Source organism: Phasianus colchicus, chromosome 29 (assembly GCF_987193195.1).
Source record: "Phasianus colchicus chromosome 29, bPhaCol1.hap1.1, whole genome shotgun sequence".
Lineage (NCBI taxonomy): Eukaryota > Metazoa > Chordata > Aves > Galliformes > Phasianidae > Phasianus > Phasianus colchicus.
Window position 1 is genome coordinate 2,760,004 of NC_143464.1, and position 135,416 is coordinate 2,895,419.

Genomic DNA, 135,416 nt, shown 5'->3' on the forward strand with positions numbered 1-135,416 from the left:
GGATTGTGATGGCTCTTCTGTGTGAGGACACAACTCGATAGCAGGAGGGATGTGACTTGGTTGTGTCTGTCCATGAAGCTGGCACGTGCCTTGGAAGATGATGGTGAGGTTCCTTCTTCTCAACGGCTGACAGGCCACAAGAAAGCTGATGGGTGGTGTTTCCATGCGGAAGTGATTTCCAACATGATGGAGTTGACCTTGGTAGTGGAAATGAGCAAAGGGGGGAAAAAACTCCCTCACAGTGCAGCTTGAACACTAGAGACTGGGCATGAGGAGGAAGAAATGTCCCTGGAAGGGTTATGATGTGGGGCCATGCTGAGGGATCACTCCATGGCTTTGTGTTTCAAGGGACGTTCAGAGGGGCTTGAGAGACATCAGTGACATGACTGCAGTGCCAGGGTCAGAGCGGGGCAGAGAGGAGAGGTGGGTGTCTGCAGACCGCAGGGAAATAGGGGCTGGGCTGGAGCAGCGTAGGAAATCCTGCAGAGGAGAAGGCAGTGGGTGCTGGTGAGGATGGAGGGCCCAAAAGCAATGAAATCTTTGTCCCCTTGGCCATGGTTTGTGAGGAGATTTGCTATGCTTATGGTAATGGGTCCTTAATGCCTCCTTGAATCTCTGTGCAGAGACTGGGAGGTGTCACACTGCTGTCCTTCACATGGAGTACAATCTGCCCCACCACACCAACCCCAGGATGAGCCCTGAGCTCATTCCCTCACATACGATGGATCTCCCCTCCAGGGTCTGGATGTCAGGCCTTGGTCTTTCTTCATCAAACAAACGAAGAGGTTTCTCAGCACAATACTTTACGTAACTTTAATCATTACCTCCAATTCCCTGCTCTAACAAGTCCAAGGGGAGGCTGTGTTGGTAATGTCCCTCAGTGGGCCCCATTACTACGCCAAGATCCCTCCTCTTTTTCTTCCAACTTTACTTTCTCAAGTGCTTACAACATTATCCACTCAATACCTGAGGTTCTTAGACCTGACATCAAATGTACCACGGGTCTCTCTGAAGTACAGCAAGTTGCAATGAGCCATGTCTGTTCCATAATGTGTTTGAAGTCAAGATTTATACAGATAGTTGGAGAGGTTTCATAATGTAGTAAAGAAAAAAGACTTCAAAGGGCACCCAATAAAAATGTTTTGTGTTTTAAAGTAGTGCATCTTGTTGCTTTTGGAGCATCATTCTGTTGGAGAGGATCCAGAGGAGAGCCATGGAAATGATCAGGGTGTTGGAACACCTCCTCTACTAAGACAGGCTGAGGGAGCTGGGCTTGTTCAGCCTGGAGAAAAGAAGGCTGCAGGGTGACCTCATTGCAGCCTTTCAGTACCTAAAGGGAGCCTACAAGCAGGAGGGGAATCAACTCTTTGAAGGGGTAGGTAACAGCAGGACAAAGGAAAATGGTTTGAAGTTGAGGGAGGGAAGATTTAGGTTGGCTGTCAGGGGGAAGTTCTTTACAGAGAGAGTGGTGAGGTGCTGGAGCAGTGCCCAGAGAGGCTGTGGATGCCCCATTCATCCTTGGAGGTGTTCAAGGCCAGGTTGGATGGGGCCCTGGGCATCCTGGGATGGTATTAAACGTGGAGGTTGGTGGCCCTGCATGTGGCAGGAGGGTTGGAGATCCACGATCCTTGAGGCCCCTTCAAACCCAGGCCATTTTGTGATTCTGTGATTCTCCAATTGATGTTGATCCAGAGAGTCTCCTAAGGAGATCTGCATAGGCAGGAAAAGCAATTGCTTGAGGTCTGACTCAGTACGGACAACCTGACTGCTCACCTCCCCAGGCCTGACGTGTCTGCTGTATGCCACCTGGCACTTGCATCACTTTTCCCGACAGCAGAATTCTCCACTGAAGTCTGGATGTTACAGTTCCTTTACACCATTCCTTCACCTGCTTTTCTTAGAGAACTGTTTGCAACAAGCACAGGATGTTGCTTCCTACTTTGAAACAAGCAACAGTAAAATACAATACAACTTCCCTAAAAACAGAGCATACTCCTCAGCCATATCCCACCAGCGTGGTTCGCCTAACCGAAAGGATAAGTACTTTACATAGGTAGATAGGAAACGATAAATATTAATAGGAAACACATATTAATTGAAGGATAAATGAGTGAGGATTATGATTAATTGAAGGATAAATGAGTGGGGAGCAAAGCTCCACTATGTGATCACAAGCATCCCATGCCATCTCCGGAGGCCCCAGGGACAGGCAGCTTTCCAAGAGGACCTACAGGAGACCAGAGCCCCTGGAAGCTGCAGATGGAACTTGGGAAGAGGGTCTCCGGGAAGTAACTGCCAACTGTTGTCTTTGTCCCTGTAGCTGCAGCCCAACCCAGCGCACTCAATGCCCCCCAGACAAGTCAGTGGAGCCCTGGGGGTGACTCAGCGCTGAAATGGCCACTGGGAAGCCAAGAAACTCTGATTTATTCTCAATAAACACAAACATCCGTGAACCACTATGGGTCATTGGTGTCAAGCTCTGCCCAAAAGTCTCAAGTATGGGTCACAGTCACTGTGGTGAAACCCATCACATTGGAAAAACGTCCCCACCCAACTATGGACATGAAAAAGGAACAGTGTGAAAAGACCCACCAGGTCAGTCCTCAGATGAGTAAAAATTTATCTGCTACAGAGGCGGAGAGCAGAAGGCATTGAATTGTGACTCAAAGAACTAAAGGAGGTCTAATTCATTTAATCCATGAGCTGATACAAACACTGTCAGAGTGAAGGACACTGGTTTATGACATAACGTGAGGAAGAAAGAAGGTGGTGTCCCTCAAGGGTCAGTCTTGACATGGATGCTCTTCAGCATCTTCATCAGTGACACAGATGATGGCATCGAGTGCACCCTCAGCAAGTTTGAAAATGACACCAAGCTGAGCAGTGCAGTTGATCCATTGGAGGGAAGGGAAGCTATGCAGAGGGACCTGGACAGGCTGAAGAAGTGCGACCATGTGAACCTAAAGAGGTTCAAGAAGGCTAAGCGCAAGGTGCTGCACTTTGGCTGGAGCAATGCAAGGTGTTTATACAGACTGGGCAAAGAAACACTTGAGAGCAGCCCTGCGGGAGAAGGACTTGGGGGTCCTGGTGGATGAGAAGGTGGACACGAGCCAGCAGTGTGCGCTTGCAGCCCAGAAGTCCAACTGTGTTCTGAGCTGCATTAAAAAAGGGGTGGCCAGCAGGGAGAGGGAGGTGATTGTCCCCCTCTACTCAGCTCTTGTGAGGCCCCATCTGCAGTGCTGCATCCACGCCTGGGGCCCCCAGTACAGGAAGGACGTGGAGCTCTTGGGGCGGGTCCTGAGGAGGGCCACTAAGGTGCTAAGAAGGCTGGAGAACCTCTCCTATGATGAAAGGTTGAGGGAACTGGGCTTGTTTAGCTTGGAGAAGAGAAGGCTGCAGGGAGACCTTATTGTGGCCTTCCAATACTTGAAGGGAGCGGATAAACAGGAGGGAGAACGACTGTGTACGAGGGTGAATGCTGATAGGACAAGGGGCAATGGTTTTAAACGGAGTCTGGGGAGGCTTAAGTTAGATATTAAAAGGAAGTTTATCACTCAGAGGGTGGTGAGGCACTGGAACAGCTTGCCCAAGGAGGTTGAGGATGCCCCATCTTGGAGGCATTCAAGGCCACTCTGGATGTGACTCTGAGCAGCCTGGTCTGCTGGTTGGCAACCCAGCCTGTGGCAGGGGGGTTGAAACCAGATGATCATTGTGATCCTTTTCAATACAGGCCATTCAATGACTCTGTGATAACATAGGCATCTTGCGGAAAAGGCTGTGAGTCATTTGTTGAGACAGATGAGAAGACAATCCCTGCTGAAATTTGTTCATGATATCATTTTCCACACTGCATCCTTGAGCTCCTGGTTCCTCATGCTGTAGATGAGGGGGTTCAGTGTGGGAGGCACCACCGAGTACAAAAATGACACCACCAGGTCCAGGGATGGGGAGGAGATGGAGGGGGGCTTCAGGTAGGCCAAAAAGTCAGTGCTGACAAAGAGAGAGACCACGGCCAGGTGAGGGAGGCAGGTGGAGAAAGCTTTGTGCCGTCCCTGCTCAGAGGGCATCCTCAGCACGGCCCTGAAGATCTGCACATAGGACATAACAATGAAAACAAAACACACAAATACGGCAAGAACACTAAACATAATAAAACCAATTTCCCTGAGGTAGTCTAATTCTGAGCAGGAGAGCTTGAGAATCTGGGGGATTTCACAGAAGAACTGGTTGATGGCATTGCCTTGGCAGAGTGGCATTGAAAATGTATTGGCAGTGTGCAGCAGGGAATAGAGAACCCCAGTGCCCCAGGCAGCTGCTGCCATGCTGGCACAAGCTCTGCTGTCCATCAAGGTCCCGTAGTGCAGGGGCTTGCAGATGGCAACATAGCGGTCATAGGACATGATGGTGAGAATGCAATACTCTGCGGAAAACAAAAACAAAAAGCAAAAGACCTGTGCAGCACATCCTGAGTAGGAGATATGCCAGGTGCCCCAGAGGGCATTGGCCATGGCTTTGGGGAGAGTGGTGGAGATGCAGCCCAGGTCGAGGAGGGCGAGGTTGAGGAGGAAGAAGTACATGGGGGTGTGCAGGCGGTGGTGGCAGGCTACGGCTGTGCTGATGAGGCCGTTGCCCAGGAGGGCAGCCAGGTAGATGCCCAGCAAGAGCCAGAAGTGCAGGAGCTGCAGCTGCCGCGTGTCTGCCAACACCAGCAGGAGGAACTCGCTGATGGAGCTGCTGTTGGGCATCTGCAGTTCCTGGGCATGGAGTCCTGTGCAGAGTGCAGAAAATAATGACAGAAGTCAAGATAACTTGCAGACACTCTCCTCCTCCTGCAATGCTATAGAAATGTTTCTTTCTCTTTGAAAAATGTTCATTTAACTCCATAACTTCAATTTCCTTGCATGAGCTTTAGTGTACCTTAAGAAGTAGAAGCTGAAAGAGCTCTTACTTTCCTCTCATTTCCTAATCATATCTCAGCTTCCTAGATAATTTCCTCTTACAATCAATTTCCATCCCTCATATCTTTATGCTGTCTGCACTCACAGTGCCCATCCCTAGCTCTTTTCTGCCCTTAAATTTCTGTTAGAGAAAGCTGTCTGTTTTCAGGATAAGAGCATTATTCATGTCAGCAGAAAACGATAGCAATTTCAGCTGAAAGCACTTTAGGAGAATGTTCATATAAGGGCAAATTGTGAATGGTACAATTCAGGATTCTCAGAGATGTGTTCATATTTCACATCTCCTTTGATGAACTCAACACCTGCTCACACCATACACATCCTACAATCCCTCTCTCCTTTCTCTCCTCTCCTCCTGTCACCTGCAGGCTGTGCTGTGCAGAAGAGCTGCTCCTGGGCACAGCTGTCTCTCTGCAGCGCTGCCCACTTGTAGGAGCTCCCTGAGTCCCAGGAGCCCAGCCCGGCCCAGCCCAGCCCAGGATGTCATTTTCTCTTCCTCACTGCTCTCCCTGGAGATGCCCTTGGGGCTGCAGGGCTGGCAGCTCCTGATAGACAACAGGGTCATCTCTGCAAAACGTACTTTGAAGTCAGATGAATTAATCACCAGTAGCCAAGCTGATTTCGAAAGCATTGTTTGTCCTAACAGATTGTGTGTGCCGAGCAAAGCTGCCAATGCCCCATCTGGTGTCATGGTTTTGTGATTCTTGTTATCAGTATTCCACATCATAACATCATGTAAAGCACCGGGAATTAAAGAGTTAATACTCCAGTTCTGTGGACGGACAACTTTCTGGATACCTGGTTCTCAGAAGAGAAGAAGAACCGCATATCCCAGGGGACTCTGAGTTCAGAGGGGAAGATAAGCCGTGGGAGGAAGACCTGGGATCTCTCACTTGCTCGCTGCCTGGCAGTGTGTGGCTGCGCGCCCCAGCCGTGCGCCTTCAGTTCAAAGTAAGGCTTTTGGTTTCAGACACTTGCTCTCTCATTATATTTGAGTTATTACCCTAAATTCCAATTTTATTTTATAACATTGTGTTATCTTACATTCCAGTATCATGTTTAGTAAAAATAAGTTTCCTTCTTCAATCATTGATGCTGTTTTTTATTATTTTTATTATTGTAAATTTTTTTTATATTTTATTTTATTTTATTTTATTTTATTTTATTTTATTTTATTTTATTTTATTTTATTTTATTTTATTTTATTTTATTTTATTTTATTTTATTTTATTTTTATTTTTTGGCCAGTGGGACTGCCAAGCCTTCAGCCCTCTGTCTCGGACACACATTGATCCAGATAACTCCGTAACAAGACAACACACTCAGTCATATGCTCTGCTTTTAGGACGGGTGTGTGGAGCCAAACGTTGGACCTGATGATCACTATGGGTCCTTCCCATTGTGGGTTGTCCTAGGATTCCACGACAAGCTGGATACAAGCACGGTGGGTTGGAATGACTGTGGTGTCACTGTGGGTAGGAGTTCAGTAACACAGTCACGATGTTCTCTCAAAAGTGTGGAGAGCAGTGCTGTCAGAATTACTGGGTTATGGCAGTGATCATTATTACAGTGATGTCAGAGTCACTGTGCTGGAAAGGGGAGACAAGCTCAGTGATTTCAGCTCCACTGTGTCGTCACAGCTGATATGAGCACAGTGGTGTTGCAGTCAGACAGGAGCTCTGCATGTGGGTGAGCATCAAACACGGCATCCCCAGAACCAAATGCTACCAGTGAGGAAATGGTGCCTCCACCTTGGGCCTGGGAGTTCAAAGTTCTGTTGTGATTGACTGCTTGTTCAGACTGAGCCCCTCTCACATCCCACATCCTGGCATGAGACACACTGCCCACATGGGACTTGGGCCTCACGGCATCCTTGCACCCCATGCAGAGTCTGGCAGCTGCTGTGCCCTGGTCTTCCATTTGACATCAGACAAACCTCCATCCCACTGCCCCAGGAAGGGCCCTGAGCCAGCATGAGGGAGGGACACGATCTCCCTGCCGAGGCTCTGGGGATCAGGGCTTGGCCTTTCTGCTTCAGAAGACAAAGGAGGCTTTGCTCAGCATCACAGCCACCATCCCTGTGCCTTGGTCTGCCTGCAATCATGGCTTCCAATTATCTGCTCTAAAAAGTCCCTGGGGAAGCTTGCTTGTCAATGGCCCTCAGTGGGGCCCATTACTACTCCAGGAAACTTCACTGTTCCTTCTGACTTTGTACTCTTGAGCACTTTGTGCAATCTTCTTTCTGCACTGGAGGTTGATGGACTCAGCAGCAAATGCCCCCTGGGGCCCATTACAACCTGAAGAGCCCTCCTGTGCCTTGTGCCTTCCTGTCATCTTCTTCAGCTGTTCAGAACTTGTACAGCAAACTGGACAGGTATCTGGAGACATCTAAAAGAGGAAGAGAACAACAGGCATTAATGAAGTCTATTTATTTAGTTAGTTATGGTTCAGTTTAAAGAAGAATTTAAAGCAACACTTTGCAACTGATATTGACCCAGGATGTCCCCTAATGAGCTCTGCTCTGTCACTGTGTGGACAGATCCCCATCAGGCTTCCGTTTTCCTTGCTGGACAAGCCCAGCTCCATCAGTCTCTCCTCACATGTGAAGTGCTCCATCCCCAGTCACCTTGAGTGAACCTTCCCAAACTCACTTTGTCTTGCTCTCATCAGCCTTGTGTTGGGGATCAGAACTGTAGAGGCAATGCTCTGGATAATGCCTTCCCTCCATCTTCCACCCATTATCTTCTTCATATTAAAAAACTGGGAACTTGATTTCTTACCAGATTTCCAAATTCTGAAACAAGGAAGAATAGTTATTGATTACAGGAGATACTAACATTAAACATTTGGAAGGAATTCTTAACATTTCTAAGATCATGATTGTGAGGCATGGAACAGCTGTGGAACAGGTAGCCCAGAGAAGTGGTGGATGCCCCATCCCTGGCAAAGTTCAAGATGTCAAGGGCCCCAAGCATCCTCATGTACTGGATGACAGCGCTGCCCACAGCAAGGGAGCTGAAACTGGATGGTCTTTTAGGTCCTTCTGATCCAAGCCATTCAAGGATTCTGTGGTTCCTGTCAGTCTCGTCCAACTCAGAATCCTGTTTGCTTAGGTATTCCCTGATCACCTCTTTTTTCACCAAGGACACATCTGCCATGCACCAACAATTCCCACCTGTCTCTGCCTCCTAGGATTCCAAGAAGACCAGACAAACTAATAAACTGTGAGGTCAGGAAGAAAATGAGTATCAGAGACTTTTCCATGTCCTGTCTCACCATGTTCCCTACACCATTCTACTGTGGGCCCACATTCTCGCTAGCCTTTCTTTTGTAGACTACATATTTCTACAAGCCCTTCTTGTCTGTGATATGCCCGGGCACATTCAATTGCAGTTGAACTCTGACTTTCCTATACTCATCTCAGGAACACTGGACAAAGTCTCTGCATTGCTGCCACTTCTTGTTTCCATTTCCTGTACGCTTCCTTTCTGTGTTTGGGTTAGAGCAACACAATCAATTCACAATAATGCAGGATTTCTGACATCTTAACTTGCCTTCCTCTTCCTCGGAATGGAAATATTCTGCTTGAAAGCCAAGTTGCTTAGATAGTTGCCACATTTTTTGACCCTATTCCCTCAGTGCCTTTCCCTGCTGTTCTGAACCCCACAGACACTTGAAGAAGCCAAGGTGTGCTCTCCTGAAGCCCAAAGGTGTGAGCTTCTCATCTGCCCTCCCTTCAGATTCCTCAGCTCCACCATCCCATGGCCACTGCAGACCAGCTTCTCTTTCACATTCACATTCCCCATCAACCCTTCCTTGGCAGTATGAGATGCAGCAGAGCACCTCTGCTCTTTGGTTCCTCTATGGCTTGGTCAAGAAGCTGCCAGCTGTGCTCTCCAGCGTTCTTCTGGATGGTGCATGCCCAGCTCTGCTGTCCCTGCAGCAGACACTGCAGTGGAAAAAGCCCCCAAATGGGACAAGGGCCTGACAACACGAGGCTCCCATCTGCATGTAAAGGGCACCTTCCACTACCGCTGTTCCGACCGCTACGTTGCCATCTGCAAGCCCCTGCACTACGGGACCTTGATGGACAGCAGAGCTTGTGCCACCATGGCAGCAGCTGCCTGGGGCACTGGGGTTCTCTATTCCCTGCTGCACACTGCCAATACATTTTCCCTGCCTCTCTGCCAAGGCAATGCTGTGGATCAGTTCTTCTGTGAAATTGCCCAGATTCTCAAGCTCTCCTGCTCAGAATCAGACATCCTCAGGGAAACTGGGATTATTGCTCTTAGTTTTTCTGTAGTCCTTGGATGTTTTGTTTTTATTGTTGTGTCATATGCACAGATCTTCAGGGCTGTGCTGAGGATGCCCTCTGAGCAGGGACGGCACAAAGCCTTCTCCACGTGCCTCCCTCACCTGGCTGTTGTCACCTTGTTTCTAAGCACTGTGATTTTTGCCTACCTAAAGCCCTCTTCTATTTCCTCCCAATCCCTTCACCTGATGGTTTCATTTCTCTACTCAGTGATACCTCCCACTGTGAATCCCTTCATCTACAGCATGAGGAACCAGGAGCTCAAGGACGCTTTGCGGACTCTCAGAAGAATCCCACAGTAGCTCAGAAACTATTAGAACAATATTTTGTTATTTTTCTTTGTTGCTATTTCTTAAAACTTGCATTTTGAATTTAAGCCTCCTACTTGTTAGCTGTTTATTTTGACCCAATCATCTCATGTACCTACAGAAGTAGGGTTCCTCTGTAGATAAACACTATAACTGAGCCAGAAGAAGTTCATTTCTTCCAGCAGCCATTTCTCTCCTTCTGCTCTGGACCTGGTGGAACAAAGTTGTTATGCAGGAGGATTTCAGGGACCAGAAGCCCAGCTGCCAAATGGAGCAGCAGCCCTGGTGTCCCTGGGCGATGCTCCTCACTGCCTGGTTGTCTCCCGCTATCTGTGCCCATTGAGCCGGGGCTGCTTCTTTGCTGGGGCCATGGCGATGGGCAGGGCAGGAGGTGGTCTTTTGAGTGCTGCTCTTTCCACTCCCACGCTTTCCTACACTCCTGTACCCATGCTGTACCTCTACACTCCTGGTAGCCCTCGGGTCTCATGTCATTTCACAGCAGCCCTGTTGCATCTCACAGTGGCAGTCCTGTGGTTGCAGAGTTGCTCTTTTTTTATTATTATTTGCTGGAGTTCTCCACAGACTGAAGGACACAGGCTGAGAGTCCTAGGTGATCTGGAAGTGATTGAGTGCTGAACCAAGAGCTCCTTTCTTGGTGGCATTTATTCTCGTATTATAAAACCATAGAATGTCTTGGGTGGAAAGGGGCCTTAACAATTCCTTCCTAAGTACCCGTCAAGAGAAGGGTTGCCTCCCACTAGATCAGGTTGCCCAGGGCTGAATCCAGCCTGGCCTTGAGGACCTCCAGATTGCCCTCTTTCTCTGTACCAGTGCCTTCCCACTCCCTGAGTAACTACGTTCCTGCTATTGTGTAATCCAAATGTCTTGTCTCTTGGTTTAAAATGTTGCCCCATTTTGTATCACGTTCTTCCTAAGCAAAAAGTCGGTCTCTCTCCTGTTCATAAGCTCTCTTTAATTATTGAAAAGGCTTCTCTAGAGCTCTCTCCAGACTGACCTCAACCTTTCTTCATATGAGAGGTGCTCCAGCTCTCTGGTGGTGCTGCTCTGGACCCACTCCAACAGTTCCACATCCTTCTTGTGCTGGGGACCTCAGAGCTGGATGCACTACTCGAGCTGGGGCATTACAAGGGCAGAGTAGAGGGGGACAATTCCCTCCCTCCACTGCTGGGCACTCCTATCTGATGCAGCCCAGAACACAGTTGACCTTCTGGGCTGCACATTGCTGACTCAAGTCCAGCTTTTCACTCATCAGGATTCCCAAGACCTTCTCTGCAGGGCTGCTCTCTACGAGATCTTCTCCCACTCTGTAGAAATATCTGAGATTGCCCTGACCCAAGTGCAGTGCATTGTGCTTGACCTTGTTGAATCTTATTAGGTTCATGTGGGCCACCTTCTCAAATCCAACCAGGTCTCTCTGAATGGTGTCCCTTCCTTCTGCTGTGTCAATTGCACCCTTCAGCTTGGTGTGATCACCAAACTTGCTAAGGGAACACTTGATCCCACTGTCTGTGCCATTCATAAAGATGTTGCAGATCACCTGTCCCAAGGACAACATTCATCACAGGCCTCCATCTGGACATAGGGCTGTAGATTTGACTTGAATTTCCAGGAGTGTGTCTACACATCTTTTGGTTACATCTTTTGGTTTTGATTTTGATTGCAGGGAAGGAAATTCTCTGGGCAGCCGGTTCCAGTGATCAGCAGCCCCCAGTAAATAAATTCTTCCCTGGACTTGGGTGAAATGTTATGTGTTTCATCTGGATCCATTTGCCCCTTGTCCTTTTGCTAGGCATCACTGAGAAGAGCCTGGCTCCCACTTCTTCTGGCCTCCCGTCAGATGTTTATATACACTGTCAAGGTACGTCTCCTTGGAGCTTCTCATCTCCAGGCTGGACATGCCCTGCTCTCATAGCCTCACCTGTTAGGAAGGTGAACCCAGTCCACTTTTTGAAGATCTTTGTTGGTCCTGCTTCACTAAGCCAGTGCTCCGTGTGTACTGGTGAGTGAGTGATGTTAGCAGTGCTGAACAGAGAGGAACGATCCCCTCCCTTGATCTGCTGGCTATGCTAGTCCTACTGCTGCCCAGCAGCTTTCAACCTCCTTTGCAGAAACAGCACATTGCTAGCTCATGGTGAGCTTGTTGTCCACAAGGAGCCCAAGTTCCTTCTGACAAAGCTGCAGGGAACTCTCATTCAATCAATTCCCCTCCTGCACTGATGCTGGGCATTTCTTCTCCCTGTGTACTGAGTCTCCTGTTCCCATAAAATAAAAGCCCGTTGCTGATAACCGCTGCACAAACAATTGCTGACAGCCAGAACCTGTCCAGTCCCCAGGGCCCTCCTCCTTACCAGCAGGACTGAGGAGAATATGACACTGGTCACTGTGATGTTTGGAATCAAACTCTGTAACCCAAGTAAGATTACAAAGCAGGTCTGGTTTATTCAGCGGTGTGTGTACACTGGGTGCACATGCCAGACCCAGTGTCTGACATCCCTTATTTTTCTGACAAGCTCTACATTCTTACTTCTATAAATGATCTCTAACTATTGTCCCTTCCCCCCCCCCCTTGTTTTCAGTCACTGTGAAGCTTTCTTACATTTTTATGTTCACTTATGGGGCCCTTCTCACCTTTCAGGACCTGCCCAGGAAATTCAGTTCCTAGATAGAAAGTGGCAAGAAGGACATCGTCACATCCCGACAGATGTGATCAACAAAATCTCCATGATTCCGCCCATGTCTAAGAAAGAGACACAGACTTTTCTGGGTGTAGTGGGTTTTTGGAGAATGCATGTTCCAGACTGTAGCCTCACTGTAAGCCCCCTGTAGCAGGTGACTCTGAAGAAGAATAATTTTGCATGGGGTCCTGAGCAGCAGCAGGCTTTTGAACAGATTAAACAGGAGATAAGTTCTACTTGGAGTCTGTGGGAAAGAGCCTCAGGAGAGACCCGAAGCTGACTCCTGGGATTCTGGAGTCAAGCATGTAAGGGGTCCGAAAAGTGCTACACTCCAACTGAGAAGGAGATCTTAGCTGCGTATGAGGGAGTTCAGGCTCCTTCTGAAGTAATCAGTACTGAACCACAGCTCCTCTGGCACCTCGACTGCCAGCGTTGAACTGGATGTTCAAGGGAAAGGTTCCCTCCATCCATCATGCAACTGATGCCACTTGGAGTAAGCTGACTGCGCTGATTACACAATGCAGATGTGCAAAACAGAGTGCAGATGAGAAAACTCAGCTGTTCAGGAATCCTAGAGATGATCATGGACTGGTCTGAGCATAAAAATGTTTGGAACGTCACGAGCAGAAGAAGTATTGTGTGCTAAAGAGGAATCACCATACAATGAAATACCAGAAAATGAAAAGAAATATGCCCTGTTCACTGATGGATCATGTCGTATTGTGGGAAAGCATTGCAGATGGAAATCTGCTGTGTGGAGCCCCACACGACACGTTGCAGAGGCCACTGAAGGGAAAGGAGAATCAAGCCAATTTGCAGAGGTAAAGGCTGTCCAGCTGGCCATAGATGTTGCTGAATGGGAGAGGTGGCCAATGCCTTATCTTCACACTGACTCATGGATGATGGCAAATGCCCTATGGGGGTGGTTACAGCAGTGGGAGCACAATAACTGGCAGTGGAGGGGTAAACCTATTTGCCCTGCTGAAATGTGCTCAGATATTGCTGCCCAAATAAAGAATATGGTTGTAAAGGTGCACCATGTGGATGCTCATGTGCCCAAGAGTCGGGGTACAGAAGAACAGCAAAATAACCATCAGTTAGACCGAGCTGCCAAAATTGAGGTGGCTCCAGTATACCTGGACTAGCAGAAAACAAGGGTGAATTATTTCTAGCTCGGTGGGCCCATGAGACCTCAGGCCATCACGGGTGAGATGCAACATATAAGTGGGCTAGAGACCGAGGGGTGGACTTAACAATAGACGCTATTGCACAGGTTATTCATGACTGTGATACATGTGCCACGATTAAACAAGCCAAGAGGATAAAAACTCTCTGGGGGGAAGGGCGATGGCAAATGAATAAATATGGGGAGGCATGGCAGGTTGATTCTATCACCTTGCCACGATCCCACAGTGGTAAGTGTTATGTGCTTACCATGGTGGAGGCAACCACTGGGTGGCTTGAAACATATGCAGCACCCCATGCTACCGCCCAAAACACCATACTGGGTCTGGAGAAACAAGTCCTGTGGCGACATGGCACCCCAGAAAGAACTGAGTCAGATAATGGGACTCATTTCAAAAATTCTCTTGTAGGTACTTGAACCAAAGATCATGGCATTGAGTGGATTTATCATAACCCCTATCATGCAGCAGCTTCTGGTAAAATTAAATGCTACAATGGGTTGTTAAAAACTATGCTGAAAGCAATGGGTGGCAGAACATTTAAGCACTGGGAGAAGCATTTGGCAGAAGCCCCCTGGTCAGTCAATACCAGAGGATCTATCAATCGTGATGGTCCTACCCAATCCAGCTCCCTACATACCGTAGAGAGAGATAAAGTCCCTGTTGTACACGTAAAGAGCATGTTGGGAAAAGCAGTTTGGGTTCTTCCATCTTCTGGAAAGGGCAAACCTCTCCGCGGTACTGTTTTTGCCCAGGGACCTGGATCCACTTGGTGGGTAATGCAGGAAAATGGGGATGTTCAATGTGTACCACAAGGAAACTTGATGCTGGGGGAGTACAGACAGTTATTCTATGTGTATGTATATAGACGTGTGTGTGTAATGCATTTTAATCATTTTTGTTTGTTTGTATACATGTATATATATGTAGTATATATATATATATATATATATATATATATATATATATATATATATATATATGATATAGTGATGTAGAGCAAGGGGTGGAATGTCATAGTTTTATGTTTTTTGGTTTTCAGTATTCCATATCATACCATCATGTAGTGCACTGGGAGCGGAAGTGTTAATGCTCCAATTCCAGGTACCTATCCCTATACATCACAGAAGTCATGGGATCTGACCTTTCTGGGTGGGGCGGGCTCTTACTGACTGGCAGTGGGTGCTGGAGGGTGCTTTCCTAGCTGTTCCAAGCTTTCCAGCTTTGACTCGGTCTCAGGAACTCTCTCTCTCCTATCTTATTTATTAGTCTCAGCTTCAATTAGATTGTATTATATTGTTATCTTGCATTCCGATATCACAGTTAGTAAGGTAAATTTTCCTCCATAGATCATTGCCACTGTTTTTTTCCTTCCTTGAGCCCAGCTCCCATCTCCCTGTCCCTTTTCCCTTTCCCTTCCAATTTTGGGGGGCTGGGGGAGGACCAAGGGCCTACTACCCCCTGTCTCAGGCATAGATTGAGCTATTTAACTCTGTGAGAGTGAAATATTTCGGCTGTGTACACTCCCTCTTCCGGGCCCTCCCACACTTTACTCTGGGTGTTTCTCTCACTTTACTTTGAGTTTACTCACCCTTTGCATGGGGCTTGCACACTCTGTACTCTGAGATTACTCTGTCTCTACTCCAGTTGGACTCACACCTTACTCTGGGTTTTACTCACACTTTACTGCACATTTACTAAAACCTTACTCTGTTTATCCTCACTTGGGCTTACCTCAAATTTTACTCCAAGTTTACTCACACTTTACTCTGGGCTTACTCACAGTTCCTTCTTGAGTGTGTTGGAGTCACACTTTACTCAAGTTTTACTCACACTTTTAGTCAACTTTCCTCACACTTTATTCCGAGTTTACTCACACTTTACTCTCGGTGTACTCACATTTTTCTATCTGTTTTACTCACACTTTGCACCAAGCTTGCACATTCTTTACTCTGGGATTACTCTTACTCTTCTCCGGGTGGACTCACACCTTACCCAGGGTTGTATTCACACATTACTCCGTGTTTATCATCACTTTCCTTCAGGTCTTCTCACTCTTTACTTGAACTTACCTCACATTTTACTCCAAGTTTACTCGCACTTGACTCCAGGTTTACTCACACTTCCTTTTTTAGTGTGTTTGACTCACACTCTACTCAAAGTTTACTCCAACTAGTCTTCAACTTCATTCACTCTTTACTCTGGGTTACTCACACTGTCCTCCAGGTTTTACTGACACCCTACTCCAGGTGTGTACGCTCTCCCTTCTGGGCCTACCTATACTTTACTCCGGGTGTCACTCACACTTGACTCCGAGTATGCTCACACTTTTCTACCCGTTTTATTCACACTTTGCGCCAGACCTCCACACTCTTTACTCTGGGTTTACTCTGATTCTACTCCCAATGGACTCACACCTTCCTCTCCGTCTTACCCACACTTTACTCCACGTTTACTGACTCTTCACTCTGGGTTTTCGTACACTTTACTTGGGGTTACCTCACACTTCTTTTTTTCAGTGTGTTTGACTCACACCTGACTCTGGTAGACTAGAATAAGAGTGAAGCCAGAGAAAAGAGTGTGCAAGCCTTGTGCAAAGTTTAAGTAAAACCATTAGAAAACGGTGAGTAAACCAGGAGTAAAGTGTGAGTAAACACAGAGTAAAGTGTGAGTGACACCTGGAGAAAAATGTGGGTAGGCTCAGAAGAGAGAGTGTACACACCCAGAGTAGGGTGTCAGTAAAACCCAAAGTGTGAGTAAAGCCAGAGTAAAGAGTGAGTAAAGGTGAAGAGAAGTTGGAGTAAACCTTGAGAAAAGTGTGAGTCAAAAACACACTAAAAAGGAAGTGTGAGTAAACCCGGAGTAAAGTGTGAGAAAGCTTGGAGTAAAGTGTGAGCTTACCCCATATCAAATGTAAGAAAACCCTGAATAGAGTGCCAGCAAACATGGGACAAAGTGTGAGTAAATGCCAGAGAAAGGTGTGAGTCTACCCGGAGTAGAATAACAGTAAAACCAGAATAAAGACTGTGCAAACCTGGTGCAAAGTGTGAGTATAACAGGTAGAAAACTGTGAGTAAGCCATAAGTCAAGTGTGAGAAATACCCAGAGTAAAGTGTGGAGAGGCCCGGAAGAGAGAGCGTACACACCTGGAGTAGGGTGTCAGTGAAACCCACTGAAAAGTGTGAGTAAACCCAGAGTAAAGTGTGAGTAAAGTTGAAGAAGAGTTTGAGTAAACCTTGAGTAAAGTGTGAGTCCAACACTCAAAATAGAAGAGTGAGTAAACCCAGAGTAAAGTGTGAGTAAAGTTGGAGTAAAGTGTGAGGTAAGCCCAAGATCAGTGAGGGAAAACGAGGAGTAAAGTGTTAGTAAATGGGAAGTAAAATGTGAGTAAAACCCAGAGTAAGGTGTGAGTCCACCCGGAGAAGAGTAAGAGTAAACAGAGTGTGCAAACCCGGTGCAATGTGTGAGTAAATCCCAGAGTTAGAATGAGTTAAAGACACTCAAAAAAGAAGTGTGAGTAAACCTGGAGTAAAGTGCGAGTAAACCCGGAGTAAAGTGCAAGGTAGCCCCAAGTGAAGTGTGAGAAAATACTTAGTACAGTGTTAGTAAACATGGAGTAAACGGTGAGTAAAACCCAAAGTAAGGTTTGAGCACACCTCATGGATATGCCACAAATCAGCTTTCTTGTGGCCTGTCAGCCATTGAGAAGAAGGAACCTCACCATCATCTTCCAAGGCACGTGCCAGCTTCTCAAGTAGACACGACCAAGTCACGTCCCTCCTGCTATTGAGGTGTGTACACACGCAGAAGAGCCATCACAATCTCTTACACAAACCTCCTTCTTCCTCTATAGGCCCTACCAGGTGCTTCGGCAAAGAGGATCCCACAGTCAGAGGCACTGACAGATGTGATCCTGGAAGCACAGACCCCAGCCAGGCGCCAAGGGATGGCCCGTCAGCTATTGCAGGCTGCAGTCACCGCACAGTTGGATTAACAGCCGAATGCTTCATGCTGGATTATGGGGTGCTGAGAACAGCTGACCCCAGCAACTCCAGAAATGTCTCACAGGAAGAAAGACAGACAAAGTCATTGCATTCCCTTTGCTCTGATAAGATTCACAGAGAGCCTGGTTCCTCTTGTACAGTGTGTCTGGGTTACACTGCATAGGTACAAGCCGGATAGAAATGGATAAGTGTAATGAAGTTTCAGTGAAAAAGTTTGGAATACATAAAACACAGAATAAAACATTCAATAAATAACACTTAAGAAATGAATGCTCAAACCAAAAGAGAACAGCGTGATTATGTTAAAATCTGAATTACAAGTCACGTATAGAAGAAGGTGGGCAGTTCATTACTTTCAAAACACATTTGACCATTAGTTTTCACAGAGCATCCTTGAGCTCCGTGTTCCTCATGCTGTAGATGAGGGGGTTCAAAACTGGAGGCAACACTGAGTACAGAAATGACACCAACAGATCCAGAGGTGAGGAAGAAATGGAATGGGGTTTCAGGTAGGCAACCATGGCAGTGCTGAGAAACAGGGAGACCACAGCCAGGTGAGGGAGGCACGAGGAGAAGGCTTTATGCCGTCCATGCTCAGAGGGCATCCTCAGCACGGCCCTGAAGATCTGCACATAGGAGAACAGAATGAAAGCAAAACAGCCAAAACAAAGAACACTACTAGCCACAAGAAACCTAATTTCCCTAACAAGACCCAGTTTTGAACAGGAGAGCTTGAGGATCTGAGGGATTTCACAGAAGAACTGATCCACAGCATTGCCATGACAAAGAGGCAGGGAAAATGTATTGGCAGTGTGCAGCAGGGAATAGAGAACCCCAGTGCCCCAGGCAGCTGCTGCCATGGTGGCACAAGCTCTGCAGTCCATCAAGGTCCCATAGTGCAGGGGCTTGCAGATGGCAACGTAGCGGTCATAGGACATGATGGTGAGAATGCAATACTCTGCAGAAAAAGAAAAAGAAAAAGAAAAAGAAAAAGAAAAAGAAAAAGAAAAAGAAAAAGAAAAAGAAAAAGAAAAAGAAAAAGAAAAAGAAAAAGAAAAAGAAAAAGAAAAAGAAAAAGAAAAAGACCTGTGCAGCACATCCTGCGTAGGAGATGGTCCTGGTGTCGCAGAGGGCATTGGCCATGGCTTTGGGGAGAGTGGTGGAGATGCAGCCCAGGTCGAGGAGGGCGAGGTTGAGGAGGAAGAAGTACATGGGGGTGTGCAGGCGGTGGTGGCAGGCTACGGCTGTGCTGATGAGGCCGTTGCCCAGGAGGGCAGCCAGGTAGATGCCCAGCAAGAGCCAGAAGTGCAGGAGCTGCAGCTGCCGCGTGTCTGCCAACGCCAGCAGGAGGAACTCGCTGATGGAGCTGCTGTTGGGCCTCTGGTACTTTCCTTGCATGGAGTCCTGTGCAGAGTGCAGAAGATAATGACTAGTCAAGACCATGCTTATTCTTTCTCCTGCAGAAAGTGCTCATTTAAATCCATAACTTGAGCTTAACTTCATGATCTTCAGCATCCTGTGAGAAGCAGAGGCTTAAGGAGCTCTCACTTCTTTCATTTTCTATTCATATCCCATTCCCTGAATATTATCATCTTAGGAGCTCTTTCTATGCCTCATATCTTTACTCCAACTGCTCTTAGAGCCCCCAACCCCAGCCTCTGTGCTGTTATTATAAAATTATTGTTTGAGAAAGCTGCCTGTTTGCAGGATAAGAGCATTATTCAAGTCTTCAGAAAAAGACATTTATTTCAGCTGGTTCCATCCTCTGGGGAAGGACAGACTGAAAGGGCATTCAGTGTGACTGTACACAAAACAAATGATTGATAAGAATTCGGGAGTCTCAGAGCTGCGTTCAAAGTAGAAAACCCCTTTTAGATTTCAGCCTCCAATCCTTTTTGTATAAAATGAATCTAAAAGTAATATAAAAGCACTATAATATAAAAGGAAAATCCCTGCTTTGTCTCCCCTCTTGCAAAATACCCTCTTTACTACTCTGGGGTGCTATGGAACTGTGATGCCCCATCCTAGGCAACAGCTGTGGCAGCAGAAGGCCCCTGCCTTGCCCTGCTGGGGGGCTCCTTCCACCCACACGTCTCCCCGCAGCGCCCTGAGCAGCTCCCCGGGCAGGCTGAGTGCTGAGTGCTGAGTGCTGAGTGCTGAGTGCTGAGTGCTGAGTGCTGAGTGCTGAGTGCTGAGTGCTGAGTGCTGAGCCTGGCAGGCGGCAGAGTCCCTGGCCCGGCACACAGCCCCTGGGGCACAGCAGGGACCTGCTCTGCAGGACAGCCCTGGGCACCCGGCTGCAGCCCCGGCTGCACAGCCTGCAGCTGTCCTGGGACACGCAGCCCTCAGGGCTGTGCTCTGATGCTGCAGCACGGAAGCCCTCAGCTGGAGCAGGTCCTGCTCTGCAATAAAGAAGCATGGAGTGCCTCCTGACTAATACATTTGTCTAACAAGACCAAGAGCGATTGGATGGTCTTGTGTACTTTGCCCTGCCAATGTAGACTTACTGTGTTAAGGTCTGCGAGCGTTGATCCTTCCATGAACTCAGCCTTCTCCCTTCTACACAACGTGTTGCATTTCTCTCCCTTCTCTCCTAATTGTCACCTACAGGCCATGTCTTTGGAGTCCTGCACTGTGCAGAGAAGCTGCTCCTGTACCAGCAGCTGTATGAGCTCCCTGTGTCCCAGAAGCCCGGCCCAGCTCAGCAGCAGAGGCACAAGGGATCCCTTTCTCCATCCCTGTGGGCTCCCTGCAGATGTCCCTAGGGCTCCACAGGATGATACGTGGAAAAATACTGAAGGAGTCCTTGATGTTCCTTTCCTCTGAGTGGGAGAACACCTTCCTTCCCAGCAGTGTCATTGCTCCTGTCAGAGACAAACTGAAGTAGAAAAGGCACCCTCCCTTGTCCCAACACAGACAGGACACCTGGGCAGTGACAGGCAGGGATCACAGGTGCCCAAGCAGAAGAAAATTACTCTGATGAGTTGATTGAGGTACCTCATTCTGGATCTGGAGATGTTCTTCTGGTGGGAAATCTCTCTAAGTGAAGTGAAAGATACCTATGTGGAGTCAATTGAACCTCTTCTCTACTCATTTTTGTGCAAAACATCATCCAGAAATACTGAGCTGAGAAAATGGATTCATGTGCCATAGGGAGAACTAAGTCTCTCTCTCCAGCCCAAGCTGTACTTCCCAGCTCCCCGGGGGGTAAAATGGTCTCTGTCTCATGTACACCCTTCATTGCCTAGCCATGTTCAGGGTGGCTGAGTATAACACACATGCCCAAATACTGTCCCATATTGCCCCTCCAAGTAAAAGCCAAATATGGCCTGCACTCTGCTGACAGACGGGTGGAGAAAAATGCACTGCCATTGTCAGTTGTGACATATCACTTGGTTACCTTTGACTCCAGTTCATACTGAAGTTCTAGCATGCCTGGCGCAGCAGTGCTTAGCAGTGGTGTGACTTCATTCTGGCCATGACAGTCCTCTCAGCCTCTACTCCCCATTAGACTTTTGGGCCAAGTAGCGCATTAGTGAGTCTAGAGGACCAAATGGGTGAGTGAATCTTGCTGATTACTCCTTGATTCTGCAGGTGGTGAATCAGATGATGAATGAGAAACAGGGAGTCCCTGTTGATGCAATATTGACGTCAATATGCCATTTCAGTAGCGATCGGCACCTGCTGTTTTTCTGCTCTTAGCAATCCTGCAACAGAAGCATCCTCTGAGAGACCAGACAAGCTATACAGCTGTTTAATGTCCTCCATCTCCAAGGCAGCTGTACTGAAAGCCCACCAGTACCCTTTTTGGCTCCTTGAAGTGCTCTTTCCCAAGGCAACCTGTAGCAGGGATGCACAGAGCCTCTGGGCCAGTCACAGTGGTAATCACAAACGTTCTTTTGCCACTCATTTGGTTAGGCTCACTTTGGCCTCTAGCAGAGTTAACTCTTGGATTCCCCTGTCACTCCTGAAATACAAATCGGTTTTGTTCCTTTATAACTTGATGGCATTAGAGTACATTGTGCACCAGTGTCAGCTGGAGCCTCCTATTTCTGTGGCCCTGATGTGCCAGGCCATTGAATCCATGCAGTCCAATAAACCCAATTGCCCCTTTCCTCTACCTAGCTGCAGGCAGGGCCCCTCGAGTTCTGATTTGTGTATTCATAACTCATCTTTTGTGTGTAAAATACAGAAGGCTCACTGACAACCACAGAGACAAGATCAGACCATCAGGCTCACTGGAAAGTGGAGCCACTATTTTCCTGGAAGGACCCTTTCTTGTGATTATTTTCCCTTGCACCTCACGTACCCATGCCTGTAGGGCTGAGGTGAGTTTTGCTATCCCACATCCTCATACCCTCTCCATGGTCACGCAGGAAAAACCACAGGATGGTACATGGCTGTTACCTTGAAGCATGGCACTAGTGACACTCTGCACAGTTCCAATAAAATCTTTCCTTCCCCTTCCCCTTCCCCTTCCCCTTCCCCTTCCCCTTCCCCTTCCCCTTCCCCTTCCCTTCCCCTTCCCCTTCCCCTTCCCCTTCCCCTTCCCCTTCCCCTTCCCCTTCCCCTTCCCCTTCCCCTTCCCCTTCCCCTTCCCCTTCCCCTTCCCCTTCCCCTTCCCCTTCCCCTTCCCCTTCCCTTCCCTTCCCTTCCCTTCCCTTCCCTTCCCTTCCCTTCCCTTCCCTTCCCTTCCCTTCCCTTCCCTTCCCTTTCCTTTCCTTTCCTTTCCTTTCCTTTCCTTTCCTTTCCTTTCCTTTCCTTTCCTTTCCTTTCCTTTCCTTCTTCTTTTTTTTTTTTTTTTCTTTTTTTGCCAGTCATGAAATCCCAAGCTGTGAGGTGTGGTTGACACGACCATGGATGGGAAGCTGGATGTGAGCCAGCAGTGTGCCCTCACAGCCCAGAAAGCCAGCCATACTCTGGGTTGCTTCAGAAGAAGCGTGGCCAGCAGGGTAAGAGAGGTGATCCTGCTCCTCTACTGCGCGCTGGTGAGAATTCACCTGGAGTACTGCGTCCAGATGTGGAGTCCTCAGTACAGGGGAGACATGGAGCTGTTGGAGCACGGATAAAGAAGGGCCACAAAACTGATCCACAGAACGGAACACCTCTCTTACGAGGACAGGCAGAGAGGTGGGGCTGTGCAGCCTGGAGAAGAGAAGGCTGCAAGGCAACCTGAGAGCAGCCTGTCAGTATCTAAAGGGGAGCTACAGGAAAGAAGGGGACAGAATCTTTAGCAAAGTCTGTGGCAAGGACAAAGGGAAATGGCTTCAAGCTCAAAGAGGGTAGATTTAAGTTAGATATAATGAAGAAGTATTTTACAGAGAGGGTGGCGAGGCACAGGCACAGATGGGCCACTGATGTGGTTGATGCCCTGTCCCTGGAGATTTTCCAAGTGAGGCTGGATCAGGCCTTGGGCAGCCTGATGGAGCTGTGGTGACCTTGTGCACTGCAGGGGAGTTGGGCTGGATGACCTTCAGAGGTCCCTTCCAACTCTAAGGATTCTATGCTTCTATGATTCTAAGACTGGGCCAAGTAGGAAGGGGTTTGTTGGGTATGCCACACTCCCTCCTATTCTCAGGCTAAGGGCATCGCTGAACTCACCAACTGGTTGGTTAAGTTTCTTTCAGAAATACTTGCATCTGGGTGGTGTTTGCAATTGTATAATGCTGCCTACCAATTAACTAATAGATGAAGTAGGGATGGCTGCCTCAACATGAAAGCCATTTGTCTATCTGTGAATACAACCATCCTAGAAGTTCATACCAAGCCAGGAAAAGATCCTATGGGATTCTGCAACAACCTGTACTGCTGAAAACGCCTCAGATTGGAGCAATATCAGTGGTACTATCTATACCCCAAAATCCCTAAGTGTGAGAAGCAAGAAATTGTTTGGTAAAGGTATCCTGAATAAGCACCTGATAGATGTCAATTTTTAATGCTTGCAATCAAATGTGACTGAGTGCATTTTGCTTCCTTTTGTGTCTACAGGAGTCTTGAATGACCCACACGTGGACAGACGGACCTTGATTTCAGGATGACCCAGCAGGTTGAATAATGATATTAATAATCATAATAATGATACTATGTTTTACCATGGTGCAAATACAATCCCCTTTCATTTGTGTCCAGAAGGGCCCAGAATGGCCATGGGCCTGTGAGAGGCAGATTGGTTTTTTTTTGCAGTGGAATTTTCAGTATTTTCTGTATATAGCATAGGATAAGAAACCTTTTACAAAGAAAACTCCTGAACAGAGTCAAGTTGAGACTGGGGCATTTCGACCTAGGAAGAATTGGTACATGCACTAAGGTAAAGAAGAGACAGAACCAGTGAAAATATCGTCCTCCTATCACAATAAAAAGTCCAGAATATTCCCATAGACAATGGATTGGTAGCAGGCATTGTGTGGAAGTGTAAACGTAGCTATGGAAGTGTAACATAGCTATGGAAGTGTAACGGAGCTATGGAAGTGTAATGTAGCCATAGTGTTAGAAGATTGTGAGCCTGAGATGTTCAACCAGTGAGTGCCAAGAGAGGCTTTACCTGCGTCAGACCCAGGGTACATAACGGGATGGATTTTGCTGACTAGTTGTGCAACTTCTCCCTGGTCAGTAGGGGGTGTGCGCCCATTATTGCAGTAATGAACAAACTGCTCTTCACAGAGATCTTTGCCCGATTAGAAATTGTTGATCTTGAGTGTGTTTCTCACAGTATCTAAGCATAAGATAAGCTTGCTGCTGTTATGAAGATCTGTTTTGAAACTTGCTTGCTTTCTAGCCAATGGATTGTTAGTGGAAATGTCCTGAATACACGTGTTAGACTATAAAAGCCTTGCATGGGAAAATAAAGGGGAATTTTTGCACAAGAACCCTGTGTCGTGTTGCTATCCTGAGACAAGCAGCCCCTTGTCTTATGGTTGTGGCAAGAGCGAGACAAACTCTGACACATTGGTACATATTGCCTGTTCCTGCCTGCTACCTCACTGCCACTGGGTGCCACTGGATGCCACTGCGGAGACAACAGGACTGCTGTCAATTCATGTGAGACCCGAGGGTTACCAGGAGTGTAGAGGTACAATAGGAAAGCATGGAAATGGAAAGAGAGCAGCACTCAAACGACCACATCTTGTCCTTGCCCATCGTCATGGCCCCAGGAAAGCAGCAGCCCTGACTTGAAGGCAATGAGGACCAGAAGTCCACTGAGTAGTGAGGAGCAGCTGCCAAGGAAATTTGGGCTGCTGCTCCATTTGGCACTGGGCCCGTGGACCCTGAATCCCACCTGTGTAGGGGGTTTCTCTTCAAGCTCTAGAGCAGATGGGAAGAAAAGTGAGCTGAGAGAAATAAATTTCTGCTGTCCTCTTCATTGTGTTTATGCATATGTACCTACATACTTCTGAAGGTACGTGAGATGACTGGGTCAAAAAAATACTTTAATATAGTAGCATAATTAGAGTAACTATATTTAAAAGGTAATGCAAGATTTAGGAAATAACACAACATGTAACAAAATATTATTCTAATATTTTCTGAAATAGCTGGAGATTTCCCAAAGTTTCCTCAGGGCATCCCTGAGCTCCTGGTTCCTCACACCATAGATGAAAGGATTCACAGTGGGAGGTATCACCGAGTACAGAAATGACACCACCAGGGCCAGGGATGGGGAAGAAAGGGAGTGCGGCTTCAGGTAGGCAAACAAGAGAGGGCTGACAAACAGGGAGACCACGGCCAGATGAGGGAGGCACGTAGAGAAAGCTTTTTGCCGGCCCTGCTGAGAGGCCATCCTCAGCACAGCCCTGAAGATCTGCACATAAGACAGAACAATGAATAAAAAACAACTGAAGATTAAACAAAGACTAAAATAGATATTCACAATTTCCCTGAGGTAGTCTGATTCTGAGCAAGAGAGCTTGAGGATCTGGGCGACTTCACAGAAGAACTGGTCCACGGTATTGTTTTGGCAAAGTGGTATTGAAAATGTACTGGCAGTGTGCAGCAGAGCATGGAGAGCCCCAGCGCCCCAGGCAGCTGCTGCCATGGTGGCACAAGCTCTGCTGTCCATCAAGGTCCCGTAGTGCAGGGGCTTGCAGATGGCAACGTAGCGGTCATAGGACATGATGGTGAGAATGCAATACTCTGCCGATATCAGAAAGACAAACAGGAAGGTCTGGGCAACACATCCTGCATAGGAGATGTGCCTGGTGTCCCAGAGGGCATTGGCCATGGCTTTGGGGAGAGTGGTGGAGATGCAGCCCAGGTCGAGGAGGGCGAGGTTGAGGAGGAAGAAGTACATGGGGGTGTGCAGGCGGTGGTGGCAGGCTACGGCTGTGCTGATGAGGCCGTTGCCCAGGAGGGCAGCCAGGTAGATGCCCAGCAAGAGCCAGAAGTGCAGGAGCTGCAGCTGCCGCGTGTCTGCCAACGCCAGCAGGAGGAACTCGCTGATGGAGCTGCTGTTGGGCATCTGCAGTTCCTGGGCATGGAGTCCTGTGCGGAGTGCAGAAGATAATGACAGAAGTCAAGATAACTTGCAGACACTCTCCTCCTCCTGCTATACTATAGAACTGTTTCTTTCTCTTTGAAAAATGTTCATTTAACTCCATAACTTCAATTTACTTGCATGAGCTTTAGTGTACCTTAAGAAGTAGAAGCTGAAAGAGCTCTTACTTTCCTCTCATTTCCTAATCATATCTCAGCCTCCTAGATAATTTCCTCTTACAATCAATTTCCATCCCTCATATCTTTATTCTTTCTGCAATCACAGTGCCCATCCCTACCTCTTTTCTGCACTTAAATTTCTGTTAGAGAAAGCTGTCTGTTTTCAGGATAAGAGCATTTTTCATGTCAGCAGAAAACGATAGCAATTTCAGCTGAAAGCACTTTAGGAGAATGTTCATATAAGGGCAAATTGTGAATGGTACAATTCAGGATTCTCAGAGATGTGTTCATATTTCACATCTCCTTTCAGAATTCTGCCTCCAACTCATTCTCCTTCCCTAAGAACAGGTGTTGGAAAATCCCTGCCTTGTCTCTCCTCCTGCAAAGCACCCTTGGAAAAAAAAACACCCAGTGGTGAGTGTAGCTGTTATCCCCCTGCCCCAGGCAGCAGCTGTAGCAGCAGAAGACCTCTGCCCTGCCCTGCCGTGGGACTCCTTCCCCCCACACATCTCCCCGCAGCGCCCTGGGCAGCTCCCCGGGCAGGCTGAGTGCTGAGTGCTGAGTGCTGAGTGCTGAGTGCTGAGTGCTGAGTGCTGAGTGCTGAGTGCTGAGCCTGGCAGGCGGCAGAGTCAAAGCCTGCAGTGAGACTTACCTTGTCAAAGGCTGTGAGCAGTGCTCCTGCAGTGAGCTCAACACCTGCTCAAACCATACACATCCTATAAGCTCTCTGCCCTTTCTCTCCTCTCCTCCTGTCACCTGCAGGCTGTGCTGTGCAGAAGAGCTGCTCCTGGGCACAGCTGTCTCTCTGCAGCGCTGCCCACTTGTAGGAGCTCCCTGAGTCCCAGGAGCCCAGCCCAGCCCAGCCCAGCAGAGGATGTCATTTTCTCTTCCTCACTGCTCTCCCTGGAGATGACTTGGGGGCTGCAGGGCTGGCAGCTCCCGATAGACAACAGGGTCATCTCTGCAAAACGTACTTTGAAGTCAGATGAATTAATCACCAGTAGCCAAGCTGATTTCGGAAGCATTGTTTGTCCTAACAGATTGTGTGTGCCGAGCAAAGCTGCCAATGCCCCATCTGGTGTCATGGTTTTATGATTCTTGTTATCAGTATTCCACATCATAACATCATGTAAAGCACCGGGAATTAAAGAGTTAATACTCCAGTTCTGTGGACGGACAACTTTCTGGATACCTGGTTCTCAGAAGAGAAGAAGAACCGCATATCCCAGGGGACTCTGAGTTCAGAGGGGAAGATAAGCCGTGGGAGGAAGACCTGGGATCTCTCACTTGCTCGCTGCCTGGCAGTGTGTGGCTGCGCGCCCCAGCCGTGCGCCTTCAGTTCAAAGTAAGGCTTTTGGTTTCAGACACTTGCTCTCTCATTATATTTGAGTTATTACCCTAAATTCCAATTTTATTTTATAACATTGTGTTATCTTACATTCCAGTATCATGTTTAGTAAAAATAAGTTTCCTTCTTCAATCATTGATGCTGTTTTTTATTATTTTTATTATTATAAATTTTTTTATATTTTATTTTATTTTATTTTATTTTATTTTATTTTATTTTATTTTATTTTATTTTATTTTATTTTTATTTTTTGGCCAGTGGGACTGCCAAGCCTTCAGCCCTCTGTCACGGACACACATTGATCCAGATAACTCCGTAACAAGACAACACACTCAGTCATATGCTCTGCTTTTAGGACGGGTGTGTGGAGCCAAACGTTGGACCTGATGATCACTATGGTTCATTCCCATTGTGGGTTGTCCTAGGATTCCATGACAAGCTGGATACAAGCACGGTGGGTTGGAATGACTGTGGTGTCACTATGGGTAGGAGTTGAGTAACACAGTCACGATGTTCTCTCAAAAGTGTGGAGAGCAGTGATGTCAGAATTACTGAGTTATGGCAGTGATCATTATTACAGTGATGTCAGAGTCACTGTGCTGGAAAGGGGAGACAAGCTCAGTGATTTCAGCTCCACTGTGTCGTCACAGCTGATATGAGCACAGTGGTGTTGCAGTCAGACAGGAGCTCTGCATGTGGGTGAGCATCAAACACGGCATCCCCAGAACCAAATGCTACCAGTGAGGAAATGGTGCCTCCACCTTGGGCCTGGGAGTTCAAAGTTCTGTTGTGATTGACTGCTTGTTCAGACTGAGCCCCTCTCACATCCCACATCCTGGCATGAGACACACTGCCCACATGGGACTTGGGCCTCACGGCATCCTTGCACCCCATGCAGAGTCTGGCAGCTGCTGTGCCCTGGTCTTTCATTTGACATCAGACAAACCTCCATCCCACTGCCCCAGGAAGGGCCCTGAGCCAGCAGGAGGGACACGATCTCCCTGCCAAGGCTCTGGGGATCAGGCCTTGGCCTTTCTGCTTCACAAGACAAAGGAGGCTTTGCTCAGCATCACAGCCACCATCCCAGTGCCTTGGTCTGCCTGCAATCATGGCTTCCAATTAGCAGCTCTAACAAGTCCCTGGGGAAGCTTGCTTGATAATGGCCCTCAGTGGGGCCCATTACTACTCCAGGAAACTTCACTGTTCCTTCTGACTTTGTCTTCTTGAGCACTTCTTGCAATCTTCTCTCAGCACTGCAGGTTGATGGGCTCAGCAGCAAATGTCCCTGGGACCCATTACAACCTAAGGAGCCCTCCTGTGCCTTGTGCCTTCCTGTCATCTTCTTCAGGTGTTCAGAACTTGTACAGCAAACTGGAGAGGTATCTGGAGACATAGAAAAGAGGAAGAGAATGACAGGCATTTATGAAGACTATTTATTTACTTATTTATTTCTTTATGTATTTATTTATAATTGAGTTTAAACAAGAATTTGCAGCAGCACTTTGGAATTGATATTGACCCAGGATGTCCACTAATGAGCTCTACTCTGTCACTCTGTGGACAAAATCCTCTTCAACTTCCTCACTGCATTTCTACTCCCATTGGCCCCATGGGACAATCACTTTTCCTCACATCACTCTTCTCCTCTGCAGTCACCTGCACAGTGTCAAACCTCCCTTGCACCAACTCCCCCTGGCTTTCCTCAGAGAACCAGCTGCATATGGGTAAGGAAAAATTCTCTTTTTAGTCAGCAAGCAGAAGGAAACATGATGCAACTGAATGAACAGTAAAACACAGTGATCAGCTGCATGCCTTGTTCAAGCTACTTCTAAAGAGCTTTGCCTCTCACAGGGAATATATGTACAAGAAAAGAATTAGAGATAGGAAAGGATAAATAGAATCACAGTTAAGGAGTTGATCAAAGGCTTCATCAGACTTTGGAGAGATGGAGCAAATTCCAATAATCTCCCTGAAGTTCACGGATCAGCCAGATAGTTGGGAGGTGTCTGAGTGAACAAAGAGTAAGGGATGAGGAAATCTGGAGAGCAGTGGGAAGAGCATGTGTCCAGATGGTCTGCTGAAAACATGCCCTGAACCATGGTCATTGATTTAGGAGAGCTGGAGACACCTGCAGGATGAGGGACATCAAATACGCAGCAGAGTAGAGCAGCAGTGGATGCTGGGCATTGGTCACAGGGCATTGGCACTGGCACCACTGTCTGTGTCCCTGTACCTGAAGGCATCTGTGTCCTGCAAACACAGTTCTGGAAAACGTATTTAGGAAAAAATAAAAGACAGCAAATCCCCTAAAAGACTTGAATTTTCAATTTTTTAATCTCTTGTGTATTTCTGAATTGTGATAGCATGTTTTTATTGATTTCCATCTTGGTCTTCACTCTTTGCTTCAGCTCTATTGACATGAACATCTTTCAGTCTTCTCGCTTCAAAAATAAATGAAGATCCATTTGGGTCTGGCTCAGAGCCTGGTCCTCCCCAGAGTTTCCCTGTCTGGAACTGTCCATGACATCTCTCAGTCACTCCACTGACTGAGTTCACACTGGGGTACTGAGATCGTCACATGTTCTCAGACCTTGTTTTAGGAGGTCACAAGAAGAACAGCACGCTTCACGGCTTTCATGCCCTATTTTACTGTGAGCCCACACTCACCCTAGTTTTCCTATTGCTGTGTATATATTTCTAAAAGCCCTTCTGTCTTTGATATGCCTGGCCAGATTCAACTCTGTTTGAGTTTTGGCCTTTCTAATTAATCTCAGCAGCTACACTAGGACAAACACTCTGCATTGCTCCCAGCTCGCCACTTCTTTTTTCCAATTCCTATATATGCTTTCTTTCTGTACTGTACACCACGGACACTTGAAGAAGCCAAGGTGTGCTCTCCTGAAGCCAAAAGATGTGAGCTTGTCTTTTGTCCTCCCATTCAGACTCCTCAGCTCCACCATCCCATGGCCACTGCAGACCAGGTTCTCTTTGATATTCACATTCCACACCATCCCTGCCTTGTTGGTGAGTATGAGATGCAGCAGAGCACCTCTCCTCTTTGGTTCCTCCATGTCTTGGTCAAGAAGCTGCCAGCTGTGCCCTCCAAGGACCTTCTCGATGTTATATGTCCTGCTGTGCTGCCCCTGCTGCAGGTAGTGGAGAGAAAAAGGCCTCAAAGGGAACAAGGGCCTGAGAAATGAGGCTCCCATCTGTCTGCAGAGGGCACCTTCCACTTGCCCTTCCTGATCAGGAAGCCAGGAACAGACACTGTTGGTCTCCTCTGTTTGTCACTGCCATTCGCTCTGACCTGGCTGCTCTGCCATGCCCATCAAGAGCTCAGTGCACTCCCACACTTCCTTGTCTCCTTGCCCATCCATCGTAAGGACTCTGTATCCCCCTTGTGTTACAGTCCAGTTGTGAATGTCATTTAACCATGTCCCTGTGATCCAAACAAAACCTCAGGCCTGCAGCTCTAATAACATTTGTAGCCCAGTGAGTGTTGGTGTTCCCATTACTGAAAAAAGACATAAAGAAAAATCCTAATTGGATTGCTCTAAGCCTGAGTGGACAGCTCATCTATGGTATTTTTGTCCAGAAGGAGGCATATGGGCGTTAGATCCACTGCGGGGCTCAGTAATGTCCAAGCAGCATGGACACTCCTGGGCATGGCTTTCCTGAAGGCCTTGAGCTGCATTTGCAGCTGCATGTGAGTGTGCTGGACAGCCCAGGGAACTGGTATGACACTAGGCTGCTTCTGATGTCATTCACATGAGAGCACATAGAAAACTGAAGCTTCTTCAGTTGAAGAATAAAGATGTGTGTCAGCTCTGTCGTGCCTTGAGCTCCGCAATAGGCAGCAGATGGAGAACAGAGGAAGATTTGCCTCTTCTTTTGAGAGCTCATCCATTTAGTCAGCTGAATAACTCTGCATGCTCCTTGGAGATGAGTAAAAAAGACATACTCCAGTGCCCTAAACGCAGTGGTCTGCTGTCATTTAGGATGGCCAAGAATACCTCTGTTCCATCTCTGGCCCTCATCTGATGCTCAGGAAGGAGGTGTCTGTCTCAGGGATTTCCCACACACTTCCCAAGCACTAGCACACATCCAGGAGCACCCCAGGCACCTTGGTCATCACCCAGGGTCTGTGTGTGAGCAACTGACTCTCCTCTGGAGGACCAAGGACTCAGAGCAGGAGCTCACATGCAGGCAACTCCTTGTGCACATCTAAACTGAACCAGAGAAATCTCAAACCTATTTCCGCCATAGGGATTCCATCCAGGGATGAGATGCCAGCACCGCCTCAGCAGGATCACTGCCCTGCCCAGGGCAAGTCTACCCATCCCTGTCCATGCTGTGTGTTCTTTTCGTTACAGCAACACTCAATGAAGGACTAACAACAGTATGTCTGGAATTAGTCCTTGTCCAGTGGGCATTTGGTGGTTAATTCAGCATATTTCAGAGTACAGTCATGATGCTGTTGTCCTTCAGGAGCTTTTGGCCACGGAGACCCAGGCACATCTCCAGGGAGATCATTGGGAGGATAGAAATCACATCCTCCGCTGCTGAGCTGTTCTGAGCTCCTGGGACACAGGGAGCTCCTACAAGTGGGCAGTGCTGCAGAGACACAGCTCTGACTAAGAGCAGCTCCCGTGTACTCTGCCTCAGCACAAGGGGCGCATTCGGCAGGTGACATGAAGATGGAAGAGAAAGGAGAGAGGGATTACAGGATGTGTGGGGTGTGAATAGGCTGCGACCTCACTGCAGGAGCATTGCTTTCAGCCACTGACATGGTAAGTCTCTCACTATAGGTAATGCAAACACTTTTCCAAGAGGGATCACCAGATCTGGCACATCCCAGTGCAGATCAGGCTGCATACACTCTGTGTTTCTTTATCATGGAATAAGAGCTGTTCCAGCTGAGGGCTTCCCTGCTGCAGTGCCAGAGCTCAGCCCTGAGGGCACATCAAGAGAGAACCCTTAAGTGCATTTTACCTCTCTGCTTTCCTTTAACGTATATATTCTTTCAGTAAAGCCATGGGAGCTCTCTTAGGTTCCCTTATTCACTTGAAAAAATGAATCTGAAGATGGAGTGGGTTCTGGACAGCAAATAGGAATGCAGAGATTTGGGCTGGTGTCTGTATGCTCAGTCAGGGAAATGACAGGAAAACAGCCCCCAGGATGAAAATCTGCAGACCACAGAGATATGATTAGGGAATTACCCCCTTCATTGCAGGGACCTTGCTCTGAGCAAGCTCCCACCTAGAAAAGCCTCTGCCCACATGACCATGGGGTCCAATGCATGAACCAGCTCCTGTGCAGGCAGAGCTCCAGCAGAGCAGAGCAGCATCTCCCCAGGCACGTGTCCATCACCCTCTGCAGTGCACAGGGGCTGAGAGCCACTGCCTGGGGCTGTGGGCAATGCAGTCTGTGAGGCTGGGAAGGAGCTGGCTTTCCCTTAATGAGATGCCATCATTAGGACACATCTCCCTGAGGTGTCCTTAGGAACCGTGAGCTGACCTTCAGGATGCAAATATTTCCCCTAGTCATGAAATCAAAGTGCAGGGAAGAAGCAGAGAGATGCAATATGCAAATGCTGTGGGGTTGGTGAAATCAGTGTTAGGGGTCATTTGCAAGATGTGTGGTCATGAGGCACTGCTGAAGTACGTCGAGAAAGGGTGACTACACAGTGATGGGCCGAGGACTCCTGTTTTCTGAGCTGGGTCTGACTTCAGAACTTTATGGGAATGCAATCATCTTGCGTCTGCTAAGTAGTCAAGCTCAGAGCAATTGGAAAGAAACCCAGTCAGCTCCCCTTGCCCTGCACTAAGCAGCAGTGAATCCATTTGCCTCTCAGGTCTTACAGCTGTTCAGACTTCAGCAAACACTCCTTGGGCATGGTGAGCAGGATGAGAATTTGTAGGAAAAAGTGATCCCTAGAACTTCTAATTTATCCACATATTTTTGGCATTAAGGTTCAGATGCCAACCAGCACTTCTGCATTAGAAGTGATTTTATCTCATACATTCTGAAAGTAAAGTTTGACTCCACACCATCACCATGGTTCCATGTAACCATAGGGACAAGTCTGCTTCATTGAGATTAAAAGTGCAGAGACCCTCATGGCAAATTTGACCTCATGAAATGTAGATCACATCATGGAGATGAATGAACACAGCCCACATGGAAAGACTTGTCCTTGACTTTTATCCTCCTTGAACAGGTCCTGGTGCCCAGAAATACTGCAGATGCCCAACAGCAGCTCCATCAGCGAGTTCCTCCTGCTGGCGTTGGCAGACACGCGGCAGCTGCAGCTCCTGCACTTCTGGCTCTTGCTGGGCATCTACCTGGCTGCCCTCCTGGGCAACGGCCTCATCAGCACAGCCGTAGCCTGCCACCACCGCCTGCACACCCCCATGTACTTCTTCCTCCTCAACCTCGCCCTCCTCGACCTGGGCTGCATCTCCACCACTCTCCCCAAAGCCATGGCCAATGCCCTCTGGGACACCAGGCACATCTCCTATGCAGGATGTGTTGCCCAGACATTTCTGTTTGTCTTTTTGTTTTCCGCAGAGTATTGCATTCTCACCATCATGTCCTATGACCGCTACGTTGCCATCTGCAAGCCCCTGCACTACGGGACCTTGATGGACAGCAGAGCTTGTGCCACCATGGCAGCAGCTGCCTGGGGCACTGGGGTTCTCTATTCCCTGCTGCACACTGCCAATACATTTTCCCTGCCTCTCTGCCAAGGCAATGCCATCAATCAGTTCTTCTGTGAAATTGCCCAGATCCTCAAGCTCTCCTGCCTTGGTTCTTACCTCAGAGAAGTTGGGCTTATCATATTCAGTGCCTTAATCTTTCTTGCTTGTTTTGTTTTAATTGTTGTGTCATATGCACAGATCTTCAGGGCCGTGCTGAGGATGCCCTCTGAGCAGGGACAGCACAAAGCCTTCTCCACGTGCCTCCCTCACCTGGCCGTGCTCTCCCTGTTTCTCAGCACTGGCATGGTTGCCTACCTGAAGCCATCCTCCATCTCCTCCCCATCCCTGGACCTGGTGGTGTCATTTCTGTACTCAGTGCTGCCTCCAACACTGAACCCCCTCATCTACAGCATGAGGAACCAGGAGCTCAAGGATGCTCTTCGGAAACTGATGACCAAATGCGTTTCGAAAGCAGTGAACTGCCCACCTTTTTCTATCTAAGAGTTGTAATACAGATATTAACAGAATCAAACTGTCTTACTTGGTTTATATATTAGTTTTCTAAGTGTAATTTATTGATTGTTTTATTCCATGTTTTATTTATTGTAATGTTTTTCACTTAAATGTCATTATCCACATCAAGTACTACTCTGTTTGTACCTACCAAGCTTTAATTGCTAGCATTGTAGTATTGTATTTAACAATTCTTAAATACCCTCACTGCAGCCCAAAACAGAATGCTAATCCGTAATGCTTACCTGTACCCTAACACTGTCCTGAAAACCTTAGCAAAACACCAAGCCCTTTCACTAAACCTTTGCTTACTTGCTGCCCCAAAAGGTGACGTCTAACCCTTAATCCCTATCCTGAACACCCAACACACACAGACCCTGCTCCTGCGCTCTGCCCTCTTGAACATCAACCCCTCCCCTAACCCTAAACTTTGGGTACTTGGCCCTTCAGGGCAGAGCAGGAATGGTGGAGTCTTAGAGCAAATCCATGTAATGCAGTGATGAATGTGAGGCAATGTCTGTACAGGAGGTGACGTGTGACTGATCAGCTTGAGGCCATAAGGAGGAGGTGGGTAGGAATGATGCCATGAGCTCAGCTCTACCTCTGAGGAGATTTATTATGGTTATGGTAATGGGGCCTCAATGCCTCCTTGCATCCCTGTGCAGAGGCTGGGAGGTGTCACACTGCTGTCCTTCACATGGAGTACAATCTGCCCCACCACACCAACCCCAGGATGAGCCCTGAGCTCATTCCCTCACATACGATGGATCTCCCCTCCGGGGTCTGGATGTCAGGCCTTGTCTTTCTTCATCAAACAAACCAGAAGATTTCTCAGCACAAGGCTTTACCTAACTACAATCATTGCCTCCAATTCCCTGCTCTAACAAGTCCAAGGGAGGCTGTGTTGGTAATGTCCCTCAGTGGGCCCCATTAGTACGCCAAGATCCCTCCTCTTTTTCTTCCAACTTTACTTTCTCAAGTGCTTACAGCATTCTCCTCTCAGTACCTGAAGTTGATAGACCTGGCATCAAATGTACCACGCGTCTCTCTGAAGTGCAGAAAGTTGCAGTGAGCCATGTCTGTTTCATAATATGCTTAAAGTCAAGATTTATACAGCTAGGTGGAGAGGTTTCATAATGTAGTAAAGGAAGAAGATTTCAAAGGGCACCCAATAATTTATTTTTTTTCTGATTTAAAGTAGTGCATCTTGTTGCTTTTGGAGCATCATTCACCAACTGATGTTGATCCAGAGAGTCTCCTAAGGAGAGCTGCATAGGCAGGAAAAGGAATTGCTTGAGGTCTGACACAGTACGGACAACCTGACTGCTCACCTCCCCAGGCCTGATGTGTCTGCTGTATGCCACCTGGCACTTGCATCACTTTTCCCGACAGCAGAATTCTCCACTGAAGTCTGCAGCTGGATGTTACAGTTCCTTAAGACCACTCCTTTACCTGCTTTCCTTAGAGAACTGTCTGCGCACGGGCACAGGACAGGTTTCCAACTTTAAAACAAGCAACAATACAATACAACTTCCCTAAAAACAGAGCACGCTCCTCAGCCATATCCCACCAGTGTGGTTCACCTTCCCAATAGGAGAAGTACTTTACATAGGTAGATAGGAAATGATAAATGTTAATAGGAAACACATTAATTGAAGGATAAATGATAAGGAGCAAAACCCCACTGTGTGATCACAAGCATCCCACGCCATCTCCAGAGGGCTCAGAGGTCCTTTCTGGAACAGGCAGCTTTCCGATAGGACCTGCAGGAGACCAGAGCCCCCTCGAAATTCCAGCAGGAGGGCAAGCAGAGCATGTTCCTTCTCATCCATCCTCTAACTCAGAGCAATTCTCCATAGCCCTTCTTCACAGAGTCACAGAATCACAGAGTCGTAGGGGTTGGAAGGGACCTCCAGAGATCATGGAGTCAACCCCCCTGCCAAAGCAGGTTCCCTACACCAGGTCGCACAAGTAGATGTCCCGGCGGGTCTTGAATATCTCCAGAGAAGGAGACTCCACCAACCTCCCTGGGCAGCCTGTTCCAGTGCTCCGTCACCTCGCCGTAAAGAAGTCCTTGTGCACATTGGTGCGGAACTTCCTAAGCTCCAGTTTCTGGCCGTTTCCCCTCGTCCTGTTTCCACATACTACTGAAAAGAGTCTGGCCTCAACACTCTGCCCCCCACACCTTAGATATTTATAGACTTGATTCAGGTCCCCTCTCAGTCTTCTTTTCTCAAGGCTAAAGAGACCCAGCTCACTCAACCTTTCTTCATAGGGGAGATGCTCCAGGCCCTTCACCATTGTTTTGGCCCTCCGCTGGACTCTTTCCAAGCGATCCCAGTCTTTCTTGTACTGGGGAGCCCAGAACTGGACACAGTACTCCAGATGAGGCCTTACCAGGGCAGATTAGAGAGGGAGGATCGCCTCCCTCGACCCATTTGCCATGCTCTTTTTAATGCACCCCAGAATGCCACTGTGCTTTTTGGCCACAAGGGCACACTGCTGGCTTATGGCCAAACTGTCATCCACCAGGACACCCAGGTCCCTCTCCGCAGAGCTCCTCTCCAGCAGGTCATCCCCCAACCTGTACCGGTGCATGCGATTATTCCTCCCCAAATGCAAGACTCGACACTTGCTTTTGTTAAACCTCATCTGGTTTCTTACTGCCCAGCTCTCCAGCCTGTCCAGGTCTCGCTGAATGGCAGCACAGCCTTCAGGCGTGTCAGCCGATCCTCCCAACTTCGTATCATCAGCAAACTTGCTGAGGGTGGCCACCGTCCCCTCATCGAGGTCACGGATGAAGATGTTGAACAAGACTGGACCCAGCACCGACCCCTGAGGAACACCGCTGGTTACAGGTCTGCAACCGGACTCTGCAGCACCAGCGACGACCCTCTGCGCTCTGCCAGTCAGCCAGTTCTCAACCCACCTCACTGTCCACTCATCTATCCCACACTTCTTCAGCTTTGTTATAAGGATGTTGTGGGAGACAGTATCCAAGGCAAGCTAGAGGTAATAAATAATTTAAAACATACAGATAGGCCAGCGACAACTTATGTATAGCCAGCACTGAAAATAGATGTCACGCACTGCAAGAGTATCCTGCCCAAATTAAAAGGACAATTTGTTACATGGCTCAGGGAGTGCCTGAAGAAGGTATTGAGGAAGATGGGGCACGTCCCCTCCGTACCCTTTGTTTAACAAGGACTCTGAAGAAAATCACCATATGAGTATGAACAAGAAGAGTTGAGACATCTTCAGGGCTGACACCAGATAACAAACAAATTAACAGTAATTAACAAATGTGAACCTTTGATACGATTCTGAACCTGGAGTACCCAGCCAGCGGGGAAACGCGGGAGGCAAGGGGGGAAGAACAGGGTATGCAGACTGTTGTGTTGTGTCCAGAGGTGCTCCTGCCCGTGGGACGCCCGCCGTTGCAATCGCGACTAAAATCTGCTTTTCTCAGAGATCCCGTCCTGACAAAAATCACTGGGATGTTTCCAGCACCTGCAAGGGGTGCCTGTGTGTGTGTCCGTGTGAGCGTGCTGAACGAAACTCACAGGGCCGTGTGCTGCTCTGGGTGCGTGGTTTGCTTGCCTCTGCTCCTGAGACAGCCTGTCTGTCAGCTCCAAACGTACCCTGGGACGGACAGACGGACAGACAGCCAAAGGCGGTGCAGAGCGGTGGGATTGCACGCGTGCACGCGCACGAGGATGTTTCCTCGACGGCATCTGCGTGTGAGCGTGCAAAAGGGCTGCGTTGCACACGTGTCTGCACGCGCGTGTGTGCCTGCATAACCACGGCTGGGAGCATCGGGGTCTTTGCACGTGGCTGCGTGGTTTTGCACACGACTGCACGCTCGTCGGTGGTGCGTGCACATCGGTGCCCGCGTGTGTGAATGCAGAGGGGTGCGTGTGAGTGCCTCTTTGCACTCGTGTGCACGGTTCTGCACACACGCGCATACAGACGCTCCCAGGGGCCGTGGAAGCGGAGCGGGCGCGCGGCGACAGGCATCGCCGCGGGCAGCCGGGCCGCGGGCAGCCGAGACGCGCGCGGTGATGACGCAAAAACCGCGCGACCGCCCACAGAAAGGACCCCGCGCGCAGAGCCCGCCCCGTTCCGCGGCCCGACCAATGGCAGCGCGACGGGGGCGGGCCGAGCGCGGGCTCTCCGCCAATGGCGGCCGCGGCTGCGGCCCCGTCCGGGGGACGCCGGGCGGTCAGGGGAAGGCGGCGCGGGGCCGTCCGTCCCCCGTCGGCGCCGAGCCGTCCTCCGGAGTCGCCGTTCCGACGGGAGCCGGTCGGGAACGCGGTCGTTTCCGTTGATCGCTCTGCGCGTTCGTCGATTAAACGTCGAAGCTTCGTTTCCCGGCGCTTCTGCCCGCGGTCGTTTCTGCGGCTCCGATAACCCGCCCCGTCCCCGCGCCCGGCGCCGGGTGAGGACGGGGCGGCGCGAACGGCCGCGTCATAGGATGCGAGCGCCGGCCCCGTCGCTCCCCCCGCATCCCCTGCCGTCCTCGGCACCGCGTGGGAAATGGCTGGGCTGGGATTCTGGGAGAGCCGGGGCGGCTCAGCCCGCAGAAGAGGAGGCTCGGGGGGATCCCGGGCACGGCCGTCGGTCCCCGCAGGGAGGCGCGGAGAGGACGGAGCCGGGCCGCGCCCGGCGGTGCCCAGCGGCAGGACCGGAGGCTCGCGCTGCAGCACAGCGGGTTTCCCCGCGGCGCTGCCGCTGCCGCCGCCGCGCCGCTTCCCCCTGCTTGCACTGAGACAGTAAAGTGGGAAGATAAAAGGGGTCTGTAACACCGCTTGGTTTTGCTAACTCAAAAGAAATTCGCATCACGTAATTCAACCCTTCTTGCTAACTCAGGAGGAATTTATTGCTTAGCTTAGGGAATTTGTTTCTTAGTTTAAACTCTTGTTAGCTCAAGGGGAACTTATTGCTTAACCTTTGCTAGCCCAAAATACGCTCACGGAATCACAGAATTGCCAGGGTTGGAAGGGACCTCAAGGATCATGCATCTCCAACCCCCTGCCACATGCAGGGCCACCAATCATCCCACCTATTGCTAGACCAGGCTGCCCAGGGCCCCATCCAATCTGGCCTTGAACACCTCCAGGGACGGCGCATCCACAACCTCTCTGGGCAGCTGTTCCAGTACCTCACCACTCTCTCTGTAAAGAATTTCCCCCTGATGTCCAACCTCTGGGTCAGTTCTGGGCTCCAAAGCTCCAGGCAGCCTCTCCTGTGCAAGCACTGCAGGGAAGCTGCTCTGGGGGAAGGTTGTACTGCGCTCATCTGCAGAGGTCCCTTCCAGCCCCTGTGCTTCTGTGACAGGTGGATGTGTGAAGGGAGACGGCCAGCAGGTGGAAGTTTGGTGGCTTTGCAGAGTCAGAGCGCTGCAGCCCTGCGATGCCACCGCTTGTTTGAGCGTCATCAGCCACGTCCCTCCCTTTGTCTCCATTCACTGCAATGGGAGCTGAGTCGAGTGCAGCTGCAGGGCTGGGGCACCCACGGCCTGTCTGGGCAGCAGTGCCAGGGCTTCGGCTGCCTCTGGGATGAAGTTCCCTGACATCTAATCCAAATCTCCCCCCTTTATGTTAAAACCATTCCCCTTTGTCCGATCACCATCTCGACACGTAAAAAGTTCATTTCCATGAAGTTTATCATCTCCACTGAAACAATGGAAGGCCACAGTGAGCAGCCACAGCGAGTGTTGGTGACGGGGCAGGCAGAGAGCAATGCCTGTGACACTGTCACAGAGAATCCTTGTGAGCTCAGGGGAGAGGGGCTGACCTCAGCGGTCACGGAACCCCCCGCTGCCACTCTTGAGCTCCCGTGGCAGGTAAGGCAGCAGGCTGCTCTGCTCCTGGCACTGCGGCCCTCTGGGTGATCCCAGTGCCCCAGATCTCAGCCCGGCGCCCATTTGGGCATTTCCCCACAGAGAGAATCCCTTCAGGGACGCTGACGGTGCTTCCGACACCCGACGCTGCTTTCTTTGGATCCCTTGTGCCACCACCGGCCACTGCTGCAATGCAGCCCAGCATCGGCGGAGCAGTGCCGGTGTCACCGCAACCCCTCCCTGTCCCCAGTGTCACCCACGTGGCGCCTCAGGCCTCCGTCTGGCCTGGGCTACCAGGCATCCAGGGACAGGGAGCGCAGCTCCCACCTGGGGAGCCTCCAGCCGTGGTTCAGCTGCCACCCGGGGGGCAGCACTTACCGCTGCTGCAGCTGCTACTCTGGGATCAGCACCCAGGCATGGCTCCCCCCACGGCCCCTGCCCACTGCTGGGGACATCCCCTGCTGGCAGGGACGCCGCAGCCCCAGCGGCCGATGGGGCTGTGGCCTGGGGCCGTGTTCCATGGGGAGCCCCCGCAGCCCGCAGGCAGCTGCCCGCTGCAGGCCTCCGGCAGCCCCGTCCTTCTGCCAGCACCTTCGATGCAGCAGCAGGTGCTCCCCGTGCCCTGCACGCTGCCCGCCAGCTGGGAGCAGGCGGTGGGGCCCTTTGGAGATGCCGTGGTGCTCACGGAGGACCAGGGGCACCCAGCGCCCACCAACGTGTGCCCCCATCCCACCACGGCTCCACTCACCTGCAGCACCGCAGCGCTGGAATCAGGTGGTGAGTTTGGGGGCTGCAGAGCGGGCGGCAGGCTGTCCGCACCGGCTGGTTGTGGGAAAGCTGGCATTGCCCCACTGGGGATTTTCTTGCTTTTCCAGCAGCGACAACGAGCGCAGACGTCTCGCAGGACATAATGGACATCGACGACCTCCTGACGTGGATGAACAGCGGTGAGTTTGGGGGCAGCAGAGCTGGCAGGGAGCTGTTCGCATTGAGCGGCTGTGGGAAAGCTGGCATTGCCCATGTGGGGATTCTCTTCCCTTTTCCAGAAGTGACATCCAGCACAGAGATCCCGGACGACATCCCGGACATGGATGACCTCCTGGCATGGGTCAACAATGGTGAGTCTGGGGGCTGCAGAGCTGGCGGGGGGTGTCTGCATTGGGTGGCTGTGGGAATGCTGTGATCATCATTCTGGGGGATGTTCTTGCTTTTTCAGAAGTGACGAGTCCTCTGGAGGTCCCCCAGCAGAACCAGGACCTGGTTGATGTCCAAGCAGAGGGGACCGATTGCACTGAGACTGTGGAAAACGGTCACAGTGAGCTGCTGCCAGAACTGAACGTCCAGGAAAGGGCAGAGCTGCTGCGGTGGATCGATGCCACGCGGCCACCGAGCCCAGCTGTCCCCAGCAGCCTCGACAGCGCTCCTTTCATCGCAGCGCTCCCTGACTTTCCCTGGGCCGGCACGGAGCTCAGCGGAGAGGCAGAGGCTGATGCCAGGCCCATCAGCGACCTGTTCTGGAGGCAGCCAGCATGCTGTGGGCAGCTCTCCGAGTCGCTGCCCTTTGGGCATCTGACGGAAGAGGCGCGGCAGAGGCAGCCCCGGGTGGTTCTCACCCGCCTGGCGCTGCCACCCGGCTGCATCTCCTGCCACGTGCCAGACGACCCCCACGGGGATGGCACCGAGCCGGCCGAGTGCCCAGCGCCCGCCTGCACCACTGGGAAAGGCAAGAGCAGAGGGCACGAGCAGCGCACTGGCAGCGTCCCAACCAGAAAGAGGGAGCTGCCCCTGGGCCAGGACGCTCCAGGACAGAAACACCGGTGCTAGGTGAAGCTGGGTGGGCTCAGCACGAGCGGGAGCCTCCGCAGAAACCGGCCCACGTGGTGCAGCAGGAGGCACGGCCATAGCCAACAAAGAAGCCTACCTGTAGCCCTGGGCTCCTCGCCGGCCCCAGTGGCACACAGAGAGCAGCAGCAGTGCTCCAGGGGCACCAGCACCGGCCCAGCCCTACCCCTCCAAACCTGGGCTGTCCACAAACGTCATCTTGGACTAGGACGATGTGGGACTGTGTTAAATTACGTTGTGTTAAATCCTGTTAGATTCTGTTCAGTTATGATCAATTATATTATTTTACATTACGTTATATTATTAAATGTTTTGCATTCACTTTCCTACGCCTCCACCTGCAGTTGTTCATGCAGCACCAAATCCCCCCCAGGCCCTCTGCAGACACCTATGGGGCAGGATGGGGCAGCACAAAGGGCCGTGTCCCAGGCCTGCCCCCACCGGCCCCATCCCACCCCTCCAAAATCCCTTCTCCCTCTCAGTCAGCACTGCCTGGGAACATAAGAATGGGGAATGGTTGGGGTGGGATTCTGGGAGAGCTGGGGCAGCTCAGCCTGCAGAAGAGGAGGCTCGGTGGATCCCGGGCACGGCCATCAGTCCCTGCAGGGAGGTGCAGAGAGGACAGAGCCGGGCTGCACCCAGCAGTGCCCAGCAGCAGGACCGGAGGCTCGCACTGCAGCACAGCAGGTTTCCCTGTATGTCACCACTGAGCCCCCAGCTTGGGTCAGCGCCGCTGAATATTTTTGCCAATGATCACAATGCAGGAGATGAGTGCATCTTCGTGAAATCCACCAGGCATCCTAAGGCATGAGGTGCTGCTGGCACTCCTGAGGCTTCTAAGGGACAGCAGGGAAAACCGGAGGGCTGAGGACAGTAGGTGGGGGCTCTTGAAGGGACTTTGAGGTGCCATGGGTTCAGAATTGCGTTTTTTCCTCATGTTTCACACAGAAGGTGGCAGTTTGGCTCAGCACCTCGAGGTGGCAGCAGGACCCCCAGCAACGGAAGCGTCCGCTGCCCAGAGCCCCGTGTGTGGCTGTGGGAAAGATGGAGGGTGGGATAAACGTAGAACATGCACAGGAGGTTATCAGATCAAACACAAAGTTGGCACCAAGCTTCCCCCAGCAGCTTTTTGCAGGTAGCTCAGTCATTGTGTTTTATTCTCTCCTGACTCAGTCCAAAAGCATTATCCTCATCTGCCAGCAGGTGTTACCCCCGACCTCGTCACTGGGCAGTGCTTCAGCAGCACCAAGTTGCCTCTGTGGCCCTCATTCACCTCACTGCGTTAGCACTCAGATGTTATTCTCATTAAACTACATTCTTTCTTTCCTCCTCCAAATAAAATATTTGTCAGACTAGAGAAATAGAAAGCTGAATCTGGGACACCCACAGTCTGCAAAATAGTCTGGCACGAGGAAACAATGCTGAAGGCCGAGAGAGGTCTGTGCCAAGGAGCACATCTGCAAGACAAAAGGGAAATATCACCCTGCAGCCTTCTCCTTTAAAGCAGAAGGGAACACCTTGGGTAGACAGAGCACACTTCATATGCTCAAAATCCAGCACGTCAGGCTGGCAAGAGAGGATTCTGAACTGCCATCCTTTATGCTTCCCTCCACAGTGGGGTCTGTCACACAGAGCTGGGTAGGAACTTACTGGCACTGGCAGGGCCCTTTCTTGCAGCACCACTCCTGATAGTTAGAATTAAAAGCATAAAGAAATCATAACAGAAGTTCTCTGTGAAAACTACACATAATGTTCCTTCCGCAAGCAAACAAGCCCAATACATGCTAGTAAAAACTTCTGCACCAAAAAGCAGCAAAGATGGCATGCAGGACAGAAATAGGTAGTGTGCGTGTTTAAAGGCATTTTAGAGCCCAATGGTTCTTGCTACAGCACACCTGACTCACGTTAAAAGCTGAACAGCACAAGAATACCTGTTTCCATCAGCAGCCATCATCCACAACAGCCAGATTTCTGAGGCCACCTGGCCCAAACGTTCCTTTTGCTCAGCACATTATTCCTACAAGAGAGATTTGATCACAGCACGTGCGTCAGTCTTCAAACAGCCCCTCCTAGCAGCAAGGAGCGAGGAGTGGCACTAATACTTCTTCACTGGTGGGAATCTCAACAGAAGGTGTTACAAATGTGGCAGAGATTGCTGCATACAGCCAAGCACACACGACTGTGCACGCTCTCCTGTCTCTGTCCCAATGCTAGAAATACCCAGAAGAGCTCAGCGTTGTCCTGCTTTCATTTGCTTACATGAACTGTTTTAAAATGCATGTTATTCCAGGCTGGCACAAGCTTTAGTGCCTAAAACCACCACTTGAGAGGCCGACACCAGCTCTGGGGCCTGAGAACTCAGCAGAGAGACCGGCACTGGCACCGGGGCCTGGAGCCACAGCCACTGCCTGAGAGGCTGGCACCGGCCCCGAGCACTGAAGCCACCGCCACAGAGGCCAGCACAGCCATGGGGCTTAAAGCCACATCCACAGCCAGACAGGTTGGCACCAGCCATGGGGCCTAAAGCTGCAACCAGAGCCCAGCACCGACCCCGGGGCCTGAATCCACAGCCAGGGATGCTGACGGTGGCCATGGGGCCCGGAGCCACAGCCAGGCAGAGCAGCACCAGCCCTGGGGCCCAAAGCACAGCACAAGAGGCCAGAGCCAGGCCAAGGGCCTGAAGCCACAGCTGCAGCACAAGAGGCCAGCACCAGCCCTGGGCTGTATAGCCACAGTTACAGCCACAGAGGCCGACAGCAGCCCAGGGATCAAAAGCCACAGCCACAGCCACAGCCAGCGAGGCCGGCACTGGCCACAGGGCCTGAAGCTGCAGCCCGGGAGGCCGACATCGGCCCCGGGGCCTGAAGGCACAGCCAGAGGCCAGCACCGGCCCTGGGGCATACAGATGTGCATTCCTAGTGCTGCTGCTGGTTCCCTGGGACTCCACTGACCACCACGAGGCCGTATTGGTCTTTCCTGGTTTCTATTGGGATGCACAAAGTCATCCTCGCTTCTCCGTTACTTTACTGCACATAACCCCATTGGGTGACCCCAGTGTTTATTTCCCAAAAGCTGGATCTGGGAGGCGTCCGTTTCCTTCCCTTGTGATGAAGGCACAGAAGCGATGCGGGCACTCGCTGAGGTCACAGTGGTTGCTGGGCTGGGAGCGTTTGTGCCACAGCTGGTGAGCAGAGCTGGTGCTCTGGTGAGCGTGCTGCACGCAGACTGAGCTGTGAGCCTTCCTTGGAGCAGATCACCTGTGAGAGCCCGTCAGAAGCACCGCTGCGGCGTGTGTGTGAGCTGGGCACAGCTCCGGCTGAGCAGGGACCAGGTGAGCTGGGTTTGGTGCCGGCTGCTTGCCGGGAGCTGTCAGGGCAGGAAGGCTGGGCTGGGGAGGAGTTCCCAGCTCCAGCAGTGCCCCTCAGCACGGCTGTTTCCAGGGGAAATGGGTTCTTGTTGTGATTCCGTCCCACGTTTTGGTGAGGATGATGAAATGTCATTCCTCCCCTGGTCAGTTGCTGCCGGACCCCCGCCTTCATGTCAGACCCTGACAAGGAAGGAGAGCACAAACATCGTAGAGTTCAAGTCGTGCCTTGCTGCCCCACAGATGGCTGGGTGCAGAGCTGCTGAGGAGATGCAGAAGAGCACTTGCTGACACCAGCCATGCAGTCAGACACAAGCTGGAGCTAGGGTTGGGCAGCTCTTGCAGCCAGCTGATTTGCAGACATCGCCCTCCTCAAGAGACTGAATTGCGTGGCAGAAGAAAGGTGGGAGAATGCTTCTTCCTCACCATTTGTCGCTTGTTGGTACTTTCTGCAGGATTCCTGTCCAAAAGGAGAGCCTGGGGATCGAGGCAGTCTGAGGAAGAGTGAAGCCAGCTCTTTCCAAGAGTGGGGGAAGTTCCTGCGGAGAGAGCCCTCGGAACTTCAGCTTCCTCTGACACTTCACAGAATCACAGAATTGGCAGGGTTGGAAGGGACCTCAAGGATCATGAATCTCCAACCCCCCTGCCACATGCAGGGCCACCAACCATTCCACCTAATGCTAGACCAGACTGCCCAGGATGCCCCATCCAATCTGGCTTTGAACACCTCCAGGTATTGACGGGGCATCCACAACCTCCCTGGGCAGCCTGTTCCAGTACCTCACCACTCTCTCCGTAAAGAATTTCCCCCTGACGTCCAACCTAAATCTCCCTTCCCTCAGCTTAAAACCATTTCCCCTTGTCCTGCTGTCACTCACCCTTTCAAAGAGTTGATTCCCCTCCTCTTTGTAGGCTCCCTTTAGGTACTGAAAGGCTGCAATGAGGTCACCCCGCAGCCTTCTTTTCTCCAGGCTGAACAAGCCCAGCTCCCTCAACCTGTCCTCATAGGGGAGGTGCTCCAGTCCCCTGATCATCTTCGTGGCCCTCCTCTGGACCCTCTCCAACAGCTCCCTGTCTTTCTTGTACTGGGGGCTCCAGACCTGGACGCAGTATTCCAGATGGGGCCTCATAAGAGCAGAGTAGAGGGGAACAATCACCTCTCTGTCCCTGCTGGCCACCCCTCTTTTGATGGAGCCCAGGATCCCATTTGCCTTCCGAGCCGCAAGGGCACACTGCTGGCTCATGTTAAGTTTTTCGTCTACCAAGACCCCCAGGTCCTTCTCCACAGGGCTGCTCTCAAGGACCTCTCCTTCCAGTCTGTAGGGATGCTTGGGATTCCTCCGGCCCAAGTGCAAAACTCTGCACTTTGCCGTGTTGAACCTCATCAGGTTCACCCGGGCCCACCTTTCTAGCCTCTCGAGGTCCCTCTGAATGGCATCCCTTCCTTCAACCGTGTCAACCACACCACTCAGCTTGGTGTCGTCAGCAAACTTGCTGAGGGTGCACTCAATTCCGTCATCGATGTCATTGATAAAGATGTTAAAGAGCACCGGTCCCAAGACAGATCCTTGGGGGACGCCGCTCGTTACCAGCCTCCACCTGGACATAGAGCCATTGATGACCACTCTCTGTCTGCGGCCTTTCAACCAGTTTCTTATCCATTGAGTGGTCCATCCATCAAATCCACATCCCTCCAGTTTGGAGATAAGGATGTGGTGGGGGACCATGTCAAAGGCCTTGCTCAAGTCCAGGTAAATGACATCGGTCGCCTTTCCCTTGTCCACCGATGCTGTCACTCCATCATAAAAGGCCACCAGATTGGTCAAGCATGACCTTCCTCTGGTGAAGCTGTGCTGGCTGTCACGGATCACACGCCCTTTCCTCATGTGATCAAGCATGTCATCCAGGATGACCTGCTCTGCCCTGCATAACCAAGTACCCAAAGTTTAGGGTTAGGGGAGGGGTTGAAGGTGAGGAGGGCAGAGTGCAGGAGCAGGCTCTGTGGGTGTTGGGAGTTCAGGATAGGGATTAAGGGTTAAAAGTCACCTTGTGGGGCATAGATGATGCAAAGATTTAGTGAGAGAGTTTGGTGTTTTGCTAAGGTTTTCAGGGCAGTGTTAGGGTACAGGTAAGCATTACAGATAGGTGTTTTGTTTTGGGCTGCAGTTTGGGCTAGCGTTAAATATAACATTTTAATGCTAGCAACTAAAGCTTGGTTTTAGAATGAGTGGGAGAGTAAGTGTGGGAATCTGTGCAGTCCGTTCCTTGGGAATGTTCTTGGCAGCAACGTTTAAAGAAGCCTGGAGCCTTCAGGCACTGCCATGAGGAGATCTCCACTAACGATGGACTTGCTGTGGTGGAAACTGTCTGACACAATTGCCTACTGCGTGTCCTTGCTTGTGTTTGCAGCCACACAGCAGCACTGTCACCAAGCCACAGGAGCTGCAATGCTAAGGGTCAATGGGATTGAGTTTCAGCTCAACACACCTCCACCACACCACTGAATTCTGTCTCTTAGCACAACATTGTGCATTTTCATGCACAGTTTGATTAACAGTTGTATGCTTCCTGCAGGATTTTGGGTTTCTGAGAACAGTTTACGCCAGCAGCTCCAGAAATGTTTCATAGGAAGGAAGAGAAATGAAGCCATTACATGTCCTTTGTTTTGTTAAACTTCACAGAAATGCTGGTCACTCATGTACAGCGTGTCTGGGCAACACTGAATAGGTACAAACTGAGTACTACTGGATGTGGATAGTGATGTTTCAGCAGAAAACATTAGAATACATAAAACACACACAAAAAAACTTTCAATAAATTACACTTAGCAGATGAATATACAAACCAAAAAAAAAAGGCAGTTGTATTCTGTTAAAATCTGCATTACAATGCTTAGGTAGAAAAATGTGGGTAGTTCACTGCTTTCGAAACGCATTTGGTCATCAGTTTCCAAAGAGCATCCTTGAGCTCCTGGTTCCTCATGCTGTAGATGAGGGGGTTCACTGCTGGAGGCACCACCGAGTACAGAAATGACAGCACCAGGTCCAGGGATGGGGAAGAGATGGAGGGTGGTTTCAAATAGGCAACCATGCCTGTGCTGAGAAACAGGCAGACCACCGCCAGGTGAGGGAGGCACGTGGAGAAGGCTTTGTGCCGTCCCTGCTCAGAGGACATCCTCAACACGGACCTGAAAATCTGCACATAGGACAGCACAATGAAAACAAAGCACCCGAAGGCTAAACAGACACTAACAAGGAGAAACCCAAATTCCCTGAGGTAGGAGTGTGAGCATGAGAGCTTGAGGATCTGGGGGACTTCACAGAAGAACTGATCCACAGCATTGCCTTGGCAGAGAGGCATTGAAAATGTATTGGCAGTGTGCAGCAGGGAATAGAGAACCCCAGTGCCCCAGGCAGCTGCTGCCATGGTGGCACAAGCTCTGCTGTCCATCAAGGTCCTGTAGTGCAGGGGCTTGCAGATGGCAACGTAGCGGTCATAGGACATGATGGTGAGAACGCAATACTCTGCAGAAAACAAAAAGAAAAAGAAAAAGACCTGTGCAGCACATCCTGAGTAGGAGATGTGCCTGGTGTCCCAGAGGGCATTGGCCATGGCTTTGGGGAGAGTGGTGGAGATGCAGCCCAGGTCGAGGAGGGCGAGGTTGAGGAGGAAGAAGTACATGGGGGTGTGCAGGCGGTGGTGGCAGGCTACGGCTGTGCTGATGAGGCCGTTGCCCAGGAGGGCAGCCAGGTAGATGCCCAGCAAGAGCCAGAAGTGCAGGAGCTGCAGCTGCCGCGTGTCTGCCAACGCCAGCAGGAGGAACTCGCTGGTGGAGCTGCTGTTGGGCATTTGGTTCTTCTGGGCATCAGTACCTGTTCAAGGAGGAATAAATCAAGGACAAGTCTTTCTATGTGGGGAGGGTTCATTCAGCTCCCTGATGTGGTCTACATTTCATGGGGTCCGGTTTGCCACGAGGGACTCTGCACTTATCTCTGTGCAGATAAGCAGACTTGTCCCTATGGGTACATGGGAATGTGGTGATGGTGTGGGGTCAGGCCTTCTTTTCAGAGTGTATCAGATAAAATCACTTCTAGTACAGAAGTGCTGGTTGGCATCTGAACCTTAATGCCAAAAATATGTGGGTCAAAAATTGGAATTATAGGGATTGCTTTTTCCTACAAATTCTCACCCTGCTCAGTATGCCTAAGGCCTGTTTGCTGAAGTCTGAACAGCTGTAAGACCTGAGAGGCAAAGGGATTCACTGCTGCTTAGTGCAGAGTAAGGGGAGCTGACTGGCTTTCTTTCCAATTGCTCTGAGCTTGACTACTTAGCAGATGCAAGACAATTGCATTCCCATAAAATTATGAAGTCAGACCCACTCAGAAAACAGGAGTCCACCGCCCATCACTTTGTATTCACCCCTTCTCAATGTACTTCAGCAGTGCCTCATCACCACACATCTTGCAAATGACCCCTAACCCTGATTTCACCAACCCCACAGCATTTGCATATTGCATCTCTCTGCTTCTTCCCTGCACTTTGATTTCATGACTAGGGGAAATATTTGCATCCTGAAGGTCAGCTCACGGTTCCTAAGGACACCTCAGGGAGATGTGTCCTACTGATGGCATCTCATTAAGGGAAAGCCAGCTCCTTCCCAGCCTCACAGACTGCATTGCCCACAGCCCCAGGCAGTGGCTCTCAGCCCCTGTGCACTGCAGAGGGTGATGGACACGTGCCTGGGGAGATGCTGCTCTGCTCTGCTGGAGCTCTGCCTGCACAGGAGGTGGTTCACGCGTCGGACCCCATGTCATGTGGGCAGAGGCTTTTCTAGGTGGGAGCTTGCTCAGAGGAAGGTCCCTGCACTGAAGGGGGTAATTCCCTGATCATATCTCTGTGGTCTGCAGATTTTCATCCTGAGGGCTGTTTTCCTGTCATTTCCCTGACTGAGCATGCAGACACCAGCCCAAACGTTCTGCATTCCTATTTGCTGTCCATAACCCACCCTGTTTGCAGGGCACTGTCTAAGTGCATGTTTATTTTTTCAAGTGAAAAAGGGAACTTAAGAGAGCTCCCATGGCTTTATTGAAAGAATATATACATTGAAGGAAAGCAGAGAGGTAAAATGCACTTAAGGGTTCTCTCTTGATGTGCCCTCAGAGCTGTGCTCTGATGCTGCAGCAGGGAAGCCCTCAGCTGGAACAGCTCTTATTCCATGATAAAGAAACACAGAGTGTATGCAGCCTGATCTCTACTGGGAAGTGCCAGATTTGGTGATCCCTCTTGGAAAAGTGTTTGCATTACCTATAGTGAGAGACTTACCTTGTCAGTGGCTGAAAGCAATGCTCCTGCAGTGAGGTCGCAGCCCGCTCACACCCCTTATATCCTGTAATCCCTCTCTCCTTTCTCTTCCATCTTCATGTCACCTGCAGAATGTGCCCCTAGTACTGATGCACAGTACACGGGAGCTGCTCTTAGTCAGAGCTGTGTCTCTGCAGCACTGCCCACTTGTAGGAGCTCCCTGTGTCCCAGGAGCTCAGAACAGCTCAGCAGCGGAGGATTTCATTTTTATCCACTGATCCCCCCGGAGATGATCCTGGGTCTCTGTGGCCAACAGCTCCTGAAAAACAACAGCATCATGATTGTACTCTGAAATCTGCTGCGTTAACCACCAAATGTCCACTGGACAGTGACCAATTGCATACATGTGGTTAGTCCTGCCAGAGAGTGTTTGCTAAAACAAAAATGGCACACAGACCTGGACAGGGAGGGGTGGACTTTCCCTGGGCAGGGCAGCGATCCAGCTGAAGCAGTGCAGGCATCTCATCCCTAGATGAGACCAGAGAAAGATTAGGAATACTTGTGGCAATCCTGAATGAGAACAAACTTCCTGCATTTATGGCATCTCAAAGTGTCTTTTTCACCCGTCTCCATGGAGCATGGAGAATTTTGCAGGTGACTAAATGGCTGGGCTCCCAAAAGAAGAGCCAGATCTTTGTTCTCCTTCTGCTGCACATTCTGTATCACAAGGCACTGCAAAGCTAATATGCATCTTTATTCCTCAGCTGATGAAAACCCATGTGAATGGCATCAGAAGCAGCCTAGTGTTGTGCTGATTTCCTTAGTTGTCCAGCAAACTCACATGCAGCTGCAAATGCAACTCAGGGCCTTCAGGAAAGCCATGCCCTAGCAGAGTCCGTGCTGCTTGGACAGCTCTGAGCCTTACAATGGGTCTAACGCATGTGTGCCACCTTCTGAACAAAAATAACATAGATGCACTAAATCCAATGATCCATCCTGGGTAGGTTTGTTGTCTTATGTGTTTTTACACTAATGAGAACAGCAACACATGCTGAGCTAGAAATGCTGGTAGAGTTGCTCTTGTTTGGACCACAGGGACATGGTTAAATGGCTTCCACAACTGGACTGTAGCACCAGGGGATACAGAGTCTTAATGATGGATGGATGAGGAGACAAGGAAGGGCGACTGCTCTCTGTGAGAGTGCACTGAGCTCTTCCTGGGGATGGCAGAGCAGAGAGGACAGAGCAAATTGAAACGGCAAACAGAGGAGACCAACAGTGTCTGTTCCTGGCTTCCTGATCAGGAAGAGCAAGTGGAAGGTGCCCTCTGCAGACAGATGGGAGCCTCATGTTGTCAGGCCCTTATCGCCGGTGGGGGCCTTTTTCACTGCAGTATCTGCAGCAGGGACAACACAGCAGGGCATGCACCATCCAGAAAATCTCTGGAGAGCACAGCCGGCAGCTTCTTGACCAAGACATAGAGGATCGGAAGAGGAGAGGTGCTTTGCTAGATCTCATACTCACCAGCAGCAAGGACCCATGGGGAATGTGATGGTCAAAGAGAACCTGGTCTGCAGTGGCCATGGGATGGTGGAGCTGAGGAGTCTGAGGGGAGGGAAAAGGACAAACTCACATCTTTGGACTTCAGGAGAGCACACTTTGGCTTCTTCTTCAAGTCTGTGGTGTACAGTACAGAAAGAAAGCATGTAGGAAGTGTAAACAAGAAGTGGTCAGCTGGGAGCAGTGCAGAGTGTCTGCACTATTGTACCTGCTGAGATGTGTTTAAGAAGGCCAAAGTTCAAACACAGCTCAATCTGCCCAGGCATATCAAACACAATAAAGATTTGTAGAAATACATAGGCAGCTCAAGGAACACTGTGGCCAGTGTGTACCAACAGTAGAATGGGGCAGGGTACCTGGCATGAAGGGCATGAAGGGCATGAAGGGCATGATGAGTCCTGTGCTGCATGGGACCATCTAAAACAACAACTGAGAAAGAAGAAAAAAGCTCATTACCACAGTGAAACTCCATTTATACAAAGACTGAGAGATGTCACGGACAGCTCTGGGCAGGGAAATTCTGGGGAGCAACAGGCACCGTGCAAGACACAAATGGATCTTCTTTTCTAAGCTGTAAGCCTTAAAGATGTTCATTAATGTCAGTAAAATTGAAAAAAAAAGAATTGAAGACTAAGATAGAAATCAGTGAAAATAAGTTAACAAGATTCTCACTTGTAGTATCCTCAGGAGTCCTCTCTCTTTTGACGTTGGAAACACAAGTCTTTGAGAAGATCTTTGGTCTTCTATGTTTTTATTTTTTCTTAAATACAGTGTTTTCCAGAACTGTGTTTGCAGGACACAGATGCCTTCACGTACAGGGAGACAGACAGTGGTGCCAGTGCCAATGCCCTGTGACCAATGCCCAGCATCCACCACTGCTCTACCCTGCTGCGTATTTGATGTCCCTCATCCTGCAGGTGTCTCCAGCTCTTGTAAATCAATGACCATGGTTCAGGGCATGTTTTCAGCAGGCCATCTGGACATTGCTCTCCAGATTTCCCATCCCTTGCTCTTTGTTCACTCTGATACCTTCAAACTATCTGGCTGATCTGTCACCTTTAGGAAGATTTCTGGAACTTGCTCCATCTGTCCAAACTCCGATGGACTCTTTGATCTGCTCCTTAACTGTGATTATATCTATCCCTTCCTCTCTCTGCCTAACTCATTTTTTGTACAACTATTCTCTGTGAAAGACAAACCTCATTAGATGTGGCTTGGACAAGGCATGCAATTGTTCATTCAGTTGCATCATGTTTACAACTGTTTGTTGGAAAAAAAAAAAAAAAAAAAAAAAAGAGAGAAATCTTTCATTACCCATGTGCAGCTTATTCTTTGAAAAAGCCAGTTGGATTTGATGCAAAGGAGTTTTAACACTGAGTTGGGGACTGCAGAGGAGAAGTGTGATGGGAGGAAAAGTGATGGAAGTCCCACGGGGCCAATGTGAATAGAAATGGAGTGGGGTAGCAGAGGAGGACATTTGTCCATACACTGACAGAGCAAATCTCATTAGGGAACATCCTGTGTCAATATCAATTGCCAAGTGCTGCTGCAACTTCTTGTTTAAACTCAACTATAAATAAATAAATAAATGATCTTCATTAATGCCTGTTGTTCTCTTCCTCTTTTAGATGTCTCCAGATACCTGTCCAGTTTGCTGTACAAGTTCTGAACAGCTGAAGAAGATGACAGGAAGGCACAAGGCACAGGAGGGCTCTTCAGGTTGTAATGGGCCCCAGGGAGCATTTGCTGCTGAGTCCATCACCTCCAGTGCAGAAAGAAGATTGCACAAAGTGCTCAAGAAGACAAAGTCAGAAGGAACAGTGAAGTTTCTTGGAGTAGTAATGGGCCCCACTGAGGGCCATGGACAAGCAAGCTTCCCCAGGGACTTTTTAGAGCAGATAATTGGAAGCCATGATTGCAGGCAGACCAAGGCACTGGGATGGTGGCTGTGATGCTGAGCAAAGCCTCCTTTGTCTTCTGAAGCAGAAAGGCCAAGGCCTGATGCCCAGAGCCTTGGCAGGGAGATCGTGTCCCTCCTGCTGGCTCAGGGCCCTTCCTGGGGCAGTGGGATGGAGGTTTGTCTGATGTCAAATGAAAGACCAGGGCACAGCAGCTGCCAGACTCTGCATGGGGTGCAAGGATGCCGTGAGGCCCAAGTCCCATGTGGGCAGTGTGTCTCATGCCAGGATGTGGGATGTGAGAAGGGCCCAGTCAGGACATGTACTCAATCACAAGGGAATTCTGAACTTCAGATGTCTCAGTGCTCGAGCCCTCCATTGGACTGTCTCCAATAGTTTTATGTCCTTTATGTTCTTTGGTGCCCAGAACTCCACCCAATGGTCCAGCTGAGGCTGCAGCAGTGCAGAGCAGAGTGGGAAAAACCCCTCCCTCACCCAGCTGGCAATGCCATGATCAATGCACCCAGAGGACAGCTGGCCTTCCTGGCTGCCTGGGCACACTGCTGACTCATGTTTGATTTGATGATGACCAGGACCCCCAATCCCTTTCATTGGGACTGCTCTCCAGTGTCCCATTTCCCAGTCAGTGTGTATGTCCAGGGTTGCACCTACCCACGTGCAGAATCAGGCACTTGTTCTTGTTTTACTTCATGTGGTTGTGCCTATCCAGTTCTCTAACTTCAGCACAGCTCTCTGTAAGTCCTCTCCACCCTCAATGGAGGAAACATTTCCACCGAATTTGGTGTCACCAGCAAACTGGCTCAAACATCTTCTAGTCCTACATGCAAGTCATTCACAAAAACATTGAAGAAAAGCGGCCTTCAAATGGAGCCCTGGGAAACCCTGCTAGTGACCATCCACCAGCCTGATCGAACTCCACTTAATGTAATCATTTGGGCAGGATCCATTGGCCAACTGCTCACTGCTCACCCAGCAGTTTTTTTCTGTCTAGACCTATGCAGTTTGTCCAGAAGAATTATCTAAGAAAGAATATCAAAAGCTCCACTGAAATCGTCAAGGATAACATCAGCTGTTTTACCTTGGTCAACCAGATGTGTGATTTTGTCATAAAAGGACGCTAAGTTTAACGGGAACTTCACTCATGAACTTGTGTGGGCTGTGACCAGTGACAGAATTATTCTACTGAGGTGTTTCTCAGTAAATACCAGCATCTTTTTTTGCATAATTATACCAGGCATAGAAATGAGACCGACAGCTCTGTAATGGCCTAGATAATCTTTCTTGTTCTTATTTAAAACTGGAACAACGATTGACATCTTCCTGTCAACTGGGTACTTGCATGACCCTAGACTTCATCTGATGCCTCTCAAATGAGAGCCCAGAGCAAACTAATAAGGTGTCATCAGTGAAAGAATGTAGATCTGTCATATAGCTTTGTAACACCTTGAACTCCAGAGGATGCCACAAATTCTATGAGAAAGAGTATCAAAAGCTCCACTGAAAGCAGCTGGCTTCCCTTGGTCAACCAGATGGGTGAGCACTTCACAAAAGGACGTTAAGTTAAACAGGACCTTCCCCTCACTAGCAAGCATTGCCTGTGACCAATGACAGAATTCTTCTTAATTCATCCTCTCCAGGTGTTTTTCAATAACTCCCAGCATTATTTTCTCCATCACTTTAACACACTGAGAGACAGTGAGACAGACAGGTCCATAATTGCTGGGGTCTTCTTTCTTACTTTTCTTTAAAACTGGAACAATGTTTGCCAGCTTCCTGTCAACTGGGAACTGGCATAACCCCAGACTTCTTCTGATGCCATTCAAGTGAGAGCCCAGAGCAAACTAATAAGGTGTCATCAGTGAAAGACTGAAGATGTGTCATAGCTTTGTAATGCCTTGAACTCCAGACTATGCCACAGATGGAGCAGAGAGGAAGGTCTGGCTCTTGTGTTCTGAGCTCATCCATTTGGGCAGCAGAATGACACGACATGCTCCATGGGGACAGGTGCAAAAGGCACAGTGGGTGCCCCAAGCACAGGGCTGTGGTGGCATTTAGGATGGCCACGAATACCTCCCTTCTGGCCCTCAGCTGATGCTCAGGAAGGAGCTGTCTGTCTCACAGATTTTCCACCACAGTTTACAAGCACGAGCACACAGCTAGGATCACCCCAGGCACCTTGGTCATCCCTGAGAGTGTGTGTTTGAGCAGTGCAGTCCCTGTTGAATAAAGAGCAAGGATTCAGATGAGGGGCTCACACGCAGACACCTCACTGTGCACATCTGAACTCAGCTAAGAGGACTTCTGGCTCCCATGATCCTGTGAGGAACAGAATCCCATTTCAGCTCCAGGGTTTGCATCTGAAGATGAAATGCCTAAACTTAGTGTTAGGGTGAGATGGCCTGATAGAAACAGGACAAGGGGAAATAGCTTTAAATTTAAAAGGGGACTGAGGTTAGATGTTAAGAAGACATTTTTTTACACACGGGCACTGGAAAATGTTGCCAAAAGAAGCTGTGGATGACCCATCTTTGGAGGCATTCAAGGTCAGAATGGATGAGATTCTGGGCAGCCTGATCTGGTGTTTGGCAACTCTGGCCATGGCTAGGGACCAGAACTGGGTGATCTTCAAAGTCCCCTCCAGCCAAAACTTTTCTATGGTTCTGTGATGTTACGACTGCATTTACAAGTCATGAATGGAGCATTTCCAGATTTGCCATTTGTTTCTCTCATGATAAAATTTCTTCTTGTAGGAACAACTGTGCTTTCGGAATCCAGTGGATGTGTTGATTAATTGAGCTGACTTTGAAGTACATTCTGTAGCTATGACCCTACTGCGTTGCAGGAGCTCTCAGTTCAGGAGGGCCATGGATACCTCCAGGGAGAGAAGGAAATCACATTCTCTGCTGCTGAGCTGGGTTGGGCTCCTGGGACACAGGGAGCTTATAGTAGTGGGCAGCACAGCAGAGAGACAGCTGTGCCCAGGAGCAGCTCCTGTGCAGCACACAGCTGGACTGGGGACATGATCTGCAGAAGGAAAGAGCTTACAGGCTGTGAGGTACGTTTGAAGGCTGTGAGATCACTGAAGGAGCATTGCTCACAACCCTTGACAAGGTAATTTCTCATTGCAGGCAATGTTGTGGCTTTTTCTGCGGGGATCACTATGCTGGTGACATCCCATTGCAGATCAGGCTGCAAACTCTGTTTCTTTATCATGGAAAAAGACCTGCTCCCAGCCAGGGCTTCTGTGCTGCAGCATCAGAGCACAGCCCTGAGGGCTGCGTGTCCCAGGACGGCTGCAGGCTGTGCAGCCGGGGCTGCAGCCGGGTGCCCAGGGCTGTCCTGCAGAGCAGGTCCCTGCTGTGCCCCAGGGGCTGTGTGCCGGGCCAGGGACTCTGCCGCCTGCCAGGCTCAGCACTCAGCACTCAGCACTCAGCCTGCCCAGGGAGCTGCCCAGGGCACTGCGGGGAGACCTGTGGGGGAAGGAGCCCCCCGGCAGGGCAGGGCAGGGCAGGGGCCCTCTGCTGCCACAGCTGCTGCCTGGGCAGGGCGATCACAGCTACACTGCACTGTAGGCTGTTTCCAAAGGCACTTTGCAAGAGGAGTGAGAAGGCAGGGATTTTCCATTTTCTGTACATAGGAAAGGGGAAGTGTTTTAGACAGAAATCTGAAAGGAGCTGTGGAATATGAAAACTGGGAATCCTGAATTGTACATTTCTCATTCTGCTGTTTTATGAATCATGTCCTCAAGTGCTTTCAGTTTCTCCTCTCCCAAAGGACAGCACCACCTGAAATTATCGTAATTCTCTGCAGACGAGAACAATGCACTTTGTCTGCAAACAGGCAGCTTTCTCTAAGAGAACTTTGAATGCACAAAAGTTGACATGGGCACTCTGTGTGCAGACAGGTAAAGACATGAGACATGGAAATGGCTTGTAAGAGTAAAATATCCAGGCAGCTGAGATATGATCATAGAATGAGAGGAAATAAGAGCCCCATAAGCTTCTACTTATTAAGGTACGGTGAAGCTCATTAAAATAAACTCCCGTAATGGAGTTAAATGAACATTATCCATAGACATAGAAAAACTTCTGTATAGCAGTGGGAAGAGTGTTTGTGCGAATGGTCTTGACTTCTGTCATTATTTTCTGCACTGTGCACAGGACTCCATGCCCAGGAACTGCAGATGCCCAACAGCAGCTCCATCAGCGAGTTCCTCCTGCTGGCGTTGGCAGACACGCGGCAGCTGCAGCTCCTGCACTTCTGGCTCTTGCTGGGCATCTACCTGGCTGCCCTCCTGGGCAACGGCCTCATCAGCACAGCCGTAGCCTGCCACCACCGCCTGCACACCCCCATGTACTTCTTCCTCCTCAACCTCGCCCTCCTCGACCTGGGCTGCATCTCCACCACTCTCCCCAAAGCCATGGCCAATGCCCTCTGGGACACCAGGCACATCTCCTACGCAGGATGTGTTGCCCAGACCTTCCTGTTTGTCTTTCTGATATCGGCAGAGTTTTTCATTCTCACCATCATGTCCTATGACCGCTACGTTGCCATCTGCAAGCCCCTGCACTACGGGACCTTGATGGACAGCAGAGCTTGTGCCACCATGGCAGCAGCTGCCTGGGGCACTGGGGTTCTCTATTCCCTGCTGCACACTGCCAACACATTTTCCCTGACTCTCTGCCAAGGCAATGCCATCAATCAGTTCTTCTGTGAAGTCCCACAGATCCTCAAGCTCTCCTGCTCTGGTTCTTACCTCAGAGAAGTTGGGCTTATCATATTTAGTGCCTTAATCTTTCTTGCTTGTTTTGTTTTCGTTGTGCTGTCCTATGTGCAGATCTTCAGGGCCGTGCTGAGGATGCCCTCTGAGCAGGGACGGCACAAAGCCTTCTCCACGTGCCTCCCTCACCTGGCCGTGGTCTCCCTGTTTCTCAGCACTGGTATATCTGCCAATCTGAAGTCCCCATGACTTTCTTCCCCATTTCTGGACCTGGTGCTGGCACTGTTATACACAGTGGTACCTCCTGTAGTCAACCCCCTCATCTACAGCATGAGGAACCGGGAGCTCAAGGATGTCCTCAAGAAACTATTTCTATGTATGTTTTTTCAGCATTAATTATATCTTCATCATCTTCACATGATTACCACAAACTCAAGAAAAGCTGGGAATGGCATCATGTAATATTTCTTTTTTCTTTTTTTTTTTCGATGTTAATTTTTTAAATTCTTGCAATAGTTTTTACTCCACTTAAATAATATTATTAATTGGTATTTCCCATGTACATTTTTTTTTTCTTACTCCTGAAATCTTTACTATTCTTCAAGCACTTGGCTGTTTGAGTAGATTAAAAATAATAATAATAAAAATAAAATTTAGATTATCATCTGTATCTCAGAGAGCAGCCCTGCACACAGAGGGCTGCAGGAACCAAGAGCCCAATGCCACACGTTGCAGCAGCCCTGGTGTCTGTGGGGCTGCCCCTCACCGCCCACTGGGCGCTCCCTCTCTGCTGCCTTGGAGTTGTGCTGCTGCTTCCCTGGAGCCACGGCCATGGGCAGCAGCAGGACGTGCTCTTTTCAGTGCTGCTCTCCTTGCACCACCTTTGCACGCTGTTCTCCTTTCTCCTTGCACTCGTGTCAGCCCTCAGGTCCTGCATTACGTAGCAGACCAACAAAAAAAGGACGCTTTGCCTGCGGTGTGCCTGGAGTTGTTTTAACAGCTTGGAAGAGCATTGCCATGTCAACAGACTGAAGGCTGGACACTTGGGGAGGAGGGAATCCTGTGAAAAATGAGACAGCCTTGCTCTGTCCAAACGTTCCCATTGTGCTGTATGAAGTTCTGACTGCAAACTTGTTTTTGATGGACTTGTTTATTGCCAGCTCACTCACAGCCCTGGATGGCGCACCTGTAAACCTAGGAGCCACTGAAGGACGCCAGAGAGATCCTTGAGGTCCTGTTTGGAGACTTTCATGCTTCAAAACTATGAGACAAGCACGCTTACAAGTCAAGGACCCCCCACCTCTCTCTGCTGGATCAAAGCGGGAACCAGGACCTGTGATCTCTTTCTCTGTCCTCCCCCCCCCACCCCCCCCACCCCCAACTCTGTCACTCCCTTTTCTTTCTTTTCCTCTCACAAAGTTGTCACGTAACACAAGGCTTACTTTGATTTCTTATAACATCACAAGGTGTAGCTGCACATGGAAATAACTGTAGAAGTGCCAGTACCTTACAGATAACTGTAGCGCACAGATTCGCATTAAACTGATGCCTGTGTCTGGACACTGAGTGCCAGTTTCACTGTTATCCAACCAGGGGTTGCAAATCAGCTGAGGTTCCCCATCCGCGCTCGTTGTGTAATCAGTGCAACCCACTTACTCCAAGTGGCATCAGTTGCATGATGGGTGGAGGGAACCTTTCGTTTAAACATGCAGTTCAGCACTGGCAGTCGAGGTGCCAGAGGAGCTGTGTTTCAGTACCGACCACTTCAGAAGCAGCCCGAATCCCCTCATATGCAGCTAAGATCTCCTTCTCAGTTGCAGTGTAGCACTCTTTGGACCCTCTTTATACTCGCCTCCAAAATCCCAGGCATCATCCTCGGGTCTCTCCTGAGGATCTTTACCACAAACTCCAAGTGGGACCTTTCTCTCCAGCAGCAGTGTACAGGATGTTCTTTACATCCTGTCCCAGCCATACTGGCCCTAGGGCCATGGCACGGGCTATGTCCTTTTCAATCTGTTCAAAAGCCTGCTGCTTCAGAAATGTGAAGTCATTTTTCATCCGCATCACCTGATGAAGGAAGTGCACAATAAGGCCATAGTTTGGAACATGCAGTCTCCAAAAGCCCACTACACCCAGAAAAGACTGTGTCTCTCTCTTGCTAGTGGGTGGAGACATAGCAGTGATGTTGTTGGTCACATCTGCTGGAATGTGATGACGCCCATCTTGCCACTTTATACCTAGGAACTGAATCTCCTGGGCAGGTCCATTCACTTTGCCTCGCTTAATAGCAAAACCAGCTTGCAGAAGAAGTTGCATTATTCGCTCTCCTTTTGTGAAGATGACTTCTGCTGCACCTCCCCACACAACAGTATCACAAATGTAATGCAGGGATCCTTGAAATGCCCACCTCACTCTTTACTCCAAGTTCTCTCACACATTACTCTGAGTTTATTCACATTTTGTGTGCGTGTGTGTTTTACTCACACTTTCCTCAGCGTCTACTGAAACATTTCTTCAAGTTTACTCACACTTCACTCTGGGTTTACTCAAACTTTTCTCCGATTTTTACTGACACCCTGCTCCGGGTGTACTCACGCTCTACTCCTGGTCTACCCACACTTTGCTCCTGGTCTTTCTCACACTTCAAGTTTATTCACACTTTAGTCCAGCTTTATTCACACTTCTCTACGTGCTTTACCCATACTTCACTCTGGTTTTTACACACACATTTCTTTAGATTTGCTCTCAATTCACATCCAGTTTTCTCTTCCGTCCTCCCCATGGGCAAAGAACCCAGAGTTCTGTGGTGGCACCAGCCTTTCTGCCACTTATTCAAAGCCTGCCATTTCCTAGACTGCTCTGCATCCCTCACCACCCCAGAAGAAGGAGAGAGAAAAATACCACTTGTGAAGCCACTCTCTCAGCCATTCGCCCTAACCCCTGAAATCCTTTTGCATAGGTCGCAGGCTTCCCTGAACAATTTCTTCACTGCTTACCTGAACTATCAAGAATGGGTAGTAATCAGAGGAGCGAACCAGACCTGGGACTTTTCTGGTGATGCTGGTGGTGCAGGGAGGCCCCAGGGAGGCCACGCACTCTGGGAGAGGTGGAAGGGCCAAGAGCTAGTAGATGGGTTTAACAAATGGATCACAACAGCAACGATCTGAGGAGGAATGGTAATTTACTAAATCCTACTGAACCAAAGTGTGCCCAAAGTGTGAGTCCCCACGATAGTACAAGGGAAGCACATGCCCTTCTCTGCTGCAAACTGAGTGGGGCCTGAGGGAGAGCCACTGTGGTGCAGTCTGGATCTCCACCTATCTTCCTCTTCACACCATGTGCTCCAGGGAATTCTGCCCCTCCCCTCCCATCAGAATGCTCAAAATGCCCATAAAAGGCAGCAAGTGGAACCAGAACGCTAACTCTTTAACTCCCACTGCTTCACATGATGTTTTGGTGTGGAATACTGACATAAAAAAAAATCACAACACCACAACAGCCAGGACCTCACCACCCTCTCTCTGAAAAGATCCTCCCAGTCTCTAATCTAAATCTCAACTCTTGTAATTTAAAACATTTGTACCTTGTGATATCTGCCCATGTTAAAAGTTGATTTCCATCTTGTTTCTGAGCTCTCGGTGAGTACTGGAAGGCTGCAATGTGTTCTCCTCCAGGCTGTTTCTTCTCCCATCTCCCTCAGCCTGTCTTTCCAGGAGAGGTCCTCCAGCCCTCTGATCACCCTCGTGGCTTTCCTCTGGACCTTCTCTAAAAGCTTTACATCATGCTCCAGATGGGGCCTTCTGAGGGCTGAGTAGAGAAGGACAGTGCCCTCCCTTGCTCTGATGACCACCTCTCTGTTGATGCAGCCCAGGGTGCAGTTGGCCTCTCAGGCTGCAAGCACACACTTCTGGCTCCTGTTAAGGTTTTCATCTACCATCTCAAAGTCCTTCCCCTCAGGGCTGCTCTCTAGGAATTCAACCCTCATGCCTGGGATTGTCCCGACACAAGTGCAAAAACTGGCATTTGATCTTGTTGAACCTCATGCTGTTTCTTTGGGCCCACTTTTCAATCCTGGCCAGGTCCCTCTGGATGGCACCCCTTCATTCTGTCATGCCAACTGCACCACACAGCTTGGTGACATCAGCACACTTGCTGAGGGTGCTCTCTGTCTCATCATCCATGCCTCTGATAGACGTTGAACAGCTCTGGTCCCAAGGCTGACCCCTGTGGACATAACTTGTGATCAGCCTCCACCCGGTGGAGCCGATTTCCCAGAGAGCCATTTACCACAGTCCTTTGGCTGCGACCTTCCAACCAATTTCTTATCCAATGAACACTCTGCCCTTCAAATCCATCTCACACATCTCTCCACAGAGATAAGGAAGTGATGTGGGACCATGCCAAAGGACTTCCAATAGTCCAGGGAGATTTCTGTACCACTCTGTGTAACTGATGTACTGACAATGAAAGCATTGTAGATCCTAGGACTAAGGCTGTGTTATAGTAAAACACATCTTTTTACAGCACACACGAAGAAATTGTTTATTAGATTGATTCTTTGCTTACAAGTGGCACCTGGTAGATAAGTGTGTTTCTGTAACTTAGCAACCTTCCCTTCAGTACCCAGAGAGCTGCTATTGGAATGGTCTGGAGTTCAGCAAAGGAATCATTACCAGAGCTGCAGTGACACAATGACTGGGTCTGACAACAAGAACAGAAATAACAACTTGTACACAGGGGTAATTTGGGAAGTTATTATTAAATATTAGGGAAAAAAAGTCAGGACATGAGACAATAAAGATTAAATAGAAACATGGCATATCACTTTGATTAGAGTAAATAGGTAAGGAAGAAGAGGATGTGAAATCCTAACTAACAGTGAGCAGAAGTATGTGTTGGAAATAATTTATATTATATAGAATAACAGAAACATGTGTTGTGGGTTAGGTGCAGTTTCAAACAATATATTAACATGAAAGGGACGCAGAATTCAATAGCTGATCCCAAGTGTGCAGAAAAAAACAAACAAACAACAACAACAAAAAACCCTGCAGTGATATGTAGCCATTGACACACACAGTTTGTTGTCTTTGGGTTTTAAGCAAAGAAAGAATAAAACGCTTTGTGCCTCAACCCAGGAATTGCTGAGATGTGTTCTCTCCCCTGTCCTGTAGAGGGGCAGTGACAGAGCAGCACAGGGGGCACCTGGGAGCCAGGCAAGGTGAGCACAGCGCAGCTGGGCGCTGAGTTCCAGGCTGATTTTGGGGTCCCAGCCCCGCAGCATGAGGCTCCGTGTGCCTTCCCCTCTGCAGGACAGCCCGGCCCCACCGCCCCACAGGCAGCCCCTGGCAGCTCAGTGCAGGCACTGTGTGGGGCAGCATGCTTGCAGTGGTACAGAGATGGGCCCCCAGCACAGCCCCTGACACCACATGTCCTCCTTCTCACCGCACCTACTTCCTCCCCTTTAGTTCATCTTCCTCTTCATCACGGTGCACCCTGGCTCACCTTTTAGCTCTTTCCCCCCAGTTTGGCAAACTTCCATTGCTTGTCTTGCCACAATCAACAACTTTCTATCTTGGTCTGGTGTAAGTGCAAACAGTTATATCAAACCCAAGAACAAGCCCTTGCACCTGGTGGAGGTAAAAAAAGTGATTTCAGAGCTTCTGTGAAACAGGATCATTGAAAAAACAGGGCTGTTCACACACCAGTCAAAGCTAAACACAGAAGTTTTACGACGAGCACACACTGATTCCTTCTGCTAAAGTAATATATTGTTCAACCGGCTAATACATTGATCCCATTTGCTAATCAAGCCTATAAGAGCTCCACGGTGCCTGCTGGCATCTCATTTGCCTGCAGACACAGAGGTGGAACATGGAGGCTGTGAGAAAGTCAGCACTGAGCCAGAGTTCCTGTGGGCTCCAGGAGAAAGAGAGCACGGTGATGCCTCAGTACAAGTAGAAGGAAGCCAAACATATGTGTAGGACCATGATAACCACTAATGATAATTACACACACACACATATATATGAACAGCAAAGAAAAATGAAGTGATAAACATAAATAAATATTATAATCAGTAAGGAACATAAGTTTGTTATTGTACAGACTGAGTCACTTGTTGAGACATGTGAAGTTTATGCCTGCTGAAATGTGACCAGGGCATCATTTTCCTCACCGCATCCTTGAGCTCCTGGTTCCTCATGCTGTAAATGAGGGGGTTCACTGCGGGAGGCACCACCGAGTACAGAAATGACACCACCAGGTCCAGGGATGGGGAGGAGATGGAGGGGAGCTTCAGGTAGGCAACCATGGCAGTGCTGACAAAGAGGGAGACCACGGCCAGGTGAGGGAGGCACGTGGAGAAGGCTTTGTGCCGTCCCTGCTCAGAGGGCATCCTCAGCACGGCCCTGAAGATCTGCACATAGGACACAAGAATGAATACAAAGCACCCAAATAAGGCAAGAATACTAACAACAATAAGCCCAACTTCCCTGAGATAAGATTTTGAGCAGGAGAGCTTGAGGATTTGGGGGATTTCACAGAAGAACTGATTGATGGCATTGCCTTGGCAGAGAGGCAGTGAAAATGTATTGGCAGTGTGCAGCAGGGAATAGAGAACCCCACTGCCCCAGGCAGCTGCTGCCTTGGTGGCACAAGCTCTGCTGTCCATCAAGGTCCCGTAGTGCAGGGGCTTGCAGATGGCAACGTAGCGGTCATAGGACATGATGGTGAGAATGCAATACTCTGCTGATATCAGAAAGACAAACAGGAAGGTCTGGGCAACACATCCAGCGTAGGAGATGTGCCTGGTGTCCCAGAGGGCATTGGCCATGGCTTTGGGGAGAGTGGTGGAGATGCAGCCCAGGTCGAGGAGGGCGAGGTTGAGGAGGAAGAAGTACATGGGGGTGTGCAGGCGGTGGTGGCAGGCTACGGCTGTGCTGATGAGGCCGTTGCCCAGGAGGGCAGCCAGGTAGATGCCCAGCAAGAGCCAGAAGTGCAGGAGCTGCAGCTGCCGCGTGTCTGCCAACGCCAGCAGGAGGAACTCGCTGATGGAGCTGCTGTTGGGCATCTGGTACTTCTGGGCACCAGGACCTATTCAAGGAGGAAAAAAGTCAAGGACAAGTCTTTCTATGTGGGCTGTGTTCATTCAGCTCCCTGATGTCATCTACATTTCATGAGTTTGTGTTTGCCATGAGGGACTCTGTACTTTTTATCTCAATGAAGCAGACTTGTCCCTGTACATAGGAACGTGGTGATCGTGTGTGGGAAGATTTTGGTTTCAGTATGTATCAGATAAAATCACTACTAATGGAAAAGTGCTGGTCTGCATCTGAACCTTAACGCCAAAAATATGTAGGTCAAAAATAGAAGTTCTAGGGATCGCTTTTTCCTACAAATTCTCATCCTGCTCACCATGCCCAAGGAGTGTTTGCTGAAGTCTGAACAGTTGTAAGACCTAAGAGGCAAAGGGATTCACTGCTGCTTAGCGCAGGGTAAGGGGAGCTGACTGGCTTTCTTTCCAATTGCTCTGAGCTTGACTACTTAGCAGATGCAAGACGATTGCATTCCCATAAAGTTCTGAAGTCAGACCCAGCTCAGAAAACAGGAGTCCTCAGCCCATCAGTGTGTATTCACCCTTTCTCGACGTACTTCAGCAGTGCCTCATCACCACACATCTTGCAAATGACCCCTAACACTGATTTCACCAACCCCACAGCATTTGCATATTGCATCTCTCTGCTTCTTCCCTGCACTTTGATTTCATGACTAGGGGAAATATTTGCATCCTGAAGGTCAGCTCACGGCTCTGAAGGACACCTCAGCGAGATGTGTCCTAATGATGGCATCTCATTAAGGGAAAGCCAGCTCCTTCCCAGCCTCACAGACTGCACTGCCCACAGCCCCAGGCAGTGGCTCTCAGCCCCTGTGCACTGCAGAGGGTGATGGACACGTGCCTGGGGAGATGCTGCTCTGCTCTGCTGGAGCTCTGCCTGCACAGGAGGTGGTTCACGCATCGGACCCCATGGTCATGTGGGCAGAGACTTTTCTAGGTGGGAGCTTGCTCAGAGGAAGGTCCCTGCACTGAAGGGGGTAATTCCCTGATCATATCTCTGGGGTCTGCAGATTTTCACCCTGGGGGCTGTTTTCCTGTCATTTCCCAGACTGAGCATACAGACACCAGCCCAAATGCTCTGCGTTCCTATTTACTGTCCAGAACCCACCCTGTTTGCAAGGCACTGTCTAAGTGCATGTTTATTTTTTCAAGTGAAAAAGGGAACTTAAGAGAACTCCCATGGCTATATTGAAAGAATATATACATTGAAGGAAAGCAGAGAGGTAAAATGCACTTAAGGGTTCTCTCTTGATGTGCCCTCAGAGCTGTGCTCTGATGCTGCAGCAGGGAAGCCCTCAGCTGGAACAGCTCTTATTCCATGATAAAGAAACACAGAGTGTATGCAGCCTGATCTCTACTGGGAAGTGCCAGATTTGGTGATCCCTGTTGGAAAAGTGTTTGCATTACCTATGGTGAGAGACTTACCGTGTCAATGCTCCTGCAGTGAGGTCGCAGCCCGCTCACACCCCTTATATCCCGTAATCCCTCTCTCCTTTCTCTTCTATCTTCATGTCACCTGCAGAATGTGCCCCTAGTACTGATGCACAGTACACAGGAGCTGCTCTTAGTCAGAGCTGTGTCTCTGCAGCACTGCCCACTTGTAGGAGCTCCCTGTGTCCCAGGGGCTCAGCCCAGCTCAGCAGCAGAGGATTTCATTTTTATCCACTGATCCCCCCGGAGATGATCCTGGGTCTCTGTGGCCAACAGCTCCTGAAAAACAACAGTATCATGATTGTACTCTGAAATCTGCTGCATTAACCACCATATGTCTACTGGACAGTGACCAATTGCATACATATGGTTAGTCCTGCCAGAGAGTGTTTGCTAAAACAAAAAGGGCACACAGACCTGGACAGGGAGGGGTGGACTTTCCCTGGGCAGGGCAGCGATCCAGCTGAAGCAGTGCAGGCATCTCATCCCTAGATGAGACCAGAGAAAGATTAGGAATACTTGTGGCAATCCTGAATGAGAACAAACTTCCTGCATTTATGGCATCTCAAAGTGTCTTTTTCACCCGTCTCCATGGAGCATGGAGAATTTTGCAGGTGACTAAATGGCTGGGCTCCCAAAAGAAGAGCCAGATCTTTGTTCTCCTTCTGCTGCACATTCTGTATCACAAGGCACTGCAAAGCTAATACACATCTTTATTCCTCAACTGATGAAAACCCATGTGAATGGCATCAGAAGCAGCCTAGTGTTGTGCTGATTTCCTTAGTTGTCCAGCAAACTCACATGCAGCTGCAAATGCAACTCAGGGCCTTCAGGAAAGCCATGCCCTAGCAGAGTCCGTGCTGCTTGGACAGCTCTGAGCCTTACAATGGGTCTAACGCATGTGTGCCACCTTCTGAACAAAAATAACATAGATGCACTAAATCCAATGTTCCATCCTGGGTAGGTTTGTTGTCTTATGTGTTTTTACACTAATGAGAACAGCAACACATGCTGAGCTAGAAATGCTGGTAGAGTTGCTCTTGTTTGGACCACAGGGACGTGGTTAAATGGCTTCCACAACTGGACTGTAGCACCAGGGGATACAGAGTCTTAATGATGGATGGATGAGGAGACAAGGAAGGGTGACTGCTCTCTGTGAGAGTGCACTGAGCTCTTCCTGGGGATGGCAGAGCAGAGAGGACAGAGCAAATTGAAATGGCAAACAGAGGAGACCAACAGTGTCTGTTCCTGGCTTCCTGATCAGGAAGAGCAAGTGGAAGGTGCCCTCTGCAGACAGATGGGAGCCTCATGTTGTCAGGCCCTTATCCCCGGTGGGGGCCTTTTTCACTGCAGTATCTGCAGCAGGGACAACACAGCAGGGCATGCACCATCCAGAAAATCTCTGGAGAGCACAGCCGGCAGCTTCTTGACCAAGACATAGAGGATCGGAAGAGGAGAGGTGCTTTGCTAGATCTCATACTCACCAGCAGCAAGGACCCATGGGGAATGTGATGGTCAAAGAGAACCTGATCTGCAGTGGCCATGGGATGGTGGAGCTGAGGAGTCTGAGGGGAGGGAAAAGGACAAACTCACATCTTTGGACTTCAGGAGAGCACACTTTGGCTTCTTCTTCAAGTCTGTGGTGTACAGTACAGAAAGAAAGCATGTAGGAAGTGTAAACAAGAAGTGGTCAGCTGGGAGCAGTGCAGAGTGTCTGCACTATTGTACCTGCTGAGATGTGTTTAAGAAGGCCAAAGTTCAAACACAGCTGAATCTGCCCAGGCATATCAAACACAATAAAGATTTGTAGAAATACATAGGCAGCTCAAGGAACACTGTGGCCAGTGTGTACCAACAGTAGAATGGGGCAGGGTACCTGGCATGAAGGGCATGAAGGGCATGAAGGGCATGATGAGTCCTGTGCTGCATGGGACCATCTAAAACAACAACTGGGAAAGAAGAAAAAAGCTCATTACCACAGTGTAACTCCATTTATACAAAGACTGAGAGATGTCACGGACAGCTCTGGGCAGGGAAATTCTGGGGAGAAACAGGCACCGTGCAAGACACAAATGGATCTTCTTTTCTAAGCTGTAAGCCTTAAAGATGTTCATTAATGTCAGTAAAATTGAAAAAAAAAGAATTGAAGACTAAGATAGAAATCAGTGAAAATAAGTTAACAAGATTCTCACTTGTAGTATCCTCAGGAGTCCTCTCTCTTTTGACGTTGGAAACACAAGTCTTTGAGAAGATCTTTGGTCTTCTATGTTTTTATTTTTTCTTAAATACAGTGTTTTCCAGAACTGTGTTTGCAGGACATAGATGCCTTCACGTACAGGGAGACAGACAGTGGTGCCAGTGCCAATGCCCTGTGACCAATGCCCAGCATCCACCGCTGCTCTACCCTGCTGCGTATTTGATGTCCCTCATCCTCCAGGTGTCTCCAGCTCTTATAAATCAATGACCATGGTTCAGGGCATGTTTTCAGCAGGCCATCTGGACATTGCTCTCCAGATTTCCCATCCCTTGCTCTTTGTTCACTCTGATACCTCCAAACTATCTGGCTGATCTGTCACCTTTAGGAAGATTTCTGGAACTTGCTCCATCTGTCCAAACTCCGATGGACTCTTTGATCTGCTCCTTAACTGTGATTATATCTATCCCTTCCTCTCTCTGCCGAACTCATTTTTTGTACAACTATTCTCTGTGAAAGACAAACCTCATTAGATGTGGCTTGGACAAGGCATGCCATTGTTCATTCAATTGCATCATGTTTACAACTGTTTGTTGGAAAAAAAAAAAAAAAAAAAAGAGAGAAATCTTTCATTACCCATGTGCAGCTTATTCTTTGAAAAAGCCAGTTGGATTTGATGCAAAGGAGTTTTAACACTGAGTTGGGGACTGCAGAGGAGAAGTGTGATGGGAGGAAAAGTGATGGAAGTCCCACGGAGCCAATGTGAATAGAAATGGAGAGGGGTAGCAGAGGAGGACATTTGTCCATACAGTGACAGAACAAATCTCATTAGGGAACATCCTGTGTCAATATCAATTGCCAAGTGCTGCTGCAACTTCTTGTTTAAACTCAACTATAAATAAATAAATAAATAGACTTCATTAATGCCTGTTGTTCTCTTCCAATTTTAGATGTATCCAGACACCAGTCCAGTTTGCTGCACAAGTTCTGAACACCTGAAGAAGATGACAGGAAGGCACAAGGCACAGGAGGGCTCTTCAGGTTGTAATGGGCCCCAGGGAGCATTTCCTGCAGTGTCCATCAACCTCCAGTGCACAGAGAAGATTGCACAAAGTGCTCAAGAAGACAAAGTCAGAAGGAACAGTGAAGTTTCTTGGAGTATTAATGGGCCCCACTGAGGGCCATGGACAAGCAAGCTTCCCCAGGGACTTGTTAGAGCAGATAATTGGAAGCCATGATTGCAGGCAGACCAAGGCACTGGGATGGTGGCTGTGATGCTGAGCTAAGCCTCCTTTGTCTTCTGAAGCAGAAAGGCCAAGCCCTGATCCCCAGAGCCTTGGCAGGGAGATCGTGTCCCTCCTGCTGGCTCAGGGCCCTTCCTGGGGCAGTGGGATGGAGGTTTGTCTGATGTCAAATGAAAGACCAGGGCACAGCAGCTGCCAGACTCTGCATGGGGTGCAAGGATGCCGTGAGGCCCAAGTCCCATGTGGGCAGTGTGTCTCATGCCAGGATGAGGCATGTGAGAAGGGCCCAGTCTGAACAAGTAGTCAATCCCAATGAAACTTTGAACTTCAGATCTCTTAGTTCTGGTGCCCTCCTTTGGACTGTCTCCTATAGTCTTATGTCCTTTTTGTTCTGCAGTGCCCAGCAGTGCACCCAGTGCTCCAAATGAGGCTGCAGCAGTGCACAGCAGAGCAGAGTGGGACAATCCCTCCCTTCACCCAGCTGGCAATGCCTGACGGGACAGTTGGCCTTCCTGGCTGCCTGGGCACACTGCTGACTCACGTTCCAGTTGATGTTGACCAGGACCCCCAATCCCTTTCATTGGGACTGCTCTCCAGTGTCCCTTATCCTGTCAGTGTGTATGTCCAGGGTTGCCCCCACCCAGGTGCAGAATCAGGCACTTGTTCTTGTTATACTTCATGTGCAATTTATGTTTGCCCAGTTCTCTTACTTGTCCACATCGCTTTGAAAGTCTTCTCTAACCTCAGTAGAGGAAACAGATGATACTCATCTTGGTATCATCAGCAAATGTACTCAAAACATCTTCTAGTCCTGCATGCAAATAATTGATGCAAACCTTATAGAGAAGTGGCCCTGAAATTGAGCCCTGGGGAACCCTGCTAGTGAACATCCACCAGCCTGATGGAACCCCATTTAATGTAACTCTTTAGAGCCAGGCACATCGGCCAACTGCTCACCCATTAGATGATGTTTCTGTCTAGCCCAGTGCAGGAAAATTGGTCCAGAAGAATTTTCTAAGTAACAGTATCAATAGCTCCGGTGAAATCCTCAAGGATAACCTCAACTGGCTTCCCTTGGTCAACTAGATGTGTGACCTTGTCATAAAAGGACATTAAGTTTAATAAGAACTTCCTCTCATGAACTTGTGTTGGCTGTGACCAAAGACAGAATTGTCCTTCAGGTGTTTCTCAGGAACTACCAGCATCATTTTTTCCATAATTTTAACAGGTACTCAAGTGAAACAGACAGTTCTCTAATTGCCTTTGTCCTCTTTCTTGCTCTTGCTTAAAACTGGTACAATGTTTGCCAGTTTCCTGTCAACTGGTAAGTGTCATGACCCCATACTTCTACAGATGCCATTCAAGTGAGAGCCCAGAGCAAACTGATAAGGTGTCACCAGTGAAAGAATGTAGATGTGTCATAGCTTTGTAATGCCTTCAACTCCAGAGTATGCCACAGATGGAGCAGAGAGGAAGATCTGGCTCTTGTGTTCTGAGCTCATCCATTTGGGCAGCAGAATAACACGACATGCTCCATGGGGACAGGTGCAAAAGGCACAGTGGGTGCCCCAAGCACAGGGCTGTGGTGGCATTTAGGATGGCCAAGAATACCTCCCTTCTGGCCCTCAGCTGATGCTCAGGAAGGAGCTGTCTGTCTCACAGATTTACCACCACAGTTTTCAAGCACGAGCACACAGCTAGGATCACCCCAGGCACCTTGGTCATCCCTGAGTGTGTGTGTGTGAGCAGTGCAGTCCCTGTTGAATAAAGAGCAAGGATTCAGATGAGGGGCTCACACACAGACACCTCACTGTGCACACCTGAACTCAGCTAAGGGGACTCGCAGCTCCCATGGTTCTGTGAGGAACTGATCCCATTTCAGCCCCAGGGTTTCCATCAGCTGATGAGTTGCCTAATTTTAGGCTTAGGTTGTGATGGTCTGATATTAACAGGACAAAGGGCAATGACGTTAAATTAATAAGGGGAGATTTAGTTTAGCTCTTAGGGAGAAATTTTCTACTCAGAAGATGTAGAACAGGTTGCCCATAGAATTTTGTGTACTCCATCCCTGGAAGCATTGAAGGTCAGGATTGATGCAATCCTGGGCAGCTTGATCTTGTGATTGACAGCCCTTGCCCATGGTTGGGGGCTTGGAACTAGGTGATCTTTCAAGTCCCCTCCAACCTAAGCAATTCTGTGATTCTGTAATGTTATTGCAGAATCTGCACTTACAGATCATGAATGGAGGATTCCCAGATTTGGCATTTGCTTCTCCCTTGGTCAAACTTCTTTTAGTACAAATAACGGTGCTTCTGGAAAACAGTGGACATCCTGATTAACTGAGCTGACTTTGAAATACATTCAGCTGTGATGACCCCGCTGCCTTGCAGGAGCTGTCAGCTCAGGAGGGTCATGGATATCTCCATGGAGAGAATGAAATCACATCCTCGGCTGCTGAGCTGTGCTGGACTCCTGGGACACAGGGAGCTTATAGAAGTGGCAGCACTGCAGAGAGAGCTGTGCCCAGGAGCAGCTCCTGTGCCCCATGCAGCAGGTCTGCAAGAGACAGGGAGAGGAAAGAAGGAAGAGAACTAACAGGCAGTGTGGCACGTTGGGCTGTGAGCTCATAGAAGAAGCATTGCTCACAGCCATTGACAAGGTAAGTTTCTCATTGCAGGCAATGTATCAGTTTTTATTGCTGGAATCACTAAATTTGGGGCATCCCATTTCAGGATGTAAACACTCAGTGTTTCTTTATCCATCAACTCCAGCTGAGGGCTTCTGTGCTGCAGCATCAGAGCACAGCCCTGAGGGCTGCGTGTCCCAGGACGGCTGCAGGCTGTGCAGCCGGGGCTGCAGCCGGGTGCCCAGGGCTGTCCTGCAGAGCAGGTCCCTGCTGAGCCCCAGGGGCTGTGTGCCGGGGCAGGGACTCTGCCGCCTGCCAGGCTCAGCACTCAGCACTCAGCACTCAGCACTCAGCACTCAGCACTCAGCCTGCCCGGGGAGCTGCCCACGACGCTGCGGGGAGATGTGTGGGGGAAGGAGCCCCCCGGCAGGGCAGGGCAGGGCAGGGGCCTTCTGCTGCCACAGCTGCTGCCTGGGGCTGGGGGATCGCAGATACACTGCACCCCAGAGTGTTTCTAAGAGCACTTTGCGAGTGGAGTGACAAGGCAGGGATTTTTCATTTCTTGTTCTTAGGGACGAGGAAAAAGTCGTAGGCAGAAATCTAAAAGGAACTGTGAAATATGAACACATCTCTGAGAATCCTGAACTGCACGTTTCTCAGTCTGCTGTTATGCAAACAATCTCCTAAAGTGCTTTCAAACTCTCGTCTTCCAAAGGACAGCACCGGCTGAAATTGTCATTGTTTCCCACAGAGATGAATAATGCATTTATCCTGCAGACAGGAAGCTTTCTCTAACAGAAGTTTAAGGGCACAGAGGTAGATATGGGCACTCCAAGAGCAGACAGGATAAAAAGATATGAGACATGGAAATTGCTCAAAGATGGAAAATATCCAGGAGGCTGAAATAGGATTAGGAAACGAGAGGAAAATTAGAGCTCCTTAAGCTTCTCCTTCTTAAGGGATGGTGAAGCCCATGAAAATAAATTCAAGTTAAAGAGCTAAATGAACATTTTCCACAGAGAAAGAAAATACTTTTATAGCGTAGCAAGAGGAGTGTCTGTGTGAATGATCTTGACTCACCATTACTTTTCTGCACTCCGCACAGGACTCCATGCCCAGGAACTGCAGATGCCCAACAGCAGCTCCATCAGCGAGTTCCTCCTGCTGGCGTTGGCAGACACGCGGCAGCTGCAGCTCCTGCACTTCTGGCTCTTGCTGGGCATCTACCTGGCTGCCCTCCTGGGCAACGGCCTCATCAGCACAGCCGTAGCCTGCCACCACCGCCTGCACACCCCCATGTACTTCTTCCTCCTCAACCTCGCCCTCCTCGACCTGGGCTGCATCTCCACCACTCTCCCCAAAGCCATGGCCAATGCCCTCTGGGACACCAGGACCATCTCCTATGCTGGATGTGCTGCACAGGTCTTTTTCTTTTTCTTTTTCTTTTCAGCAGAGTATTGTATTCTCACCATCATGTCCTATGACCGCTACGTTGCCATCTGCAAGCCCCTGCACTACGGGACCTTGATGGACAGCAGAGCTTGTGCCAGCATGGCAGCAGCTGCCTGGGGCACTGGGGTTCTCAATGCTTTGCTGCACACTGCCAATACATTTTCACTGCCTCTCTGCCAAGGCAATGCAGTGGATCAGTTCTTCTGTGAAATCCCCTACATCCTCAAGCTCTCCTGCTCACACTCCTACCTCAAAGAGATTTGGCTTCTTGTGATCAGTGCCTCTTTAGCATCTGTGTGTTTTGTTTTCATTCTTTTCTCCTATGTGCAGATCTTCAGGGCCGTGCTGAGGATGCCCTCTGAGCAGGGACGGCACAAAGCCTTCTCCACATGCCTCCCTCACCTGGCCGTGGTCTCCCTGTTTCTCAGCTCTGGCCTGGCTGCCTACCTGAAGCCCCCCTCCATCTCATCTCGATCCCTGGAACTGGTGGTGTCATTTCTGTACTCAGTGGTGCCTCCAGCAGTGAACCCCCTCATTTACAGCATGAGGAACCAGGAGCTCAAGGATGCGGTGAGGAAAATGATGCCCTGGTCACATTTCAGCAGGCATAAACTTCACATGTCTCAACAAGTGACTCAGTCTGTACAATAACAAACTTATGTTCCTTACTGATTATAATATTTATTTATGTTTATCACTTCATTTTTCTTTGCTGTTCATATATATGTGTGTGTGTGTAATTATCATTAGTGGTTATCATGGTCCTACACATATGTTTGGCTTCCTTCTACTTGTACTGAGGCATCACCATGCTCTCTTTCTCCTGGAGCCCATAGGAACTCTGGCTCATTGCTGACTTTCTCACAGCCTCCATGTTCCACCTCTGTGTCTGCAGGCAAATGAGATGCCAGCAGGCACCGTGGAGCTGATATAGGCTTGATTAGCAAATGGGATCAATGTATTAGCCGGTTGAACAATATATTACTTTAGCAGAAGGAATCAGTGTGTGCTCGTCGTAAAACTTCTGTGTTTAGCTTTGACTGGTGTGTGAACAGCCCTGTTTTTATCAATGATCCTGTTTCACAGAAGCTCTGAAATCACTTTTTTGCCTCCACCAGGTGCAAGGACTTGTTCTTGGGATTGATATAACTGTTTGCACATGCACCAGACCAAGATAGAAAGTTGTTGATTGTGGCAAGACAAGCAATGGAAGTTTGCCAAACTGGGGGGAAAGAGCTAAAAGGTGAGCCAGGGTGCACCGTGATGAAGAGGAAGATGAACTAAAGGGGAGGAAGTAGGTGCTGTGAGAAGGAGGACATGTGGTGTCAGGGGCTGTGCTGGGGGGCCATCTCTGTACCACTGCACGCATGCTGCCCCACACAGTGCCTGCACTGAGCTGCCAGGGGCTGCCTGTGGGGCGGTGGGGCCGGGCTGTCCTGCAGAGGGGAAGGCACACGGAGCCTCATGCTGCGGGGCTGGGACCCCAAAATCAGCCTGCAACTCAGCGCCCAGCTGGGATCAGCTATTGAATTCTGCGTCCCTTTCACGTTAATATATTATTTGAAACTGCACCTAACCCACAACACATGTTACTGTTATTCTATATAATATAAATTATTTCCAACACATACATCTGCTCACTGTTAGTTAGGATTTCACATCCTCTTCTTCCTTACCTATTTACTCTAATCCAAGTGATATGCCATGTTTCTATTTAATCTTTATTGTCTCATGTCCTGACTTTTTTTCCCTAATATTTAATAATAACTTCCCAAATTACCCCTGTGTACAAGTTGTTATTTCTGTTCTTGTTGTCAGACCCAGTCTGTTGTGTCACTGCAGCTCTGGTAATGATTCCTTTGCTGAACACCAGACCATTCCAATAACAGCTCTCTGGGTACTGAAGGGAAGGTTGCTAAGTTACTGAAACACACTTACCTACCAGGTGCCACTTGTAAGCAAAGAATCAATCTAATAAACAATTTCTTCGTGTGTGCTGTAAAAAGATGTGTGTTTACTATAACACAGCCTTAGTCCTAGGATCTACAATGCTTTCTTTAGCTCAATATTACAAGGATCTAAATGAGAAATCAGTATTTTCCCCACAGTTCAATACATGTCCTGGTTCTTTATGGTCAGAATGATAATGTGGATGCTTTGTCAGTACATCAGTTACACAGAGTGGTACAGAAATCTCCCTGCACTTTTGGAAGTCCTTTGGCATGGTCCCACATCACTTCCTTATCTCTGTGGAGAGATGTGTGAGATGGATTTGAAGGGCAGAGTGTTCACTGGAGAAGAAATTGGTTGGAAGGTCGCAGCCAAAGGACTGTGGTAAATGGCTCTCTGGGAAATCGGCTCCACCGGGTGGAGGCTGATCACAAGTTATGTCCACAGGGGTCAGCCTTGGGACCAGAGCTGTTCAACGTCTATCAGAGGCATGGATGATGAGACAGAGAGCACCCTCAGCAAGTGTGCTGATGTCACCAAGCTGTGTGGTGCAGTTGGCATGACAGAATGAAGGGGTGCCATCCAGAGGGACCTGGCCAGGCTTGAAAAGTGGGCCCAAAGAAACAGCATGAGGTTCAATGAGTATCCAAAAAACCCGCCTCATAAATAAATGGCTAAGAAGTTGGTGCAAGCACAGGAACTTCGGTTTTTTTGACCACGGGGCAATTTACTCTGCGCCTGGCATGATGGCTGCAGATGGAAGTAGCCTGTCTCCAAGGGGTAAGAGGATCCTAGCCCAGGAACTGGCAGGGCTCATTGAAAGGTGTTTAAACTAGGTATGAAGGGGGAAGGGGACAGAATGAGGGCCACTGGGGTTGAGCGGGTAGTTCGTGGCTCAAAATGGAGTTCGATGGGTGAAAAGGGTGGAGTTCAAAGGGATGGAGAGAGGCAGGGGGGTGCTGCTTCCCTAAAGTGTCTATACACTAATGCACGCAGCATGGGAAATAAACAGGAAGAGTTGGAGATCTGTGTGCGGTCGCAAGGCCATGATCTCATTGCCATCACGGAGACGTGGTGGGACAGCTCGCATGACTGGAATGTTGTCATGGAGGGCTATGTGCTTTTTAGGAAAGATCGGCTGGCGAGGCGGGGTGGTGGAGTTGCTCTTTATGTGAGAGAGCAGCTAGAATGTATTGAACTCCACCTGGGGGAGGGTGAAGTAGCAGTAGAGAGCTTGTGGGTGAGAATCAAGGGGCAGGCTGGAATGGGTGACACCGTTGTGGGTGTGTACTACAGGCCCCCTGATCAGGAGGAGGAGGTTGACGAGGCCTTCCACAAGCAACTGAAAGTAGCGTCGCAATCCCAGGCGCTAGTGCTTGTGGGGGACTTCAATTATCCAGATATTTGCTGGAAAAGCAACGTGGCCAGGCACGCGCGGTCCAGACGGTTCCTGCAATGTGTCAAAGACAACTTTCTGATGCAGATGGTGGAGGAACCGACGAGGGGAGGGGTGTTACTGGACCTTATTCTCACAAATAAGGACGGGTTTGTTAAGGAAGTAAAAGTTGGGGGTAGCTTGGGTTGTAGTGACCACGAGATGGTGGAGTTCAAGATCTTGAGTGGAAGGAGCAAAGCAAAAAGTAGGATTGCTACCCTGGACTTTAGGAGAGCCAACTTTGATCTCTTCTGGGACCTACTTGGAGCTATCCCGTGGGTTAGGGTGTTAGAAGGTAAGGGGGCCTGTGAGAGCTGGTTGGCATTTAAACAGCTCTTCTTCCAAGCCCAGGATCGGTGTGTCCCTGTGAGCAAGAAATCAGGAAAGGGTGGCAGGAGACCTGTGTGGATGAGCAAGGAGCTCATGCGCAAACTCAAAGGGAAAAAGAAGGTCCATGAAATGTGGAAAAAGGGTCTGACCACTCAGGAAGAATATAGAAATGTTGTCAGGGCCTGCAGGGATGCGACGAGGAAGGCTAAAGCCCACCTGGAATTGAATCTAGCAAAGGTGGTAAAGGATAATAAAAAAGGCTTTTTTAAGTATGTTAACAGTAAAAGGAAGACTAGGGAGAATGTAGGTCTCCTACTAAGTGAGGGGGGTGTTCTGGTAACGGGGGATGCTGAGAAGACGGAGATACTGAAAGCCTTCTTTGCTTCTGTCTTCAGTGAAAAAGCTCCCCCTCGGGAATCCCAGGCCCTGGTGGTTAGTGAGAAGGTCTGGGGAATGGAAGACTTCCCTTTAGTCAGGGAAGAGGCGGTCCGAGAGCGCCTAGGCAACACCAATGTTCATAAATCCATGGGACCCAATGGGGTGCATCCACGGGTGCTGAGGGAGCTGGCAGAGGTGATTGCTGAACCGCTGTCGATCATCTTTGAGAGGTCTTGGAGAATGGGGGAGGTGCCTGAAGACTGGAGGATAGCCAATGTCACTCCGGTCTTCAAAAAGGGCAAGAAGGAAGATCCAGGTAATTACAGGCCAGTCAGCCTCACCTCTGTCCCTGGAAAGGTGATGGAACAGATTGTGCTGGATGCCATCTCCAGACAACTGGAAGAAAAGGAGGTTATCAGGAGTAGTCAGCACGGGTTCAACAGGGGGAGGTCGTGCTTGACCAACCTGGTAGCCTTCTATGATGTTGTCACTGGCTGGGTGGATGGGGGGAGAGCAGTGGATGTAGTCTACCTTGATTTCAGCAAGGCATTTGACACTGTCTCCCACGACATCCTTATAACGAAGCTGAGGAAGTGCGGGATAGATGAGTGGACAGTGAGGTAGGTTGAGAACTGGCTGACTGGCAGAGCACAGAGGGTTGTCATTGGCGGTGCAGAGTCCGGTTGGAGACCTGTAACCAGCGGTGTTCCCCAGGGGTCAGTGCTGGGTCCGGTCCTGTTCAACATCTTCATCAATGACCTTGATGAGGGGATAGTGGCCACCCTCAGCAAGTTTGCTGATGATACGAAGTTGGGAGGATTGGCTGACACGCCCGAAGGCTGTGCTGCCATTCAGCGAGACCTAGACAGGCTGGAGAGCTGGGCAGTAAGAAACCAGATGAGGTTTAACAAAAGCAAGTGTAGAGTCTTGCACCTAGGGAGGAATAATTGGATGCACCAGTACAGGTTGGGGGATGACCTGCTGGAGAGGAGCTCTGCGGAGAGGGACCTGGATGTCCTGGTGGACGACAGGTTGGCCATGAGCCAGCAGTGTGCACTTGTGGCCAAAAAGCCCAATGGCATTCTGGGGTGCATTAAAAAGAGCGTGGCCAGCAGGTCGAGGGAGGTGAACCTCCCCCTCTACTCTGCCCTGGTAAGGCCTCATCTGGAGTACTGTGTCCAGTTCTGGGCTCCTCAGTACAAAAAAGACAGGGATCTCTTGGAAAGAGTCCAGCGGAGAGCCACAAAGATGGTGAAGGGCCTGGAGCATCTCCCCTATGAAGAAAGGCTAAGTGATCTGGGTCTGTTTAGCCTTGAGAAGAGAAGACTGAGAGGGGACCTGATCCAGGTCTATAAATATCTAAGGTGTGGGGGGCAAAGTGGCGAGGCCAGACTGTTTTCAGCAGTGTGCGGAGACAGGACAAGGGGAAATGGCCAGAAGCTGGAGCATAGGAAGTTCCGCACCAATGTGCGCAAGAACTTCTTTAGGTGAGGTGACGGAGCACTGGAACAGGATGCCCAGGGAGGTGGTGGAGTCTCCTTCTCTGGAGATATTCAAGACCCGCCTGGACGCCTACCTGTGCGACCTGGAGTAGGGATCCTGCTTTGGCAGGGGGGTTGGACTCGATGATCTCTGGAGGTCCCTTCCAACCCCTACGATTCTGTGAAGGGGGAAATCAACTCTTAACATGGGCAGATATTGATATCACAAGGTACAAATGTTTTAAATTATAAGAGTTGCGATTTAGATTAGAGACTGGGAGGATCTTTTCAGTGAGAGGGTGGTGAGGTCCTGGCTGTTGTGATTTTGTGCTTTTTTTTTGTCAGTATTCCACACCAAAACATCATGTGAAGCAGTGGGAGTTAAAGAGTTAGTGTTCTGGTTCCACTTGCTGCCTTTTATGGGCATTTTGAGCATTCTGATGGGAGGGGAGGGGCAGAATTCCCTGGAGCACATGGTGTGAAGAGGAAGATAGGTGGAGATCCAGACTGCACCACAGTGGCTCTCCCTCAGGCTCTACTCAGTTTGCAGCAGAGAAGGGCATGTGCTTCCCTTGTACTATCGTGGGGACTCACACTTTGGGCACACTTTGGTTCAGTAGGATTTAGTAAATTACCATTCCTCCTCAGATCGTTGCTGTTGTGATCCATTTGTTAAACCCACTTACTAGCTCTCGGCCCTTCCACCTCTCCCAGAGTGCGTGGCCTCCCTGGGGCCTCCCTGCACCACCGACATCACCAGAAAAGTCCCAGGTCTGGTTTGCTCCTCTGATTACTACCCATTCTTGATAGTTCAGGTAAGCAGTGAAGGAATTGTTCAGGGAAGCCTGCGACCTATGCAAAAGGATTTCAGGGGTTAGGGCGAATGGCTGAGAGAGTGGTGTCACAAGTGGTATTTTTCTCTCTCCTTCTTCTGGGGTGGTGAGGGATGCAGAGCAGTCTAGGAAATTGCAGGCTTTGAATAAGTGGCAGAAAGGTTGGTGCCACCACAGAACTATGGGTTCTTTGCCCATGGGGAGGATGGAAGAGAAAACTGGATGTGAATTGAGAGCAAATCTAAAGAAATGTGTGTGTAAAAACCAGAGTGAAGTATGGGTAAAGCACGTAGAGAAGTGTGAATAAAGCTGGACTAAAGTGTGAATAAACTTGAAGTGTGAGAAAGACCAGGAGCAAAGTGTGGGTAGACCAGGAGTAGAGCGTGAGTACACCCGGAGCAGGGTGTCAGTAAAAATCGGAGAAAAGTTTGAGTAAACCCAGAGTGAAGTGTGAGTAAACTTGAAGAAATGTTTCAGTAAACGCTGAGGAAAGTGTGAGTAAAACACACACACAGACAAAATGTGAATAAACCCAGAGTAATGTGTGAGAGAACTTGGAGTAAAGAGTGAGGTGGGCATTTCAAGGATCCCTGCATTACATTTGTGATACTGTTGTGTGGGGAGGTGCAGCAGAAGTCACCTTCACAAAAGGAGAGCAAATAATCCAACTTCTTCTGCAAGCTGGTTTTGCTATTAAGCGAGGCAAAGTGAATGGACCTGCCCAGGAGATTCAGTTCCTAGGTATAAAGTGGCAAGATGGGCACCATCACATTCCAGCAGATGTGATCAACAACATCACTGCTATGTCTCCACCCACTAGCAAGAGAGAGACACAGTCTTTTCTGGGTGTAGTGGGCTTTTGGAGACTGCATGTTCCAAACTATAGCCTTATTGTGCACTTCCTTCATCAGGTGACGCGGATGAAAAATGACTTCACATTTCAGAAGCAGCAGGCTTTTGAACAGATTAAAGAGGACATAGCCCGTGCCATGGCCCTAGGGCCAGTATGGCTGGGACAGGATGTAAAGAACATCCTGTACACTGCTGCTGGAGAGAAAGGTCCCACTTGGAGTTTGTGGTAAAGATCCTCAGGAGAGACCCGAGGATGATGCCTGGGATTTTGGAGGCGAGTATAAAGAGGGTCCAAAGAGTGCTACACTGCAACTGAGAAGGAGATCTTAGCTGCATATGAGGGGATTCGGGCTGCTTCTGAAGTGGTCGGTACTGAAACACAGCTCCTCTGGCACCTCGACTGCCAGTGCTGAACTGGATGTTTAAACGAAAGGTTCCCTCCACCCATCATGCAACTGATGCCACTTGGAGTAAGTGGGTTGCACTGATTACACAACGAGCGCGGATGGGGAACCTCAGCTGATTTGCAACCCCTGGTTGGATAACAGTGAAACTGACACTCAGTGTCCAGACACAGGCATCAGTTTAATGCGAATCTGTGCGCTACAGTTATCTGTAAGGTACTGGCACTTCTACACTTATTTCCATGTGCAGCTACACTTTGTGATGTTTTAAGAAATCAAAGTAAGCCTTGTGTTTCTTAACAATTCTATGAGAGGAAGAGAAAGAAAAGAGAGAGACAGAGTAGGGGGGTAGGGAGGAAAGAGGGACAGAGAAAGACATCACTGGTCCTGGTCCCAGCTTTGATCCAGCAGAGAGAAGTGGGGGGTCCTTGACTTGTAAGCGTGCTTGTCTCATAGTTTTGAAGCATGAAAGTCTCCAAACAGGACCTCAAGGATCTCTCTGGCGTCCTTCTCTGGCTCCTAGGTTTACAGGTGTGCCATCCAGGGCTCTGAGTGAGGTGGCAATAAACAAGTCCATCAAAAACAAGTTTGCAGTCAGAACATCCTACAGCATGATGGGAACGTTTTGGGCAGAGCAAGGCTGTCTCATTTTTCATAGGATTCCCTCCTCCCCAAGTGTCCAGCCTTCAGTCTGTTGACATGGCAATGCTCTTCCAAGCTGTTAAAACAACTCCAGGCACACCGCAGGCAAAGCGTCCTTTTTTTGTTGGTCTACTACGTAATGCAGGACCTGAGGGCTGACACAAATGCAAGGAGAAAGGAGAACAGCGTGCAAAGGTGGTGCAAGGAGAGCAGCACTGAAAAGTGCACGTCCTGCTGCTGCCCATGGCCGTGGCTCCAGGGAAGCAGCAGCACAACTCCAAGGCAGCAGAGAGGGAGCGCCCAGCGGGCGGTGAGGGGCAGCCCCACAGACACCAGGGCTGCTGCAACGTGTGGCATTGGGCTCTTGGTTCCTGCAGCCCTCCTGTGTGCAGGGCTGCTCTCTGAGATACAGATGATAGTCTAATTTTTATTTATTTATTTATTTATTTTTAAATCTACTCAAACAGCCTAGTGCTTGAAGAATAGTAAAGATTTCAGAAGTAAGGGAAAAAAAAAGTACATGGGAAATATAGGTTAATAATATTATTTATGTGAAGTAAAAACTATCATAAGAATTAAAAAATAATCAAGGAAAAAGAATGGAAATATTGCATGATGCCATTCGTGGCTTTTCTTGAGTTTGTGGTACTTATGTGAAGATGATGAAGATATAATCAATGCTGAAAAAACATATATATAAATAACTTCCTGAGGACAGCCTTGAGCTCCCGGTTCCTCATGCTGTAGATGAGGGGGTTCAGCATTGGAGGCACCACCGAGTACAGAAATGATACCACCAGGTCCAGGGATGGGGAGGAAAGTGATGGGGGCCTCAGATGGGAAAAAGTGGCAGAGCTGAGAAACAGGGAGAGAACGGCCAGGTGAGGGAGGCATGTGGAGAAGGCTTTGTGCCGTCCCTGCTCAGAGGGCATCCTCAGCACGGCCCTGAAGATCTGCACATAGGACAGCACAACGAAAACAAAACAAGCAAGAAAGATTAAGGCACTAAATATGATAAGCCCAACTTCTCTGAGGTAAGAACCAGGGCAGGAGAGCTTGAGAATCTGGGCAATTTCACAGAAGAACTGATTGATGGCATTGCCTTGGCAGAGAGGCAGGGAAAATGTGTTGGCAGTGTGCAGCAGGGAATAGAGAACCCCAGTGCCCCAGGCAGCTGCTGCCATGGTGGCACAAGCTCTGCTGTCCATCAAGGTCCCGTAGTGCAGGGGCTTGCAGATGGCAACGTAGCGGTCATAGGACATGATGGTGAGAATGCAATATTCTGCCGATATCAGAAAGACAAACAGGAAGGTCTGGGCAACACATCCAGCATAGGAGATGTGCCTGGTGCCCCAGAGGGCATTGGCCATGGCTTTGGGGAGAGTGGTGGAGATGCAGCCCAGGTCGAGGAGGGCGAGGTTGAGGAGGAAGAAGTACATGGGGGTGTGCAGGCGGTGGTGGCAGGCTACGGCTGTGCTGATGAGGCCGTTGCCCAGGAGGGCAGCCAGGTAGATGCCCAGCAAGAGCCAGAAGTGCAGGAGCTGCAGCTGCCGCGTGTCTGCCAACGCCAGCAGGAGGAACTCGCTGATGGAGCTGCTGTTGGGCATCTGCAGTTCCTGGGCATGGAGTCCTGTGCAGAGTGCAGAAGATAATGTCAAGATCATTCTCAGAGGCACTCCTTCTGATATATATATATATATTTTTTCCTTTCTCTCTGCACAATGTTCATTTAGCTCCTTAACTTCAATTTAATTTCATGAAGTTTAGCATTCCATAAGCAGAAGACGTGTATGCAGCTTATATATTTTTCTCATTTTTTAATCTTATCCCATCTCCCTGGATATTTTCATCTCTTTCCCTGTCTTTATCCCAACTGCTTTTAAAGCACCCAGTCCCATCCTATGTGCCATTACATTTCTGTTAGAGAAAGCTGCCCGACTGCAGCTTAATTTCATTATTCATGTCTGGAGAATATGACAGTATGGTAATTTTGTTCTATCCTTCAAGAGAGGAGAGGCTGAATGCACATTGTGTGACTGTTCACAGAATGAGTGAGAATAGTGTGAATCAGGAGTCTCAGGGATGTGTTCTAAGTGAACAGCCCCATCTAGATTTCTGCCTCCAGTCCTTTCCCTTCCCCTGCCTTGTCTCTCCTCTTGCACAGTGTCCTTAGAAACATTCTGGCATGCAGGGAATCTGTGAGTCCCCCGCCCCAGGCAGAAGCTGTGGCAGCTGAAGGCCCCTGCCCTGAGGGGGGAAGCCCTCATATGGAACAAGTCATTTTCATAATAAAGAAACACAGACTCTCTGCATCCTGATCTGCAATGGGAAGTCCCTGATTTAGTGATCCCTCCAGTAAAAGCAGCAGCACTGCCTGCAGCCAGAGACTTACCGTGTCTATGGCTGTGAGCAGTGTTCCTTCAGTGAGCTCACAGCCTGCTCACACTCCACATAGACTGTAACTCTCCTTCCTCTCTCTTCTATCCTCATGTCACCTGCAGATCATGCCCCCAGCCCTGCTGTGCTGTGCAGAAGAGCTGCTCCTGGGCACAGCTGTCTCTCTGCAGCACTGCCCCCTTGTAGGAGCTTCCTGTGTCCCAGGAGCCTGGCCCAACTCAGCAACAGAGGATGTGATTTTTTTTTCCCCAGGTAATCTCCCTTGAGATGTCCCTGCATCTCCATGGCCAACAGCTCCTGAAAAACAACAGTGACGTGACTTTACTTTGAAATCTGCTTAGTTAACCACCAAACGTCCAGTGGACAGTGACTAATTCCAGACATATGATTAGAGAGTGTTTGCTGAAACAAAAAGGACACACTGAGAAGGTCAGGAAGGGTGGACTTCCCCTGGGCAGGGCACTGATCCAGCTGAGGTAGTGCAGGCATTTCATCGCTAGTTGGAAACTCTGGGGCTGAAATCAGATTCTGCTCCCCACGGACCAACAGGAGTTTCAGGGATTCCTCTGGTTCAGTTCAGATGTGCACAAGGAGTTGCCTGCATGTGAGCTCCTGCTCCGAGTCCTTGGTCCTTCAGCGGGGAGTCAGTTGCCCACACACAGGCCCTGGGTGATGACCAAGGTGCCTGGGGTGCTCCTGGATGTGTGCTAGTGCTTGGGAAGTGTGTGGGAAATCCCTGACTTACACACCTCCTTCCTGAGCATCAGCTGAGGGCCAGAGAGGGGATGGAGATATTCGTGGCCATCCTAAATGATATCAGGCCCTTGCATTTATGGCAATTTATGGCACTTGTGTGTCTTTTTTCACTTTTCTCCAAGGAGCACGCAGAGGTATGCAGCTGACTAAATGGATGAGCTCTCAAAAGAAGAGGCAGATCTTTCTCTGTTCTACATCTGCTGAATATTCTGGAGCTCAAGGCACGACAGAGCTAACACATCTGTATTGTTTAACAGAAAACACTTCAGTTTTCTATGGGCTCTCAAGCAAACGGTGTCAGAAGCAGCCACGTCATGTCATGTCATGCCAGTTCTCCAGGCTGTCCAGCACACTCACATGCAGCTGCAAATGCAGCACAGGGCCTTCAGGAAAGACATATCCAGGAGTGTCTGTGCTGCTTAGTCAACTTGACGCTCCACAGTGGATCCAATGCCTTTGTGCCATCTTCATAAATACCATGGATGCACTGAATCCAATGACCCATCCTGAATAGGTTGTTTTCTTCTGTGCTTTTTCACTAATGAGAACACCAGCACATGCTGGGCTAGAAAGCTTTGAAGAGTTGCAGACCTGAGGTCTTGTTTGGATCTCAGGGATGTGGTTAAATGGCTTCCAAAAGAGACAAGGAAGGGCAACTGCCCTTTCAGAGAGTGCACTGAGCTCATCTTGGGGGAGGCAGAGCAGCCAGGTCAGAGTGAATGGCAATGGCAATGGCAAACAGAGGAGACCAACGGTGTCTGTTCCTGGCTTCCTGATCAGGAAGAGCAAGTGGAAGGTGCCCTTTACGTGCAGATGGGAGCCTCGTGTTGTCAGGCCCTTGTCCCATTTGGGGGCATTTTCCACTGCAGTATCTGCTGCAGGGACAGCAGAGCAGGGCATGCACCATCCAGAAGAACCCTGGAGAGCACAGCTGGCAGCTTCTTGACCAAGCCATAGAGGAACCAAAGAGCAGAGGTGCTCTGCTGCATCTCATACTGCCAAGGAAGGGTTGATGGGGAATGTGAATGTGAAAGAGAAGCTGGTCTGCAGTGGCCATGGGATGGTGGAGCTGAGGAATCTGAAGGGAGAGCTCACACCTTTGGGCTTCAGGAGAGCACACCTTGGCTTCTTCAAGTGTCTGTGGTGTACAGAACAGCAGGGAAAGGCACTGAGGGAATAGGGTCAAAAAATGTGGCAACTATCTAAGCAACTTGGCTTCCAAGCAGAATATTTCCATTCCGAGGAAGAGGAAGGCAAGTTAAGATGTCAGAAATCCTGCATTATTGTGAATTGATTGTGTTGCTGTAACCCAAACACAGAAAGGAAGCGTACAGGAAATGGAAACAAGAAGTGATCACCTGGCAGCAATGCAGAGACTTTGTCCAGTGTTCCTGAGATGAGTCTAGGAAAGTCAGAGTTCAACTGCAATTGAATGTGCCCAGGCATATCACAGACAAGAAGGGCTTGTAGAAATATGTAGTCTACAAAAGAAAGGCTAGCGAGAATGTGGGCCCACAGTAGAATGGTGTAGGGAACATGGTGAGACAGGACATGGAAAAGTCTCTGATACTCATTTCCTTCCTGACCTCACAGTTTATTAGTTTGTCTGGTCTTCTTGGAATCCTAGGAGGCAGAGACAGGTGGGAATTGTTGGTGCATGGCAGATGTGTCCTTGGTGAAAAAAGAGGTGATCAGGGAATACCTAGGCAAACAGGATTCTGAGTTGGACGAGACTGACAGGAACCACAGAATCCTTGAATGGCTTGGATCGGAAGGACCTAAAAGACCATCCAGTTTCAGCTCCCTTGCTGTGGGCAGCGCTGTCATCCAGTACATGAGGATGCTTGGGGCCCTTGACATCTTGAACTTTGCCAGGGATGGGGCACCCACCACTTCTCTGGGCTACCTGTTCCACAGCTGTTCCATGCCTCACAATCATGATCTTAGAAATGTTAACAATTCCTTCCAAATGTTTAATGTTAGTATCTCCTGTAATCAATAACTATTCTTCCTTGTTTCAGAATTTGGAAATCTGGTAAGAAATCAAGTTTCCAGTTTTTTAATATGAAGAAGATAATGGGTGGAAGATGGAGGGAAGGCATTATCCAGAGCATTGCCTCTACAGTTCAGATCCCCAACAAAAGGCTGATGAGAGCAAGACAAAGTGAGTTTGGGAAGGTTCACTCAAGGTGACTGGAGATGGAGCACTTCACATGTGAGGAGAGACTGATGGAGCTGGGCTTGTCCAGCAAGGAAAACGGAAGCCTGATGGGGATCTGTCCACACAGTGACAGAGCAGAGCTCATTAGGGGACATCCTGGGTCAATATCAGTTGCAAAGTGTTGCTTTAAATTCTTGTTTAAACTGAACAATAACTAACTAACTAAATAGACTTCATTAATGCCTGTTGTTCTCTTCCTCTTTTAGATGTCTCCAGATACCTGTCCAGTTTGCTGTACAAGTTCTGAACACCTGAAGAAGATGACAGGAAGGCACAAGGCACAGGAGGGCTCTTCAGGTTGTAATGGGCCCCAGGGGACATTTCCTGCTGAGTCCATCACCTCCAGTGCAGAAATAAGATTGCACAAAGTGCTCAAGAAGACAAAGTCAGAAGGAACAGTGAAGTTTCTTGGAGTATTAATGGGCCCCACTGAGGGCCATGGACAAGCCAGCTTCCCCAGGGACTTGTAAGAGCAGATAATTGGAAGCCATGATTGCAGGCAGACTAAGGCACTGGGATGGTGGCTGTGATGCTGAGCAAAGCCTCCTTTGTCTTGTGAAGCAGAAAGGCCAAGGCCTGATCCCCAGAGCCTTGGCAGGGAGATCGTGTCCCTCCCTCCTGCTGGCTCAGGGCCCTTCCTGGGGCAGTGGGATGGAGGTTTGTCTGATGTCAAATGAAAGACCAGGGCACAGCAGCTGCCAGACTCTGCATGGGGCGCAAGGATGCCGTGAGGCCCAAGTCCCATGTGGGCAGTGTGTCTCATGCCAGGATGTGAGATGTGAGAAGGGCCCAGTCTGAACAAGCAGTCAATCACAACAGAACTTTGAACTCCCAGGCCCAAGGTGGAGGTACCATTTCCTCACTGGTAGCATTTTGTTCTGGGGATGCCGTGTTTGATGCTCACCCACATGCAGAGCTCCTGTCTGACTGCAACACCACTGTGCTCATATCAGCTGTGACGACACAATGGAGCTGAAATCACTGACCTTGTCTCCCCTTTACAGCACAGTGACTCTGACATCACTGTAATAATGATCACTGCCACAACCCAGTAATTCTGACATCACTGCTCTCCACACTTTTGAGAGAACATCGTGACTGTGTTACTGAACTCCTACCCACAGTGACACCACAGTCATTCCAACCCACCGTGCTTGTATCCAGCTTGTCATGGAATCCTAGCACAACCAACAATGGGAAGGACCCATAGTGATCACCAGGTCCAACGTTTGGCTCCACACACCCGTCCTAAAAGCAGAGCATATGACTGAGTGTGTTGTCTTGTTACGGAGTTATCTGCATCAATGTGTGTCCGTGACAGAGGGCTGAAGGCTTGGCAGTCCCACTGGCCAAAAAATAAAATAAAATAAATAATATAAAATAAAATAAAATAAAATAAAATAAAATAAAATAAAATAAAATAAAATATAAAAAATTTATAATAATAAATAAAGAAATAAAATAATAATAAAAATAATAAAAAACAGCATCAATGATTGAAGAAGGAAACTTATTTTTACTAAACATGATACTGGAATGTAAGATAACACAATGTTATAAAATAAAATTGGAATTCAGGGTAATAACTCAAACATAATGAGAGAGCAAGTGTCTGAAACCAAAAGCCTTACTTTGAACTGAAGGCGCACGGCTGGGGCGCGCAGCCACACATTGCCAGGCAGCGAGCAAGTGAGAGATCCCAGGTCTTCCTCCCACGGCTTATCTTCCCCTCTGAACTCAGAGTCCCCTGGGATATGCGGTTCTTCTTCTCTTCTGAGAACCAGGTATCCAGAAAGTTGTCCGTCCACAGAACTGGAGTATTAACTCTTTAATTCCCGGTGCTTTACATGATGTTATGATGTGGAATACTGATAACAAGAATCATAAAACCATGACACCAGATGGGGCATTGGCAGCTTTGCTCAACACACACAATCTGTTAGGACAAACAATGCCTCCGAAATCAGCTTGGCTACTGGTGATTAATTCATCTGACTTCAAAGTACGTTTTGCAGAGATGACCCTGTTGTCTATCAGGAGCTGCCAGCCCTGCAGCCCCAAGGGCATCTCCAGGGAGAGCAGTGAGGAAGAGAAAATGACATCCTCTGCTGGGCTGGGCTGGGCTGGGCTCCTGGGACTCAGGGAGCTCCTACAAGTGGGCAGCGCTGCAGAGAGACAGCTGTGCCCAGGAGCAGCTCTTCTGCACAGCACAGCCTGCAGGTGACAGGAGGAGAGGAGAGAAAGGGCAGAGAGCTTATAGGATGTGTATGGTTTGAGCAGGTGTTGAGTTCACTGCAGGAGCACTGCTCACAGCCTTTGACAAGGTAAGTCTCACTGCAGGCTTTGACTCTGCCGCCTGCCAGGCTCAGCACTCAGCACTCAGCACTCAGCACTCAGCACTCAGCACTCAGCACTCAGCCTGCCCGGGGAGCTGCCCAGGGCGCTGCGGGGAGATGTGTGGGGGGAAGGAGTCTCACGGCAGGGCAGGGCAGAGGTCTGCTGCTGCTACAGCTGCTGCCTGGGGCAGGGGGATAACAGCTACACTCACCACTGGGTGTTTTTTTTTCCAAGGGTGCTTTGCAGGAGGAGAGACAAGGCAGGGATTTTCCAACACCTGTTCTTAGGGAAGGAGAATGAGTTGGAGGCAGAATTCTGAAAGGAGATGTGAAATATGAACACATCTCTGAGAATCCTGAATTGTACCATTCACAATTTGCCCTTATATGAACATTCTCCTAAAGTGCTTTCAGGTGAAATTGCTATCGTTTTCTGCTGACATTACTAATGCTCTTATCCTGAAAACAGACAGCTTTCTCTAACAGAAATTTAAGTGCAGAAAAGAGGTAGGGATGGGCACTGTGAGTGCAGACAGCATAAAGATATGAGGGATGGAAATTGATTGTAAGAGGAAATTATCTAGGAAGCTGAGATATGATTAGGAAATGAGAGGAAAGTAAGAGCTCTTTCAGCTTCTACTTCTTAAGGTACACTAAAGCTCATGCAAGGAAATTGAAGTTATGGAGTTAAACGAACATTTTTCAAAGAGAAAGAAACATTTCTATAGTATAGCAGGAGGAGGAGAGTGTCTGCAAGTTATCTTGACTTCTGTCATTATTTTCTGCACTCCGCACAGGACTCCCTGCCCAGGAACTGCAGATGCCCAACAGCAGCTCCATCAGCGAGTTCCTCCTGCTGGCGTTGGCAGACACGCGGCAGCTGCAGCTCCTGCACTTCTGGCTCTTGCTGGGCATCTACCTGGCTGCCCTCCTGGGCAACGGCCTCATCAGCACAGCCGTAGCCTGCCACCACCGCCTGCACACCCCCATGTACTTCTTCCTCCTCAACCTCGCCCTCCTCGACCTGGGCTGCATCTCCACCACTCTGCCCAAAGCCATGGCCAATGCCCTCTGGGACACCAGGCACATCTCCTATGCTGGATGTGCTGCACAGGTCTTTTTCTTTCTCTTCTTCATCTCAGCAGAGTATTGCATTCTCACCATCATGTCCTATGACCGCTATGTTGCCATCTGCAAGCCCCTGCACTACGGGACCTTGATGGATGGCAGAGCTTTTGCCACCATGGCAGCAGCTGCCTGGGGCACTGGGGCTCTCAATGCTTTGCTGCACACTGCCAATACATTTTCACTGCCTCTCTGCCAAGGCTATGCTGTGAATCAGTTATTCTGTGAAGTCCCTCAGATCCTCAAGCTATCATGCTCACACTCCTACTTCAGGGAATTCGGGTTTCTCCTTGTTAGTTTCTGTTTAGCCTTCGGGTGCTTTGTTTTCATTGTGCTGTCCTATGTGCAGATTTTCATGCCCGTGTTGAGGATGCCCTCTGAGCAGGGACGGCACAAAGCCTTCTCCACGTGCCTCCCTCACCTGGCCGTGGTCTGCCTGTTTCTCAGCACAGGCATGGTTGCCTATTTGAAACCACCCTCCATCTCTTCCCCATCCCTGGGCCTGGTGCTGTCATTTCTGTACTCGGTGGTGCCTCCAGCAGTGAACCCCCTCATCTATAGCATGAGGAACCAGGAGATCAAGGATGCTCTGTGGAAACTGATGACCAAATGCGTTTCGAAAGCAGTGAACTGCCCACATTTTTCTACCTAAGCATTGTAATGCAGATTTTAACGGAATACAACTGCCTTTTTTTTTTGGTTTGTATATTCATCTGCTAAGTGTAATTTATTGAAAGTTTTTTTGTGTGTGTTTTATGTATTCTAATGTTTTCTGCTGAAACATCACTATCCACATCCAGTAGTACTCAGTTTGTACCTATTCAGTGTTGCCCAGACACGCTGTACATGAGTGACCAGCATTTCTGTGAAGTTTAACAAAACAAAGGACATGTAATGGCTTCATTTGTCTTCCTTCCTATGAAACATTTCTGGAGCTGCTGGCGTAAACTGTTCTCAGAAGCCCAAAATCCAGCAGGAAGCATACAACTGTTAATCAAACTGTGCATGAAAATGCACAATGTTGTGCTAAGAGACAGAATTCAGTGGTGTGGTGGTGGTGTGTTGAGCTGAAACTCAATCCCATTGACCCTTAGCATTGCAGCTCCTGTGGCTTGGTGACAGTGCTGCTCTGTGGCTGCAAACACAAGCAAGGACACGCAGTAGGCACTTGTGTCACACAGACTGTTTCCACCACAGCAAGTCTCCTGTTAATGGAGATCTCCTCATGGCAGTGCCTGAAGGCTCCGGGCTTCTTTAAAAGTTGCTGCCAAGAACATTCCCAAGGAACGGACTGCACAGATTCCCACACTTACTCTCCCACTCATTCTAAAACCAAGCTTTAGTTGCTAGCATTAAAATGTTATATTTAACGCTAGCCCAAACTGCAGCCCAAAACAAAACACCTATCTGTAATGCTTACCTGTACCCTAACACTGTCCTGAAAACCTTAGCAGAACACCAAACTCTCTCACTAAATCTTTGCATAATCTATGCCCCACAAGGTGACTTTTAACCCTTAATCCCTATCCTGAACACCCAACACCCACAGAGCCTGCTCCTGCGCTCTGCCCTCCTCACCTTCAACCCTTCGCCTAACCCTAAACTTTGGGTACTTGGTTATGCAGGGCATAGCAGATCATCCTGGATGACAAGCCTGATCACATGAGGAAAAGGCGTGTGATCCGTGACAACCAGCACAGCTTCACCAGAGGAAGGTCATGCTTGACCAATCTGGTGGCCTTTTATGATAGAGTGACGGCATCGGTGGACAAGGGAAAGACGACCGATGTCATTTACCTGGACTTGAGCAAGGCCTTTGACATGGTCCCCCACCACATCCTTATCTCCAAACTGGAGGGATGTGGATTTGATGGGTGGACCACTCGATGGATAAGAAACTGGTTGAAAGGCCGCAGACAGAGGGTGGTCATCAATGGCTCTATGTCCAGGTGGAGGCTGGTAACGAGTGGCGTCCCCCAGGGGTCTGTCTTGGGACCGGTGCTCTTTAACATCTTTATCAATTACATCGATGATGGAGTTGAGTGCACCCTCAGTAAGTTTGCTGACGACACCAAGCTGAGTGGTGCGGTCGACATGGTTGAAGGACGGGATGCCATTCAGAGGGACCTCGAGAGGCTAGAAAGGTGGGCCCGGGTGAACCTGATGAGGTTCAACACGGCAAAGTGCAGAGTTTTGCACTTGGGCCGGAGGAATCCCAGGCATCCCTACAGACTGGAAGGAGCGGTTCTTGAGAGCAGCCCTGTGGAGAAGGACCTGGGGGTCCCGATAGATGAAAAATTAACGCAGTGTGCCCTTGCGGCTTGGAAGGCAAATGGGATCCTGGGCTCCATCAAAAGAGGGGTGGCCAGCAGGGACAGAGAGGTGATTGTTCCCCTCTACTCTGCTCTTGTGAGGCCCCATCTGGAGTACTGCGTCCAAGTCTGGAGCCCCCAGTACAAGAAAGACAGGGAACTGTTGGAGAGGGTCCAGAGGAGGGCCACAAAGATGATCAGGGGACTGGAGCACCTCCCCTATGAGGACAGGCCGAAGGAGCTGGGCTTGTTTAGCATGGAGAAAAGAAGGCTGCGGGGTGACCTCACTGCAGCCTTTCAGTACCTAAAGGGAGCCTACAAACAGGAGGGAAATCAACTCTTTGAAAGGATTGATAACTGCAGGGCGAGGGGAAATGGTTTTAAGTTGAGGGAGGGGAGATTTAGGTTGGACGTCAGGGGGAAATTCTTTACAGAGAGAGTGGTGAGGTACTGGAACAGGCTGCCCAAAGAGGCTGTGGATGCCCCGTCCCTGGAGGTGTTCAAGGCCAGATTGGATGGGGCCTGGGCAGCCTGGTCTAGCATTAAATGAGGAGGTTGGTGGCCCTGCATGTGGCAGGGGCGTTGGAGATGCATGATCCTTGAGGTCCCTTCCAACCCTGGCAATTGTGTGTGTGATTCTGAGTGATCCTGATCACGGGCAAAAATATCGAACAGTGCTGACCCAAGCTGGGGGCTCAGTGGTGACATACAGGGAAACCTGCTGTGCTGCAGTGCGAGCCTCCGGTCCTGCTGCTGGGTACTGCTGAGTGCAGCCCGGCTCCGTCCTCTCTGCACCTCACTGCAGGGTTTGATGGCGGTGCCCAGGATCCACCGAGCCTCCTCTTCTGCAGGCTGAGCTGCCCCAGCTCTCCCAGAATCCCACCCCAACCATTCCCCATTCTTACGTTCCCAGGCAGTGCTGACTGAGGGGGAGAGGGGATTTTGGAGGGGTGGGATGGGGCTGGTGGGGGCAGCCCTGGGACACGTCCCTTTGTGCTGCCCCATCCTGCCCCACAGGTGTCTGCAGGGGGCCTGGGGGGGATTTGGTGCTGCATGAACAACTGCAGGTGGAGGCGTAGGAAAATGAATGCAAAACATTTAATTATATAACGTAATGTAAAATAACATAATTGATCATAACTGAACAGAATCTAACAGGACTTAACACAACGTAATTTAACACAGTCCCACATCGTCCTAGTCCAAGATGACATTTGTGGACAGCCCAGGTTTGGAGGGGTAGGGCTGGGCCGGTGCTGGTGCCCCTGGAGCACTGCTGCTGCTCTCTGTGTGCCACTGGGGCCGGCGAGGAGCCCAGGGCTACAGGTAGGCTTCTTTGTTGGCTATGGCCGTGCCTCCTGCTGCACCACGTGGGCCGGTTTCTGCGGAGGCTCCCGCTCGTGCTGAGCCCACCCAGCTTCACCTAGCGCCGGCGTTTCTGTCCTGGAGCGTCCTGGCCCAGGGGCAGCTCCCTCTTTCTGGTTGGGACGCTGCCAGTGCGCTGCTCGTGCCCTCTGCTCTTGCCTTTCCCGGTGGTGCAGGCGGGCGCTGGGCACTCGGCCGGCTCGGTGCCATCCCCGTGGGGGTCGTCTGGCACGTGGCAGGAGATGCAGCCGGGTGGCAGCGCCAGGCAGGTGAGAACCACCCGGGGCTGCCTCTGCCGCGCCTCTTCTGTCAGATGCCCAAAGGGCAGCGACTCGGAGAGCTGCCCACAGCATGCTGGCTGCCTCCAGAACAGGTCGCTGATGGGCCTGGCATCAGCCTCTGCCCCTCCGCTGAGCTCCGTGCCGGCCCAGGGAAAGTCAGGGAGCGCTGCGATGAAAGGAGCGCTGTCGAGGCTGCTGGGGACAGCTGGGCTCGGTGGCCGCGTGGCATCGATCCACCACAGCAGCTCTGCCCTTTCCTGGACGTTCAGTTCTGGCAGCAGCTCACTGTGACCGTTTTCCACAGTCTCAGTGCAATCGGTCCCCTCTGCTTGGACATCAACCAGGTCCTGGTTCTGCTGGGGGACCTCCAGAGGACTCGTCACTTCTGAAAAAGCAAGAACATCCCCCAGAATGATGATCACAGCATTCCCACAGCCACCCAATGCAGACACCCCCCGTCAGCTCTGCAGCCCCCAGACTCACCATTGTTGACCCACGCCAGGAGGTCATCCATGTCCGGGATGTCGTCCGGGATCTCTGTGCTGGATGTCACTTCTGGAAAAGGGAAGAAAATCCCTACACGGGCAATTCCAGCTTTCCCACACCCGCTCAATGCGAACAGCTCCCTGCCAGCTCTGCTGCCCCCAAACTCACCGCTGTTCATCCACGTCAGGAGGTCAGCGATGTCCATGATGTCCTCCGAGACGTCTGCGCTCGTTGTCACTGCTGGAAAAGCAAGAAAACCCCCAGTGGGGCAATGCCAGCTTTCCCACAACCAGCCGGTGCGGACAGCCTGCCGCCCACTCTGCAGCCCCAAACTCACCACCTGATTCCAGCGCTGCGGTGCTGCAGGTGAGTGGAGCCGTGGTGGGATGGGGGCACACGTCGGTGGGCGCTGGGTGCCCCTGGTCCTCCGTGAGCACCACGGCATCTCCAAAGGGCCCCACCGCCTGCTCCCAGCTGGCGGGCAGCGTGCAGGGCACGGGGAGCACCTGCTGCTGCACCGAAGGTGCTGGCAGAAGGATGGGGCTGCCGGAGGCCTGCAGCGGGCAGCTGCCTGCGGGCTGCGGGGGCTCCCCATGGAACACGGCCCCAGGCCACGGCCCCATTGGCTGCTGGGGCTGCGGTGTCCCTGCCAGCAGGGGATGTCCCCAGCAGTGGGCAGGGGCTGTGGGGGGAGCCATGCCTGGGTGCTGATCCCAGGGTAGCAGCTGCAGCAGCGGTAAGTGCTGCCCCCCGGGTGGCAGCTGAACCACGGCTGGAGGCAGCCCCCCAGGTGGGAGCTGCGCTCCCTGTCCCTGGACGCCTGGTAGCCCAGGCCAGACGGAGGCCTGAGGCACCACGTGGGTGACACTGGGGACAGGGAGGGGTTGCGGTGACACCGGCACTGCTCCGCCGATGCTGGGCTGCATTGCAGCAGTGGCCGGTGGTGGCACAAGGGATCCAAAGAAAGCAGCGTTGGGTGTCGGAAGCACCGTCAGCGTCCCTGAAGGGATTCTCTCTGTGGGGAAATGCCCAAATGGGCGCCGGGCTGAGATCTGGGCACTGGGATCACCCGGAGGGCCGCAGTGCCAGGAGCAGAGCAGCCTGCTGCCTTACCTGCCGCGGGAGCTCGAGAGTGGCAGCGGGGGGTTCCGTGACCGCTGAGGTCAGCCCCTCTCCCCTGAGCTCACAAGGATTCTCTGTGACACTGTCACAGGCATTGCTCTCTGCCTGCCCCGTCACCAACACTTGCTATGGCTGCTCACTGTGGCCTTCCATTGTTTCAGTGGAGATGATAAACTTGATGGAAATGAACTTTTTACGTGTCGAGATGGTGATCGGACAAAGGGGAACGGTTTTAACATAAAGGGGGGAGATTTGGATTAGATGTCAGGGAACTTCATCCCAGAGGCAGCCGAGGCCCTGGCACTGCTGCCCAGACAGGCCGTGGGTGCCCCAGCCCTGCAGCTGCACTCGACTCAGCTCCCATTGCAGTGAATGGAGACAAAGGGAGGGACGTGGCTGATGACGCTCAAACAAGCGGTGGCATCGCAGGGCTGCGGCGCTCTGACTCTGCAAAGCCACCAAACTTCCACCTGCTGGCCGTCTCCCTTCACACATCCACCTGTCACAGAAGCACAGGGGCTGGAAGGGACCTCTGCAGATGAGCGCAGTACAACCTCTCCCAGAGCAGCTTCCCTGCAGCGCTTGCACAGGAGAGGCTGCCTGGAGCTTTGGAGCCCAGAACTGACCCAGAGGTTGGACGTCAGGGGGAAATTCTTTACAGAGAGAGTGGTGAGGTACTGGAACAGCTGCCCAGAGAGGTTGTGGATGCGCCGTCCCTGGAGGTGTTCAAGGCCAGATTGGATGGGGCCCTGGGCAGCCTGGTCAAGCAATAGGTGGGATGATTGGTGGCCCTGCATGTGGCAGGGGGTTGGAGATGCATGATCCTTGAGGTCCCTTCCAACCCTGGCAATTCTGTGATTCTGTGAGCGTATTTTGGGCTAGCAAAGGTTAAGCAATAAGTTCCCCTTGAGCTAACAAGAGTTTAAACTAAGAAACAAATTCCCTAAGCTAAGCAATAAATTCCTCCTGAGTTAGCAAGAAGGGTTGAATTACGTGATGCGAATTTCTTTTGAGGTAGCAAAACCAAGCGGTGTTACAGACCCCTTTCATCTTCCCACTTTATTGTCTCAGTGCAAGCAGGGGGAAGCGGCGCGGCGGCGGCAGCGGCAGCGCCGCGGGGAAACCCGCTGTGCTGCAGCGCGAGCCTCCGGTCCTGCCGCTGGGCACCGCCGGGCGCGGCCCGGCTCCGTCCTCTCCGCGCCTCCCTGCGGGGACCGACGGCCGTGCCCGGGATCCCCCCGAGCCTCCTCTTCTGCGGGCTGAGCCGCCCCGGCTCTCCCAGAATCCCAGCCCAGCCATTTCCCACGCGGTGCCGAGGACGGCAGGGGATGCGGGGGGAGCGACGGGGCCGGCGCTCGCATCCTATGACGCGGCCGTTCGCGCCGCCCCGTCCTCACCCGGCGCCGGGCGCGGGGACGGGGCGGGTTATCGGAGCCGCAGAAACGACCGCGGGCAGAAGCGCCGGGAAACGAAGCTTCGACGTTTAATCGACGAACGCGCAGAGCGATCAACGGAAACGACCGCGTTCCCGACCGGCTCCCGTCCGAACGGCGACTCCGGAGGACGGCTCGGCGCCGACGGGGGACGGACGGCCCCGCGCCGCCTCCCCCTGACCGCCCGGCGTCCCCCGGACGGGGCCGCAGCCGCGGCCGCCATTGGCGGAGAGCCCGCGCTCGGCCCGCCCCCGCCGCGCTGCCATTGGTCGGGCCGCGGAACGGGGCGGGCACTGCGCGCGGGGTCCTTTCTGTGGGCGGTCGCGCGGTTTTTTGCGTCATCACCGCGCGCGTCTCGGCTGCCCGCGGCCCGGCTGCCCGCGGCGATGCCTGTCGCCGCGCGCCCGCTCCGCTTCCACGGCCCCTGGGAGCGTCTGTATGCGCGTGTGTGCAGAACCGTGCACACGAGTGCAAAGAGGCACTCACACGCACCCCTCTGCATTCACACACGCGTGCGTCCATGTGCACGCACCGCCCACGAGCGTGCAGCCGTGTGCAAAGCCATGCAGCCACGTGCAAAGACCCCGATGCTCCCAGCCGTGGTTATGCAGGCACACACGCGCGTGCAGACGCGTGTGCAACGCAGCCCTTTTGCACGCTCACACGCAGATGCCGTCGAGGAAACATCCTCGTGCGCGTGCACGCGTGCAGTCCCACCGCTCTGCACCGCCTTTGGCTGTCTGTCCGTCTGTCCGTCCCAGGGTACGTTTGGAGCTGACAGACAGGCTGTCTCAGGAGCAGAGGCGAGCAAACCACGCACCCAGAGCAGCACACGGCCCTGTGAGTTTCGTTCAGCACGCTCACACGGACACACACACAGGCACCCCTTGCAGGTGCTGGAAACATCCCAGTGATTTTTGTCAGGACGGGATCTCTGAGAAAAGCAGATTTTAGTCGCGATTGCAACGGCGGGCGTCCCACGGGCAGGAGCACCTCTGGACACAACACAACAGTCTGCATACCCTGTTCTTCCCCCTTGCCTCCCCTGTTTCCCCGCTGGCTGGGTACTCCAGGTTCACAATCGTATCAAAGGTTCACATTTGTTAATTACTGTTATTTTGTTTGTTATTTGGTGTCAGCCCTGAAGATGTCTCAACACTCCTCTTGTTCATAAACAGAATCACAGAATCACAGAGTCGTAGGGGTTGGAAGGGACCTCCAGAGATCATGGAGTCCAATCCCCCTGCCAAAGCAGGTTTCCTACATCACGTCGCACAAGTAGGTGTGCAGGGGGGTCTGGAATATCTCCAGAGAAGGAGGCTCCACCACCTCCCTGGGCAGCCTGTTCCAGGGCTCCGTCACCTCACCGTAAAGAAGTTCTTGTGCACATTTGTGGGGAACTTCCTATGCTCCAGTCATATCATTACAGAATCATAGAAAGGCTTAGGTTGGAGGGGACTTGAAAGACCACCTGGTTCTAATCCCCCAGCCATGGGCCGGGTTGCTCAACACCAGATCAGGCTGCCCAGCATCTCATCCATCCTGACCTTGAATGCCTCCAAGGATGGGGCATCCACAGCCTCTTTTGGCAACATTTTCCAGTGCCTACCGTGTGTAAAAAAATGTTTTTTAACATCTAACCTCAGTTTCCCCTTTTTAATTTGAAACCATTTCCCTTTGTTCTGATTCCATCAGGCCAGCCCATCCTACATGTAGGTTTAGGCATCTCACCCTCAAATGGAAACCCTGGGGCTGAAATGGGATTCCGTCCTTCACAGAACCATGGGAGCTGGGAATCCCCTTAGCTGAGTTCAGGTGTGCACAGTGAGGTGTCTGTGTGTGAGCCCCTCATCTGAATCCTTGCTCTGTATTCAACAGGGACTGCACTGCTCACACACACACACTCAGGGATGACCAAGGTGCCTGGGGTGATCCTAGCTGTGTGCTCGTGCTTGTAAACTGTGGTGGAAAATCTGTGAGACAGACAGCTCCTTCCTGAGCGTCAGCTGAGGGCCAGAAGGGAGGTATTCCTGGCCATCCTAAATGCCACCACAGCCCTGTGCTTGGGGCACCCACTGTGCCTTTTGCACCTGTCCCCATGGAGCATGTCGTGTTATTCTGCTGCCCAAATGGATGAGCTCAGAACAAGAGGCAGATTTTCCTCTTTGCTCCATCTGTGGCATAGTCTGGAGTTGAAGGCATTACAAAGCTATGACACATCTACAGTCTTTCACTCATGACACCTTACTAGTTTGCTCTGGTCTCTTATGAGAGTGGCATCAGAAGAAGTCTAGGGTCATGCCAGTTCCCAGTTCAGAGGAAGATGGCAAACACTGAGCTAATTTTAAAGAAGAGGAAGAAAGAGGACATCGGCAATTACAGAGCTGTCATTCTTACTTCAAAGGCTGGTAAACATATGGAGAAAATGGTGCTGAGAGTTCCTGAAAATAACTTGAAGGACAATTCTGTCATTGGCCCAGCCAACACAAGTTCATGAGGGGAAGGTCCTGTTTAACTTAATGTCCTTTTATGACAACATCACCCATTGAGTCGACCAAGGGAAGACAGTTGAGGTTATCCTTTAGGATTTCAATAGAGCCTTTGATACTATTTCTCACAGCATACTTCTGGGCCAAATGTCCTGCATTCAGCTACACGGAAACATAATGTGATGGGTGAGCAGTTGGCCAATGGGTTGGACCAAAGGATTACAGTAAATGTGGTTCCATCAGGCTAATGGACTGCCAATAGCAGGGTTCCCTAGTACTCCAATTAAGGGCACTTCTCTTTATTGTTTTCATCAATGACTTGTATGCAGGACTAGATGTTTTGAGAAAGTTTGCTGATGATACCAAGTTGATTCTATGAGGTTGGAGAAGACTTACAGAGCGATGTGGACAAGTTAGAGAACTGGGTAAGCACCAATTGTAATACATGTAACAAGAACAAGTGCCTGATTCTGCACCTGGGTAGGGGCAACCCTGAACATACTGACTGAATATGGGACACTGGAGAGCAGTTTGACTGAAAGGGATTGGGGGTCCTGGTCAACATCAAATTGAACATGAGTCAGCAGTGTGCCCAGGCAGCCAGGAAGGCCAACCATTCCCTTGGGTGCACTGTGCATGGCATTGCTAAATGTGGAACTGAGGGGGGATTTTCCTGATCTGCTCTGCACTGCTGGAGCACTGGAAGCATTTCTGGGCACTGCAGAACATAAAGGACATAAAACTATTGGGGACTGTCCAAAGGAGGGCAGGAGAGCTGAAAGATCTGGAGTTCGACGTTTCACTGGGATTGACTGCTTGTTCAGACTGGGCCCTTCTCACATCCCACATCCTGGCATGAGACACACTGCCCACATGGGACTTGGGCCTCACGGCATCCTTGCACCCCATGCAGAGTCTGGCAGCTGCTGTGCCCTGGTCTTTCATTTGACATCAGACAAACCTCCATCCCACTGCCCCAGGAAGGGCCCTGAGCCAGCATGAGGGAGGGACACGATCTCCCTGCCAAGGCTCTGGGCATCAGGCCTTGGCCTTTCTGCTTCAGAAGACAAAGGAGGCTTTGCTCAGCATCACAGCCACCATCCCAGTGCCTTGGTCTGCCTGCAATCATGGCTTCCAATTATCTGCTCTAACAAGTCCCTGGGGAAGCTGGCTTGTCCATGGCCCTCAGTGGGGCCCATTACTACTCCAAGAAACTTCACTGTTCCTTCTGATTTTGGCTTCTTGAGCACTTCGTGCAATCTTCTTTCTGCACTGGAGGTGATGTACTCAGCAGCAAATGCCCCCTGGGGCCCATTACAACCTGAAGAGCCCTCCTGTGCCTTGTGCCTTCCTGTCATCTTCTTCAGGTGTTCAGAACTTGTGCAGCAAACTGGACAGGCATCTGGAGACTGCTTAAGGACGATGAATCCAATAGACATTTATTGATTATTTATTTACAGTTGGGTTTAAACAAGAATTTAAAGCAGCACTTTGCAACTGATATTGATCCAAGATGTCCCCTAACAGACTTTGTTCTGTCACTGTGTGGACAAATGTCCTCCTCAACTTTTCCACCCCACTTCTACTCATTTTTCCCTATGGGACTTGCACCTCTTTTCATCACATCACACTTCTCCTCTGCAGTTACCCACTCAGAGTTAAACGTCTTTTGCACCAACTCCCACTGGCTTTCCTTAGAGAACCAGCTGCACATGGGCAAGGAAAGATTTCTCTCTCTCTCTTTTTTTTTTTTTTTTTTGCCAACAAACTTTTGTAAACATGATGCAATTGAATGAATGGTAAAACACAGTGATAACTGCATGCCTTGTCCAAGATGCACCTAATAATGTTTGTCTTTCACTCGGAATATTTGTACAAGAAATGAGTTAGACGGGGATAGGAAGGGATAGATACAGTCACAGCTAAGGAACTGAGAAAAGAGTCCATCACATTTTGGAGAGACGGAGCAAGTTCCAGTAATCTCTGTGAAGGTCACAGATCAGCCAGATAGCTGGGAGGTTTTCAAGGCTGAAAACACGCCCTGAACCATGGTCACTGATTTAGGAGAGCTGGAGACACCTGGAGGATGAGGGACATCAAATACGCAGCAGGGTAGAGCAGCAGTGGATGCTGGGCATTGGTCATAGGGCATTGGCACTGGCACCACTGTCTGTGTCCCTGTGCCTGAAGACATCTGTGTCCTGCTAACACAGTTCTTTAAAACACTGTCCTTTTAGGAAAAGTATCTAAATAAATAAATAAAATAAAAGACACAATATCCCTCAAATATGAGTGTCTACAGCTTAAAAAGTGAGAAATGACACATGAGAATATTTGAAGTTGAGAAGTGTGAACACATTTATACCATCTCCCACTTGCAGACATCTTCCTTGTGTTGGGGATCTGAAATGTGGAGGCACTACTCTGCATTATGCCTTCCTTCCATCTTCTAGCCATGGTCTTGCTCTAACACAAAAAGGTGGAGACGGACTTCTTACATTACTTCTGAATTGTAGGGCTAGGATGTAAGATAATAAACTGAAAGAGAGATTTACATTGGACATTTGGAAGGAATTTCTAACATTCCATAGATCATGATGTGAGGCATGGAGCTGGTAGGGAACAGGCTGCCCAGAGAAGATGGGACTGCCCCATCCCTGGAGATGTTCGAGATGTCAAGGGCTCCAGGCATCCTGATCTACTGTGTGACAGCCCTGCCCACAGCAAGGCAGATGGAACTGGATGGTCTTTAAGGTCCTTCCAACCCAAACCATTCCAAAATCCTACAATTCCTGTCGGCCTCTTCCAACAGGGGATCCTGTTTGCTTAGGTATTCCACCTCTTTCTTCACCAACAGTACATCTGCCTTACACTAACAGTTCCCACCTGTCTCTGGCACCTAGGATTCCAAGAAGCCCAGACCAACTAATAAACCGTGAGGTCAGGAAGAAAATGAGTATCAGAGGCTTTTCCATGTCCTGTCTCACCAGGTTCCCTGCCCCATTCTACACTGGGCCCACATTCTCTCTAGCCTTCCTTTCATAAACTACATTGTATTTCTACAAGCCCCTCTTGGCTGTGGTATGCCTGGGCACATTCAATTGCAGTTGAACTCTGACTTACCTATATTCATCTCAACAGGTCCTCTGGACAAAGTCTCTGCATTGCTGCCAGGTGACCTCTTCTTGTTTCCACTACCTATTTGCTTCCTTTCAGTGTTTGGGTGAGATCAATCCATTCCCAACCATGCAGGAATTCTGACATTTTTATTTGGCTTCCTCTTCCTTGGAATGGACGTATTCTGCCTGGAAGCCAAGATCCTCAGATAGTTACCACATTTTTTTACTCTATTCCCTCAGAGCCTTTCCCTGCTGTTCTGTACCCCACAGATACTTGAAGAAGCCAAGGTGTGCTCTCCTGAAGCTCAGATGTGTGAACGTGTCTTTTGCCCTCCCTTCAGACTCCTCAGCTCCACCATCCCATGGCCACTGCAGACCAAGTTCCCTTTGACATTTCCTTTCCCCACCAGCCCTTCCTTGCCAGTGAGTATGAGATCTGGCAGAGCACCCCTCATCTCTGGTTCCTGTATGGCTTGTTCAAGAAGCTGCCATCTGTGCTCTGCAGGGATCTTCTGGATGGTGTATGCCCTGCTCTGCTGTCCCTGCAGTAGAAAAGGCCCCCAAAGGGGACAAGGGCCTGACAACATCAGGCTCCCATCTGTCTGCAGAGGGCACCTTCCACTTGCTCTTCCTGATCAGGAAGCCAGGAGCAGACACTGCTGGTCTCCTCGGTTTGCCGTTGTCATTCGCTCTGACCTGGCTGCTCTGCCATCCCCAGAAAGAGCTCAGTGCATTCTCACAGAGGGCAGTGGCCCTGCCTTGTCTTCTTGCTCATCCATTGTAAAGACTTGTGCTACAGTCCAGTTGTGGAAGCCATATAACCATATCCCAATGGTCCAAACAAGAGCGCAGACCTGCAAGTGTATAAAGCTTTCTAGCCCAGCATATGCTGGTGTTCTCATTAGTGTAAAAACACATAAAAATACATCCCATTCAGGAGGCATTATTGGATTCAGTGCATCCATAGAATCATAGAATCACAAGGTTGGAAATGACCTGTAAGATCATCTAGCCCAACTATCCTCCCATTACCATTGCTACTACCAGCTCTAAACAATCCCAGCTCCCTCAGCCGCTCCTCTTAAGACCCCCTTGTGCTCCAGACCCCTCACCACTTTTGTTGCCCTTCTCTGGACACGCTCCAGGGCCTCAATGTCTTTCTTGTAGTCAGGGGCCCAAAACTGGACACAATTGTCAAGGTGCGGCCTCACCAGTGCTGAGTACAGTGGGATGATTCCCTCCCTGCTCCTGCTGGCCACACTATTTCTAATGCAGGCCAGGATGCCATTGGCCCTCATAAATCAGTGGCATTTATAAAGGTGTCACAAAGGCATTGAACACATTGTGGGGCGCCAAGTTGCCCAAGCAGCACAGACAAAGCAAGGACATGGCTTTCCTGAAGGCCCAGTGCTGAATTTGCAGCTGCATGTGAGTGTGCTGGACAGCCCAGGGAACTGGCATGACACTAGGCTGCTTCTGATGCCATTCACATGAGAGCCTATAGAAAACTGAGGTTTCATCAGTTGAAGAATAAAGACGTGTATTAGCTTTGCAGTGCCTTGAGCTTCAGAATATGCAGTAGATAGAGAACAGAGAAAGATCCATTTAGTCAGCTGCATAACTCTCCATGTTCCATGGAGATGGGTGGAAAAGGCACACTTGGGTGCCCTAAACGCAGGAGTCTGTTGCCATTTAGGATGAACAAGAATGCCACTATCCCCTCTCTTGCCCTCAGCTGATGCTCAGGAAGGAGGTGTCTAAGTCAGGGATTTCCCACACACTTCCCAAGCACTAGCACACATCCAGGAGCACCCCAGGCACCTTGGTCATCACCCAGGGTCTGTGTGTGAGCAACTGACTCCCTGCTGCTGAAGGACCAAGGACTCAGAGCAAGAGCTCACATGCAGGCAACTCCTTGTGCACATCTGAACTGAACCAGAGGAATCTCAGCTCCTGGGCGTCCGTGGGGAGCTGAATCCCATTTCAGTCATAGGGTTTCCATCTAGGGATGAGATGCCTGCACTGCTTCAGCTGGATCATTGCCCTGCCCAGGGGAAGTCCACGCCTCCCTGCCCAGGTCTGTGTGCCCTTTTTGTTACAGCAGACACTCTCTGGTTGGACTAACCATATGTCTGGAGTTGGTCACTGTCCAGTGGGCATTTGGTGGTTAATTCAGCAGATTTCAGAGTACAGTCATGATGCAGTTGTCTTACAGGAGCTGTTGGCCACAGAGACCCAGGGACATCTCAAGGGAGGTCTTTGGGAGGATAGAAATGACATTCTCTGCTGCTGAGCTGCTCTGGGCTCTTGGGACACAGAGAGCTCATACAAGTGGGCAGCACAGCAGGTTAGACAGCTGTGCCCAGGAGCAGCTCCTGTGCAACACACTGCAGGGCTGGGGGCATGATCTGCAAGTGACAGAGAGAAGAAGGAAAAGAGCGTACAGGCAGAGTGGTATGCTAGCAGGATGTGAGCTCACTGGAAGGGCATTGCTCACAGCCCTTGACCCAGTAAGTCTCTGGCTGTGGGCAGCAGAGTGGGCTTTACTGCAGGGATATGGATATCTAAATCAGGGACATCCTTTTGCAAAACAGGCTGCATACGCTCAGTTTCTTGATCATGGAAAAAGACCTGCTCCAGCTGAAGGCTTCCCTGCTGCTGCATCAGAGCACAGCCCTGAGGGCTGCGTGACCCAGGACAGCTGCAGGCTGTGCAGCCGGGGCTGCAGCCGGGTGCCCAGGGCTGTCCTGCAAAGCAGGTCCCTGCTGTGCCCCAAGGGCTGTGTGCCGGGCCAGGGACTCTGCCGCCTGCCAGACTCAGCACTCAGCCTGCCTGGGGAGCTGCCCAGGGCGCTGCGGGAGAAGTGTGGGGGGAAGGAGGCCCCCGGCACGACAGCTGCCACAGCTGCTGCCTCAGGCAGGGGCATCACAGATACAGTGCATGCCAGAGTGTTTCGAAGGGCACTGTGCAAGAGGAGAGACAAGGCAGGGATTTTCCTTTTCTCAGTGTAAAGAAAATGATTCAAGGCAGAAATTTAAAAGGGGCTGTCAACTTTGAACACACCTCTGAGACTCCTGAATCACACTTTTCTCAATCAATTGTTCTATGAACAGTCACACAGAATGTGCTTTCAGCCTCTCCTCTCTTGAGCAATAGAACAAAATTACTATACCATCGTTTTCTGCAGACATGAAGTACATACATGTACTTACCCTGCAATCAGGCAACTTACTCTAATAGAATTTTAAGGGCACAGCAGTTGGGGCTGGGTGCTTTTAGAGGAGTTGTGTTAAAGATATGAGACAGGGAAACAGATGAAAGTACCCAGGGAGATGGGATAAGATTAGGAAATGAGAGAAATGTAAAAGCTCCATAATGGTCTTCTGCTTATGGAATGCTGAACTTCATGAAAATAAATTCAAGTTATGGAGCAAAAAAATTTGAAGTTTAGCAGGAGGAGTGTTTCTGAAGAAGGTCTTGACTCATCATTATCTTCTGCTCTCTGAACAGGACTCCCTGCCCAGGAACTGCAGATGCCCAACAGCAGCTCCATCAGCGAGTTCCTCCTGCTGGCATTGGCAGACACGCGGCAGCTGCAGCTCCTGCACTTCTGGCTCTTGCTGGGCATCTACCTGGCTGCCCTCCTGGGCAACGGCCTCATCAGCACAGCCGTAGCCTGCCACCACCGCCTGCACACCCCCATGTACTTCTTCCTCCTCAACCTCGCCCTCCTCGACCTGGGCTGCATCTCCACCACTCTCCCCAAAGCCATGGCCAATGCCCTCTGGGACACCAGGCACATCTCCTATGCTGGATGTGTTGCCCAGACATTTCTGTTTGTCTTTCTGCTATCAGCAGATTATTCTCTTCTCACCATCATGTCCTATGACCGCTACGTTGCCATCTGCAAGCCCCTGCACTACGGGACCTTGATGGACAGCAGAGCTTGTGCCACCATGGCAGCAGCTGCCTGGGGCACTGGGGTTCTCAATGCTTTGCTGCACACTGCCAGCACATTTTCTCTGCCTTTTTGCCAAGGCAATGCTGTGGATCAGTTCTTCTGTGAAATCCCCCACATCCTCAAGCTCTCCTGCTCACACTCTTACCTCAAAGAGATTTGGCTTCTTGTGATCAGTGCCTCTTTAGCATCTGGGTGTTTTGTTTTCATTCTTTTCTCCTATGTGCAGATCTTCAGGGCCGTGCTGAGGATGCCCTCTGAGCAGGGACAGCACAAAGCCTTCTCCACGTGCCTCCCTCACCTGGCCGTGGTCTCCCTCTTTGTCAGCACTGCCATGGTTGCCTACCTGAAGCTCCCCTCCATCTCCTCCCCATCCCTGGACCTGGTGGTGTCATTTCTGTACTCAGTGTTGCCTCCAGTTGTGAACCCCCTCATTTACAGCATGAGGAACCAGGAGCTCAAGAACACGGTGAGGAAAATGATGCCCTGGTCACATTTCAGCAGGGATAAACTTCACATCTGTCTCAACAAGTGACTCAGTCTGTGCAATAACAAACTTATGTTCCTTACTGATTATAATATTTATTTATGTTTATCACTTCATTTTTCTTTGCTGTTCATATTTATATGTGTGTGTGTGTAATTATCATTAGTGGTTATCATGGTCCTACACATATGTTTGGCTTCCTTCTACTTGCACTGAGGCATCACCGTGCTCTCATTCTCCTGGAGCCCATAGGAACTCTGGCTCAGTGCTGACTTTCTCACAGCCTCCATGTTCCACCTCTGTGTCTGCAGGCAAATTAGATGCCAGCGGGCACCGTGGAGCTGATATAGGCTTGATTAGCAAATGGGATCAATGTATTAGCCGGTTGAACAATATATTACTTTAGCAGAAGGAATCAGTGTGTGCTCGTGGTAAAACTTCTGTGTTTAGCTTTGACTGGTGTGTGAACAGCCCTGTTTTTATCAATGATCCTGTTTCACAGAAGCTCTGAAATCACTTTTTTGCCTCCACCAGGTGCAAGGACTTGTTCTTGGGTTTGATATAACTGTTTGCACTTACACCAGACCAAGATAGAAAGTTGTTGATTGTGGCAAAACAGGCAATGGAAGTTTGCCAAATTGGGGGGAAAGAGCTAAAAGGTGAGCCAGGGTGCACCATGATGAAGAGGAAGATGAACTAAAGGGGAGGAAGTAGGTGCTGTGAGAAGGAGGACATGTGGTGTCAGGGGCTGTGCTGGGGGCCCATCTCTGTACCACTGCACGCATGCTGCCCCACACAGTGCCTGCACTGAGCTGCCAGGGGCTGCCTGTGGGGCGGTGGGGCCGGGCTGTCCTGCAGAGGGGAAGGCACACGGAGCCTCATGCTGCGGGGCTGGGACCCCAAAATCAGCCTGGAACTCAGCGCCCAGCTGTGCTGTGCTCACCTTGCCTGGCTACCAGGTGCCCCCTGTGCTGCTCTGTCACTGCCCCTCTACAGGACAGGGGAGAGAACTCATCTCAGTAATTCCTGGGTTGAGGCACAAAGTGTTTTATTCTTTCTTTGCTTAAAACCCAAAGACAACTAACTGTGTGTGTCAATGGCTACATATCAATGCAGGGTTTTTTGCTGTTGTTGTTTGTTTGTTTTTTTCTGCACACTTGGGATCAGCGATTGAATTCTGCGTCCCTTTCACGTTAATATATTATTTGAAACTGCACCTAACCCACAACACATGTTTCTGTTATTCTATATAATATAAATTATTTCCAACACATACATCTGCTCACTGTTAGTTAGGATTTCACATCCTCTTCTTCCTTACCTATTTACTCTAATCAAAGTGATATGCCATGTTTCTATTTAATCTTTATTGTCTCATGTCCTGACTTTTTTTCCCTAATACTTAATAATAACTTCCCAAATTACCCCTGTGTACAAGTTGTTATTTCTGTTCTTGTTGTCAGACCCAGTCTGTTGAGTCACTGCAGCTCTGGTAATGATTCCTTTGCTGAACTCCAGACCATTCCAATAGCAGCTCTCTGGGTACTGAAGGGAAGGTTGCTAAGTTACAGAAACACACTTATCTACCAGGTGCCACTTGTAAGCAAAGAATCAATCTAATAAACAATTTCTTCGTGTGTGCTGTAAAAAGATGTGTGTTTACTATAACACAGCCTTAGTCCTAGGATCTACAATGCTTTCTTTAGCTCAATATTACAAGGATCTAAATGAGAAATCAGTATTTTCCCCACAGTTCAATACATGTCCTGGTTCTTTATGGTCAGAATGATAATGTGGATGCTTTGTCAGTACATCAGTTACACAGGGTGGTACAGAAATCTCCCTGGACTTTTGGAAGTCCTTTGGCATGGTCCCACATCACTTCCTTATCTCTGTGGAGAGATGTGTGAGATGGATTTGAAGGGCAGAGTGTTCATTGGATAAGAAATTGGTTGGAAGGTCGCAGCCAAAGGACTGTGGTAAATGGCTCTCTGGGAAATCGGCTCCACCAGGTGGAGGCTGATCACAAGTTATGTCCACAGGGGTCAGCCTTGGGACCAGAGCTGTTCAACGTCTATCAGAGGCATGGATGATGAGACAGAGAGCACCCTCAGCAAGTGTGCTGATGTCACCAAGCTGTGTGGTGCAGTTGGCATGACAGAATGAAGGGGTGCCATCCAGAGGGACCTGGCCAGGCTTGAAAAGTGGGCCCAAAGAAACAGCATGAGGTTCAACAAGATCAAATGCCAGTTTTTGCACTTATGTCGGGACAATCCCAGGCATGAGGGTTGAATTCCTAGAGAGCAGCCCTGAGGGGAAGGACTTCGAGATGGTAGATGAAAACCTTAACAGGAGCCAGCAGTGTGTGCTTGCAGCCTGAGAGGCCAACTGCACCCTGGGCTGCATCAACAGAGAGGTGGTCATCAGAGCAAGGGAGGGCACTGTCCTTCTCTACTCAGCCCTCAGAAGGCCCCATCTGGAGCATGATGTAAAGCTTTTAGAGAAGGTCCAGAGGAAAGCCACGAGGGTGATCAGAGGGCTGGAGGACCTCTCCTGGAAAGACAGGCTGAGGGAGATGGGAGAAGAAACAGCCTGGAGGAGAACACATTGCAGCCTTCCAGTACTCACCGAGAGCTCAGAAACAAGATGGAAATCAACTTTTAACATGGGCACATATCACAAGGTACAAATGTTTTAAATTACAAGAGTTGAGATTTAGATTAGAGACTGGGAGGATCTTTTCAGAGAGAGGGTGATGAGGTCCTGGCTGTTGTGGTGTTGTGATTTTTTTTTATGTCAGTATTCCACACCAAAACATCATGTGAAGCAGTGGGAGTTAAAGAGTTAGCGTTCTGGTTCCACTTGCTGTATTTTATGGGCATTTTGAGCATTCTGATGGGAGGGGAGGGGCAGAATTCCCTGGAGCACATGGTGTGAAGAAGAAGATAGGTGGAGATCCAGACTGCACCGCAGTGGCTCTCCCTCAGGCCCCACTCAGTTTGCAGCAGAGAAGGGCATGTGCTTCCCTTGTACTGTCGTGGGGACTCACACTTTGGGCACACTTTGGTTCAGTAGGATTTAGTAAATTCCATTCCTCCTCAGATCGTTGCTGTTGTGATCCATTTGTTAAACCCATCTACTAGCTCTCGGCCCTTCCACCTCTCTCAGAGTGCGTGGCCTCCCTGGGGCCTCCCTGCACCACCAGCATCACCAGAAAAGTCCCAGGTCTGGTTCGCTCCTCTGATTACTACCCATTCTTGATAGTTCAGGTAAGCAGTGATGAAATTGTTCAGGGAAGCCTGCGACCTATGCAGAAGGATTTCAGGGGTTAGGGCGAATGGCTGAGAGAGTGGCTTCACAAGTGGTATTTTTCTCTCTCCTTCTTCTGGGGTGGTGAGGGATGCAGAGCAGTCTAGGAAATGGCAGGCTTTGAATAAGTGGCAGAAAGGTTGGTGCCACCACAGAACTCTGGGTTCTTTGCCCATGGGGAGGACGGAAGAGAAAACTGGATGTGAATTGAGAGCAAATCTAAAGAAATGTGTGTGTAAAAACCAGAGTGAAGTATGGGTAAAGCACGTAGAGAAGTGTGAATAAAGCTGGACTAAAGTGTGAATAAACTTGAAGTGTGAGAAAGACCAGGAGCAAAGTGTGGGTAGACCAGGAGTAGAGCGTGAGTACACCCGGAGCAGGGTGTCAGTAAAAATCGGAGAAAAGTTTGAGTAAACCCAGAGTGAAGTGTGAGTAAACTTGAAGAAATGTTTCAGTAAATGCTGAGGAAAGTGTGAGTAAAACACACACACACACAAAATGTGAATTAACCCAGAGTAATGTGTGAGAGAACTTGGAGTAAAGAGTGAGGTGGGCATTTCAAGGATCCCTGCATTACATTTGTGATACTGTTGTGTGGGGAGGTGCAGCAGAAGTCATCTTCACAAAAGGAGAGCAAATAATCCAAATTCTTCTGCAAGCTGGTTTTGCTATTAAGCGAGGCAAAGTGAATGGACCTGCCCAGGAGATTCAGTTCCTAGGTATAAAGTGGTAAGATGGGCGTCATCACATTCCAGCAGATGTGACCAACAACATCACTGCTATGTCTCCACCCACTAGCAAGAGAGAGACACAGTCTTTTCTGGGTGTAGTGGGCTTTTGGAGACTGCATGTTCCAAACTATAGCCTTATTGTGCACTTCCTTCATCAGGTGACGCGGATGAAAAATGACTTTACATTTCAAAAGCAGCAGGCTTTTGAACAGATTAAAGAGGACATAGCCCGTGCCATGGCCCTAGGGCCAGTATGGCTGGGACAGGATGTAAAGAACATCCTGTACATTGCTGCTGGAGAGAAAGGTCCCACTTGGAGTTTGTGGTAAAGATCCTCAGGCGAGACCCGAGGATGATGCCTGGGATTTTGGAGGCGAGTATAAAGAGGGTCCAAAGAGTGCGACACTGCAACTGAGAAGGAGATCTTAGCTGCATATGAGGGGATTCGGGCTGCTTCTGAAGTGGTCGGTACTGAAACACAGCTCCTCTGGTGTGGGAACGTAAGGAAAAACTGTTCAGAGCAGCAGCTCTGGAGTCGGGGGGCTGCACAGAGCAGCAGCTGCGGAGCAAGATAAGCGGCATGAGAACCAAGGACACCTTCAGAAGAAGAAAGAACATCTCATGGTTCTGATTGGCTAAGCACCTGTGTGAACCGTTAAGGAGTGTTTTGCAGAATGCTCTGTTAACATGTATAAATAGAGTAGTGCTTAACAATAAAGCAGACAAATGCCACTTCAAGGGTATTAGAGGAATTTCCAATCATGAGCCTCGCTTTTGCAATATGTATGAGCTAATTACTTCATGTATAAATAGCCACGATATACTTAATAAATTTGAGACCTGTTGATCATGATAGCATGAGACTTGTCTCCTATGGTCCTTTCTCCGACAAATGGTGACCCCGACGTCCGGACACCACGCTAAGAGAGAGGGACTACGTGGGGTTCGGGTCCCGCAGCTAGACGGACGCGACAGAGAAAAAATTTTTGTGGAACTCCACGCCCCGAGTGACCACAGCGGTGGGACTCGGCCGATACGTGCTGCCGAAGCTTGGAGGTCTGCAACGGTACCGACGTGAGTATGGACAGGCAAGCAGCATATGAATTATTTACCGTCTTCTTGAGGAAGCGGCAGTTTAAGGGAATAGATTTAGAAAAGGATCTCCCTGTATTGTTAAGCCATGCAGTTTCTTATGGTTTTTTTACGAACCCCCATTCAGTACACACTTTGGGAGAGTGGAGACGTTATGGGGATAAATTGTGGGAGTTAGTTTTAGATGAGGATAAGCCAGCAAAAAAGATGACTAAGTTATGGAAAGCGGTTCATAATGAGTTGTTGATGTCCCAGGCCGAGAAGAGGGCGGCACAGGGTGCTCAAGCGGCGCAGCAGCAAAACCTTGATTATGGGCTCAGCCATTACACCCTCCCTCCTCCTTCCTCTACAGTGCTAACTATACCGCCACCCGTATCTAAGCCCTCAGTGCCCCCATGCGATTCCCCGGACACTAGCAGCTCTGCATCTGCCGCAGGGGAGGAACCTCGGCGTATCCCCCCTCAAGTCTCTGTGCAGGTGCCACGGAACTCCGAACTTGTCCCAGGGGCCGAGTCAGACCTGGCAGAGGCTATAGTTCGGGGAAGGTGGGAGATGTGGTCCATGTTAGCCAAACAGGGAATGGAGGAGGGCGATGCTGACCTCTTACAGGTGGCAACGGAGCAGCTGGCGTTCCCGGTGGTATATACGCCCTCACCACAAGGGGGGATGAACGCTACAATCCATAATTTGGATTGGAAAATGCTCTCTCAGTTGTGCGCCACAGTAGGGTCTTATGGGGTGACTAGTGAGCCAGTTAAACAAATGCTAGACTACATCTTTAGTGCAAATACTCTCCTGCCTGCAGATATTAAGGCAGTAGCTAGGCTAATATATACCCCCATCAGCTGCTCTTGTTTAACGCCCACTGGCAGCATGAGGCTACAATATCCACCACAGTGCAAAGGGGTCCTGGGGATCCGCTAGCAGGGGTCACAGTTGATCATCTATTGGGTATTGGTCAATGGGTACGGGCGGAGGCACAGGCACTTGCTGGCCCTGATATTTGTCGGGAAAGTATGGATACAGCCAGGAGAGCCATGAATAAGATAAAAGCCCCTGGAGGTACACCTATGTATATGGGCGTAAAACAAGGACGGGATGAGCCGTTAGGTGACTTTGTGGACAAGATTATGGAGGCCATAAAAAGGGCTAATGTGTCCAAGTACATGCAGGGAGCTCTGCTTAGACAATGTGTATTGCAGAATGGTAATTCTTCAACCCGATCCCTTGTTAACACTATGCCTGGGGATTGGACGCTTCCAGACCTGTTAGAGAAGGCTGCTTCTATCCCGACGGGATCGCAAGCCCTGTTAGTCAATGCTTTGCAGTCGTTAGGGGAAGGGCTGAGAGAGCAGGCAAGGGTTTTTCAGAGTCAGTCACAATCAGCACACTCACAGGTGTTAGCAGCCCTTGCGCCCCTCCAAGCGGCAGCCACGGCAGTCCCTCGCTCCTCTGACAGTTCCCGCATGAAGTGCTTTCACTGTGGAGGTACGGGACACATTCGTCGTGAGTGCCGAGCGACTGGGATTTGGTGTGGCAAGTGTCAGTCCAACGCGCATAACGCCACAGCCTGCCGTCGGAAGTCGGGAAACGGGAGGAACAGCGCGAGCAGCGGCCGCGCCCGGACACAAATGGCCGCTGCAGCATCGACAACCCCCACCAGCAGCAGCTCCAACCAGCCACCAGAGGGAGCCTCGGTTTGGACCTGGCAGCCTCAGTAGATGTCACTACGCTGACAAGCCAGCCCCATCGAGTGCCCACTGGGGTATTTGGTCCTGTCGTCATCCAGGGCCGAGAAACAGGAGGACTTTTGTTAGGAAGATCATCTGCAAGCATGATGGGGTTATTCGTATTACCTGGGGTGATTGATGCTGATTTCCAAGGAGAAATCGTGATAATGGTATATACTCTATACCCACCGATAAAGATACAGAAAGGTCAACGATTGGCTCAACTCGTCCCGCTACCACAGTTATCAAAAGGACTAACGCCGGTGAGCTGTCTGCCAAGGGACCAAGGAAGCTTCGGTTCCACTGGAGGACTGACCCTACTCACCAGGGATCTTGCATCCCGTCCCAGAAAGTTGTGTAAAATATCCTACAAGGATCAAAACGTTACTTTGATGGGACTGCTAGACACAGGCCCGGAGTGGATTCCTGCACATTGGACTAAACCAGCCACAGCACCACAAGCTGGAGAGCGTCAGGAACCTACCGCTGCCTTTGGAGCTACTGGTCCGGCCGCACCGGGAATTCCTGCGCCACATCCTTGGGCCAAGATCGGTGAACGTTCAGACGCCTGAGCAAGGAATAATACTACTTGAAGCTCTTGTAGAGTATCATAATCTGGGTCCAAATCATCACTGCTGTCGGAACCGTGGTGCTGCTTGGGGTTGTGGGGCGTGGTTTTTGTTAAATTGCGGGGGCTGTAACAGAATCAGCTGGGTACATCAGAGACAGTTACGGGCTTTATGGTGTGGTGGTTGTGAAGCGCATTGGCAAGGAGACACCCCCATGCGAGCTTTAGAGCACTACACAGGGGAGCCCCTATTCTCTGCAGTAAGAATTTTTGAAAGTGCGGAGCAGCGGGCCCTCGCCCACCTCCGCTGGGAGCTCACCCACCTGGTTGCAAGGGCCCAGGCCCTTTATCAGTCACACATCATAGAGACGCAGTGCGGTCAGCCTACACGGCACCCTATGGCAGCAGTTAAAAATGCAGGCCGTGGTCGTGCTGCTGGGCGTTACAACGCAATTCGTATATACAATCTGGGTACCCCCACAGCCTAAGCAGAACATTTGGGTTACAATAGCTAACAAGACAGGGCAAGAAGCCTTCTGCCTAGTGCTTTCGTCCCCTGGTAACCCTTTCTCCACCTGTCTGGTAGGTCTACCCGTGGATGACCCCCCATACCCGAATGCAACTTCCGGCTTCAAGCTATCAAATCAATCATATGCAGATACCTGGGACCAGGTGGTGCCCTATTTTCCAACTGCAAATCTAGAGCCCCAGGAATTAGAGATACTGGGCACAGTGGATGCTGACTGGTGTGTCTACTTTAATTGGACAAGTGTATACCGTGCCAGTCCGGGCAAATCGGGCGCCAATTATTCATACCCAATCACTGTTAATGCCAGCCATCCTGTATACCAAACCGCAACGGCATGGTGTAATTACACGAACCCAAAGGGATCTCTATCATCCAACACTCCTATCTCACTGCCTCATGGGATATTTCTTATTTGTGGGGACAGGGCTTGGTCCGGAATTCCCTCAAAGTTGGTGGGAGGACCATGCACTTTAGGTCGTCTAACCTTACTAACTCCAAATACCTCTATGATCCTACAATTACATAGAGAACACCGTAGATTAAGGTGAGCAATTCATGCATTCACACCAGAATGCAAAGACAATGTGGATTTTTGGTCTGTATCAGAACGGGTTTTTGCCTCTCTCCTTGCCCCTGGTGTTGCCGCTGCAAAGGCCCTAGCAGATCTGAATAAGCTAGGATGCTGGTTGGCTAAACAAACTAATGCAACATCACGAGCATTGTCAGACCTGCTAGTGGACATTGACTCAATCCACCATGCCACCCTTCAAAATCGAGCTGCCATAGACTTTCTGTTGCTTGCACAAGGGCATGGATGTGAAGAGTTGGATGGTATGTGCTGCATGAATCTCTCCAACCATTCCCGTTCCATTCATGCACAGCTACAAATCATGCAGACCCTGACAACCCTCTTTCAAGTAAATACAGGGTTTGGGCTTGATGACTGGTTGAAGGGGTGGAGTCTGGGGCCGTGGCTAACATCCCTGCTGCAATAATTAATAACTATTGCGCTTGTAATATTAGTACTACTGCTTGTTTTACCGTGCCTTTTTCGCTGCCTGCAAAAAGCACTTGCAAATCTTGTTGAAGCAAAATGGAATGCCTCTTTCCTAGTCCAAAAAGAAAATGGGGGAAATGTGGAGAGACTGACTGATGGAAGGGGGTTAAATTTTACCCGCTGCCTAAGGCTCACTAAAGCCTTTTGCAAACCACAACAGGAAAAATAAGCTCTAATCTAATTTTACCCATTGTTTAAGGCTCACCACAGCAAGATCGAGTCTCCATAGATAACCATAGTTAGTCAGCATGGGTTCATGGAGGGCTCTGGTGAGGCTGCACCTTGAGTACTGGGTCCAGTTTTGGGCCCCTCGCTGCAAGAAAGACATTGAGGCTCTGGAGCGGGTTCAAAGAAGGGCGACAAAGCCGGTCTGGAGGGGTCTGGAGCACAGGCCTGATGAGGAGAGACTGAAGGAGCTGGGATCGTTCAGTCTGGAGAAGAGGAGGCTCAGGGGAGACATTATTGCTCTCTATAACTACCTGAAGGGAAGTTGTAGTGAGCTGGGCTAAGGCCTCTTCTCTCGTGTAACTGGTGATAGGACTAGAGGGAATGGCTTCAAGCAGTGCCAGGGGAGATTTAGGCCTGACGTTAGGAAATAGTACTATTCTGAAATAGTGGTCAGGCACTGGAATGGGCTGCCCAGGGAGGTGGTGGAGTCACCAACCCTGGAGGTGTTCAAGGAACGTTTGGATGTTGTGTTGAGAGACACGGTTTAGTGAGAACTGTTGGTGATAGATGATGGTTGGACTGGATGATCTTGAAGGTCTTATCCAACCTTGGTAATTCTGTGATTCTGTGGTTCCTCTCTTTGCCATTTCCATTCGCTCTGACCTGCTCTGCCATCCCCAGGAAGAGCTCAGTGCACTCTCACAGAGGGCAGTCGTCCTTCCTTGTCTCCTCACCCATCCACTGTAAAGACTCTGTATCCCCCTTGTGCTGCAGTCCAGTTGTGGAAGCCATATAATTGTGTCTCTGTGGTCCAAACAAGAGCTCAAGCCTGAAACTGCACAAAAATTTCCGGCTCATCATATTTGGGTGTTTTCAACAGTGCAAAACACATGCCAATTGGGAAACATCATTAGATTTAGCATGGCTGAGGAGCGCATCTATGGTATTTGTGTTCAGAAGGTGGCACACAGGCATCGGACCCATTGTGAGGCTTGGAGTTGTCCAAGCAGCACAGACACTCTGAGGGCATGGCTTTCCTAAAGGCTCTGTGCTGCATTTGCAGCTGCATGTGAGTGTGCAGGACAGCCCAGGACACTGCCATGACTTCTGAGGCCCGTCACATGGGAGCCCATAGAAAACTGAGGTTTCATCAGATGAAGAACAAAGATGTGTGTCAGCTCTGTAGTGCCTTGAGCTCCAGAACAGGCAGCAGATGGAGAACAGAGGAAGATCTGCCTCTTCTTTTGAGAGCTCATCCCTTTCGCCAGCTGCATAACTGCATGCTCCATGGAGACAAGTGAAAAAGGCACACTCAGGTGCCCTAAACAAAGGGGTCTGTTGTCGTACAAGATGGCCAAGTATATCTCCATCCCCTCTCTGGCTCTCAGCTGATGCTCAGGAAGGAGGTGTCTGTCTCAGGGATTTCCCACACACTTCCCAAGCACTAGCACACATCCAGGAGCACCCCAGGCACCTTGGTCATCACCCAGGGTCTGTGTGTGAGCAACTGACTCCCTGCTGAAGGACCAAGGACTCAGAGCAGGAGCTCACATGCAGGCAACTCCTTGTGCATGCCTGAACTCAACCAGAGGAATCCCAGCTCCTGTTGGTCTGTGGGGAGCAGAATCCCATTTCCATTGCTGGGTTTCCATGTAGGGATGAGGTGCTTGCACTGCCTCAGCTGTATCACTGCCCTGCCCAGGGTTAGTCCACCACTCCCTGTCCTGGTCTGTGTGCCCTTTTTGTTTTAGCAATCACACTCTGGTAGGACTAAGTATGTCTGGAGTTGGCCACTGTCCACTGGACGTTTGGTGGTTAATTTAGAGTACAGTACAAAGATTTCAAAGTACAGTCATGGTGCTGTTGTCTTTCAGGAGCTGTTGGCCATGGAGACCCAGGGACATCTCAGGGGAGATCAGTGGGTTGGATAGAAATGGCATCATCTGCTGCTGAGCTGTGCTGGGCTCCTGGGACAGAGGGAGCTCCTACAAGTCGTCAGTGCTGCAGTGAAACAGCTGTGCCCAGGAGCAGCTCCTGTGCAGCACACAGCAGGACTGGGAGCATGATCTGCAGGTGACAGAGAGAAGGAGGGGGAGAGCTTGCAGCCTGCATGGCATCTTAACAGGCTGAGAGTCCACTGGAGGAGCATTTCTCACAGCCCTTGACAAGGTAATTTCTCATTGCAGGCAATGTTGTGGCTTTTTCTGCGGGGATCACTATGCTGGTGACATCCCATTGCAGATCAGGCTGCAAACTCTGTTTCTTTATCATGGAAAAAGACCTGCTCCAGCTGAGGGCTTCTGTGCTGCAGCATCAGAGCACAGCCCTGAGGGCTGCGTGTCCCAGGACGGCTGCAGGCTGTGCAGCCGGGGCTGCAGCCGGGTGCCCAGGGCTGTCCTGCAGAGCAGGTCCCTGCTGTGCCCCAGGGGCTGTGTGCCGGGCCAGGGACTCTGCCGCCTGCCAGGCTCAGCACTCAGCACTCAGCACTCAGCACTCAGCACTCAGCACTCAGCACTCAGCCTGCCCGGGGAGCTGCCCAGGACGCTGCAGGGAGACGTGTGGGGGGAAGCAGGGCAGGGCAGGGCAGGGGCCTTCTGCTGCCACAGCTGCTCCCTGTTGCAGGGGCTTAGAACTCCAGGGCACTTCTGAGGGCACTTTGCAAGAGGGAGAATAAGGCAGTTGTTATGCTTCAGGGTGGGCTTTCCTGAGCCTGTTTTCTGTTTTCTCTTCACTTGGCTTTGTGGGAGTGGAGTTTGTGATTTCAGAGAAGAGACTGAGACTCCAATACTATCACACTGAGAGTTACCAGTCCTCGCAGCAAATTTCTTTATTGCCCCTGCATCCATACAAATCACCATTGCCCTGTGTCCAGTGTCACCAGGATGTGTGTGACCTGACCCTTGGCACCTGCAAACACTGAGATTCCCGTGGGCCAAGAGGGGTTGGCAGGGCAGAGCTGTGCACACAGCGTCTGTAATGTACCTGTGAGCCCCAGGTAGGGTACGTGGGGACAGAGAAGCAGCTGCAGGCAGGGACAGCTGCAGGCAGCAGAGACATGGACAGGGAGGGAGAGAAGAGTGCTGACTGCAAGGGCTGGGAGAGGAAAATGGGCACCTCACTGCCATCCCTGCAGTGCACATACCTTCCCTACAGCAACCCCCTGGCCTGTTTTCACAGTCAGCCTGTGCATCCATTCCTAGTGCATGAGAACTTGATTAAGAGTTGCATTAAGGGCTCAACTCTCTGATAAATGCTGACTTTAGGGCGAGGAATGAGCTGACTCTCTTTCTAGGACACCCCACGTTCTGGGCTTTTGACTCTGCTCCTGTGGTTCCTCCTGGGCTGAAGTCAGCCCTGCAAAATATTGCAGCTCTGCCACGGCAGCTCTGTGTTATCCAGCAGCACCATGGAGAAGATGCCTCAGTGCTAAGGCCATGGAAATGCTGCTGGACGGCAGTGTCCCAGGGGAGAAAGGGAGAGCTGAGATCTTCCTCTGGTACAGTAAGGAAGACGAGAGACTTGGAGTTCTGCACAACTAACCTTTGCTCTTACTGGCAACCAGAGTCTTGTCAGGTTAACTCCTAGAGTGTGACCATCCTCCAGTGGTGCAAACACAGAGCAGATCAGGTGGACCAATCATTTGGAAGTGCAGGGTATGCTCTTTGCCTCTCTGACATCAAAAGTGACACTGACACCTGAAGTGTCTCACAGTGATCAAGGATTTCTACCTTAAAAACACTTTTCATGAATGCTGGGGCAACTGAAGAAAATATATTGACAGAGCTCTGCTGTCCAGTTTTGAGAAATTTGTGGAAAGCTCCTTGATACCTCAGGTTTTTAATCTGAGATTACTCTGTTTTTAAATTGTTTTATTGCTGTAGAACAGAGCTGACTCATCCACAGCCTGCAGCAGAGTTCCTTGTACTCGGTGGCACCGTCAGCCAGCAGCAGCCAGAGTTGAGAGGTCTTGCAGAAAGGACAGAGGCAGTGTAGGAGGTTTCAGAAGTCACTGAGTACGGTTTGCTTGGGGAAATCTGGAGTAACATTTTCCCTTTTTTCCCTCCTCAAACAGGTGACTATGCCTTGAGGCAGCAGATGCCCAACAGCAGCTCCATCAGCGAGTTCCTCCTGCTGGCGTTGGCAGACACGCGGCAGCTGCAGCTCCTGCACTTCTGGCTCTTGCTGGGCATCTACCTGGCTGCCCTCCTGGGCAACGGCCTCATCAGCACAGCCGTAGCCTGCCACCACCGCCTGCACACCCCCATGTACTTCTTCCTCCTCAACCTCGCCCTCCTCGACCTGGGCTGCATCTCCACCACTCTCCCCAAAGCCATGGCCAATGCCCTCTGGGACACCAGGCACATCTCCTATGCTGGATGTGCTGCACAGGTCTTTTTTTTGTTGTTTTTGTTTTCCGCAGAGTATTTCATTCTCACCATCATGTCCTATGACCGCTATGTTGCCATCTGCAAGCCCCTGCACTACGGGACCTTGATGGACAGCAGAGCTTGTGCCACCATGGCAGCAGCTGCCTGGGGCACTGGGGTTCTCTATTCCCTGCTGCACACTGCCAACACATTTTCACTGCCTCTCTGCCAAGGCAATGCTGTGGATCAGTTCTTCTGTGAAGTCCCCCAGATCCTCAAGCTCTGCTGCTCACAGTCCTACCTCAGGGAAGTTGGACTTATTATGTGTAGTGTCCTTGTCTTATTTGGATGTTTTGTTTTCATTGTTGTGTCCTATGTGCAGATCTTCAGGGCCGTGCTGAGGATGCCCTCTGAGCAGGGACGGCACAAAGCCTTCTCCACGTGCCTCCCTCACCTGGCCGTGGTCTCCCTGTTTCTCAGCACTGGCATGGTTGCCTACCTGAAGCCACCCTCCATCTCCTCCCCATTTATGGATCTGTTGGTGTCATTTCTGTACTCGGTGCTGCCTCCAGCAGTGAACCCCCTCATCTACAGCATGAGGAACAAGGAGCTGAAGGATGCTCTGTGGAAACTGATGACCAGATGTGTTTCAAATGCAATGAACTGCCCATCTTTATCTATGTAGGACTTGTAATGCAGATTTTAACAGAATTATACAGTCTTTTTTGTTGTTTGTGTATTCAGTAAGTGTTTATTTATTAAAAGTTTTATTCTGTCTTTTAACTATTCTGATGTTTTTCACTGAAATGTCACTACCCATATCAGTTACTACTCAGTTTATAGCTATGCAGTGTTGCCCAAACACACTGTACATGAGGAACCAGGCTCTCAGTGAAGCTTAACAAAACAAAGGGCATGCAGTGACTTTGTCTTCCTTCCAGTGAGACATCTCTGGAGCTCCCAGGTCAGATGTTCTCAGCACCCCATAATCCGGCAGGAAGCATACGGCTGTTAATCTGATAGAAGTTACCCCAGACCTCCTGGAGCATAGGCTGGTAGGTAGAAATAGAAAGCTGCCCCTAATGAGATGGGGAGGTCAGGAGAAGCCTGGAGAACAGAGATGGGAGATTGAGGGGAGGGAAGAGGAGCTTGGCCAGCAAAAAATGAAGATCTTGAAGAGGAAAGAGGGGTTCAGGCGATGTTGGTGCTGTTGTGACTCACTCGGACTGCAAAACCCACAGACCTTAAGCCTTATTTGTACCTCTGAGTTCATTCCTCACCCTGACAAGAATGCACTGCAATAATGCTGAACCACAAAGCTTCTCTTGAAGCCCAAAGAACTCCAGTACCCTAGCCATATCTTTACTCTCTTGCCCACTCTAATCCTTAGCCCATGGGTGTCCAACCTTTTGGCTTGCCTGGGCCACATTTAGTGAATGGAAGTTTTCTCAGGCTGCATACACTTATGTTCCTTCAAAAGCAAGGCTTCCTATTTCTTTCCATGGAAACTGCAACAGACACAAAGAGCACAATAACACTATTTGATAGAGCAAATTCTCAGCTACAAAGCACTATTTTTCTACAGAGTCACCACCATTAGCTATGCATTTTTGCCACTGATGAACAAGAGCCTGCATACTATGCTCATCGCCATCTGCACCAGAGAAGGGGACCCACTGTCACCACTGCTGAAACACACCGCTCACTGCCTGGCTCTGCTCACATCCACTGATTGGTCTCCAGAAACATTCAGCAAGTGTTGGTGAATGTCAAGGAGTGCAACATTTTTCAGCTTGGAGGAATTCTATGGCACGCCTTTGCTTTATATGCATTTCCATGTCAGATGCCATTCTGTCAGACTGCCCCTCTGCTGCCATCAGTCACACGGCAACAACATGTAATGGGATGCTGGTGGGAAGGTTCAACCTTTACAGCCATACCTCCAAAATCTGCCTCTAATCTTATGCTATTGTTAGTATATAAATAACAAAACATTTTCATTTCAAATCCCAACGTAATATAAAGGGAGGCATTACTTTAGAAGCAGCTCTCATCACTGGAGGTCAGTGGCCCTCCCTGTGGCAGGAGGTTTGGAACTTGGTGATCATTGGAGCCCTATCCAACACAATCATTCTATGTCTTATGATTCTCATCAAATATTGAATATCGTTAATATATAAGTAATAAAAAATTTTAATTTCAAGTATTTTTCTTAAATATTCATTAAAAAAACAACAACAAAGTAAAACAAACAAACCAAAAAAAACCCCACAAAACAAAACCATAAAACCAGTGGGATATTTGACCTTGTTTTTGTGAAACTAACACACCAGTGTGGTTAGATGGCAGCAGTTGTGATTCTTAGTGAGGTCTCAAGGTGTGCAGCAGAGATTTTTTATGGGACTTTAGGCTTCCTGTACTACTTCCCTCTTGACAATCTTTGTTCAAAATGTGTGTTCTGCCAATAAGCAATGACATGAATAAGGTGTGATTGTGAAGCAAAGGGGCTAAGATAGGGATTACGAGAGTCTGTTAAAGAGACATGATCAGATTTTTGAGTTGAATATCTGATTACAATTCCATTCCTCATGAAGATTTTCATGTCATGTGTTTATATCAAACTGAAAATGGTCTCACAAACATAAGTAGATGATTTATTTTGTCAGTCCTGAAGCTCCATGCTGTAGGGTGTGGTCCACAAACCTGAAGGACGGGATGCCATTCAGAGATACCTGGTCAGGCTGAGCATGAGGAGAACCTCATGAGGTTCAAGAAATCCAAGTGCAAGGTCTGGCACCTGAGTAGTGGCTGACTCTACCACCAATACAAGCTGGGGGATGAAAGCATGGAGCACAGCCCTGACAAAAAGGACCTGGTGGGTACTGGTGGATGGCAGCTGGACATGAGCCAGCACTGTGCCCTCACAGCCCTGAAAGCCAACTGCATCCTGGGCTGCATCAAAAGTTGAGTGGTCAGCAGGTCGAGGGAGGTGACCCTGCACATCTAATCTGCACTGTGAGACCTCACCTGGAGTACTGCATCCAGATGTGAAGTCCTCAGTACAGGGGACACCCAGATCTGTTGGAACGCGTACAGAGGAAGGACAGAAAAATGATCCAAGGGGTAGAACATCTCTTCCGTGGGGACCAGCAAAAAGAGCTGGGGCTGTGCAGCCTGGAGAAGGGAAGGCTACAAGGTGAGCTGATAGAGTCCTTCCAGTATGTGATGGGAGCTATGGAAAAGTAGGGGGCAAGGTCTTTAGAAGGGTCTGTGGTCACAAGAGGAGGGAAAGTGATTTCCAGCTGAGAGAGGGGATTTGAAGATAAGGAGAAAGTCTTTGACAGTGAGGGTGGTGAGGCACTGGAACAGGTTGCCCAGAGGTGTGGTGGATGACCCGTTCATGGAGACATTCAAGGCTGGGCTGAATCAGGATCTGAGTTACCTGATCGAGCTGTGGATGCCACTGTTCATCACAGGGTTGTTGGACTAGATGACCTTCAAGGGTGCTTTTCAACTCTTAGGATCCTATGATTCTGTTATTCTAAGACTGGGCCAAGTAGGAAGGGGTTTGGTGGGTATTCCACACTCCCTAATATTCTCAGGCTGAGGGCATCTCTGAACTCACAGATAATTGGTTACCTTCTTGCAAAACCTTTTGAATCTAGGAGGCATCATACTGTCTACCAATTAAATAATAGATGGAGTGGGGATGGCTGCCCCAGCATGGAAGTCATTTGCGTATCTCCTAATACATCCACCATGCAAGTTCGTACCAAGCCAGGAGAAGATCCTATGGGATTTTACACAAGATAACCTGCACTGATGGAAATGCCTCAGTTTGAAAACCTCCCAAATCCTTATTTATGGGAAGGAAAAGGCTGTATAGGAAAGATTAAATGGATTAGCACATGGTAGTTCTCACCTTTCTTTTAATCCTTCATGTCAAATGGGACTGAGCATATTTTCTTTCTTTCTGTGTCCACAGGAATCCTGAAAGACCCACACATGAATGGGTGGGTGTAGGTTTTAGGATGACCTAGTAGGATGAACACATGGGCATAGATTTTAGGATGACTCAGTAGGATGAAGTAATAGTACTAAGCTTTCCCATGGCCCTGATAAAAACCCCTTTGATTTCTGGCCAGAAGGACCCAGAATGGCCATGGGCCCAAGGTAACGTTGGAGACACCAGAAGGATGGGACTAAGCTCCACCAAGCAAAGTTTAAACTTGGCTGCTGTTATTATGTATGGAGCCAAAGTGCATTCCAAATAGCTGTGGGACTAAGATATTCCTGAGGGGAATATGTGGAGAAGAAACTCAGGTGAGGTGTGGAATTGTCAGTGATTCTACATGTGAAAAGGTCACCTCAATCAGAGCATCCAGTGGCATCTCAAGCCTAGGAATGATGAAGTATTGTGCCACTGGAAGGTGGGACAGTAAAGTTATACTCTGGTAGAACCCACTGCTGTGATTTGCCTTTGGCAACAAAGGCAGAAGTGAATAGGGCTGATGTTTAAATTAATAATTGCATGGCCAAAGCACAAGACCCTTGGGTCCGTGCACTGCTACGGGACGCTGCAAGCACTGGAATGCCAAAAAGCAAAATAGACCTAAATATGGCTGCTTCAGCTTTCCATGGCAATGAAATCTGCTTAAGGGATGGATGGGGTTGGAGAGCCTCTCTTTGGACGGCTGCACTCTGTGCCATCCCAGGGGAGAAAATACAAATTGGCTGCTGGGTAATTAATGTTTACCAACGACCCACTGGAATTGAAATTGTTTACACTGATTCCTTCACAACAGAGAACTAAAGCAATAATTGCTAAGAAAGAACAGAACTAAACTTCGATTGCTTGGACAATTACACTTTTAGCATGCATACAATTGTACGTTTTATTGGGTCTGCTTAGCAATGACCAACTAGAATTTAAATTGTTTACACTGATTCCTTCACAACAGAGAACTAAAGCAATAATTGTTATGAAAGAACAGAAATTAAATTTGGATTGCTTGGATAATTACACTTTTAGCATACATACAATTGCATTTAAGGCTTTATAGGCACAGACTTTTTAATTTGAGACCATTTGAGTTAATGATTGACACATGAGGCATATGGAATCTGTCTACCACGTGGTGGCCACGGGTCAATGCCAACACGAATGTCAGTGCAGATATGCAAAGTCTATCTGTGGTAGCATTACAAAACACTACTGCCTTTTCTAGGCAGAAACAGGGTATAAAAGATGAAGAGAAAGAGCAGTGGATTCCAATCTGACTGGGCAAAGCAGAGGCACCATTTCAGTAGGAAGCTGAACTGAAAACAGCACCAAATGTGCAACAGCCTCCCAGATTACTAAAGAATATCCTGGAAGTGAACTCAAGCACGAGTCAGATCACATCCATTCCTGTCCCTATGGATGTGAATGTTGGTATACCTTAACCCTATTTTGCTCAGCACTCTTCAGATCCTTCTGGAGCACCACCACAGTTCATCCCCCCTTGACACTCCAGTTCAAAAACCAGCTGACTCCTCACATCTTCAGCACAGCTTCTTACATCACTGAAAACAGGGCACAAGAAGTTCTCTTTAACCCCGCTTGGTCTCTGAAAAGTGTAGAGCTGGCACTGCACATCAATGCCTCAGAAATTAAATCCAACTTTTCCACCTTTTTGGAATAAGCTACTGGCTTATTGGGAACTGGATGTGAAGTAGTATAGATGGTGATGCCCTAATCAACAGAGTAAGTGTTAGTATAGCTGACCTAAGGAAATGGAAACATCCACTCAAATCATCCCTTTCAGCTTCAGCAGCAAGACAGTGGCTCTGGTCACCTCTTACCAATTGTTACAATATAATTACGTGCTAATTGGCAACCTGCTGACGGTGACCTAATTGGTATCACAGAAACGTGCCTGCTTGTTGTGAGGTGCAAAGAATCACCTCAGGGAGCAGCAGCCGGGCTCCATTGCCCTCCTCGTGGTGGCAGCATTCTGACACAGCAGGGCAGAGCCCGGAACAGTGGGGCCATACCCTGCAGATACAAAGGTGGCCACCAAGGGGGGGGTGAGCAGGATGGGCTGCGCAGGGTGGAGACCCCAAAGTTTGTGGGGTCTTTTAAATGTTTACCAGGGGAGACTTCTTGAAATGTCCACCTCCAGGGAGGAACACACTGTGAAATCCCTTCCATGATAGTTCCCTAAGCAATGTGACCTGCAGCAGTATCTATCAGTAAAAACCAGGGAAGCCTGGTAAGCTGACTGTAAGAAAAAATATACATGTATATATTGTGGAGTTCACGTGCTTAGCAGACTGTGTTCGTCACTGGCAGTCCCAAAGAATTTGCAGTCTGTTGCCTTAATAAACTGCACTGCTCCCTAATCCAGCTGTGAGCTCCCATTGTGTGTCGTCGTGAGAGCCCATCCTGCAACCCTAGAAAACCAGAATCCTGGAATCCTAGAAACCTTAGAAAATTACAGTTCTAGAGACCTAAAAGCCTTGAATCTAGAATCCTGTAATCCTATAAATCCTAGAAACCTAGAGTTCTATAAACTGGAGAAACCTAGAATCCTGGCATCATGGAATCTTAGAAACCTAAGGTACCTAGCATTCAAAAAATCTAAATCCTGCAAACATAGAATTTTATAATTCTTTAATCCTGGAAACCTGGAGTCCTGCTATCATAGAAATCTAGAAATCTAAGAAAGCTATAATCCTACCATCCTGCAAACCTAAGAGAAGTAGAAATTTAGAATCCAACAGAACAAGAATCCTACGTGCTTAAATTCCTACACTCCTACAACTCTAGAATTCCAGAAGCGTAGAAACCTAGAAACATAGAATGATATAAATGTAGAAACCTAGAATCCTAGCATGCTAGAATGTGAATGTCCTAGACTCTCAGAATCATCAAGGTTGGAGAAGATGAGGTCATCGAGCGCAACCCAGGACGTGCCATGCCATGGAAATCCCTCAGCTGCTCCCCAGCAGCACAGGCTCAGGGCCCAGCAGGGTGACACAGCACAGATCTGGTGACAGGTCACAGCTATGGCTTTAGCGGTGGACTTGATGGTGCTGAGTTAACAGTTGGATGACCTGAGAGGTCATTTCTAACCTCAATGATGCCATGATGCCATGATTCGGAGATCACTGCAGGGGGAGATCACAGCCGGAGAACTCAGACCTCATACATTTTACTTGTTCAGTGTTGTGCTGTTACAAAAGCCTGAGTATTTCTTTGTAGATGTCCTTAAACCAGCCAAGGGGTTTTCCTGAGGAGAACCTTTCACGTGGAATTGCTATCAAGTGTCATCCACCTGCTTTGTGTTTATCACAAAAACAGCCCGTTCCTCACCTCGGTCAATATTCCTCAGTGATGGCAGCACGGGCAGTTCATTGGTTCTTTCCAAAAGAACTCCAGAGCAGGAATAATGCCACGCTGTATTTAAATATAGTGAATAAGGCAGCACTGCTAAGCTCTGACAAAGATTGTGCAGAGCAGAATCAGCCCAAAGGAAGCTCTTCCAGCTGGCTGCTCTCTGGGCAATTTCCAAAGCAAACACTGAACTGCTGTTTTCAGAGAGGACACACAAACAGCTCTCTTATTTATGGGAAATGCCCCGTGAAGCTGTGACCAGCTGGCTGTTCTGTCGGATGGAGCACTTCACATTGGCTTATCATCTTTCCTTGAAGAATCCTTGAGCTGTTTGCAGTTCTAAGCCATTTATCAGTGCTCTATTATTTCCTTCCTTTCATCTGGATAAAACAAGCTTCACTTACAGCCATGACAGGAGGCTGTATCATGATGACACAAAGCCCATAGGACACCTTTGTTCTGCTCAAGCTCAGGCACACAGCCCAGTGACTTCAGAACCGAATGCCAATTTTCACCCCCAGCCTTGGATTCCCTGCCTGTGTGTCCTCATGACAATCTGTCCTCATGGACAGAGGCAGCACTACTGCCATGTCAGACACGCGGCACAGATTTCTGGATGAAACGTGGGGACTTCTGAGGCTGGCTATTTAAGAGCAGAAAATACATGACACATCTCCTGATGTGACCTTAGGGGTCTCGGCCCTCCTAAATGATTCCATGATTCTGTAATTCTATGGTACTGTGATTCTGTGGTTCTGTGCTTCCATGACTCATTGATTCTATGAGTCTGTGACTTCTGTGGTTCAGGTATTCTGTGATTCTGAGATTCCATGATTCTAAAAGTCATGGTCTTCAGGTTTGGTAAGGAGGAAACGTGTCTGCCATAGCCCAGGCCTGTTATTCACTCCTGACCTCCTGCATGACCACAAAGACACTGAGTGGACACTGCCAGCCTCCCTGTGCTTATGTGTCCCCATCACCCACCTGTCCCCACAGACTTCCAGGTCCCTGTCACCAACCAGCTCCCATTTGGCTGCATGTCCCCATATCCCCATATCTTCATGATTTCCCCATATCGTCATGATAATCTTATGTTCCCATGATGCCCCCATATCTCTATGATGCTCCCATATCTTCGTGTCCCCATATCCCTATGTCTCCTTGCTTTCCAAATATCTCCCTAATTTCCTCACTGCCCACATCCCAGTTGCCCTCTCACCTCCCCCAAATGCTGTGTCCCCAGTTCCCCAAACTATCAGCCCAACAACTTGCATCACAGGACTCAAGAGAAGTCAGGGATGAATCCTTGGACAAAGCCTTGATATGGGGACGGTGGTCCTGGGGACAGAAAGGCTGGGGTGTGCTAGGTGCTGGTATCTGGGAGCTTTGGGCTCAATGCCATGGGGATCCCAGCACTCAATGTTCTTCCTCTGATCCCTGGTTGCCTCCTGTGCCCCGGGGCTGGGGCAGGGGATGGCTGCATGCCAGGTCAGTCTGTGCCAACGGAGCCTGCCAAACCCAGGGGCACTTGGGGGTTGTGGGAGGGACAGTGGGAGGATAAATGCAGCCCTTGCTTCCTGTAGCCTCACCCAGCTCCCAGAGCACAGAGGAAGATGAAGGCAGCTGCGCTCAGCCTCGTGATGCTCCTCGCTGCCCTGTGCTGCACAGTGGAAGCTCAGGTGAAGCATCCATGGGGGATGTGGGCTGGGGCTGGAGGGGATTGGCCATGGGGGTCCCTGATGTCTCTTTCACTCCCTATCCTACTCCTCTCCCCACAGCCACTTGTGCAAGCACCGGAAGTTGTTTTGGTGAGTGCCCGGGCAGCCACACAGATTGTGTCCAAGGGTTGCCCTGCAGGGAGCTCCGCAGGGACAGGTGGAGTCTGCCCCTGCCTGGCAGAGGCCACCCCTCAACTTGGAACATCCAAATTCCTTCCATTTGCACTCTAGTCCCCTTTTCATTGGGTCCCCAAATGCCTTCTCTTGGGGGCTCCAAATGCCCTCTCTTTGGGTCCCCATATCCCATCCTTTTGGCACCAACAAATCTCCTTCCTTTGGCATCCCAATTCTCATCTGTTTAGGTCCCCAGTCCCCTCTCTTTCATTTTCCCCCATTCACCTCTCTTTGAGATCCTCATTCCTCTTCATTTGGTACTCCCAAGTCTCATCTCTTTGTCATCCCTATTCCCCTTGCTTTGGGCCCCCCAAGCTCCTGTCCTGTCCCTATGTCCTACCCCAACCCTGGGTTTCTCCATGGGCAGAAGTGCAGACAGAACTTGGCAGCCATGGGGTTGGGGGCAGCCCTAGGGCCAAACTGGGGGCTTGGGTGGGGACACCCAATCTCACAGTTCCCTCATGGCTGCCCCTTGGCTCTTCTTCCCCAGGAACCACCACCTGTCGTCGTTGACATTCCTGGTCCTGTAAGTTGAGGGGTGACCCTGGGATAAGAACGGGGGTGCGATGTGTTGCTGTCCCCTCTGTTTTCCTGGGACTTGGAGACACCCCTGGGCCCCAAGGCCTCTGTTTGGCTCCCTCCCGCGGTGGGCGATCAATGGGCAGGGGAAGGAGGCAATGGAGGGCAGTTGGGGCTGAGCAGACTACAGGACCTTGCTTTGGACACGGTGTTCTAGAACCCACAATGGGCCCCTGCGCCTTCAGGGCCTCTCAGTGTGTCCCATTTCCCTTGGTGTTCCCAGTGTGTTCCAGCATTTCCCATTGTCCCTCGGTGTGTCTCTACACCTCCTTTCTCCCCAGGTCGTGCTCAGCAGAGCAGAGGAGAATCCCCCACGTGAGAAACGCGCGGTCCTGGATCTGCATGTCTAGGTGAGCAGCACGGGGACACCTGCAACCCCACAGGGCACTTGGGGACCTTGGGTGTCCCGTAGCCCTGAGGACCAGGGATCAGGGGATGGGGATGGATGGTATGGAGGGGACTGTCCCTGGCCTGCTCCAGGGGGACCTGGGCACTGTCACCTCCATACCTTCCCTTGCACTCTATGGGGCAGTGCAGAGGAGGGGATTTGGAAGGGGCAAGCTCAGGCTGCCCTATGGATAGCCAAGGGTCACCGTGCAGGTGGGACAGGAGCTGTGGCTGCTGTCCCAAGGGGACCCACATCCTGCCCTGGGCCTGTTGGCTGCTGCCAGCCCTTCTTCTCTTGCCCTAAGTTCTTGGGGACAAACCCTGCAGGGACAAGGGTCCTCACCTCTGATGCCCTCTGACATCCTCTGATGACCAGCGCTGCCCTCTGATGACCAAGGTTGCCCTCTGATGACCAATGAAGACCCTGATGATTAATGACACCCTCTGATGATCAATAAATCCCTCAGCAAAGCTACACTCTGTGTCTGTGTCCTTGTTCTCATGCTCAGCAGGACCACTCGGATCTGTCCCTGCCTGGCAGTGGCCACCCTGAAGTGCTGGGAGGGGTCCCCAGCTCCATGCCATGCACACAGTGACCTACACCCCTGTGGGCTTCCCCACTCTCTCATCATCTGCTCCAAAGTCCTGAAGGATGGAGCTCCTCATGCTGCCATGCAGCCTCAATACCCTGCCTCTGTTCTCTCCCAGATCCTCCTTCCAGTTTCTCCAAACTCTTCACCCTTTGCTCTACCTCTGCATGGCCACATCAACCTCCTTTAGCCCCCCCCGTTTATTGCAGCTACCTGTCCCTCCTTTGGGTCTGCTTCATTCCTCTTCCCTCAGTCCCCTTACCCCCTACCCTGCCACCTAAAACAAGGCCTGCATATCCCCACCCATGGACTCCTCAAATATCCTGATGATCAGTGACGCCCTCTGATGACCAGTGACACCCGCTCTTGATTAATGAGGCCTTCTGATGGTTAATGAACACCTCTGACAATCAATGGAACACTCTGACAACCAACAAAGCCTTCAGATGACCACAGACACCTTCTGATGGCAAAATAAGCCCTCTGACGATCAGCAGATTGCTGCTTCACGCGCAGGAAAGGGAACAGTGGGAAAGAAAGATTCTGACATCATACTGGGAGATAGCATGGTTTGCTCATCATAGCGTAATGGTTTGCTTCTGATTTAATCAGAGAATCTGGAGAGGAGTGTGGGGCTGCATCTGACTTCCCTGAGAGACACGACTGTAGTTGAAGAGATGAGGCAGGTGATAATCTGCAGACAAAGCAGTACTGCCTGATGTTGGTCAGGGTGAGCTCCTTCAACCAGTTTGATGACCAGGGGTCTGGAGATCATAGAATCCTAGAATCACCAAGGTTGGAAAAGACCTTTGAGATCCTCCAGTCCAACTGTCCACCCATCACCAACAGTTCTCACTCAACCATGTCCCTCAACACCACGTTTTCACATTCCTTACCCACCTCCAGGGTCGGTAACTCCACCACCTCCCTGGGCAGCCCATTCCAGTGCCTGACCACTATTTCAGAGAAGTAGTATTTCCTGAAGTCCAGCCTGAATTTCACCTGCCTCAGCTTGAAGCCATTCCCTCTAGTCCTATCACCAGTTACACGAGAGAAGAGGCTGACCCCCAGCTCACTGCAACCTCCCTTCAGGTAGTTACAGTGAGCAATAAGGTCTTCTCTGAGCCTCCTCTTCTCCATACAAACAATCCCAGCTCCCTCAGCTGCTCCTCATAAGACTTGTGCTCCAGACCCCTTACCAGCTTTGTTACCCTTCTGTGGACTTGCTCCAGAGCCTCAATGTCCTCCTTGTAGTGAGAAGCCTAAAAGTGAATGCAGCACTGAAGTTACAGCCTCACCAATGCTGAGTACAGAGGAACAGTGACTTCCCTACTCCTGCTAGCAATGCTTTTTCTGATGCAAGCCAAGATGCCATTGACCTTCTTGGCCATCTGGTCACACTGCTGGCTCGTTCCTATGAGCATCAATGAATACCCCCAGGTCCTATGAGCATCAATCAATACCCCCAGGTCCATTTCCTCTACAGTCTTCCAGCCCCTCTGCCCCACACCTGAAGCATTGCCTGGCGTTGCTGTGGCCAAAGCCCAGGATCCAGCATTTGG

At 49.8% G+C, this 135,416-nt stretch overlaps 12 protein-coding genes across 12 annotated transcripts; 7 read left to right on the plus strand and 5 right to left on the minus strand.

Annotated features, from left to right (window-relative positions):
- Nucleotides 1-3,827: 3,827 nt before the first annotated feature.
- On the minus strand, nucleotides 3,828-4,769 carry LOC149914613 (olfactory receptor 14J1-like). Its single transcript, XM_090126714.1, has one exon. It carries the CDS (start codon nucleotides 4,743-4,745, stop codon nucleotides 3,828-3,830), a length of 918 nt encoding a protein of 305 aa, XP_089982840.1. The 5' UTR covers nucleotides 4,746-4,769.
- A 20,206-nt stretch (nucleotides 4,770-24,975) lies between these two features.
- LOC149914614 (olfactory receptor 14J1-like) lies at nucleotides 24,976-25,917 on the minus strand. Its single transcript, XM_090126455.1, has one exon. It carries the CDS (start codon nucleotides 25,915-25,917, stop codon nucleotides 24,976-24,978), a length of 942 nt encoding a protein of 313 aa, XP_089982581.1.
- A 7,787-nt stretch (nucleotides 25,918-33,704) lies between these two features.
- Nucleotides 33,705-34,661, plus strand: LOC149914615 (olfactory receptor 14A16-like). Its single transcript, XM_090126704.1, has one exon. The coding sequence runs from the start codon at nucleotides 33,705-33,707 to the stop codon at nucleotides 34,659-34,661; it is 957 nt and encodes a 318-aa protein (XP_089982830.1).
- A 5,905-nt stretch (nucleotides 34,662-40,566) lies between these two features.
- Nucleotides 40,567-42,339, plus strand: LOC149914616 (uncharacterized). The gene is made up of 4 exons (XM_090126456.1): nucleotides 40,567-41,292; nucleotides 41,391-41,462; nucleotides 41,562-41,633; nucleotides 41,732-42,339. The coding sequence occupies exons 1-4, from the start codon at nucleotides 40,707-40,709 to the stop codon at nucleotides 42,337-42,339; spliced, it is 1,338 nt and encodes a 445-aa protein (XP_089982582.1). The 5' UTR covers nucleotides 40,567-40,706.
- Nucleotides 42,340-48,613: 6,274 nt separating this feature from the next.
- Nucleotides 48,614-49,570, minus strand: LOC116238650 (olfactory receptor 14J1-like). The gene has a single exon (XM_031608454.2). It carries the CDS (start codon nucleotides 49,568-49,570, stop codon nucleotides 48,614-48,616), a length of 957 nt encoding a protein of 318 aa, XP_031464314.2.
- A 5,946-nt stretch (nucleotides 49,571-55,516) lies between these two features.
- On the minus strand, nucleotides 55,517-66,293 carry LOC149914617 (olfactory receptor 14J1-like). The gene is made up of 2 exons (XM_090126457.1): nucleotides 65,400-66,293; nucleotides 55,517-55,579 (listed from the first exon to the last, which is right to left on the minus strand). The coding sequence occupies exons 1-2, from the start codon at nucleotides 66,291-66,293 to the stop codon at nucleotides 55,517-55,519; spliced, it is 957 nt and encodes a 318-aa protein (XP_089982583.1).
- Nucleotides 66,294-74,961: 8,668 nt separating this feature from the next.
- Nucleotides 74,962-75,936, plus strand: LOC149914618 (olfactory receptor 14C36-like). Its single transcript, XM_090126458.1, has one exon. It carries the CDS (start codon nucleotides 74,962-74,964, stop codon nucleotides 75,934-75,936), a length of 975 nt encoding a protein of 324 aa, XP_089982584.1.
- A 16,184-nt stretch (nucleotides 75,937-92,120) lies between these two features.
- LOC149914619 (olfactory receptor 14J1-like) lies at nucleotides 92,121-93,077 on the plus strand. Its single transcript, XM_090126459.1, has one exon. The coding sequence runs from the start codon at nucleotides 92,121-92,123 to the stop codon at nucleotides 93,075-93,077; it is 957 nt and encodes a 318-aa protein (XP_089982585.1).
- A 3,083-nt stretch (nucleotides 93,078-96,160) lies between these two features.
- On the minus strand, nucleotides 96,161-98,979 carry LOC149914620 (uncharacterized). The gene is made up of 4 exons (XM_090126460.1): nucleotides 97,207-98,979; nucleotides 97,038-97,109; nucleotides 96,867-96,938; nucleotides 96,161-96,768 (listed from the first exon to the last, which is right to left on the minus strand). Exons 1-4 carry the CDS (start codon nucleotides 97,793-97,795, stop codon nucleotides 96,161-96,163), a joined length of 1,341 nt encoding a protein of 446 aa, XP_089982586.1. The 5' UTR covers nucleotides 97,796-98,979.
- A 9,586-nt stretch (nucleotides 98,980-108,565) lies between these two features.
- Nucleotides 108,566-109,525, plus strand: LOC149914621 (olfactory receptor 14C36-like). Its single transcript, XM_090126689.1, has one exon. The coding sequence runs from the start codon at nucleotides 108,566-108,568 to the stop codon at nucleotides 109,523-109,525; it is 960 nt and encodes a 319-aa protein (XP_089982815.1).
- A 5,010-nt stretch (nucleotides 109,526-114,535) lies between these two features.
- LOC149914622 (endogenous retrovirus group K member 8 Gag polyprotein-like) lies at nucleotides 114,536-116,330 on the plus strand. Its single transcript, XM_090126461.1, is given in 2 exon segments — nucleotides 114,536-115,447; nucleotides 115,450-116,330. Coding segments are annotated over 2 exon segments (1,731 nt in total). The 5' UTR covers nucleotides 114,536-114,597.
- Nucleotides 116,331-122,756: 6,426 nt separating this feature from the next.
- LOC149914623 (olfactory receptor 14A16-like) lies at nucleotides 122,757-123,713 on the plus strand. Its single transcript, XM_090126698.1, has one exon. It carries the CDS (start codon nucleotides 122,757-122,759, stop codon nucleotides 123,711-123,713), a length of 957 nt encoding a protein of 318 aa, XP_089982824.1.
- The last annotated feature ends 11,703 nt before the right edge of the window (nucleotides 123,714-135,416 follow it).

Bases quoted from the DNA above. Each gene is read 5' to 3' on its own strand.
- LOC149914613 (XM_090126714.1), bottom strand. From the start codon at position 4,745: ATGCCCAACAGCAGCTCCATCAGCGAGTTCCTCCTGCTGGTGTTGGCA.
- LOC149914614 (XM_090126455.1), bottom strand. From the start codon at position 25,917: ATGCCCAACAGCAGCTCCATCAGCGAGTTCCTCCTGCTGGCGTTGGCA.
- LOC149914615 (XM_090126704.1), top strand. From the start codon at position 33,705: ATGCCCAACAGCAGCTCCATCAGCGAGTTCCTCCTGCTGGCGTTGGCA.
- LOC149914616 (XM_090126456.1), top strand. From the start codon at position 40,707: ATGCAGCCCAGCATCGGCGGAGCAGTGCCGGTGTCACCGCAACCCCTC. The intron at 41,293-41,390 runs GTGAGTTTGGGG...TTGCTTTTCCAG, and splicing joins CGCAGCGCTGGAATCAGGTG to CAGCGACAACGAGCGCAGAC. The intron at 41,634-41,731 runs GTGAGTCTGGGG...TTGCTTTTTCAG, and splicing joins CCTGGCATGGGTCAACAATG to AAGTGACGAGTCCTCTGGAG.
- LOC116238650 (XM_031608454.2), bottom strand. From the start codon at position 49,570: ATGCCCAACAGCAGCTCCACCAGCGAGTTCCTCCTGCTGGCGTTGGCA.
- LOC149914617 (XM_090126457.1), bottom strand. From the start codon at position 66,293: ATGCCCAACAGCAGCTCCATCAGCGAGTTCCTCCTGCTGGCGTTGGCA. The intron at 55,580-65,399 runs GTGAGGAAAATG...TGGTTGACCAAG, and splicing joins ACCAGGAGCTCAAGGATGCG to GTAAAACAGCTGATGTTATC.
- LOC149914618 (XM_090126458.1), top strand. From the start codon at position 74,962: ATGCCCAACAGCAGCTCCATCAGCGAGTTCCTCCTGCTGGCGTTGGCA.
- LOC149914619 (XM_090126459.1), top strand. From the start codon at position 92,121: ATGCCCAACAGCAGCTCCATCAGCGAGTTCCTCCTGCTGGCGTTGGCA.
- LOC149914620 (XM_090126460.1), bottom strand. From the start codon at position 97,795: ATGCAGCCCAGCATCGGCGGAGCAGTGCCGGTGTCACCGCAACCCCTC. The intron at 96,939-97,037 runs GTGAGTTTGGGG...TCCCTTTTCCAG, and splicing joins CCTGACGTGGATGAACAGCG to AAGTGACATCCAGCACAGAG. The intron at 96,769-96,866 runs GTGAGTCTGGGG...TTGCTTTTTCAG, and splicing joins CCTGGCGTGGGTCAACAATG to AAGTGACGAGTCCTCTGGAG.
- LOC149914621 (XM_090126689.1), top strand. From the start codon at position 108,566: ATGCCCAACAGCAGCTCCATCAGCGAGTTCCTCCTGCTGGCATTGGCA.
- LOC149914623 (XM_090126698.1), top strand. From the start codon at position 122,757: ATGCCCAACAGCAGCTCCATCAGCGAGTTCCTCCTGCTGGCGTTGGCA.